This window comes from Calypte anna, chromosome 1, assembly GCF_003957555.1.
Source record: "Calypte anna isolate BGI_N300 chromosome 1, bCalAnn1_v1.p, whole genome shotgun sequence".
NCBI lineage: Eukaryota > Metazoa > Chordata > Aves > Apodiformes > Trochilidae > Calypte > Calypte anna.
The window spans coordinates 133957785-134101467 of NC_044244.1; the positions used below are offsets into that span (position 1 = coordinate 133957785).

General features: G+C 40.9%; 6 protein-coding genes across 13 annotated transcripts; 2 read left to right on the forward strand and 4 right to left on the reverse strand.

The window, feature by feature from the left end:
• Nucleotides 1-3803: 3803 nt before the first annotated feature.
• Nucleotides 3804-68055, reverse strand: KIAA1211L (KIAA1211 like). The gene is made up of 11 exons (XM_030461833.1): nucleotides 67976-68055; nucleotides 30052-30128; nucleotides 28945-29107; nucleotides 26015-26150; nucleotides 25491-25652; nucleotides 24799-24867; nucleotides 21191-21421; nucleotides 17440-19048; nucleotides 6757-6956; nucleotides 4914-5049; nucleotides 3804-4092 (listed from the first exon to the last, which is right to left on the reverse strand). Exons 2-11 carry the CDS (start codon nucleotides 30116-30118, stop codon nucleotides 3947-3949), a joined length of 2919 nt encoding a protein of 972 aa, XP_030317693.1. The 5' UTR covers nucleotides 30119-30128; nucleotides 67976-68055; the 3' UTR covers nucleotides 3804-3946.
• An 8402-nt stretch (nucleotides 68056-76457) lies between these two features.
• Nucleotides 76458-99765, reverse strand: TSGA10 (testis specific 10). Its single transcript, XM_030457645.1, is given in 16 exon segments — nucleotides 76458-76557; nucleotides 80359-80463; nucleotides 80775-80977; nucleotides 83720-83905; nucleotides 84688-84798; nucleotides 86990-87158; nucleotides 87393-87448; nucleotides 88695-88849; nucleotides 93276-93382; nucleotides 94751-94902; nucleotides 97388-97465; nucleotides 97620-97793; nucleotides 98146-98301; nucleotides 98785-98902; nucleotides 98904-98974; nucleotides 99694-99765. Coding segments are annotated over 16 exon segments (2013 nt in total).
• Nucleotides 99766-107184: 7419 nt separating this feature from the next.
• LIPT1 (lipoyltransferase 1) lies at nucleotides 107185-109384 on the forward strand. Of its 2 annotated transcripts, none has more exons than XM_008498066.2 (2): nucleotides 107185-107443; nucleotides 107921-109384. In XM_008498066.2, exon 2 carries the CDS (start codon nucleotides 108187-108189, stop codon nucleotides 109306-109308), a length of 1122 nt encoding a protein of 373 aa, XP_008496288.1. In that variant the 5' UTR covers nucleotides 107185-107443; nucleotides 107921-108186; the 3' UTR covers nucleotides 109309-109384. The 2 variants fall into 2 exon arrangements, with proteins under 2 accessions (XP_008496288.1, XP_030321104.1); XM_030465244.1 differs by lacking the exon at nucleotides 107185-107443 and adding an exon at nucleotides 107514-107685.
• A 2850-nt stretch (nucleotides 109385-112234) lies between these two features.
• Nucleotides 112235-116185, reverse strand: MITD1 (microtubule interacting and trafficking domain containing 1). 2 transcript variants are annotated; one of them, XM_030465354.1, is made up of 7 exons: nucleotides 115974-116185; nucleotides 115648-115749; nucleotides 115388-115524; nucleotides 115221-115307; nucleotides 114409-114524; nucleotides 114009-114069; nucleotides 112235-113926 (listed from the first exon to the last, which is right to left on the reverse strand). In XM_030465354.1, the coding sequence occupies exons 1-7, from the start codon at nucleotides 116125-116127 to the stop codon at nucleotides 113831-113833; spliced, it is 753 nt and encodes a 250-aa protein (XP_030321214.1). In that variant the 5' UTR covers nucleotides 116128-116185; the 3' UTR covers nucleotides 112235-113830. The 2 variants fall into 2 exon arrangements, with proteins under 2 accessions (XP_030321214.1, XP_030321284.1); XM_030465424.1 differs by lacking the exon at nucleotides 115648-115749 and having other exon boundaries at nucleotides 115974-116175.
• Nucleotides 116186-116262: 77 nt separating this feature from the next.
• Nucleotides 116263-119650, forward strand: MRPL30 (mitochondrial ribosomal protein L30). 6 transcript variants are annotated; one of them, XM_030465614.1, is made up of 5 exons: nucleotides 116263-116509; nucleotides 116946-117017; nucleotides 118374-118520; nucleotides 119313-119386; nucleotides 119472-119650. In XM_030465614.1, the coding sequence occupies exons 1-5, from the start codon at nucleotides 116402-116404 to the stop codon at nucleotides 119605-119607; spliced, it is 537 nt and encodes a 178-aa protein (XP_030321474.1). In that variant the 5' UTR covers nucleotides 116263-116401; the 3' UTR covers nucleotides 119608-119650. The 6 variants fall into 6 exon arrangements, with proteins under 6 accessions (XP_030321474.1, XP_030321614.1, XP_030321542.1 ...); XM_030465754.1 differs by having other exon boundaries at nucleotides 116264-116473; XM_030465682.1 differs by having other exon boundaries at nucleotides 116265-116509; nucleotides 119475-119650.
• Nucleotides 119651-120280: 630 nt separating this feature from the next.
• On the reverse strand, nucleotides 120281-127728 carry LOC103532327 (lysozyme g). Its single transcript, XM_008498063.2, has 6 exons — nucleotides 127676-127728; nucleotides 126950-127110; nucleotides 126232-126312; nucleotides 125406-125602; nucleotides 124258-124396; nucleotides 120281-123467 (listed from the first exon to the last, which is right to left on the reverse strand). The coding sequence occupies exons 2-6, from the start codon at nucleotides 127104-127106 to the stop codon at nucleotides 123334-123336; spliced, it is 708 nt and encodes a 235-aa protein (XP_008496285.2). The 5' UTR covers nucleotides 127107-127110; nucleotides 127676-127728; the 3' UTR covers nucleotides 120281-123333.
• Nucleotides 127729-143683: the final 15955 nt, after the last annotated feature.

Below are 143683 nucleotides of genomic sequence, written 5' to 3' on the forward strand. Positions count from 1 at the left end.
CCAGAAAGATGCTTGATACACAGTTCCATCTGCACAGTGAGCAGTCCTTGCCCGCTGTGAAGGACAACTGCCTGCAGACTGTCACCTTACTCACCAAGTGGAAAGCCAAAGATGCATCATGCAGCACTTCTGGCAGAAACACTTCTATTTTCCAAGTCCCTTTTGTTGTTCTTTGACTGCAGTTCAAACCATGGTAGTTTATGTGCATGAGTCAGGAACAAAGGCTGAATTTTTACATTATATTTCACTGTTAGATGTTACACGCCAACAATATGTATTGCAGCTGCCTGAGCAAAATGGATCAGCCCGAGTCAGACGTATCACTTCCCAGCTGGAAAAGTACAGTGACATCCATAGGGAAGTTGATCTGACCTGAAAGGCTTTTCAGGTGGCATTGAGTGTGAAACATAAATCACTGTTCATGCAGAGAAGAAAAATATGTTTGTATTTGCATCTTTCCATTGCTACAAATGGGCCATTTGACCAAAGGACAATGCACAGGCTCTGTAACTATTTCCTGCCTGCCTGTTGAGTGGACAGCTATTGCAAGATCCCCTTGCATGACCCTTTGACTTAGAATGAAGAAACCTGGATATAGACCAAAATTATGAGAAAAATTCCCTCTAGTCAGTCAGATCAGAGGTCCAGGTAGCCAAGTGTCTTCTCTTGTACAAAGACCAGTGCCATTGGCAGTGGCAGGAGAATATGAAGATGACAAGTCCACAGTCACACAGCCTCCCAAAGCCAAGGCTGTGGCTTTCATGGTGAGCTGCACTTGATGGATTTTGTCTTCCACTGACTTGTCTAGCAGCTGCAGATTTTGAAGTAATCTAAACCTTTGGTGTTGACAGCCTCCTACAGCAATCAGTTCCATTTTAATTATGCATTGAATGAAAAGAATATCATTCTACCACTTCCCTGAAGCATATTTTGAGTTGCCTAGAATTCCTGTACAGTTATAGAAGAATAGGTCAAGGTTCTGAGTTGATTACATCCAGTCCTGAGCAGCCTGTGGGGCTGCAGCCTCCTTCCCTTGGTGGTCAAATGGAGGTTGCTCTTGGGCTCATAAGGATCCATGAATCCTGCTGCCACCACTCAAGCGGCCATTTGCACACACTAAATAACTAAAGCGAGTGGAGCCAGCAGAAACCTGAAGGCTGCAATACCCAGACCACGTCACAGTCAGTGGCAAAAAACAGGCTGAGGTCCACCTTGTGCTTTGTGCCTCTGTGTGCTCCCTAATGCTGCATGATCATGGATGGTGCATGATATCTCCAGTGCTGCGTGTAGGGCTGTGCTCCATGAAGAGCTGATTCTCCCTCTCCTCCTCTCCTTGCTGTCTGGGGCTTGTTCTCCTTGAGACTGTGCAGACCTTGCCTTGACACTTCTGCCTTTTGTCTCCATTATTCCAGAGCATCCATCAGGAGATAGTTCAAGGGATGTGTACACTTCCCCTTACATGCAGGCTGTGCTCCTGGAAGCTGGTCATGATTCAACACAGTCTTAATCATTTTAAACCAGAAGCGAATCACAGGGAGACAGACTGTACCTTGTGCTGCATTTTCTGAAAACACTGTCTCTTTGCATAGAGGAGCAATAATTAGAGAATATGAATTTGAGGGTTCTTTATATATATTAATTTTCTTTAATAAAGGTTTTTTTCCCCAAGATTCTTGCAAAATGTAATAGCATATCTTAAAATTACACTTTATGCTAGAGCATTGTTGATTACAGAAAGGGTGTTTTGGAGAGAGAGAGAGAATTAAGTTTTTTTTAATTGTATCTGAAAAATGTACCTCTTTCTACTTTAGGTTCTTGAGTATGGTTTCAATACCCCTAAAAATCACTTGAGATTAAGGACAGTTCATGCTTGCTCATAGGGAAGCAACTTGAAAGCTGTTTGCACAACCAGCCTGCAGGCAATTGAGCTCAAGGTTGCATGTCCTGTAATTAAGTACTATTTCTGTTGTGGAACTGTTTAAGAGAGAGCTGTCTTGCTACTTCTCATTTCAGCGGGTATGTCCACACTGCCTTTTGTGATCTGCATAAAAGAGAAAAACCCTGGGCCAGTTGGCAGAAACCAGTGTGCATCAGCACACTGTGACTGCTGTCAGCTCCTGCGATGGGCTGGAGCACGGCTGTCCAAATGGCTGCATCAGACCTTCAGCAGTGATGCAGCCTGTCTGGCTTTGTCCAAAAGTTTTGACAAATAATATAAAACTTGTTGTTCCTCCTCCCATTTTTTGCAGTGAAAGACTGCCTGTCTAAAAACTATTGACAGTGTCTTGGATAATCATGTGGTGAGGCACTGGAAAAGTTGCCCAGGGAAGCTGTGGCTGCCCCCTCCCTGGAAGTGTTCAAGGCCAAGTTGGATGGGGCTTGGAGCAACCCAGTCTTGTGGGAGGTGCCCCTGCCCCTGGCAGAGGGTCTGGAACTAAATGATTTTTAATGTCCCTTCCAACCCAAACCATTCTGTGACTGTGATTCCATGATTACAAACTGCAATTGACATTACTGAGGCAATTTCCTCCCTACCTCCTTAGAGAAGACAAGACTTTGGAACTGCAAATGCAAATGCAGGTGCTGGGAAATCCTACATTTCCTGAAGTCTCTCTGCCCTTTTTCCAAAGAGAATGTTAATACAACAAGAAAAACAAAATTGCAAATACAAACATAAATAAACCTAAGGAGTGCAGTGCTAAGGTAGAACTTCAGGTGTATGTACACGAAGTAAAATGCTTGCCTTAGAATTGGGCCACTCATTTGCAAAGAAATTCCTTAACAGTGTTTGTTGTTTGCTTCTTTAACTCCCAGGGAGGTCTTGAAATATATGCAGAGTGATTTCAGTCAATTGAGCTGTGATTTCTCTTGCAATTCTTGTTAATCAGGTGAAGATGAAAAGCCTAGGAAACTTTGTGAGGTGGAAACCGAAACCAGTATGGGAGATTCAAGTTGATCAGCATAAGAATTTTATATAAAGGTAGTAAAGCACAGAGTTGCTATATGTTACTATATTAAAAAATGAGAATAATTATGATTTTGTAGTGTAAGTTCACGTTTTTCCTCAGCACTCCAGTTTGGATTCTAGCTGAAGACTTCTCAGTTCTTCTATTTTAACTAAATTCATGTTGTCCATTGCTACTTATATTAGCCTCCTAATAGAGAATGATGATTCCACATAAAGGAAAACCAGTTGCACCCAGATAAACTCATGTAGGAAAGTAACTGTGAAGGCCCTGATGGGCTTCCAACCACAGTTCAGTTTCCTTACTGCTCTCCTGTTGGCAACAACTGTGCAACAAGGTAGCACACAGAAGAAGCTGAGGAGATTTTATTTGTGGTCAGGCATAAATGTGTGTATTTGTGCCTCATGAAATGTAACCTAAACTGGCAACTGGACCACTTGGCTCAGCTAGGAAAACATGCAGCTCAAGCCACACATTTTAATGGAGTGCTCACTGGCAGCTACTCATGAATAACACCATGGTCCCAACAACTTTGAAAGAAAGAATGTCAGGCAATTCCACTGAAACACACCAACAATATCAGGATGTTAGAGCACAATTTATAAATGTAAACAGAGGAAACCGTAACAAATAGAAGTTTCTAGCAAGAACAGAAGTTCAGTGAAGTTTAGCAAAAATCCTGTTTCAATGCAAATGTCATTAAAAGCAGAAAACACAGGAAATCTGTAAGGCAAAGGCTTTATTTTCCACAGTGTAAGTATGTTCTTAGCATAATTTAAGTAATCCATTGCCATTGCAATCCTGATTGCTACAAAGTTGAAGGTAAACGTTTTGACTGCACCTATTGCACACTTTTTCCACAGCTATATAATAAAACCCTTCTCCTGTATCAAGAGATTCTTCACGGTGATTAGCAGGTCTGTAGAAGTTCAGATAAGTAGTTGTCTTAATTATGAAAGATGCTATTTATCTGCATCGTTCTATTTTATAATCTGTGGCATATCACTCCAAGCTTGTGATTTCTTTTTGGCCAGTTCCATCCATGATGGCTGATCCAGAGCTGCAGTACTGGCTTTCTTGAAGTGGCTTATTTCCTCTTTATCCACTTGTGCTGCTGACGGAGCCACTGTAAATAAAACACGTGGACATTTTATGCTCACTTGCTGTGCAGCTATACAGCCCAGCTTTTTCATTAAAATCTTCTCATGCCTTACCCTATGGGAGAAATTCTTTACATTTCACATAAAAGCTTCTTCTACAATACCTTACTGAAACAATAACCATACTGTTCTCAAAAGAATGCAATGTTTTTCTCATCACTAGTACCTTCTCAGTCCCTAAATTTACCAAAATCAACATGATGATTCCTTGCTATAGCTCATATTAATACCCAAGCTGAAGAAGAAAGTCTTTTAATTAGCAAGAGCATTTGTTTGCAAATTCCTCCTTTACACAGCCCCCATCTCACAGGAATTTTATTACCTTCTAAAGTTCTCCCCTTCTTTCAAATTTGAATTTACCAAAGAGTTTTGAAGTTCTTGTGGGAGCAACTACTAACAGTTTGTGATCACATCATTTCAGCTTACCGAGGAAACCACATTAAAATTGAACACTATTGAAAATATTTTTGCATGCATTTACTGTTTACACTGGGTTAGTGTTTTTGGGACTGTGAAATTACCTAGACCTATGAAATGGCCTGGTGCTTTTGATTCACATTTCTTTCAACAAGAGTTTTGACTACTGTGTAATCAGAATAGTAAAAGGAAGATGCTACCCAGAGGTAGCTCACCCACAGAGGTGAGTGCTGAGAAAACAGTTTGCCCTTGCTGGTGTGGGGCTGGGATTAGGATCTCTCTCTTACTCCTTTTCCAGCAGGCTCAAGCAGGATTTCTTCTGGCAAGGCTGTGAGATAACAGTCTACATTTAAAGCATTTTATTTCTTACCAGGGGCATAATGTAACAGTGAATTTGTTCTCAGCAGTGGCTCCTTCACTTCAGACTTTGTCTCTTTCCTGTGTTCTTCAGAAGGGATTTTAGGTACCAAGTGTGAAGGTTTGCTCCATTGCTGCTTCCCTGACCCCTAGCCACAGAGAGGGATAAAATCCAGTCAGTGCAGAGAGAACGAGCAGAGAAAGTGGACATTATGTCTCTCACAGTCCAAAGACCACATGGACTTGTCTCACATTGGTCCCACATCTCTCACTGGAGCTGGCAGGTGTTCAGAGAGCTCTAGTGATTTCATGTTAGCATCCATCAAACCCAGCTCTACAAATTAAAACTATCCCTCTGTATATCATTCATAATGGTATATCTGAGCATATTATTATAGTCTTCAATGCAAAATGTATTCCAAGCCCTTTGTACATCTCTACTAACATATGTAAGATTCGGAAACAGTTTTGTTCTCTCATCTCCCTTCTACCTCCAAAATTTTGTGGGTTAGGGCACTGTATTTTTGGAGGACTGGCTGTAAATGGATTTTTCTGTAAAAAAAAAATCGAACACATCCTCCCATGGATTTTCTTGTCAGTATCAAAAACTTCCCTGCAGTGATAGTGCCTGGTGACATGTGGGAGAAGGAGAAAGTGGGAGTAGTACAGTGGCACTAAGCCTCATGCACTGCAGTCAGGAGCATCTTGGCATGTTTCTGTTTAGCTGACACAGGGAAATAAATCACATGACGTGAATTTTAGGGAACATTGCCAGCTAAAATCTGGAGTTTCTTATACGACACAGAAACTGTATTTTGGATTCATTTAACCCTTTGGTATTTTAAGTGCTATAATAACATTGAGCATTATTACAGTTCACAATCTGGACTAGACCTTTTATTAAGTAGTGTTTCTCATTAATTCAACCACTGCTATTTTTCATTATCTAGAGATATTCTCTTATTCCAGTATATTATTATTAATCTATCTGGGGTTCTAACAATACCATTTGAGGCAAGGGGGTAGGCCATTTGCACCGGGAGTGTTTCACTGGTATAGGACACAGTTTCCTGCATCAGCACAGGGTTCTTACTGTGCAGGAGGCAATAGAGGCAGCATCCACACACTGCTGCCTCTGTGAGCCCAGTACCAGAGAAGCCTTGTCAGTACTCTGCATTAATGGCAAGAGCTTTGACTGGCCTGGCTTTGTCACCTGGGAAAATCCCTCGTTACAGGTATCACCCTCTTCTGCATGGGATCTTTCAAGAAGAAGCATCAGCCCATATTCCATGGCACCACGTAGGCATCTGAGTTATCCATATATGGGGAACCAGAATTTATATCTTGGCACTTCCTGTGAGTGCAAAAGTTATTTTTATCTTCTTTCACTTCTCAAGGCTCTAAAAATTGTTATCTAGGGGCTTCTGGGACTGAGTTGTTCATTCAGTGTTAAACCAGTCAGGAAGTACAGGAGTTTCAATGAAATGCTGTGCTTAGAAGGATAGTAAAAGAGAATGTGTTCCCTCTGAATTGAGAGAGATATGAGACTGTACAGTTTAGCACCCCATTTCTGATATTTTAGAATGCAATACACACATTAGTTCTGGTAAATATGCATTGAGCACCCAAGAGATTTCACACACCTCAGAATTTCACACAGCTCCAGAATTTCTTGGAGATATAAATTTACCTACCTAAACAATCAGGAAACTCTAAATCTGTAATACAGCGTCTTTGTTATGTATGATTATACTCATTAAGTATCTGTAATCATTACAGGATGACTGGTAACACAGCAGTAGATCCAAAGAATACTACAGGCGATACGAAAGCATCACAAATTGTACTATAAATACCTCTGCTTGTTGCTTCTCTTTATTCCCTTTCTCTGCGTCGGACTTAATATCCAGAGCCACAGGTTTTTCTCTGTCAAGTTCCTTCTCCTGCTGCATGCCCCTCTGCTTCTGTCTTGCTATGGAAATCCAAGCTGGCTCTGTAGGACTGTTGGGATCTCTTCTGGAGTCTCCAGCAGCCATGGGGGGAGGCAGGCTTCTCTCTGCTGACAGATTGTTTATGTACATGGTTATTAGAAAGAGCTGTAATTAGCCCACACTTGCTCACCACACGGATTGGTCCCCAGGTGTGTGACCAGCCTGACTAAATGGGAATGCTGTTTAGTTTGGTCTACAGACAGCAATCTTCCTGGGCTCACTGTTTTAAATTCTACTGGTGGAAAGCAGTTTGCATCTTTAGCTAAAATCACGGTGTCAGTGTGATCATATGAAGGAGATACAGAAATATGAATCAAGTTTCATTAATCTGCCTATTTTCCAAGGTTTCCCCTTCTGCCTCCTCCTCCTCCCATCTGCTTTGTGGCCTCTTAGAGACAAGCAGCAGCTGATTCATGGCTGGACACAGCTGGACCATGGTGTGGCAAAGACATCCCTGCTGTGGCTGCCCTCAGCTCCCGCTCTTCTCATGCCCACAAAGCAGCTGCCAATGCCTTAGTCTGGTTTGTGCCTTCCTTTCTCACCGCTTTAGGAGCAGCCTCCCTCACACCACTCCTTGATGCCTGCAGATGCTGTGGGTGCTGCAGAGCACCAGACTCTGTGGTATCTGATCACACAGAAACACTGCTAAAACCACAGGGTTAGTTCACAGCCTTTTGACCTGAGCTTTGCTTTGGTTTATCCCTGATGACAGTCCCTCTAGGGCCAGTCACTTTCACTGTGCTCTACCAGAATTGAGATTTCAGTGAGACAAGAATTTAAAAAAAAATTAAATAAATTTAAAAAACTCCAATCAGAATCACAGAATCATCATGGTTGGAAAGGACCTTCGAGATCAGAAGTGCTACCTTGCTGTCCTCACAGCAGGGACAAGCAGTATCCAGAGATATGGGAAGTGGAATACCCTCTATTCAGGTATCCTGAGATGAGAAATCCTGTCTATACACTGAGCAGAACTGTACCAAGTGAAAAGCCTCAGCTCCTTTGTTGGTAGCAGCACCCAGGTTCTCCACTTCTTCACTGGCTCACACTGCACCCAAAATTCAGTTTTCTAACTAATATGGAGCCTCTGCATTATTTAAAAGAGGAACAAGAACAGTATTAACACCCCTAGAGCCATGTTAGAGCCATAAGGAAAGACAATTTAACCTTTCTCAGATGTTTCTTTTGACTAATGTACCCTGAATTACAGAAAGCTATTTCAGGGCAGAGATTAAGCTTCTCACCTTTAAATCATGTGTGGTCCTGCCTCGAGAACAATTTTGTTATCTAGCCAGCATTCTGTTCGGGGAGCCAGGAAGAGGCAGACCCAGCCAGGAAGAATTACTGCCCCAGAGTCTCTGGGGTCTAAACTGCTGTGCTGGAACAGAGATGGGCCACCGGGCCACAGGACCCTGTGGATCTGGAGGTCTGCTTTAAAGGAATGTAGCCCCAGCCAAGAATAAGGCAAATGTCTCTGAAGGTACATTTGAGATGCCTTGTGAAAGCCTGGGAGATGAAAGGGGTGATGGTCTCAAGAGCTGGAGTCTGCAAACTCAGGCACATTAGGAAAGCTCACAGACTTTCTTTGCCGAGGGATTTTCTCAAGTTGTTGTACCTCACCAGAGACACACTGGTTAGTTGAGCAAGTAAATACTGTAAAACCTATATCAGCTAAAAACCACAAAAAGAGGAAGCACAAGTTTTGCTTCCAGGCCAAAGCAAGATATTTTGGCAGCTGATGCCTGCAATTCCCTTCATGTGCACATCGTGTGATCTTGCAGGGTGTGTTTCTTTCTGAAAGAAACAAGGTAGGAAGTCCAGTTGTGTAAATGCAGCACATCTAAAGCAGGGCTCTTGGGCACTGAATTATTTTCCTTCTCTCTTGCATGGCAAATTACTTCATCCCACCTATATCCTGGCTTTCCAGGCTAACAGCTGTTTCTCTCATAATCATCTCCCCTTCTCTTCACTAGCTGCCCTCACTTCATCTAATTTTACAGGGTGATAGAGAATAACACTGGAAGACATCTCAAGATGTCAGCTAGCCTACCCTTCAGCTGCAAGGCAAGATCACTTACAACATCAACTTCACATAAGCTGTTTCCTGACAAATATGTATCTAATCTGTTCTTAAAACCCTCCAGAGATGGACAGATGCCCCAGTCCCCCTAGATCACCTATCTATCCTGTGGCTTGGATATTCTTCTACTTGATTTTTCCCCTGTTGGTAAATTAAATCTTCCTTGCTCTAAGTTGAATCCCTACCATCTTCTCCTATACACTATGGACACACCTGTACACATACTCCTATGCACAGCCTTTTATGCATTTGAAGTTTTAGACCATGTTTTGCCCATTTTTCAACTTTTCTGATTGGTCATATTGTCTAGATTACTCTTGCTTTTGTAGGAATTGTCCTAATTTGGTCCAACTCTTCAAAATACGGTGCTCAAAACTAGCACATGGCATTTGAGACTAAATGTTAGCATCAAGTGAAGTGGAAGGGCTCCCTCAGTTCACCTGAGATGATCTCCTGTACACAGCAGTCAATGTGATGTGTTTCATTCACAATTATGTTATTTCTGTTTTGTATTTAGCTCCCTTCTATTTCCCATTTGTATCTATGCACTGGAATATTTTTGTACACATAACAGAACTTTCTACTTGTCTGTAATGAAAATATTCTTTCCAAACCAGGTTTCTACTTTCTCAAGATAACCCTGATTTCTATTCTTGTCTCCCTGTGTGCCCACAGGCTTTCTAGCTTGATAATACTTGCAAAATAAGCACACAGTTCTGTCAACCAATGTCCTTAAATATACAGAACAGTGTCAGACTAAGATGTCCACCATATGGCCACTGTCACATTAATGACAGTGAATCATTAGTTGCCACATTTGGTAGCTTTGCATCAACCCAGTGAATAGCTCCACTGTACAGCATTCATTACAGGAATGTCATGATATTAATATGAACTCCCTACTCCCTATAATGCCAGTTATCATCATTTGATGTGATCTGCTCTTGACCAGGTCATCTTGGTTGGAACTTCTGTTATCTTGTTATCTTTCTCCCTCTCTCTGTTCTTCATCTCACTTTCTTTTTTTTTTTTTTTTGATATGTCACCTTCTGGAGCCTTCCTTTATTTTCTGCTGTTTTCCAAGATAACCACTAGCTCAAGGACTGCTTTCTTCTCTGAGAATTCTAGAGCAAACATAATTAGGAGCTTTATGAGTAAACCCATGCAGCTGAATTGTTGCAATGTTTGCTAATGCATCTGCCATCACACCCCTCCCCCTTTGTTTCTAGGTAATGCTCTTGAACCCATGTGGACCTTTTTAGGTCATAAGCAATTTGAGCAGGACCTGTTAGTGCATTGCCCAGTAAAGCCAGGTGCCACACTTTTTTAGTTCCCAAAGCACTCCTATGATACACAGATTGATTGCAACTACTGAAGATGATGGTGATGTCTAGTGCTCTTCAGAGGTCAGAATCCCTCACTCAGTACATAAAGTAGCTTTTTACTTGATTTACCTTTATCCAGTTGAGTCAAGTCACTTTCCTAGCATCACGTAATTAATATCCATCCAATAGTTACATTCAATATTATGATGTTTCCCCATTGAAATCTCTGTGCACCTGTAAATCCATTTCATCAGATATACCCTTTCCCCCCCATATACAGACCTCTTCCCAGCTCAGAGAAGAGAAGGCTCTATGTATAGCTACAGATACACCACAACTTGCATCCTTTCCCACCACCTTTTTAACATCCTTCACTGTCTGTAATTTCTGGATGTTCACAAACACCAATATCTTTACCCTGAAGACCCTTTTCAATCCACCCACCAGCTTTTCCACAATACTGGGAACCTGACTTCAGCCTCGAGGCTGCTAGCAGTGTACATCTTAGTCTCTGTGATTCAAAATCACCCTTTGTGTTTTGTCCCATTTTCCCTGTTGCACCACAGGAGTTTTCTGTAAACACCAGCTGAACCCCACATTGTTCCTCCCACCACACAATCAATACCAACAAATTGACTGCTATGCCCAGGCTCTACTTACTGCTCTATATGTCATGGTCTTATTGCTACCTGTGCTCTTGTTTCTCTGTCATCCTTATGGATTTAAGATTAATCTCTCTGTTATTTCAATGTGCATTGCCTAGCACAACAGGGTTCCCAGTCCAGCAGCGTTAGCTCTGGAGGCTGCTATTGTAAAAATGTTTTTCACAGGGCAGATATTCTCAGGAAGGCATCAAGCAATTTTGCTCTTCAGACAATTCTCCCTGATGAGACGCCAGACATCCGAGTCATGCCAATTAGAAGATAGCCAAATTAGAGCCAAGTATCACCCGAAAAGATAGCATCAGAACGGCCCTGTGATAGTAGGGAACAAAAGCTCTTTATGATAATCTTGAAAGATTTTAAGTGGATCTGTATGGGCCTGATTTAGGACAGCAGAGTAGCGTCACCTACAGAGCATGAAGAGCTGAACTCTTCCTGGGAGGGGCTGCTTGTTTCTTTAAACAATTCCTTTCCATCCTTGTTCCTGTGAGACTCTTTTCCTGCAGAAGGCCAGGCAGGCAAGCAAGGAAGGGAAACTCCTTATCTTTAAGCAAATCACATGCAACCCATGAAGGATTTGCTACCTCATCTGTCAGCTAGAATTACTGCAGGGGTAGAAGAAGCACTTTCACTATTTATTACCTTCCCCATTGCCCAGAGGTCCTTTACATCCTCCCACCTCCAACCAGAGAAGGTTTCTTGGCAGTACATGCACACTGTTGTTCCAGCCTGAAGGCTGGAAGGTGGTGAAGTAATGCATGAGATAGTGCAGTGAAGTGAGTTGGCAGTTGAAGGTGATCTGAGACTTTCCTATGAAGCTCTTGGTACCTTGAGGGGCACAGAAGGCAAAAAGCTTCCTCAGGAAGCCACTATTCACAAGAGAAGTGCTGCTCATACATCATCTTCCTCAATTCAGTGACTAACTGATTATCTGGAACAAGCCCTCCCTATCCCAGCTCATCCGGTCATGGGGCAGTTCACAAGCTTTTATGGCTCACCCTGTGGTAAAGGACAGCATTTAAGGAATCAGATAGCCAGAGTGGAACCAAGAGTATTCACAAGGAGAATCTAATTCCTGCTTCTCCTGCTTGTCACATGCACAGCAGCTAGCACAACAGTTCTCAGTTAATAAATACCACTTTCAGGGTGATAATGCAGTAAAAAATGTTCCGTGGGAAGCTGAGTCAATTCAACAGGCCACAACTGCTGCAAAAAATCATATTTCACTTCTCCTTCAGTGGAGCAGGGCTGAGCCTCTTACTTCCAAGTTACACGTAGGACATTTTCTGAAAAAAAACCCACCCAAACCCCCTAAAATCTGAATCATATTCTTCGGTTCTTATTACAATGTGTAATTTTAAATAAAGTCATTACTTAATAACTTCATAAGCTAATAAATGATATTGCTGGCAGCTATTTGTCTCTCATTTACTCAGGTTTAACCTTGTGATTGCATTTCCCTGTTTTCCTTGGAACTGTCTTGGCCTGAGTTTTGAAAAATGAGCGAGCCCCTTTCTCCCCTTGGGATAAGTCACCAGCAATGGGAAGATACCAAGTAAGAACTTGTCAAGCCACAGTGGGCTGTCACCACATATTAAAACTAGCATTTAATGTAGGCTGCCAAGGCCTTCTGCTGCCACTGGAAACCACACCCTGAGGCTGCTGAAGCCCTTCCTTCACCTCTTTGCCACAGCCATCAAACACACACAGACAGTCACCACACCAGCCACTTCATCTGTGTTCTTCACCATTTCTGCAGCTGACCGTGGAAGATAAGGTCTGAAGCCAGATGAATGATAGAACACCTGCACAATCCCTCCCACTGATCTGAATCACCTGAGCTCCTCTCCACTGGCTGCCTCAGTGGTTCTGAAGCAGGGAAATTCCCCTGCTGCAGCCCCATGCAAGGGAGGTATCTGTTTCCTTCAGTGTCTTACTAAAGCAGCCTTTCTTTTTTTATTTTCTCAGACTAAAGCTCCTATCTTACAGATGAAATTTCTTCTGCCTAAATACTCTGGAAATAAATGTGAGCACTTCTCATTGGTAGTTGGATACTATCTGATTATGTGTGTCAGTTGTGTGAACAATAGGATGGAGATAAAATATTAATCTTTATGTACAAAAGGAGATCTGTGATTCACTTGTTATTGTGCATTGGTTCATATGCACACACAGGAAGAGAAATACCTATTCCTGTGTATTGACAGGCAGGCATACTCAGTGTATTCAAGTGTATCTGGAGGGGGTGTGCGCTGCTTATATGGATAAACACAGCAAAGATGTATTTAAACATCACCCTGGGATTTAGGGATTGATTTTTTCTTTCACAGGTAGTCTCAGATATTGTAGCTGTTTTCATTAAATCTAAATTTCTTTGTGTGTACAGAATATAGCAGAGACTCCTTCTAACATTTCAGTCTCATACCTGAAAAGGAACATCTTATGCCTGCAAGGACTGCAAATAGTGGTTGCTCTTTACATACATCTGTGCAGGAGAAAGGTCAGAGGCAGAATGTTAGAGCCTTTTGAAAGACATACCTCTAGCAGCAAGCAAAGCTAACTTGTGGATTCTCTGCATATTTTAAAAGCAAACATACTCAAAATTAATCCAAGCAACTTCATACAGGGAGTTTACACCTCCCTGTATACAACCATGACATTGTTTTATAACACTGCTTATGCATGCATGCTTAATTCCACACTGTGGTATCTTTGCTCATTTATAAAACACCAGTTATTTAAGGAAGGGCTTTACAAATTCATATGGCATTTAGTATTTCCTGGCCTACATACTTCCCTTTGTTTATTAAAGGATGATGTATATTTGTGTGAATGTACACACCCAATCCTTAATTTCAGACAAAGCTATTCTAAAAGATTCAGCTAAGTGTTTTTGACATTTCATTCTTCTCTATGCTGCTCTTTTATTTGATTTTTGGTTGAACGTATACCACTGATGCCAGGAGTCTTTCTGACACAAGGAACTGCTATGTTTGCATCAAAGTCTATTTCACTGCTGGAAAACAGCCATACTACAAAATAGCCTGTCAAAACAGAAAAAGCAACTTCTTTTTGAAAAATAAAGAAAAAGAAAAAAAAAGACAGCTTTCTTTTCAGCTTTAGTCAGAAAGCATTAAAGCAATGTCTTTTTATGTATGTAGAGAAACATTTTTCTTGTCTTGTTATTTCAGAGACTGCGTTTGCTAGACAACACACACCAATTTTGTTCACTATTATGTTCTCTGTCCCTCCCCAAGTTCCTTTTCTCTGTTATAAGCACGTCCCCCTGCTATAGCTCCTCAGTCACTGATTTTTATATGCTCTCATATGCACATTCACACAGGTATTGCTTGTGGTTTTACTTCTGTAATAACCTGTTAGCACATGTTATTTGTTTCTGCCCTTCATGGGACTTCTAGCAAAGTGCATCAGCCCCAAGCAACACAGCTTAACCTTTTAATTCTTGCAAAGCCTTTAGCTCCAGAAATGTAAAAAATTACTCCTCCTGGGGTGACTAATTTACACTGCAATTAAAGAGCTGCATTGCAGCCCCACAGAGGCCAAGCAATCTCCCACTATTTTCCCAGAAAACCATAGAGCAGGAGTGCTGCTTTCTCAGCCAGCATCCCACCAGCCCTCCTTGTTCCCTTTGGAACCAGGAGGACTGAAAAGCTAAAAACTGAACCCAATGAACCAAATTGCTCCCACTCACCCCATGACATGGAGAACTGACTTTTTCAAGATGAGTGAAAGTGAAAAGAGAATTTCACCACCATTTCACAGCTTCTTGTCTTGTTCAGCATGGAATTGCCTAAAACTTTGTGGGCAGAAACTCCCTGACAGCATCCAGTGTCTCTCAGCAGTGACTACAGCCCTCCAAAAGGGCTGATGAACTCTAAGACCATGAGAGACCTGGGTGTCAGCATTAAGGGTGATTGGACAAATAAAGAAAACCTGAGTGTCCCAGCAGATCATGAGGCCAGACCTGGCTGGTAAGGCCTACAAGCCACAAATGCTAAGCTGATCATGCTTGTCAGATTTCTGCTGCTTGTGGTTGGAAAGACAGGCTCCCAACTCACTGTGCTCATTCAAATGTGTCAAAGAGCTTAAAACAGTGTTTGGGTAGGGGTACAGCCCTACTAAGCCCTCACGGCATCCCATGGCTCCACTGAGTCTTGCAGAAGGGGCATTGCTGCTGGGGTCATGGTGCAAATTCCCCCCCCTAAGACTGGTGTGGTGCCAGAGCAGCCAGAGGAAGTGGGCACACCTTGTTCACCCACAGCTTCAGGCAGCAGCTCAGGCTGACGTGGTAATTTGGCATGAAGGGGTGCTTGGTCAGATGTCTCAGGAGACAGTTCTGTAGAGGAGTAGACAGGACCTCAGGTCAGTTTGGAGCAGACTGCTTTGTATTTAAACTATTTCTGAGTCTTGGCATGCCTACGTATCAGAACCCCTTACCAAGAGACTCAAAGCTGGAAGCGGAAAACTTGTAGCAGCTTTGCTTAGGGTGGTAGAGTAAGATTGGTGCAACAGTAGATAAGTAGGAAGACTAACTAAGGAAATCACAGACCAATCTGAACCACTGTGTTAAACAACTTCACACTGTACAGATTTGGTGTAATAACTCTCAGGAATATATCCAAAACTTGGCTCCTTGACCTGCAGCCCCAGGTTCAAATTCTAGGTGTGTGCACCTTTTCCAGAGGGGCCAGGGCATGACTCTCACCTGCAGACCCAGTTTTGCAAAGGACAGTCCTGAGCCCTGGGACAAGGAGTCTCCTTTGCTTCAAGACCGAGGAGCAGAGGAGAAGCCTGGAGGAGAAATGTGCTCCCTGGATTGGTTCTTTCCCCTTATCCTTCCGCCAGAACCCTCCATCTTACCCCCCCATCTTCCACTGCAGGCACTCTAGGACCCAGCAAGAGGAATGTGAGAAAAAGGCTGTGTGCTGGTACCTTCACTGCCTTTCCCTGTCTTCTACCAGACCAGCACTACTGTGCTAGGTGTCCTTTTCACTTCTTCCTGATATGTTCCTCCATAAATCTCAATCAATGAGTGATCTGAATGTCTCTACAAATAATCAGCTACTCTTTAGAACAGGGCAGAGGGGGAAATGCATTTAAGGGGAGAATTAGGGATTTTATGAAGGTAAAACACTTTGCCTAAAGGTACAGGAAGGCTCTGGATGGATGGCCATGGGAATCTCATCCCGCTCTGGAGGCCAGAACCCCTCCTTTGTGGCCACTGGGATAGTAGGAAACATGCCCTAAAAAAACATGGCCAGAGCCCTGAAAAAACATCTGTGATGATGCAGATGGCAGCTGGATGACAATCAGGACATCAGCAGGTTGCCTCTAGGACCTGGAAGAGGCTTTTGTCATCCTACAGACAAGTGGCCTGCTGTGCCCTTAGGTCTCCTCCCAGCTTGCTGTTTCCCCATTTAGAAGCCCAAAGAGTGACCCCAACTGGAGGAGCACAACCAGAGGTGGGGAGCTCTGCAATGGCACAAAGAAACCTTTTCATTTGCCTGGTCAGCATCTCCTCCTCACATTCTTAACATCAAACCCATGATCAGGCAAATTCAGAACAGGGAAGAGGCTCCTCTCACGTATCAGTAGACCTAAAGATTTTTTTCCCCATTTCTGGCTGTTCTCGGAAGCAAAGAGCAGAGGTCTCCTGCTAGAATTGCTTGACTGAACTTCCCCTAACGTGGTTACTGTTGTTGCAAAGACCTCAGACAGTGGTGCCACTTCCAGCATTTTCTGTTCTCTGCCTGTAGCACACAATATATTAATCTCAGGAGGACTTGATTTTATTTTTTTTAAACTTTAACCCAATTATATAATGCAGACAACAGGATGAAATTAAACAATCTGTAGTAAACATGATCTTATGGTCTCTGCTGGCTTAAAACCCCAGGAAGCTGCAGGGCAGTTAATTCTTCTTTTGAAACAAGGAATGGTTAATGATAAAGATAGATAAATTAATAAACAAAGCTAACAGGAGACAATAAATAAATGGCATGTTGAGCATGTCTGGCAGTTACTAATATTTCTGCCCCAATGCTATGGTGAAAAAGAAGGTCTAGAGGTCTGAGTCACTCAACCCACCCAGAGCACTGCATTTAGTATGTGCTCCTGGCTTTTGAATTGCCATGAAACCACTAAATTGGGACACTTAGTGGCTTGGTATTCCTGTTTCGTAACAGTTGTTAATGCACTTTATTTTTTGAGCGTCACTTTGAACATCCTTTAAAAAAACCTCACAGGCAAAAATACAATATTCTGTCTGCTGCTTCTTCCCTGATGCCTTTCTGATCATCTTTTCAGCAAGGGAGAATCAGGGAGCAACATGACTGAAGGCAGAGCCATAAGCTTGCACTCACCAGTGTTGCGGTGACATGGCAGGGCTGCCTCACACTCTCTCACAGGTGAGGCCGTTCCCCTGAGTTAATGTAACTGTATAAAGTATTGGGAGTCTTACCAGGCACTTTACCAAAATTTGACTTTTTCTCTGAGTCTTTATCTTCATTTCTGGATTCAGGAGAGTGAATAGCTTTGTCCTGCTTCTCCTTGTTTGCACTAGTATTTGGAAGGGCTATGTTTTGCAAGGTTGGCTTTTTAGGCAATGGAGGTTTGCTACTAAGCTGTTCAGAGGACTTTGCTTTGGGTTTGATCTTTTCATTTAAAGAATCACTGCCATTCATATCGCTTGGTTTTTTGATCTGTGTCTTATCACTTTTTAGAAAGGAAGTCAATCCCTCATTTTCTAAATGAAACTCTGCACTGTATCTTTTAATTCCTTTTGATTCTGGTGAGGAGTTGTCTTTGTATTTCAAGGACAGTGAAGTGGATCTAAGTTTCACTAGAAAAGGACTTTTATCCTCACAGCTTTGCTGATTCTGAGATACCACCGAAGAATCACTTGGCACCGGCACTGCATCACCAGCCGGAAAAACACCGCCAGCCAAAACTTCTGTAGGTTGGCCTGGGTTCTCAGAGTCAGACCCTGGCAGCAAAACCTGCTTTTTGTTTCTACTTTTTTCCTCCTCCAGATCTGATCCCTTTTGCATGTCTTCTTTCCACTTCTCATTTCTTGAGGTGACCTTTGCTTTGGACAGGAAGAGCTCGCTATTTAATGGACTTTCCAACTCTGATCTTTCTGGGAAGTGTAGGCTTCTGGTCCTTGGTCTCTCCCGTGCAGAGGAAACAGAAAACTTTCTCAAAGCATTGAGTTCATTTGATGCTTTTTCAGTTTTCTTCCCCAAAAGTTCTTCCCTGTGGACCAGTGACCGTCTGTTTTCCTTATCAGAAGCATCTGTCTCTTGTGCAGTCTTTGTTTTCTCTAAAGAGCAGGAAGCAGATGATCCTATCCATGTTGAGGAAGCAGGATGTGAAACATGGAATGGGTCCATGGGCTGGGAAGAACCTATGGAAAATTGTTTGCTGGACTCTGACAACAGAGCAAACTCTTTCTTTGCCTCTTTATTACAGGGCATTTCCACAGGTATCTGATAATCCTTCTGTACATTTTCTTCTGACCCTTCCAAGCAAATACTATTCATACTAATTGAAATATCCTCTTTGGATGGTATTTTATTTGCTGAAAACACAGTAGGAAGTCCCTCATCTTCTTGATTTAAGATATTGCTTGACACATTGCTCACATCCTCAGACAACAGAACTGGTGTTTCTGAGAACTCTTCTTGCTTTTGTACTTCTTTGTCTGGACTGGAGTAGGAACAACTTGGGCAGTCTTTGCCTTCTAACAGCAATGAGGACTCAGACTTCACATGTGTTATTTCCAGAGCTGGCTGGCAGCCCTCTGGTTTGTTCTCTGGTAGCAGGGCTTCCTGTACAAGAGCAGACTCAGAAGTAGGCTGAATCATCACTGGTCTCAAAGCAGGGAGAAGGTCCTCAGGCATTCTGGGCTTCGGCCAGGAAGCCACATCCTGTGCTGCAGCTGTGCTGCATGGCAGTTCTTGATTGCTGAGTTTGAACACAGCATCTGGAAAGTCTGCCTGCATCTCTTTTTTATCATCCTCTTCTTCTAAGGTAAAGCTCAAATCAGTCAGAGATTCAGACTGGGTCCTCTGCAAGAAAGAAATTCAGAAAGCCCCATCACCATATACAGATTCACTTTTTTCACATTCATTATTACATTTACAACTGAGATCCTACAGAGGAAGGTAATGCTTGCCTCCAGTGCTGAGCTTGCTGTTTTCTTAACCTACTTACTGAATGCTTTTCTATCTAAGCAGATCCTGGAATAATGTATTTAAGCAATTTAAAAGCAATGAGTGACACTTCCTTCTGCACAACTAGTGCTTTCATGCCTTTGTAGATGGGAAGTTCATCAAAACAATGGACATTGGACTGTTGCTGGCACTTGAGTCCCCAGAGCATACTGGCTGTGTTGTGTTGCTCTTAGGCAAAAAGCAGCACTTGAAAGAGAAAAATCTGTCCTTTTGTATTTTGCTACTCCATACTACTATTAAAAATAAAACAACCCATTCTTCCTGAAGGATGACTGAAGAGGGAAGGGTACATAGAAAGAAGAGCAAAAGCCTAACAAATCCATCCGGTTATGACTCTCTGTGCCAGCTGAGTACCTACCCCCCATATGGCATTCTTCTGTCTAACCCCACTGCCATACAGCTTTACAGCCTTGTCTCCTTTGTGTAAAAGTCTTTTTCTTTCAAGAGTGAGACTCTTTGATAAAAGTTTATAAATGCATATGACATTATCTGTGAGGTCTTATGATTAAGCTTCAGGTAAGGACTAGCTAAATATCTGTATATTGAAATATACTCAGTTGAAAGCAAATTATTAAGCTGCTGAATATACCTTTTTATATGGTGCCTGTATTAGCTCACTTATTCACTACAGTTTGTTGAGTAAATATATGTTTTGGATGTAGGCCCTAACTCTAAGAACGCAAAACTTGCCCTCTGAAGAGAACTTTTTGTGTTCTTTCAACTTCTTTTTTTGAGAGACTGCAAAGACAGAAGAACTGCAATGCCACCTGCATTCACAATTCAGATACACAGGAACATAAAAGCAGCAGGCATCAGTTAGCCAGAAGCAAGATGCACAGGCAGAGACAAGCAGGAAAATATTAAAAATTATATTATACAAAGATGTGAATGTTCTCCATGGAAAACCAGGAGGGCTCAGCCATCTGGCATTTTATAGGCAGACCATGTAAAACAGCTGTGTTTCGATAACAATGTTACAGCAGAAGAGGAGGTTTGATCCCTGAGATATTGCCTTACATACTTTTCTAAATACCTGGCCTCCATCATTATGTTGCTCTCTCACAGTGATCCCAACTTAGCCTAAAGATCACTCGCAGATTTTGGAAAATACAGAACATCAGTAAAGTAATATTTAGAGATAGAAAGAATAATATTCCTGGTGTTAAGCTAGCCAATTTAATGACTTGAATGTATTTAAAACCTTGAAAGAAACCACGAATAGTACAGTGTAAACACTATGGAAGAGCTGCAAACTTTTGTTCTAGAAGAAGAAAAAAACCCACAAGACACTAAGGTCTTTGTAAAATAGGACACAGAATCAGGCAAGTGGGGTTTTAAAAGGGTGGTTTTAAAATGTTGGGGGTTTTTTAAATAGTTTTTGTTTGTTTGTTTGTTTGTTTATTTCCCTGTGGAGGCATGACAGATTTGTAATGCACTGATGTTTACAAGTTTTGGAGCAGGGAGAGGGATGAATTGAGAATAGTTCCAATATATAGAATTTGGCTCCAATCAAATGTTATTCTTTCTGTACATTTTGAAAATATAAGCCAATTCATATTTGGAAAGTTAGAAGAGCTGCTCCATCAATACTGTCTCAAAGACTCAAGATTTTACATGGCCTTTCAGACTAGAAAAAGTACAAAAGTTTATCACAACACTTGTGAAAAAATTTCTTGAAGAAATGAGGCAGTGAGCCCCAATTTTTGCATCACAAACGAGATACTGAGTTGAACTGAACAGTAAATTTAAGAAATTGTTACATAAACAGCAAGAGTTAACAAGTAATCTCATAATATTTAGTCTGTTCCTAGTGCCTACTCCATATGTGTAGCCTCGTCAAATAACAGCTATCAAACCCCAATGAAATTCCTATGCTGCAATCTGACTTTTCTTATCATATCCAAGTCTGAAATACAATATCCAATAAGGACTTCCTGGTTTTGTGGTAAAGGCAATACTGTTTCTTTTCACAAGTACCTGAGAAAATCTTCTTATTTTACTGGATCTCTGGTTCCTGGGTTTTATTAAAAGCTTGTGTTTAGCAGCAGAATTATCCAAGCAAGAGGAAAGCTCAGGTGGAGTGTCAAAATTGGCTGCAGGCAAGATGGTACTGTCAGGCATCTGGGGAGCTCCAATTCTAGTACTTCTGTGCCTAGGGAACAGCTGACTGTCTGTAGAATGAGATCTAGAAGAATGATCCAATGGAACCTTAAAAAAAAATAAAAAACCCAGATAGAGAATCAATCAAACAAAGAAAATAACACATGAAAATAGCAACTCTAAAAACAAGGGGCCATCTTTACTAGCATTCTAAGGTTCCCTCTTCTTCTTCTTATCATCTCTGAAATATATTGCATTTCCTTATGTTGCACATGGTGTGCTGGTGTCAGTAATTCTGCATTTTTAGATGCTTGAATATCATGCTATAATGTCCAGAGGGAAGGATCAAATCAAAGATCTAAAGAACACAAATACATGGCCAGCATGTTTTAGAAGACAGATTTTATAAAGTTTTACAGAACCTACAGTTTCCTTTCTGTGTCTGTCCTCCAGCATCTATGTCTAGGTTCCTACTCCCACTTATGCTGGGCTGGAGCATCTCTAGCTTCCTATACATCATCAGGTCCCTTCCAACTCTACAACACCCTCCAAAAGACAAAAGAATCAAACATCAGTGGCTTTGACACTTTGGTCAGCTTGTGTTTTCTCCTCATGTATTTATATCTGCAAAATAAGTTGGTAGTTTTCCTGAAATGTAAAATTCCTTTTGTAGACTATTCTGGGGAAGGAAATGACAAATAATTCCTACTTGAGGCCAATAACCCACTCAGAAACAACTCCTGAAAGTTCCAAGGGAGGCAGTACTTCCACATAATGGAATTCAGCTTGCCTGCAAGCTTCACCAAAAAGTACTCTAGCTGATGCAAAAGGGAGACTGAAAAATTTATGACAAAAGACTCTAAAAAGGGTTCTTCCTTTTTCTTGGATTTGATTTTTGCAAATAGGCAACAATGAGATTTCCAAACTATCTGTCCTGGCATTAACATGACCTCTAACAACTTGTGCCAGCATCCCCTTTGCAGGTTTGACATTCCAAGTCTTTTCTAAGGGAGCTTTCCCTCCTTTGTCATGCTTGCTGCTGTGGGCTTTCTTCTTTTTTCTTCTTTTCTTCTTCTTTCTTTGTTCTTTGGAAATGGTATTTTACTGAGGGGGTTGGATGGGAGAAGGAGAGAGAAGGATAGCATTTATTTTATTGAAGGAGGGAAAAAGCAGCAGTGTTTTCTGCTAGTAGAATTCTGCAATACGCACTGCAGGCAAAAGATACTCTGTAGTGTAGTGAGGGCCTGGTACAGATTCCTCAATGGCCAGGGGAAAACTCCCATTGATTTTAGTGGAGGCTGTATCCACAGCTTCCCATCGTCCTTTCTATTTAAAAAAAAGAAAAAAAAGAAAAAAAAGCTCAGCCATGCTGAATAATGGATGGTCTCATTAATTTTCACTCGACAATATCTGCAATCCAGTAGTCAAACATGACTAATGTACAACAAATGATACGTGGCTGCATTATACATTAGTACCTAACAGTGAATACATTGAAATTGCAGCCCCATGATAAAGACAGAGCACATGTTCTCTTTCAAGGCACGTCATTATTTGCCTGCCTTTCTTTTGGCCTCTGCTTTTCCTTGAGAAATTCGCAGGTCTTCTTCTCATTGGTAGCACTCAGCCTTGGCCACTATGCTGGAAAAATCAAGAATCTGGTTTGTTACTTAAATTTCAGCAGCCTGAGTGAATGCCAGCTCTGAGCCAGCTGCAGAAGTGACTTGTCCCACAAAGTCTGGCTCTGGGGAAGCCTGCTAGCAGACAGGAGAGCTAGCAGAACCCTTTCCCCAAACTCCATGTGCACATGGTTAAGCTGTCCTTCAGCTGGTCCCACTGGGTGGCACTAGATGGGGGGGACATGAGGGAGCCCTGTCACCAAAGGCAGTATGAGATGGTCACAATCCCTCCCTCCCTTCTTCAATCCAGGAAAGCTTCCAAGACACAGCAAGGTGTCACGGCTGCTCAAAATCTCAGGGTTGCATTGTGCAAAACTTGGCCTTCCAAGCTGATCTTCTCTAAGCTCTGCTTCTAAAAGCTTCTAAAAGCAGAGCTAACCTCTCTCTTCAAAATGCCAGGTAGCAGACGCTGCAGTCTGGGAGGTAAGCCTGCAGGTAGGGTTCTGGCTACTTTATGGCTGCCTTCTGAACATTGACTGAGGTGAGGAAATCTTTGAGCTAAATGATGGAGATTGTGGAAAAAGCTGAGCAACCTCATAGTCACCACCACGTCTCAGGAGTCAGCGAGTGAGTCAGAGAGTGGTGCTAGTGGAACAACAGGGAGACATAAATCCTCTTTTGGCAAACATTCATCTGGAGTGGACAAATTTACAGAGAGCCTATGTCAGCTTTCAAGAAATACCTTCTTCAAGTGTTCAGATGGTTTTTCTTGAAAAATATCAGAATTTCACCATACATAAACAGCTTCTCAGACAGCTTCATGTGGAATCTAACAAGTGTGGCCAGAAATCTTTGCTGAGCTCTGCTGCAGCTGTCCTCGAAACACATTTTGCATAATTACCACAGAATAGGCAGCTCAGGGCTATCTTCTCTATTTCCTTTTGACAATTCCCTCCCCCCCTCCTCCTATTTCTAGAAAACATTTTTCCCTTTACCCCCTGTGTTGTTTCCACCATGTCACCAGCTGCAGATAACTAAAAGGGACTCTTCAGAGCCTTTCAAACCCATCCTTTAATCAGCCAGAAGGCTGGCTGCTGATTGAAGAAAGCCATCTATTAGCCTGTACTCAAGTCCTGAAAACATTATTTGAGCAAAATTCACAGCTCGAGCTGGCTCATGTGGCCAGAATCTGATTGAAGGCTGAACCCCAGACCCCTAAGCAGCCGTGTCAGCCACTACCATCAGGCAAACACGTTCTGTATCAGTGAGAGGTAACCCTGTGCTTAAAACAAGGGGATGGGCAGATTTCTGAATTTTTAGATTTAATTCATGGCTATTCAACACACTTTCTTATCCTATGCATGTAACCCAACCAGCCTTCACTACAATTCCCCATCTTTATAAAAAGGGATACTCTTTCAGTATCTTGATCTGGGTGATGGTGTTTGGTGATTAAATTGTGTCTGTAAAGTTTGCTAAAAGATGTGAGCCATTCTAGAGGGCCTAATTATTATCAATGGGAGATTAAAAAGAGACTGGATGTGGCACTCAGTGCCATAGTCTAGCAATCACAACGGTGGTTCAAGGGTTGGACTCGATGATCTCTGAGGTCCCTTCCAACCCAGCCGATTCTATGATTCTATGATTCTATGATTACTTGGTGCCAGATTCATGTTGATAAATAATCATAACTTTATATTAGGAAAGGCATTAAAAAAGCAAAGCAAACAGGCAGGTCTGCAATTACATACGTACAAGGTTGTTTTTTGCAGCAGACAGGCAACAAAGTAATATTTATACCTTACATTTCTTTAAAAGACTACTATGCATAGTTGCTTGGCCGTTGAAACATTTGGCAGAAGTTACCTGTTCTTCTTCTTCACTGCCTGTTCCAGCTAAACTCAAAGAGCTAAGGTGCTTGTGAGAGTCAGAGAACTGTGGGATGGAATGAGGAAGAGATTCAGTGAAAGATGACAAACGAGATGGATACACTCACAGAAACCATCTGCAAGAAGTGCACAGATACTGACAATGTAAGTTATTTTTTTCCACAGTCTTAAGGATTAGCAAGGACATTGCGAACATAAGCATGAGGCATACAGATAACAAATGAAATGATGTATAACAAAACTATCATTTAAAAATAGAAAAGCTTCAATTTTTCTTATGTTTCTTTTTCCAATGACAGCCTAGAAAAAACACTAACAAAGAGAGCTTTCTTATCAGCACATTCAAGGGAGAATACAGATTTATCAGCATTTTTTTTTTATGCCTGGAAGTTCTCTGTAGTCCCTAAAAAAAAAAAGCATCCCCATGCATGCACATAAACACATCCTCTCCTTTCTAATTCTGCATTTTCTACTGTGATATTTATACTTAAACAGGAACAGATTCTGAGTAGCTGTTTACACAGAGATAGCATTTCTCCATTTCAAGTAAGGTTATATTAGACATAAAATAGTGATACATATCACAAACCATATAATTTATTCTCACTTCCACACATAGGTAAAACAAGTAATTAAATGCTGATTTCTGTCAGCATCAGAACTACTCACTCGTGGTGTTGTGCCTGAATTTAGGCTTTCATAGAGCAAAGATGTTTCTGGAGGACTCCTGGGTAATCCATCATCTTCAGAACTGGTCCCAGCATCCTCTGTTCGTTTTGCATGTACAAATGGAGGTGGAGGTCCCAATTTCATGGTAGGCTGGAGTTTCAGCTTCAGTGTGGCATAAAATACATTAGCATGTGATAGTGATGGAGGTAATCCCAGTATATTTTTTAGCTCAGGTCAATGAGTTACTTTTATTTTAACTTCACAACTGAATGATCAAGAGCACAGGACATTTCACTTTAGACATTTTGTTAGGGAGCCAAACATCCTATACATTTTTCAACTAACATTTAAATAGAGCCAAGATATGATACTGCTGTCTGATTAACAAATGTGACATTTAATGGAAGGTGAAGACAGATGTTACTTACTAATCAAATATTGAGTCATAAAAATTGACCCCAAAAATCAAGTCTGGAAAGACATTTCACCTCTTCCATTTGAAAAACTTATGTTGTGTAAATTACCTGTAAAGCTCTGATCCGATCAGAAACATTTTCTTGAGAAAACACTCTCACTGGCCTTGCAGGCTCTTGCGTAGTCTCAGGGATGAAAATGCTATCATGTGACAAAGCCCTGCTTCCCATAATGCCTTTATGTGTCCTAGAATAACACAACAAATGAGTGAAAGCATACAGACTTCTTTGCCAGTCCTCTTATTCTTAATTCAGGTGGTCTGTTGAACATGGAGATATGTGTACGCAGCATAAATCACACATGAGATTCCAGACCTCCCCATGAATACAATACAGTCATTCAGGCTTATCTAGGCAACACCCTTAAAAACCCAACAAAAATTTGCTAATGCTTTTATCTGCCATGTTCACAAGCTGAATCAAGGTTAGAGATAGTTTAACCCCAGCAGTTGAGTTTTATCTTTCAGAAAAGCTACTGCTCCTTGGCTGGAAGCCAGAGGCAAGCCCAAGTCCAAAATGAAGGGAGTTCACTCCCAGTCCTCTCAAGCCAGGACAAAATAAATGGGTCTGTACCTGAAATGGACTAACTTCTTGATAATATAAGAATGTATCTTGCAAATGTCTAACCACTACCATGGGAAGAATAAGTAGTTTTACTGTTGAAGCATGGTACACATAGCATATAATGTACCTGGCCATACAGGCCATTAAAAAAAATATATTCCAGGCAATATAGTTCTCACATAGAATCTCTTGCATAAATCCTTACAAGATGCTTATAAGATTCTGTTCTATGTATCAAGATCCCGGGGGCTTTCACTTATGTGTCTGGGGGACACATTTTTTCATGAACACTCTTTCTGGGCTGTTGAGAGGACCAGGATATACTTTGGGGGTAGCTTCGCTCATCTTCTGTCTCCTACTTTTGGAGCATTTGGTATGTAACCACTCTTGCAAATGAAAAAGACAACTATGAAAGGGCAAACCAGAGTACAGAACACAGAAATGTTTGAATTCAAGTTACTATGATGAGTAACTATCAAGTTGGTTGAGCAGACACTAACTTCAGAAGAAAAACAAAACAAAACAAAACAAAACAAAACAAAACAAAAAACCAAAACAGGATAACTGTATTTTTGGATATTGGATACTGCCATAGGGGCATTCAGAAATATAAACAAACATGGCAGAAAGTAACATTTTCCTTCCAATGATTGCTATAAATATGTTGGATGAAACAATAGCAGGAAAAAGTCGATCTGTATTCCTGCTGCAGAAGGAAGGAAACCCTGCTTCTTTTGCCTAATGCACTAGCGACATGAGAAGAAAAATTTATTTAAGTGAGAATGTGATCCCTGCAATGCATCCAAGGTCAGACTGATCTAATGCAAGTTACAAAGTAAGGGCCAGTCAGGGCTACGGTGGCAGCTCAGCCCCCCAGCATTTACAAAGACTGCAACAGCAGCCAGAGCAGCAGCATTGTTGCATGTGCACATTTATGCCAGCATGCTACCTTTGGTGAGTCTTTCTAGCAGACACACACCTCCCAGGTGTGTAGTGGAGGTACCCTAAACATCTCCTCACGTTAGAAGTATTTGAATTAATTTTCCTTCCTTTTAAGGAATTTCATGGTACTTTGTCTAAATAAATATTAAGAAACAATAATGGAACAACCCTGCAAATAACATCGCAAGAACATGGCCATAAACCCCAAAGATTGTACTCACTTGGACATGACCTTCTTGAGTCAAGGGAGAGAAAAATCTTAACATCCATGTCTTAAAAATATGTTGTTGAACAACAACTCTATAGCTCACTATTAGACCTGGTGCTATCTGCCCAGAATTCCTGAGACTTCAAGCTGGACTTATAATACTATTGTCAATGTAAGAAAAGACAAACACACAAAAAAACCCCTAAAACAACAACAACAACAACAACAACAACAAAACCCCACCAAAAATTGGTTAATAATTTCTTTTGGTTGTTTGGCGCTGCCTGGTGGCCATGTTCTACAATGTCGTTTGAAATGGCCAGGATGGTTCACCTTCCCCATCCCAAGTCACAGTAGTGTCACTCTCCTGAGGACCAAGGGTCTTGTTCTGAGAGGCACAAACAATGCAAAGATTTGCTTTTAAGACAGCCAAGGGGCTCTCAAGTTTATCTTTCCATCCAGGAATTAATTTAAAGTGTAGACCGTGTTTCTTGTGGCTACCTTTCAGTAGTGGGTAATATTTTTGGCAATGCCTGAAGGAAGACAGGATTTTCAGAAGCAGAGAGACACACAGGGTGGGATTCACCCAGTCTAACTTCATACATTAATGTCTAAACCACAGCTATCTACCTCAGAGATGGGCACCCTGGTACCCTAGCAATAGGCACTTGTTCATCTGAATGGATGTCTGCACAGGAATTTCTTTCGCCAACACGAACTTTCTTATTAACGTGATGCCTCTCTGCTGATTATAAAAGGAAGCTGGTGACTAACTTGAATGCAGACATTTGTCCCTTGGTGAGATGAATCCCACTATACAGAGCAAATAGGCTTCACAGATTATTTCAGTTTCAGTCATCCCCTTATCCTCCCCAAGCTTATAAAACCTGGCATAAATGGTTAGACATTTACATTCCTTTAACAAACCTTAGGAGAGACATCTTAGAGGCATAAGACAATACTGAAAAGATATAAGACAAGCACCTAAATAATTTCTGAAGATGAGATTACATTCCTTTCAAATTATAACCCTAGGCTTACTTATGATTAAATGAAAGAATTTTTAGTTATTGTTTCTTGCTGCATCCTATCCAATTCCCTTGCAATTTCCTTTCACAGACATTTTAACTTGGACTTCCCTTAAAAAAGCCAACTGTATGAGAACACAGCATTCTGAACAAAAGGAAGATGGAAATTTGGAGATGTCTTTAATGTATAAATGGTAGCAGTTATGAATTTGTTTACCAGCCACAATCCAAAACCTTACTTGAGTTCATCTTCAGAATCATCATTAACGTGCAAGTTGTGTGAGGCTGCAACATTGCTTGTTGACTGGAAGAACTTCAGGCTGCTGATCCCAGAAGATGGTTCTTTCCTTTTCTTTTTAACAAAAAACTTTTTGAAAGTTTTGAACTTTGATTTTTTCTTTCCTAAGTGAAGAAAACCAGAGAAAATTCAACCAGTGACATTTGCAAGTTTTTGGACAATAATAACTCCCTTATAATTTCTGTGTAAGTGGTTTTTCTTCCTGGAAGAGGTAACACAGTCTGCTCTTGCATTAATGTCTTTCAGAACTATACTGATAGCATGAAATTACTGTTATCTTGCAGAAAGGACTGCAGTGTTTATTACACATAAGAAATACCCTATGGTGTAGGATTTTAATAGAGTTTCTACTTGAGTCTTGAGACAATTAGACTGTGAAGAAAAATTTTGGTAATAACAGTCTGGGATACAGAGAAGAAATTACAACTTGGAAACCCACCGTCTTTGTTCAGCAAGCTAAATAGTGTCGATAAGGACAATATTATTAACAAAACCAATTTAAATGTAGAAAAGGCTTGCCTAGGTGTAACGGGCAGTGTTGGGAGGCTAATGCTTATATAATGTCAGTTTTATAATGCATCCCAGAATATTCTGAATGCTAATTATGAGACTCAAGGGATCACAAAGTACTAAACTTTGTGAAATCAAGCAATAATCTTGAAAAGCAATGCTAATGTGCTCAGAAAGTAAAGACCTAAATGAGCATCGGTTGCAAGCTCTGTGAAGAAAACTACTTGAAATTAAATCAAATTTTTCACAAGACAATCCAACAGCTTGTGCCTGTCCCATGTAAGATTTCATGACAGCACTGTAAGGCATCCCTGTCAGCATTTCATTTGTCACTGAATATTGTTGTGTAGAAAGTTAATTTTATCACAAGATGCTAGAAAACTCTTATCTCAAGCCTCTGAAAATGACAAAAATGTATCATATCTCTGAGACAAGAGGAGAGAAAGAGAGTGTATTCCCTAAACAGAGTCACTTCTGTGATAGAGCTAAGGCACTGGAGCTTAAGAAATCAGAGCACTGGGGAAGGAAGTTATTCTACCTGAACTGTCCTCTCCATCACCTTCAGTCTCTCGCACCTTAGGGTCCATCATCCTTGAGGAACTCATGTGACAGTCACTAGAGGAGGTAGAAAAAGTGTTAGTCACATCAGTATAACAACTCTGCTTCACTATACATGTGTATACGTACATACATATGGGTAAGTTACTAAAATACAAAAATGTAGAATGAGTATGTTTTTATATACAAATACATTGACAATGTATGCCTAAGTATAGGCACTGTGTCTATATATAAATATATATAAAAAATAAAAATACCCCATAGCACGATGCTTATTGGTCTAAGGTATAACAAATTCAATAGATTATTCCCACTGTCATAGGCCAATCCTACATCACTGTTTAGTTAAACAACAAGCCTGACCAAAATGGAGGTTCATGAGATTCTCCACTGCTTCTAAACACATGCCTCAGAGGAGGTGGGCTTCTTTGACTTTCCCTCTCTGTGCTTATTCATCACCAGACAAAATGTCTTTGTGACAATTACAGCATTTGGCAAACCTGTACAAGTAATGTGCTCTGGGCTGTAATGGTAACAAATGCTTATGCATCAGCTTGGATTGGAAGGTGAGTACAATGTGGCTGTTTTGAGCCCCTGACAGACCAGCAGATTTAAATAATGCTCATAAATGCAAAGAATTAGCATAAGGAAAAAGCCCACCATAAACCAAACATTTATTACTGAAGTCTGAAACACAACTTGTTGCCTGAACCATTGGGGAGTGCTTGAGACAGGCAGTGATGAGTAGCTGTGTGATAGCCTCAGTAAAGGCACCTCTGCTGCACAGCAGCTCCAAGGACCCCCCCCAAGCCAGACTCACGCAGTGGTTGTAAAACACCCCCTGCCACCACCCGTTGGAAAACCAAAATCAGAGTTCATATCATAGAATGGATTGGAAGGGACCTTAAAGATCATCTAGTCCCAACCTCCCTGCCATGGGCAGGGACATCTCCCACCAGACCAGGCTCAGAGCCCCTTCCAACCTGGCCTTGAACACTTCCAAGGACAGGGCAGCCATAATTTCTCTGGGCAGCCTGGTTCAGTGTCTCACCAGCCTCACAGGAAATAATTTCTTCCTAACATCTAACCTAAATCAACCCTTTTCCAGTTTGTAATCGTTCCCCTTTGTCCTCCCATTATAGGCCTTTGTAAAAGGCTTATTACAGCTTTCCTGTAAGCCCCTTCAGGTACTGGAAGGCTGCTATAGGGTCTCCCCAGAGGTTTCTCTTCTCCCAGCTGAAGAGGTGCTCCAGCCCTTTGATCACCTTTGTGGGCCTCTGGACACAGAGGATGAGAGAGAGCAATACAGAGACAAGGGGAAGCAATCTTTGATCAAGAACATCAGCCTTATTTAGGCAGAATTCAGAAGGAACCAGCTCTAGAAAAGAACAGACTTGGATGATCCATATATTTTTTAAGTAAATACCTGATGGGAGGTAACATATGAATATGCATTGGGGGCTGTGGTGGCACATACAGTCAATTATTAACAGGCTCAGGGTGTCTCAGATTCATGCTGTCATGTTGCAACAGCAACTGCAAGAGTGCAAATCAATACCTTTAAAGCCTTTGCTGCTATACGCATGCCCTGTAGCATCTCTAAGTTACACACATTGAGAGGTGTGATCCTGCAGGCTCCACATAAATTATGGATACTCTAAGTCAGATCTCCAGCTGTGGCCCACTGGCATAGCCCTGCTGTATCCAGCTGTACTCGGGCGAGGGTATATTTTTTTTTAATCTGCATGTTTATATGCCATACTTTGCCAGTTCTTAATAGCAAATCCACTAGGGAATAAATAACCACATAATGGAAATGTTAGTTTGACACACAGGCAAGTATAAACATGCTCCCTCTGGCAAAATTCAAGCAGATAATATATTCCATTTGTGACAATCCAGAAATGTGTTGTTGTCCCATCTCAAACCTTAGCAGCCAATATTCTAGAGAATAAAAATGATTTTAATAAGGTTAGCTCCACCATAATGTCAGAAAAAATTTGTGTGACTGATGTGTGACATCAGAGGTCTTGACAAGTGTTTCCACTGAGAGTGCCAAACATTTTGGGGACTGTATTATGTGATTGGGGTTGTGGCATATATCTTTTCACTAAGGAGAAACAGAGAGACACTGAACCTTGATGAGCTGTCTTCTTGGCAGCCGTGTGTCTTGAAGCAAGGTCCTTGCTCCCCTTCTGACCTCACATGGACATTCTTCAGGGTTATGTTTTTGCTGTTTTCTAAGGTTATGTTAAGAATTGCTGTGTCTTTCCAAAAAGTGCCCAAGATTCAGGAAAGGTAGCCCACCAGCACTATGCTTTTGGAGATGTCTCTTGCAAGGGCACAGAACAGGGTTCAGGACCGGAACACCAACTTGAGAGAAAGAGCCAAGTCCTTGGTCAGGTCTCACCACCACTGCTGGAGCCCTCCCTGGATGGCTCCTCACTGTCATCTGAGGGAAGAGCTTGATCCTTCAGTGTGGGAGAGCTGCCAGGAGTACACCAGTGTGCAGGGAGGAACATCATGCAGGTAAGGTGACTTTGAAGTGAAGCAGAAAGCAACCTGAGGTGTGGACCACAGCCACCCAGGGGAAAGCAGACACTGAGCACAAACACCAGAAGCCTCTGCTTCCTGTGCAGAAGCCTGGAGATTCCAACAGCTGCAGCAGGGATGTGGTTATTTTAAATTACAGTAAATAAATCCTAGAAGTTTGAGTCAGATGGATGATACTGATTTTGCAGTGTGGGGACAACTGAAAAGCTTTCATTAAAATTGCTGCATTAGTTTGCAACTATGGGGGGCAGGGAACTCTTTGAACCTTCCCTTGCTCAGAGTTTGTGAGTAGATATACTCCAGGTTTTCAGTTCAAAAGGCAACTTTCCAGTTGGATGTGACTTTTCTGGGCCTTTGCGGGCTGACCTGCAAGGCTGAGGAGGTGGCTCCAGGGGCTGTGTTGTGCAAACACACCCTGTTCCGAGGACAACGAGGGTGCGGGAGGAGTTTTATGTGGGAGGCTCCTGTTACCAAGGGGAGATTTGTTTGTGCCAAGGGAAAAGTGGGCACCCACTTCCTTAATCTGAGGATGGTGGGGGGCTGCTCAGCAGGCTGCAGAGGAGACTAGAAGGAGTTGTGAAACACTTGGTGGGTGGTGTGCTGGTGGCCAGGATCTCAGAAGCATGCTGTGAAGTCAACAGACGGGTTTTAAGCAAACCGTGACTTTAAGCAAATACTGAAGCTGAGACTTAGCCACTTGCTTGAGTGTTTTGCTGAGTGACAGTTTCCACTGGAGCAATATCCCAACACAGCATGAAGAGATATTGGCCCCTGCTGAGCATCTGACAGCTGCCAGAGATCCCTCTGTGCAGCTCTGCAAGCAGGGTGCTGCCTTGCTTAGTGTCTTGCCGAACCAAGCTGTAGGCAATCACATTCATTTCTACTTTTAAATTTGTGATGACATTTTTATTGACTTGAGGGAAAGTTTTTTTCCTTTTAAATGCTTCCTTTGCTGACTGCTGCTAGAGAAATGCTGGTTTTCACCTGCTCACCACCCACCATGAGATAACTCTGTTTTCTTTCCCAAATATATGAACTCAGAACTGTTCTATCTGTGTCTCCTTTGTTTGTGTTTTTTTTTTCTCTTCAGTATAACCTGTTTTAACAATATCTTTAGGCAGGCTTTCAATCTTTCAGGGTTTTCCTCAACACTGAGAACAAACCCTCCAGTATTAACACATTCATCATAGAAAAGATTCAATTAAAACAAGATACTTAAGAGAAGAAACAAAAAATCCCAAGGACAGAGGCCAAAGTTTACCCCTGATATGACTATAACTGCTTGTCACTTCCCTGACATAAACAGAGATTTCATTGTCTGCTCTGGAGCTAAATTTTATTTTCTTCAAAGCTTTGCTTCACATCTGTGACAGCCTGCAAGTTTAATAACTGTGGAACAAAACTTTGCAAAATCCAGCATCTTTGAATTGGCACCCACTGGCATGGGTGGCATTCAGTGCACTTGTACTTGGATCTGGAAGCTCAGCTGCAGAGTGGGGTTGATGAGCTTTCTCATTTCCAGTTTCCCCAAGGATCTACTAAAATCCATCACTAAGTCAAATCACCCCGTGATCTGAACACTCAGCAGGATTTGCATCCTTGGAGGAGCAGTCTGCATCTCTGCTTCTCTTCTGTTAGCAAGGGCAAGATTTACCACACTGCTGGCAGTGGTACTCTTTTCCTCTTCTTTTTTTTTTCTTTCCTTATCATTTTATGTGTGGCTCCTTTCACAGAAGAATAATAGGGATACCTGGTTTATCAATTTATTGCTTGATTTTATAAGACTAAAATGTCTGATGACAAATTGGTAAATATTAACTGAGCTCATAACAGTATTTTTGCTATATTGGACTTTTCCCAAAAGAGACTTTTTCATTTCTCTTCTTCACTCCCATGCCCTAAGATACAAGAAATATAGCTGACACTAGATGAGTTGCAGGGAATAGATTGGGAATAAGGTAACACAATGGGTGTTTATTCCCTTTCCTATTCCTTCCAAATGTCACTACATTCAAAAGGGTGCACAAAAAAAAAGTCACAGCTGAGCCACATTATTGTAATTTACACTTTTTATTCCTCTGTTGCGTTAAAATATTCCATTTCTAGTGGGCAAAGGAACATCAAGAACTACAGTGATTTTAAAATAACAATTTAGGGAAATTATTTCACAAAGAGGAAGATCTTCCCTTTCTCCAAAATCATGATATGCACTAAAATTCCCACTGGTATTACACAGTCTTGTGGATTTGGGAAAGAAACTGCAGGTTCTGGGGATATAAAGAAAACCTAGACAATTAGAAAGACTCCTGTAGCTGTGTTAGTAACCAAACTAGAAAACATCCTAAATACCACAGATAAAAAATGAGGCAGTTTTTCCTCACCTACTCCTTCACTAAGTGCTCAAATCTGAAATGAAGGAACCATCAATGGGCCATGCAGTCCACATGGAGCACAGAAAAGGGACAGCTTGAAGTTTTCAGAGAGACCAAGCCTAGGGCAGAAGACTCCCAGCAGCAGACTCATCAGCAGAGCTTACACACTTCTGGATATGCTCCAGCTCTCCAGCATGTGGATTAGCAAAAGAACCTGGGACACAGCCCCAGGATGCCAAGCCTTGGCATAGTGCAGGTCCAAAAGCCTGTTGTGATCATCTGCCTCCCAAGAAAAAGATTTAGCCCTGCAACGAGGGAAGACAACTTGCTGAAGGCACTGTGCAGCAGAGTGTGGTAGAAGGAAGAATAGGAGAGGGGACACCCAGCTTGTGATGGGGAGGTTCTCACAAAGCAAAAATGCTTCTGTTGAGCACAACTCTCTGCTCAGACCTCCTCCTACTAACAGAGATCCAAACACCACAGAATCATACAATGGTTTCTGCTGAAAGGGACGTCAAAGATGATCCAGTTCTACTCCCGTGGCATGGCCAGGGACACCTTCCACTAGACCAGGTTGCTCAAAGCCCCAACCAACCTGGCCCTGAAATCAGTGTTCAGTGAGTATGAGCTACATTAAATACACGTTTTTCCTTGTGCACTATTGATTGAGAACAGATCAAAGAAATGCAAGAAATACAACCTGCAAATGGAAGATGATGGACTTTGAGTCTAAAATTCTAACAAATCCACTTCTAGATGTTTGGGGTTTTTACATCTAGAAGACTGTAAACATCCAATGATGCCCCTTTCCACTTTCAGTTCTCCCAAGTGATAATGCTTGAGCATGGCGAAAAATAATTCTCTCGCAGAGGGCCCAATTATAAAATCTTTTCTAGAAGTCATCCATCAGCTTGAACTTAAGTTATTAAGAGAAAGGTCTCCCTTCTACCCCCTCTTCTGCAAGAAGAGGTCAAGGAATCACAATGAAGTGCTTGCCCTGAGCTAGGGCAGCATGTTAGAGCCCAGCTTATTAGTAGTGTCCACATGAGTGAGATGCAAGTCTGAGGGAATCCAATTAGTTTCTATACACACTTCCAAAAAGATCAAATAAAGGGATTGGAGATTGTGATAACAATTGCAATAACATTTTCAAAGCCATACATCTTCCTCCTCCAGACCTTTCTGTATGTCAAAGGGGTACAAATTTCACTTTTTATGAAGCCTCTAATTGCCTCACTAAGGCAAACAAAAGCACCTGAGTGCATGCTCACACACACAGTCAGCCTACGAGCTGTATCCAGCACCCCAGCACTGCGACTGAAGGGCCACCCTGCTTTTCTACCCTATGTCAGCACCTATACAGGATCTGTACATATCCTAGCCATGTTCCCATCCTTTTTGAATAGGCAGTGCATTAAAACTAATTTACCCAGAAAGTGACAATATTTTCCTTTACTATACCTCTTTAAAATACAAAGAGGAACTTCATGCCAAACCAAGGAGAAAACAGTGTCACTTATTATATAAAACCTTGTCTTTTGTTTTCAAAATTGGGCAATCACCTCCTTCCGTTTTCCTTGAATGTTTTGAATAAGTAAATGAAAAGTAATACTTTGCAAAGTCTCTGACTTCAAGTATTCTCTACCAGTTTTAATAATTTAAAATGGATGCTGTCAGCACCTACTTGTTTACTCTGACTGATGTCCATGGGGACATGGACCTTCAAAACGTGGTATTTTCACAAATGGCTTGCTGTATAAACATGATAGTTGTTATTCAACTTCATCAGTCTCACACTGAACCTGTTACACCTTCCCCATCTTTTTGTATTAGCCTTACTGGTTAATAAAAGGTTTTATTTCTTTGCTTGTGGCTGACATTTTCTCCAGCTACTGCTACCTTGTAGCATGCTTTCCTGTTATTAGAGGATCTGTATATTGTACAGCCATGATGAGGTGGTGAGAGCCTGTGTTCCACTCCTCATGTTCAGAGCAAGGTTGGCCGAGTAGCTTTGCTATGAGCATCCTTTCCCTAGCTGTGTGGGTCCTAGGCCAGCATCCAGGTAAGAGCACTTAGCCTGAACACAAAGTCAATGCCCACGTCTCTAAAACTCTGCCTTTTAGGGATCTTCCCATCCTCTTCCCAGTTGCTGTCAAAAGGAACAGAGCTAACAGTCAGTGATTTGCCTTTTCTCTCAGGAATGACTAACAGAAGTGAACTGCTCCAACACATAATCTCTTCCAAGGGTGCTCCTTGTGCCAGAGTTTGAGATTTCTCCACCTCCAGCACTGATGGTGGTGGAAGAATAGTAGGCTGTGGCACTGGGACTGGCTCTATCTAACTACTAACAAGATACTATTTCTCTGCAACAACCCCTTCCTTTGCAGTGTTTGCATCTGTCACTCACATCTCCTTCTGCATACTGCGTGAACTCAAGGTGGTGCCTGCTGTCCCTGTCATCACTGATGGAAGAGACATCAAGGGTTATCAAGTAATAAAATACCTTCTAAAAAGAAGGTGGGAGAGGAGAGAGAGGATATAGCTGACTTGCATGGGCTCCCTTTACGAGCCTTTGTGCAAACAAGGTGAGACCTATGGCCTGTAATGAGAAAACCAGAAGAGGCAGCAGGTGAATCTTCCTAAACCTTTCAATGGTTTTTCTGAGGGTGTTCAGTTGTTTCCACTTGCTTCTTTCATTGTTGTTGGCCAGTGTGTCTTTTCCTTCACCTAACCAGCCCAGACTCCTCTCTGTTGCATCTGCCCCTATTATTCCAGAGGCTGTGCAGATTCTTGTGTCAGATCCTCACCAGCACTTCCTCAGTGCCTCTGCCAACAGCACATTCCTTTCTCTATTACAAGCATAACACGCTTCCAAGGAATGGGGAGGGAAAACCCTGCTCTCTCTACATGCTTTTTGCCCAATAACTGAGAGAGCTTCCTTTCCCCAGCATTTCTAAGAGAAGTTAGAAACACTCCAAAAAATAAACTTTCCTCCCAAGCAGCTTTTAAAAAGTGAGCTTTTTTTTTTTTTTTAAAAAAAAAAAGAAGTGCATTGCAACAGAGCACATGAACATAAACCTGATGTGCCAAATAGTCTAGGGAATAGGCTGCCCCCCAGAAGAGTGAACTCTGCTTCCCTGATAGAGCTCAGTAAGCTGAGGGGTATAGATCTCATTGAAGGACATATTTTGTTCATGGGAGAAACCTTAGCTTGCATGCTTTCATTAAATAAAACAAAACAAAACAAAGCTCAACAACAAAGCAAACCAAACAACCATATAAAAGAATCAGAAGGGGTGAGATGGGGGGAGGAGTTTGCAGTGGCAAAAGAATAAAGCAAATGCTTGTGAAATGTCTTACTCCAATGGAGTAACCCTTCCCTTCTTGTTTTCATTTCTCTGTATTTTGTGATTTAATAGAGGGGCCTGGAGATTTATTCTATCAACACTGAAAGCATTATTATTAAAAGACCTGCCAGAGTAATAAAGCCCCATTGGTGTTCCTTCAGCACATAGGGATAACAAAGGTATAGATGCTTTACACAAAGACACAAGACCTCCCCTGGCCAGCTCCCTAAAGGAGATCCCCTGCTATATTTAGGACCACATACATCTCAGCATCTTAGATGACTTGTAGGCTTGTATCAGCCATCTTTACTGATAGAAGCACAATCTGTATTCTTAGCTTAAATAATACTGAGTGTTTATGTAGAGTAGTAATGACTAATACTGTTCTGAAGAAGTTCACCATTTTTGTTCAATAGCAGGCTAACATCACTCAGAGTCAAGGGTCAGTGAAGTATTAAAAAATCACTGTGCCTCTCCTTGAAAAGCAATAGATAAGAAAGTAAAGTGTCTTGCTTTAGGTAGAAGAACATTACATTTAATTCTACATGCTGCAATTGCAATTACTCTTGAGTTCCACACAGGGAACATTCCTGAAGGTATTTTACAAAAATAATTATGCCAGATCTTTTGGTATTCAGAATGAGTAGAAATATCAATATTATACCGTCTCAGTGCCTTTAAATTTAAGAAAACATAACAGGGCTTTCTTTGATCCTTCTTTGCTTTTCACAACCATGAATACAATAAATTGTCTCTATACCTGTGTACACACACACACACTATCTGGCTAAGAAAGAATTAGACTCACCTGGAACCACAGTGAGCCCTGAGGAACAGCACACTTACACCTGCTGCCTCACCCATTAGCCCAGTGTAAGCATATTCTTGTACAGTTAATGAGAATTTAAGATGCAGAAAGTGTTTAGCACTACCCAGAATGTGATCCTCATTCAGCTTTATCTGCTGTTCTGAAGAAAACTCAGTGGGCCAAGTTAACCAACTGTTAATATCAGAGCTGAATGTGGCCCATTTTTCATCCTTTCTGAGCCCATTTGTACTGTATGGAGTATTTACTCTCAGCTCTATAATGTGTGATACAGCCAACAGTGTCATTTCAATGCTTTTAAGTGTCTTTAAAAGTTAACGACAAATCTTTTCAAATGTCAGGTTCATCTGACATATCCCAGAGCCACTTCCAAATCTTTTGCCATTAAGTGTGACGAAAAATACAGTCCAGTTTTGTCAAACAGAAGTAATGAGGAAAATGCATTCAATTAAGAGACTGGCTGGGTTTTACCAGGTTCCTTGGGAATTACTATGCTGGAAGGATCATCTATAACTATATGCAAAATAGTTTTAATATTAAATATCTAAAGTAGAGAAAAAAGAAAGTAGGGAATGCAAAGATAATTAATTAAATATTCTAAGAGAAGCCTGAGCCCTTTCAGGCAGAGATACACCAGCCTACCAGCTGAGACTAGCCAGAAGATAAGCAGGTTGATTTCTAGGAGCTGTTCCTGAAAGGTGTCTTCAGGGGCCCTCAGTCCTCAGCACTCCCTCAGCTTTGCCTCCTTTCAGCCCACACCACTCTGCTGAACCGGCTGCATTCGTGAGCTAACCTGGAGTCACCTCGGATGCAGGGATAACAAGAAGCCATGGCTCCTGCCCAAGGATGGGTTCACCCTCCTGGGTCATTCTAGCAAAAAGGAGAGGTGAGGATGGAGTGAGATCCAGCTGGAGCCACAGGAGGACAGCAGGAGGTGGTGAAGAAGGGAAGCATCTTCCCTTGAGTTCCCTCTGCAGGGCTCTCTGACTGCAGACTTGGAGACTGCTTTCTTCCCCAACATCCACATGGACTGTCCAAGAGGTACAGTCACTGTCGGTGCAGTCTCAGTCCTCTCAAATTTCCCCCAGCAACAGAGCTCACATATTTCAGCAATAACTGCTACCTTGTAAACACATTCCACATTCCTGTTGTGTTAAACCCCACAGGCCAAATGCAAAGCTGAATGGCCTCTTGTCTAACTGTCATACGAGGTTCGCTCTGAAGCAGTATATGTGGCATACTTTTAATTGGGAAGGGACCTTATTTAGCCTCATTTAATCCTCACTAATTTAGTCCCTCTTGACTTTCAATTGATAACAATTTTCTTCAGCCCAGATGGGAGAGAGATAAGCCACAGGCCCCTTTCTCTTTTCTCCACTTGAGTAACACAGATCACATGTAAATAAAATAAAATAAAATAAAATAAAATAAAATAAAATAAAATAAAATAAAAAGATTTTTACTACATGACTATCATGGGTTTTTCAGGTAAGTACCAAGCTAGACAGTCTCCCCAGTTCAAATTATTTCTTACGTGAACAGGCTGGAATTTTTCTTTCTGACCATGACACAATGAACAATATTGTCTAGTCCTTTCATCTTTGCTTGGAACCTTCTTCCATAATCCATAAGAAAAACACAGTCAGAATTTTACAAATGTAAGAGCCCTGTTTTGGTCATTTACTCCCTCACAAAATGCAACTTGCAAACTTTTCATTCTTATTATCCATTCAGGAAAGATTTGTTATATTGTGTTTGAAAGAGAGGAGATATTTTCCCTTAGCTCTTATTTCCACATATACTTACAAGTCTGTGTTGCAAAACAAGGACCTGAGCAAATGGAAATACTTGCCACTTGCTCAGATTCTTGCTTTCTCCTTTGCTCCTTCCCTGCAGCAATAACCTCAGCAAAAATAACCTCTGGTGAGTCACACTGTGCATTTCAGCTCCAGCTTCCACTTTAGACTTGCAGATTTTTAGAAGTCAATACCCTGAATGCAGCTTAGTAGTTTTTACTGCTGCCTCATCAGAAGTCCAGAGCCAAGTATTACATGTCTTACAAGTCTTACAAGTCTACAGCATGCCTTACCTCACATGCACAAGCCCAGTCATTCCCTTGGGCTGGGAAGTAGAAAGTATTTGCATGTACCACTTTGTCCAGGGCAAGTAACAGTGAGCACCTGTGCTCATGTAGTCAGAAGTTTTAAATGCAAAAATGTTACATGCAGAACAAAATGAGGGAAGGGAACTGAAGAAAGTACAAGGAGAGCACTGAAGAGCTTAAACCCTCCCTGACAGTAAGGGATATAGTCACTGGGAGGAGTTCCTGCTCCTTATCTATCCAGAGCAGCAGCAGAATATGCAGCCAGTCATGGTGTCATACCAGTTGTGCATAGTCTCTCATGTACAAAACAGATTCAGCCCTGACAGCTGAATCCATCTTAAACTGGTACAGGAGAATGGGTGATAAACATCACTATGTGATGCTGTTCCTTCTTAGGTTTCATTTCCTAAGGAAATAACACGACTTCACTGTCTATCCTGCTCCATTTTCCCCTGATTCCCCACCTCTTTTCAAGCTGTTGGTCCTATTCAGATGCATATGAGGAAAAGGTGCATCTCAAAGCTATGAAACATCTACCAGTGTTGTAAAAAACGGTGATCGTGCTGACTCCTCACTGCAAAGCCAACAGCAAGAGGAAAGCAGACATTAGTTCCTCTTGCTAACCAGCTGAACAGGTAGTACTCCTGTAGCCCAGCTGACACCCTGTTGAGTCTTGGCTGGTCACTAGAGGATATGGATGGTTCAGGATATGATGAAGAGTCAGAAGGACAAGGAAAGCACTTAGAACTGAATTCCTAGAGAGAGCACATGGTGGGCATGCATACTGTAGTGGAGGAGCATTACTGATAGAAGCCAGGTGCTGTTTAGAGAACAACGCTGATGTTATCGTGATGGTGCCACTCCATTGGGAGGTGGAGAGAAGAGAGAGCAGAAGAGGCAGCAGCCAGTTCTTGCAGCTCGCTGAAAGATTCCAACCTGTCCCTAACCTCAGTTCACATGGGACTTTCTGGAGAACATTATGGCATTTCAATAAATTGTACTATAAAGCTACAGTTCTTTCTATTCATACCACCAGGAAGCCTACTGTGATGACCTTATGCTGAACCAGTCTGTACATCCGCCATTCCGGGATGAAAACCAGACTGTAACTTGAGGAGTCTCTCCAAAGGGGGAAAATAATTGTTGCCATCTACATTTCACAGATGGATATGAAAGTATGGTGAGATTAAATGCTACTGCCCATATCCTTCAGGAAGCATATCTCAGGGTAGGAAACAGAGTGGATCTGTCATGCAGAAGCAGTGCTCAGCAGCAGGCCTGTCCCTTCGTCCAGCTTTGCTGGAGTCAACAGTGCAGACAGAGTTGCTTTCCCTGGTCCATGGCACAGCTCCCCATGGCACCCTGTGGCATGATGGAAAGCAGGAGGCAAAGGGAACAAGATCTTGCTCCCTGGATCTCTTCTGGGAGGGATCTTATGGTCCACTGGTGGCAAACACACCGGCAGAAATGTCCTCAGCATCCACTTTACCCATGTCACCACTTGCCCTCAATTTCTTCTCATTTCTGCCACTGGGGAAGAACTTCACCCTATCCTCCTCCAACCTGAGGCACACTTCCCTTGTGAAACCCTTAGTTAGGTGTCCTTTGGCAGAAAGCTCTCATGGGCACACATCTCCCTGGCTTTACCTCCTAGGCAATGAGAAAAGAAGACACTTCAGACATTAATAGATCTGAATCACCTTACTCTGAGGAGATGCCTCTCCACAGAAGACAGAGAAGCCAGGGCTACTTTACAGCTCATGGTTAGGTGCACTGCATTCCCATCCCCACTGTCCTACCCTGCTATGCCAAGCAAGCCCCCAAGGACTACACAGGAACCTGAAAATGGTGTTTAAAAGGGGCAGAAAGTAAAAGATCCACTTAGAGACTCATCCCATTTATCCCCAGGCTCCATTCTTTGAATACATCATGAATATTTTACTTCAAAACTCAAAACCCTGATGAGATTCAGGTTATTAATTTGTGACTATGAAAAGATTATTATGGTTAATTTAACATGTGCAGGCACTTAACTAACTACTGTTGGGAAATATTTGTCATTAATTCTAAAAATTCCTGCCTGCAATTTGGCTGATAGAGCACAAGTGAGATGCAGAAATCCAGCATGACATAAAGAGCTCTCATCTGCCATCATCTTTGCACGTGATAGTACCATACTTGAGTATCTGCCCAATTATGAGCACAACAAAATGCACTGCAGCATTCATAAATACAATGGCTTGGGCATTCAGACACTAAAAAATCTAATTTAAGAGTAACCTCTTTCAGACATAGGAAGAGGAGCATAGAGACATGCAACCTCCCCAAAGGGACATCCTTGGGTGAGAGGGTGGCAAAGCAGCATCTCTAATTGAAGCCTAGAAAGCCAAGCTGTGTAAGAAAAAGCTGGTTCTGGTGGTCTTCCCTCCCACCGCCTCTGGGTCTGCCACCATCCCAAGCAATCCAGGTGGTGCAGAAGGGGTTTAATTCCATGGCAACCTTCATCTCAGGTATGGCACAGCCCTCCACAGCCATCCCACCTGGGGAAGGAACTTCCTGCCTCAAGCTGCTGTGTTTGTTTCACTTGCTTTCTCTGGGAGGCAGGTGAAAAATCTGTGTGTACAAATCAACACAAATGACTGGTCTCACGGAACCTTTGAAGTGTCCCAGCACTTCTTGGCTTTCCCTGGTCCCCTGAGCAGGTTCAAAGCCATAGAAGAGGTAGTCAGCACCCACCCAGTCTCTAACATATTTTAGTCATTAACTGTTTTACTCACAAAGGCTCCTTAGCTCTGTGACTTTTCAATACTTATCACTCTCAGATCCATCTCACCTATCAGCCCCTTCCAACACAGGATCTCCACGTATTCCCTGGACTTTTTAAGTTTTCTCATATGGTAAAATCTCCTGAAGAGAAGGAGATTTTGGATTTTGGTACACTTCAACCTTTCAGCTTCCCATAGGTGTGCTAGGATGAAACGTGGGAACATAGTACCAGAGGGGACTTCCTGAGCATTCAGTCCCTTGTTGTTGCTGACAAACACTCTACATAATCTTTTCACTGGCTGATTAAAATCTTATTTTGAAAATACTAAATTTTCACCATCCCTTTGGCTAAAATGATATTTCAGAATTTTCTTACTCTGATGGTTGGAAGTTTTAGACTACATAGCCAGTCTATTTTTGTGCTGATGCAATCCTTTTCTTGTGGCAGCTTCACTCTTCTGCCAGTGGTATTTAGAGAAGACTGCCACCCTCCCTTTCATCTTTTACCTACAAAGTCAAACAAGCCACAGCACCATAATTTCCTCCTAGAGAAAAGCTCTCCATTAATCTGGACATCTTATTAACTCTTCTCTGCATCTGTCCCACTCTGAGCTCACCTCTTTCTGGCAGCCAGATGCCCAGAAGCAGACACTGGATCCCTGGCAGCCCTATAACTATATAACACTGAGATCACTGTTGGATTTTAGCTTTCCAGTTCCCACCTAGACTTGTAGAGGTTGGCAGACAGGCAGAGATGAAATCACTGACCTTTCAGATCGAGTCTGCTCTCTACTAAGAATCCAAGGACATGTCTGAGCTGTTTTTTATCAAGAAATGCCATTCTGTGCAACATGTATGTTCCAGTAACTGCTCCAGACTTGGCCCTTTTCTACATCTAGCCACTCGGATCACTGATGCTGGCTGCCAATACCCAGGTTACAGGACCAATTCCAGCTTCTTTTCAAACTCCAGAGCACAGGCATACATTCCTTTGGCTGGACTTGCAAGGGCCCAGCCATCTGTGTATCTGCAGAGTGTCTCTGGTGTAGGTGTAATGGGAAAATATTTTTACATACAGTTGGCAAATGTACTAGCTTAAGCCTGAGGAAAATCTGACCCTCTTTGCTAAGGGGCCTCCTTCCTTTTAACAATTTTTTCAGACATGTTGAAAATATTTGTGAGTCATGGCAATGAGCAGGGAATGAGATGTCTAGCAGAGCTCCCAGCTCTGGCAGAAGAGCATTCCTAAGAGAACACTACAAAGCTTTGTTGACAGAAGAAAGATCAGAGGGTGCTGGATGACTTAATCTCTCAGGTTCCATGCTATCCTCTGAGGGTGCTGCTTTACTAAAACAGCTAGATTACAGTGACTAAAGAGGTTTCTGCTGTTAACTGTCTCCTGAAAGATGTTGACCTTGAGACAGGAACAATTAAATGAAACGTGAAGCACCTCCTCAAACAGATATTTCTCCTTCTGTGTCCTACATCACCTAAACAAACAGTAGTGTGAAGTTACACACTTGGGAGAACTTTTTGTAATAAAGAACATCCTGAACTGTATTAAGATCCTGCCTTGGTGTAGATTCTTTCTCTCTTCTTAAATGAACACATAGACTGTGGGGTATGACAGAGACAAAAAGCTTGGAATGTCAAATAAGATATGCACACTTTGGAAAGTGCCCACTGTATCAGGTATGCAACGTGAGACTCTGGGAACTGTTTTTCTGAATATTAAGTGTGGAAAAAACTGAACTTACCCAGCCTGCTGAAGAAATCAGTTCCTGAATGCCTTCAAGTCAGACCCAAATTTAACAGATTCATATTAGAGATAATTAATATGTACGGCTTAAAAAAATTCTGATCTTTTACAGAATGCATCACTACATCCTCCTGTACAAAAAAAACTACATGCATGCTTGGCAGTGTAACTGTTCTAGAGATGTGTAGCCAGATCTTTGACTGATGTCACTTGGCAGGCCTCTGCTGAAGTTAAATGGAGCTGTACTGAATCATATTGCTGAAGAGCTGGAACCTATTGTTTATATGCTCCTGAAAAAGGCAAGTAAAATAGCCTTTATGCACTTGCAGACATTCATTTCCACATTTTTCAAAATATGAAAACTGTATTTCCTGTGAGGAGTGGCCTATCAGAAAACTGTCATGCCAGCACTAGATATGAATATACCCTGGTACACCTCCCACTATCTCTGCTATCTGTGCATAGAGAGAAGAGAGGCTATAGCACGAGGAAGACTAAGTTCTTTGTTCCAAATTTGGGTTTACAACAACACGCTGCTTACATTTTTACATTTGTCAAAGGGTTTCTACCTGTAATCTATCAAAGGAGAAGAAAAAGCAGTAACAGATCCCATTGTGCTAGCAACCAGAGGCAATGACTGCCAGCCTCTGCACACAACGCATCATTACAGACACTTTCTGCTTTCCATTTCATAACCGTGCTACAAGAAGCAAGTTGCAGGAGGAGTGTGGCAACTGGTGACTCTTGATCAATCAAGCATTTTTTATTAGTCAGTTCTAAAATAAATTAGCTAGAGAAACTTAAAGGTAATTTGTTGGGTTTATAGACCACAAGGAACTACGGAATACAGTTCATCTTTTCACTCAACTTTTTCACTTACCATCAGATGAAAGTTAGTACAAAGGCAGGTCAGTACTCACACAACTGAATGTTGTGCATCTGTGTAGCCAAGAAATGCATTAGAAAACAACCTTTAAATCAACTCAGACATAAACTTTCCTCAGCTACTTACCTGTGTGTATGTTCCTGTTCAAGGTAACACAAAAGTCTACTGGCGTTTCAAAAGGGATCTGTCACCTCGCCAGACATTTAAGCAGTAGGAAAACCAGCAGAGGCATTTTCAAGTTTGCACGGAGGATTCTGGAAGCCTTGATTCAGTTCAACTTGGATAGTGCACCCTACGTCTCATCAGTTACCCAGCACCAGGCTACACTCTTCCTTCCTAAGGCATGAGTTATTAGCCCTGCCCCTATCCCTTCACCAAGTGATCCCTGCATCTAATGCCGAAGGAGTCCGTCAGAGGAGAAAGCACCAGTATCCCCCAGTTGCTAGGAAACAGGCAGGGAGATCCTGACCTGAATTCTTAGTAGAGGCTGATGTTGCTCAGGAAGCTCAGCTGGGTCCTTCCTGGAAAGGCAGGGACTTGTTGAAAAGTTACTCCCAGCTTTGCAAAGGCCCCCATGTAGCAACAACCAGGACAAAGAGATAGCAGCTGAGCTATTTTTACAACAAAAGGATTCCCACTGTGAAAATGGGAAGTGCACGTGGAAAAATATAGGCTGGAGTTTTTGCTCTTCATGTCAATGAAACTACAAGTTTTGACCTTAAGATCTTTGTATTTCAAATTTGGTGATTAGATAAGGTGGAAGAAACCACTCACCATGCACACAGCCTTAACATTAACAAATGTAATGACAGATTGTTAAACATGCAAAAATCAAGAAATTAAGGTTATCTCAGATGCATATACTAGAAAGCATAATCTAAAGCCAAACTCCTAACATAGAAAACTGAAAAGAAGCAAATGAGGAAAACTAATGATGACACAAGAACTTTGCATTTTTCTGACCTTTTAAATATTTTAAGCTATTGGTGTGCCATTGTATTAATTACTCTATTTAGCTTGCAACTTTCTTAGTATGTATCTTCTAAAAGATGAAAAACAAGAGCTGAAATAGACCTGAAGACCTGAAGTGCCTCTGGGTCACTTTGATGGTGTACATCTGACCCTAGTTAATCTTTATCATGGAATGAAATAATGACTTCTTGGATGCAGCATAATGCAATGTCTCACACAGACCAAATTATCCTAAAAATGCCTGTTTGCTTCTTAATGGCTCCAAGAAACATCTGTCCTCTTGGCAACAAGGGGAGAAACCACTTCTGCATACACCAGGTGTAGTATGGCCCCAGCAGGCTGGAGGGGCTGGTGAGGCAGGGAGGGGTGAGGGGTGTTGGTACAGAAGCAAGCCCTTATGTTCTGGCCAGATGCTTCCCCATGGCTTCTGGGCATATTCTCAGACATGAGTGGCTCCCTCCTTGCTCAGACAGTCACTGCCCATCCTGGACATGGCAGTAGCCATGCCTACATGGCAGTAGCTTAGGTACCATATCTATAGGGCACACTCTTTGCACAGGAGGTTTGCAGCAGGTATACCTACCACCCAGCCACCACATGGGCAAAAGCTCTTTCTAAAGAGGGGTCTCAGGGACAAAAGGACTGGCTTGTCATGCCTAGAGAAGTCCAGTTGTGACCTTAAAAAGGAATTACTCCCCAGCTTATCATAGCTTTGTTATCTGTTAAAAACTAAGCCATGTTTTAATGGAATGGAAGTGCACACCACTGTATTTGCAGAAGTGCCAGATCTCAAATACACAACGGCACACCTAATGCTCACTCCTAATGTACATAGTGAACTCCCCCAAAGGCTCTCCTTTCATTTACATACAGCCAGGTCTAGTGGCCCTGTACAACAATTATAACCCAACAGCAGATCAATATTGGGGTTTCAAGTCCGTTTCTGAACAACAGCCAAAGATCATCTCGTTGATGTGAAAATTATAGCTCTTTTGTTAATTTCCTGTCTCTCATATTTTTGCAGAAATAGGAAGAGCTCAGTGTTAAGTCCTATCCCCAGAGCACTTAAATTTCCAAACAAAACTGTTAGAGATGCCATGACCTGAGGAGCAGCAAAGCCAAATTAATCCATGTTTTAAAGAGATTCACAATAAAAAATCCTTATAGCTAACCAAGAGACATTTGGAGGAAACAAACTTAGAATTTAAGATGTTAAATATAGGCTCACTTGCTGGTAAAGAGAAGCTGATAACATAAAAGAATACTCAGTGTGAGTCAGAAATCATAGCTCTGTGCAGTGCAACTGTATTTTAAGTAGTGCAGGTATTCTGAAACAATATTCTTAATGAACTTTGAAGTCTAAATACATCATCACCAGAAGGCAGAATGCTACAGAGAGCCTACTCCTATAAATATTTGTATTTTAGAGAATATGGGATTCATTGTTTTTGCTATAAATTCTTCATATGCAAATCAAGTGGAGCAGATGTCTCTTCAGTGTATTTTTTCCTACAAATTCTTCAAAATGGCCTCAAAGTTGAGCAATACAGCCAGCTGAGACTAATAACAGAACTTAGGGAAAATAAAGTTTTGTAAAATGAGAGGTGCAACAAATATAAGCTATTAATAATAATGCCTTTAATAGAAACAGGGAGAAATTTAAAGACACTACTATGAAAGATCTGAGAAGAAGAGAATCACTGAGCCTGAAAGAGAGGGAAAACCTTTCAGAGACAAGAATTTCAGATGTGAAAGGGGAGAAGGAAGATGGGAAAACCACAATTTTTTCTTTAGACAGACTGAAGGACGTTTACCAGGACTGCCATGTGGATAGAGAGCCCCAGGAGATACTTGGTGATGAAAACAGACCTTCAGGTTGCTGCCAGTATCTAGTAGTCTCCTAGTCATGGATGAGCAAATAGATCATCATATAGCCATTGATTTATTTTTAGGTGTTTTCAAGTATGATCAAAATGCTGTGAAGACTCATGGGAAGCGTTAAACTTCTATTCTGTAAAAGGGGGTTGGATGGTACAGAGAGCAGAGTGGTAACAGTCAATAAACAAGAGCTGCAAAATAATAAAGCAGATTCACATACAAGTTAGGAGAAGGATTTAGACAGGACCACTGCTTGCTGTAAAAGCTGATTCAAGGAAGATCCCACACTAGGCACCTTTCCTCCCTCTTTATATTTCCTCTGTTCGTGTCTTGAACAGCAAGAATGAGTAGTAAAATGGATCTAGGGGGGTAGAAAATAGCCATTCCACAGTGTTAAAAATAACCTGCCACATCTTCCTGCTGTCTAAACTGGCGTAAGTCCATCAGCTTCATTTCATGCCAGCTTAAGATCTGGCCAAATGCACTGAGAAAGAGGAAGGCAGCAGTTCCTCTTAAACGCCTCATTTCGCCTGTGGGCAGGTTTCAGCAAAGCATGTGTCTGTTTCAGGGGAAAGATATTCCATGAAGGACTTAATCTTCTGTAATCCTGATAAATACAGAAAGATGCTAAAGTACCAAACTTGTCAAGCACAGCTTGCAACAAATTCATTGTTAAAAATTTGCTTTACTCAGCTATGTATCTCTAAAGTCCTGTAAAACAGACTGTTCGAAACTGCCTGACTTCAATCACTCAAAGTCCAAATTGCTCTGCAAAGGTGTAGTTTTGCAGTAATTGTGATAGTACTTAATCCAGTCACATCTCTGCATACACCACTAATACAGTACCGAGAAGTCTCTGGGTTGTTCAGACGCAGAAGGAGCTGCGTGAAGCATTGATTCACGCTGATGAATTGTAACCAAGCAACACTGCCAGCATCCCTCCAGCCCATTGTTCTTCTGAGCTGGAGAGAATAGCAGCAGAACAGCACTGAAAACCTTCCAGACTCCAACTTCCCCAATTAAAGGATACCATCCCTTTAATGCTAGATATAGCAAATTCTTGAACTAAAATTTAACAGAAATTAACTCTTACTTCCCTCTCAGTACAAAGATAAAGGCATGCCTGAAGGTAGCAAATGTTTTTCTGTGTGCCCTGGACTCTCTTGTCAACAATCTTTACAAAAGAAAGAGTTCAAATTTACTTTACACAAAAAGTACAGGGTGATGAATTATTCATCTTAGCAGAGGGACAGAAATACTGCCTTTTTGTTAGTCTGGCTATCAGATGCTGATGGAAACTAAAGACAACTTTCTGAGATACAATAACCAATCAGTAATGACACAGATGAGGGAGAAAGGAAGTAGATGCTTGAAAAATCTGTTCAGTGAGAGTTGGCAACCATTTTCCCACAGAAGTGTCTGAAACTGACAGTAAGTGCTCAAAATACAGATACTGCATCATAATTGACATGAATATTATCAACAGAAGCATTAAAAAATTACATTATAATACTGAAGTTTTTTCCGTTTACTGCACTTAACTCTGAGTAGTGAGAGTATTTGTTCTGCTTGATGTCATGGGCCTCGACAATAAGACCAGAATTCACTGTAAGGTGATCCACCATTGCTCTTTATGGGAATAAGATGTAAGAAGATAATACTGTCTGCCAACAAAACTGTTGGTTACTAGAGAATCCGAATGTTCAAGATGTCCCCACACTTTACCCATGAAAAAAAAAAAAAGAAAGAAAAAAAAAGAAAAAAAAAAGAAAAAAAAAAAAAAAGAAAAAAAAAAAAAAAGAAAAAAAAAAGAGAGAACATGTATAAGTATAGAATAAGATACAGAAGTGACTTGTTCTTATAGTGTAAAAGACAGACTTGCAGCTGTGTGCATTGCTCAGAGCATAAAAAAAAAAACAATTCACTGACCTGTAAAACAATTCACTGAAATAGTAATAACATCTGCCAGACTTCTGGGCTCTGAAATCACATTCCCTGAGAGCAAGTTTCCAAAAGACAGGCTGAGCAATTATGTAAGATACCATTTCCCTTTTCAATGAATTGTACGTCTCTTTTGAAACCTTACTTAAAAGCCTGAGTGCAAAACCACATGCATCTCTCTTCTCTGGGAACAATAGTAGTAGGGTAAAGTAACAAGCTGCCACAACATTGACATAAAAACAGGTTTTTATAGCTGCCTTTCAGAATTTATGATACATTAAGTTACCCACTTTGCTATCTCCCTGCTCATCTTTTTAGTCCTTTTCTACAAATGGGTTCCTATATGTGCTCTTCTCAATCAGATGGTGGAGGATCAAGCAGTCCTGTATTCACTGTTCTGTGTGAAGTATCATCAGGATCTCACACAGACAGAAATGCTGCTGCTGCTTTGGCTCTCCCTGCTTGGGAGTTAGGATGTTTCTTGAAAGTCCTCAACTCTGCCAAAGGTTTTGATGTTTGACAGAACATCTTACAGGGTCCTCGTCTGCTCTACCATGGTAAGAGTTCCCAGAAACTTTCTTTCAGTTGTGAGCAGATACTTAAAGCAGAACTTGGTCTCATCTTCTTTTTTCCCCTCATGTTTGCCAGACGGCTTAATTTAATGTCTATTCCCTGGATTGGCTCTTAGATTGATTTTTTTTTTTCCTCTACATTTGCCATCTGCTGGTCCAAATAACTAAATGATACACTTGCTTTTCAATCTCATGGAATTGATTCATTCTTGCTGTCAAGTTGGCATCCAAATAGTATGGCAGGACGACTGGCAGGTCTGGGTAATGTCTTGCTCCACCAACAGGAATTTTCTGATTCTTGTGCTTTCGAGAGCCATTACTGCAGGAACAAAGTTATAAGAGGGAAGAAAGCACAAAGCAAGTACTGAGAGGAATAGAACTATGTTACCTTGATGATGGAAACTGGTCTGTGTTGTGGCTACTGCCTGGAAGCAAGATTTGCAGCCTCAGCAGCTGGTGCTGTGTGGCCTTGTAGAAAGAGAAGGTATCAGGTTGTGCAGCAACCAATGGCAGAAGATTGCATGTGCATTTCCAAAAGAAACAAATGCTGTATGGAAAAAAACTTGACTTCAATCCTCCAAATCATTTTCCAGAGTCTCTGGCAACTGTCTTGCTCTTTTCAGTGAAAAGATACAGGGACTCGTGTGGAATAACTGGCTTGGCTATGGGCACAATGTCTGTGCCCTGCAAGGTACACAGCCTGGGAATGCTCCAGGGGAGAGGGAAAGGACAGGACAGGGCCCTGCAGAACTGCAACAGCAGGTGACTGGGGAGGGTGTGAGAAAAAGGACAGAAGGCAGCATCAAAGGAGGAAGAAAGAAAATGTGCCAAAAAGTCTTGCTATGACCCCACCTTAATACCCACACAGCAAGGTATTACTGAGTTGCCTGAATGTGCATGTTTTACCTGTCTTGTTGCTTTAAACTCAGATATTTTTTTTTAGAGATGATGTGGTCTCTTTAGTGTTTGCACAGTTCCAAGCACAATAGCTCCTTGTGCTGGCTGGCTCCTTTAAATGCTACAAGAATGAAGTTAAAAAGAGCAATAAAAAGCCTGGTGCTATTGATACTTGAGAAGATCTTGCATGGCTCTGGACAAATTATAGCCACAGAAATGCTTCAACAAATACATTTTCTAATCCTTTTATTATTATTGTTACTGCCTCTTAAAGTTATTTTAATGATAAGAAAAAAGCATTCCTTTCATGAAAAAAATATTAATTTCATTCGCACATGAATGCCACAGGAGACCAACAGTTTATCCAAGTAGTCTAAGTGAAAAAAAGCATAAGAACTCCTAGTTCAATACTTGTCTAGATGCTTACATTTGCATATACACTTGCCTTTTTCTGTTTCTCCTGTGGTTTTGGTGGCTCAGCTGACATCCAAATAGTCTGCCTGCTCTCAGGTTTGCATCACATGGTGCAGTAAGTGGGAACAGTGTGAGGTCTGCAGAGTCCAGATCTCTTAATGTTTAGATAAATGCCAATGCTACAGAGCTGGTCCTAGTTTTCCAGAGCTTCTAACCTCAGTTATGAAACTAATAAACCTATCCCAGCTTTTCAGTGTCTGTGGTCTCAGCAGCTCTGATTCAATGCCTGCTGAAGCCAAAAGAGAGATTCTCTCATTACCCATTGAGTGTCAAATCAAGTACAATTAGACTTGAGTGCAAGTGAAGACCAAGACGTATGAACTCTTTTGTAATCCAGATTCCCTCACTACTGAACTGCATTGCACGGACCCGCCTACTCCAGGTCTTCTGGTTATCTGATACCTCATACACCACCCAGCATTCAAGGGAGTGGTGCTGAGAAACAGATTTCTTGAAATTCCTGAGCTGCTTGGTTCACAATCAGATTTCTGGTTGTTGTCATCATGAATGGAAGGATAAAAATTCAGTGACAAGTTATGAAATGTTACATCTTGGTAGAACAACAGGCCAAAACCAATGTGCCACAGAAATGTGTAAAAAGGCACCAGATCTAGCCAGATCCATCAGAAGCCAGGTCTATATTTGAAAGCTGCACTGGTACAGATGTTAGTAGGTGTACTGAATAAAGGACAGGAAGACTGTACCACCAGTCTGTATATCCATGGTAACCAAGAAAGGATCTCCTGGGGGAAAGAGTGGTGAGATGAGGAACAAAGGAGCTTTATTCTTTTCCCCTTTGCAATAAGGGGTAAACAGCTTTCACATTATATAGCAAGATTATTTAGGCTTGGGCCATGTTCATACCCACAGAACAAGAGCAATGAGTAAAAAGAACACTATGGGTTCATCAGCATCCTCAGTCCTCAGAGAGCTTGTCTATCTTGCACCGTAGTCCATGTCAATGCACATTCTCAGTCATTGTTCCATTTTGGGTGGAGTTGATGCAAACACACACAGTCACATTACAGCCAACACATTATGATACACAAAATACAATATAGTGCCCAAGACATCCACTGGTCAGCTGGGGCATGCAAGGTAAAGTAAGAAACAATGGCTTTCTAGGCAGCTATCAGCACATACCTTTCGGGTATTAAGTACCAATATAACTAATTTATCTTTGTGTATACAAATATGTTCGGAATGTATTTATGGTGATGCAGTTACCTCCACTCTAGGCAAGGTTTAACCCTATTTACTGTCTTATAACTACTCATAAAAGTTCTATGAGTGTTGAAGGACAATGTCCAGAGAAAGAACAAGGTATTCCGCAAGCAACAGAATGACTGGGATCTCCATACAATGCACTGGGAGGACTCCCAGTCTCCTCCCACGTGTGCCTGTTTGACTGTAGTCATTACTTTAATAACACAAAGGGCAATCCCTGGAGCTCCCCAAACAACCCTTGCAGAGCCACCCTCTTCCTCCACTGCCTTCCAGTTATCACGGGGCAAGAGGCAGCACTGCGGCTGACACGGAGCTGAGCCCGTGCAGGCTGCCTGCTGGAGACCTGCCTGCAGAGCTGCCAAGAAGGAAGCCAAAGAGAACAAAAGGAATTGGCACAGTCTGCCCTGTTGCTGTGTGTTAGCTCTGAAGTAGCAGGATTAAAAATTATTACAAATCCGGTTACTTTTAATAGTGCCCTTTTCTTACTCTTCTGCTCCTGCCACAAAAATTCAGTTTATTCCATTTGTGAGTCTGATAGCTCTCTGCATGTGGTCCATTCCTCTGGCTCATTCCTGCTGTGGGTTCTCCCTGGGTTTCACTAGAGGCAAGGAACAGTGGCATCAAAACAAAATAGGGAGAGAAATAAAAAAAGAGGCAATAAAGCCTTCACTTACTCAAAAAGCCCTCCAAACATCAAAACAGGAGCAGAAAATCTCTTTTTTCTTTTTAAATACATCTTTTGTCTCCATGCTGTACTATCTGCAGGGCATTTTATTTCATAGTCTGTTCTAAAATAAGCTGGGCATAGCCATGTTACTAAGCATTGTATGATTGGATAATCAAACAGCAGAGCAAACTTCTTTCCTAATCTGGAATATATTCTTAAATTCTACATTGCCCTTAAGAAAATGGAGGTTAAGTACCTTTTATTTCTCCAATGACATACAAGCCCAGGAAAAAGCAAGTTTCTCTCTCTTTTATTTGGCTTTGAAAGTCTTGGAGCTGACAGTTGTATGTAAACTATTTACACCTTCCCTTTTACAGCTCCATGAAAAAAGCACTGATTTATGCAGCACGTCTTAATTTCTTGATTAACTTCCCTTCAGGCTTTCACTGTAAGTCAGTGGTATTTTATTAGAAATTAGATAACAGGAATACTTGTATTAATTTCCTTCATTATATTCTGTTGCATGTAGCTTTGGCAGGCGGTATAACTCTTAGGCCCTTTGAGTGGGAGGGCAAAAAGGATGAGTAACTTGTGACTGAAGTCCATCCCACATGCAAGAGGCAGGTTACAGCTGCACAATGAACCTTGGTTCTGACACATTCAAGTTTGTGCTTTGACTCAACAAAGTAAATAACACTCTTTTCAAGCAATCTGCACAAAGCTGTCAGGGCATTCTGGTTTAACACACGGCACATTATCAGACATTACACATTCAATGCAATTAATTAAAACATTTAAAAATTGAAGAGGTCTCCCCTGGTATTTGACAATCTGCTTTTCCTCAGTAAAGCAGCTGAGAGTTTAATAAGAAACACCAGAAAGACTAGTTAAAATTTGAAGATCTCTTCATGTAAGTAGATCAATTGCATGTTCCTGTTGCAGCAGCTCTCTCTCACCTACACTAGTGAATGGCTTTCATGTCCTTACCATAACCTATCACAGCAGATTCTGTCTCCAGATCACTACATAGCTGAATGAAATATTTTAATGACACCACAGCCAACTCTTGGGCTGAGCTAATACAAGGTCTCAGCTTCAGTCCAAATTTGAAAGACAAAAGTAAAGTTAGAAAGATGTCAAGTGCTATAGTACAGGTCAGTTTTATTTTGCCTCAGAAATAATGCTTCAGAAATAGATTCATAGAATTATAGACTGGTTTGGTTTGGAAAGGTCCCTGAAGAGCATCTAGTTTCAACCCCTCTGCCATGGGCATGGAGACCTTCCACTAGATCAGGCTGCACAAGGGCCCCATCCAACCTGCCCTTGAACACTTCCAGGGAAGGGGCAGCCTCAACTTCCCTGGGCAGCCTGTTGCAGCATCTCACCACCCTCACAGAGGCTATTAATAGATAGCCTCTAATATAATCCCACCACCCTTAATAGAGGCTATTAAAACAGTAAGTAGTCAGATAAGGAAAGGTAACAGGAAATGAGGTTTGACATTATGGACATACAGCTGTCAAAATGTAGTGCTGTAGGAGCAGATGTGGTTGGAAAAAACATGAAATACTTTTCAGCAGAATTTGCAAGTTAATTTTGGGGAGATGGAGCCCTGCTGGTGGCTCCCACTGCTATCATCCACAGATCAGAGCCCCCATGCATAGAGTGGGAAGGTTCATACTGAGATGGACCTATTTGCACACATAGACCACTTTTATAACCTATTATTATTGTTGTGATTTTCATTCAATGTGGCTTTCATTCAGAATAAAACTGCATAGCAGAGCTAAGCTGGTTATTAAACCAGTTAGTTGAAGCAGCATGAATAAAAATTACAAAATTAGACATAGAGGTTACAGTCTAATTGCCAATAAACCCATTTATTTATTTTGCTTTGACTAAGAAACTTCTTACATCATGCTCATTGCAAGAGCTGCAGAGAAAATCTTTGTAAAATTTCAAGAAAACTGACTAAAGTTCTTTTGTCCACCCATGACAAACAATTTACAGTGCTCCTCTGCTCACAGAATCATTTGGCATTAGATCCCCAGGACTAGCTTTTACTAAAAAGTCCTCTCACCACAAGAAAATCTGTGGAAACAACCTCTTTATAGCAGATAACAGCTCCTTAAAACACTGCACCAGAGTCGACATATAAACCCTCATGCTTGTGTTAACAGTGCTTACACAAGAGATGGTAACCAGCTGAAAGAGCATAATTTTGTCAAAACAGCAGGTCAGTTACCATACTCACTGCACACTCACTGCAAATGTCAGAGAGAAGCCAGACAGTTTACTTGGTTCAGATTGCTCTGAAATGCACCAAACTTCAATGCCATAAATATTTTGAACTTTGCCTGTTCAAAGGTTGAAACCTCCTTGGGGGTCCTGGAATATCAGATATGCAGTATTTAAATTATTACATATCCATTATTTCAACTTGCTTCTAGGAAAAAAATATCCCTTTTTTTCTCCTATCATCTCCCACTGTTAAATTTAAAGCTAAAAGCCAATAGGAAAAGTAATAACCCAAGTTATTGTTGTGATTAAGTTAAGCATTACTGAAGCAACACCTGTAATTCAGAGCGAGTGTAAAATGAAACAAAGCTTCTTTATCCAAGAAGATAATTAGAGCAACAGAACCATAAAGTGCAGATGCATGGCAGGTCCAAAGAAGCAACTGATACTGTGGGCCAGAGGAGATGTCCTTTAAGATTACCATCACAAATGCGTTTATTTGAATGGAAGAGATATTTATGTTGGAAAGACAGACAGAAAGATAAAAACTCTGTAGGAAAAACACTTGAGGGAAGGTAGCAAAGAAACTGAGGATGAAAAAAGCTGTTGAGAAAACTTTTCTGAAAAGGCCTAATGACAGAGCACCACCACACCGGAGGCCTAAGTAGGAAGTGATGCTCAGAGAGGCCTCCCTCTCAGCTAAGTCTGCTTCATCCATGGAATTGAGGTTTTGGTTGTTGGATATTTTCAGTTATCAGGATTGGATCCAGCTTCATCACCTAATCAACATTAGCAAAAACTTATTAAAATTGTCTGATTTTGAACTCAATTTTGACAGCCTGAACTCAAGTGAATCCAGGGTTACAATCGCAATTCTAATCTTGCAACAGTTCCTCATTCTGCCTTGCCCAAGTATGGTTTTATTCATATATGCTCCTCTGTGCTCAGAAATGCTTGCACAAAAGTAGGAGGAGGAGCAGACCCACTTTCAGGTGGGTTTTGTTAATTTCATTCACAGCTGTGGCAAGAATGAATAATGGCACATCTGCCAAAAGAAGCAAGTGAGCCTGTTTTATAGCCATGAGACCACAGACGCAAGGACAATTACATACCACACCTACCAGTGGGACCCAGGCAGTCACAGGAGCTGTGCTAGAAGGACCCTCTCTGGTGCTAATTCCATCAGCATTTCACAGGAAACAGTCATGCTCCTCACTGTGTTCTGCAGCCCAGCTTATGACACATGGTACCTTCACAACATCATGGTACCCACCCAACACGGTGCTCCTTCATGTACATGTACAGAGGAAGCAGATACCTGAAATTCTGATCAGCAGATTGAAGAGCAGATTTCCTGAAGTCCCTTAGGCTTCTCAGCTGATTGCAGTAGGTGCCCCAGTTTCTCAAAACTAATCAGTTGTTTCTGACAAATATGATACTTATGAGGAGAACGTGTCAATTCATTCACAATATATGCACCTCTACAAATATGTAGCACGGATTGGAACTGACATTTAAGATGACCCACACTCTATATAAGCCTCACAAAACTGCCTAGTTATTCACTTCTTCAGCTTGGCAAACTAAGCCTCCATACTCAGTGTCAAGCTAACACATTTGTTGAAATAATTCTTGGCTTTCTTCCACTCCAAACAAGTTCATCAGGCAAATATTCCAACTCACTTTTAACTCAAGCAAGCAGAAGTAGGAAGGTATAAAAGTAGAGGTATAAAAGCCTTCATTAGCTGAGATACGATTTTTTTTAACACCTTTTTCTTCCACATAAGGATAATGGAAGGTTTCAACTATTTTTGAGGTCACTGTCTCCAATTAAGAGCACATGAGCTTTAAACAAATCAGACAACCGTGGAACAATTTTAATCCCTGAATGAATAAATCCCTTGGGGGACCTGGTTGCAGAGAAGTCAGTGGGCAATTCTATTAAGCCTTAACAGCAAATAAGGCACGATCTGGCTTCTACAATGAACCTCAAAGCCCCAAATGCTGTCATAAGAATTTATCAGATTCGTGTGATCAGTCATCAGTGTACAGAGCCTGATAATACCCAGAATGTCTTCTGCTTACAGCAGCTGCTGGAACAGCATTGTGCTGGATCATCTTTAGGTTAGGGGCTATAGCCTTATGGGGGAAAATAAAACAGCAATAAATGTTAACTGGGTGAACATTAATTTGTTCCAGGGAACTCCTACCCTTTTCCTACCCCTGCTGTCCACTGACCTTACCTCTCACTCAGGAGTGTTAAAAGAAGTGTCAGCTGTGTCTCTGAGAAGCTCGACATTTGCTCCCACAGCCTTTCATCGCAACATATAAATGACCTTTCCTGCCCTACAGACTGGAAGTGATCTCTCTAGCTGTGGGATCATACAGAAATCATTCATACAGTGCTACAAAAATATTCCACAGGCCAGCACAGAAAATAGAACTGTGCTTTAAAAAAAAAAAAAAACAAAACAAAACAGAAAGAAAGAGCTCACATACAGCTACTGCCCAGACAGATATCCTATGGACATGGCACAACCAGTGCTCAGACATTCAGAACGACTCTCTCGGAGCATGTTTAGATACATTGTTCTAAAGAGTCAAGCTTTCAGAGGCATTAAATGCTTAGAGATGGGAGGCATCACCTCTTGCAATGAATAGGAATCATTAGCCAGTAAGATGTACAGGTTAGATGAGTGTTCAGGTTAGGTGCCTCAATCATGTTCAGGCTGACTATACCCCTGCAGATGGTAAAAGCCTCTGTGTAAGAGAGATGTCTCTGTTATCCCTCAGCACCCAAGTACCATGTCTATAATCTATTTTGCTGGCTTATGGAAGAAAGAAAGATGGAAGTAATACTACAAGCATTTTCCTCCTTCTCCTGGGTTAAAAAGAATATGACCTGCATATTTCAGCTTAAAGATCTTGCTTCAAGTGTATCTTTGAGCAAACAAATGCAAATTCTGTGAAAGGTGTCGAGTTCTATTTCAACATTGCCTGGTAGCATGAGATACAAGGCAGGCAGAAATAGTTTAATTCACACTGGTTTGTCATTCTGTCAAAGGGGTTTTGCAGAAGAAATTTTTAAAAAGGAACCTGAAATTAAAAAGAACAAAGAATTTTCGGTGACACACTACTTTTTTCCTCAGTATTCTTTCACTTATGCATGTTATCCAGAACTCTGTAATCCACACAGTCAATTTAAAACTCCAATATACAGTTGTCACCTCACTTAAAAAACCTAAAGTAGTAAGGAATCGCAGTACTTTTCATCAATCCATTCAGCAGCAATTAGGTAATTTAGTTTTACAGTCTGTAGCATACTTCCTTCCCGCTTTCATCACACAGAAAGATATGAAAAAGAGGTATCTGTAAGATAAATAGAAATCATACATCTTGTCTGCAATAGTTCCCATTATTTTTAATCAAATAACCTCTGACATAAGAACATATTGGAATTGAGTATTAGAAAGCAGTTAACTGGACAATATCTTCTTCTAAAGCAGATTGGTGAGGAATAAGAAACCCACAGATCAGGTACAGTTTGTGGCTTCACTTTGACAGTCTGGGGCTGAGTGGTCATGGGAGGGACGCATCTGGACAAGAAAGAAAGTGAATCTGTGCCCTTCCAAACAGGTGTGACAGTTCTACCCAAGCTGTGGAAAAAAATATTCTCATTTCTGCTATAAAGCAATGAGCATACTAGGAAAAAAATGAGAGCATGAACTGACACAAGATAATACACCATAATACACCATGTTAACTGTTCCCATAAGCCCTAATGGTAAGTGAGAGGGACAGAAGTAAAAATGTTACCCTCCTTACTGTAACAAGTGCTTTTTTTCAAAAATAACTTGGAGGCATTTGTGTTTGGAAGCCAAAACAGGCTTCCAACATGAAATAGGCTTCATTTTCATAAACTCTTGAGCACTCCTTTGTGAAGAAAATCAGCCTTTTGAGTCCATCTACCTACAGTGTCCTAAAGACACTATCCACCTTGAAAAATTCAAAACATTTCACTCAAATAAACTAACTCGTCTTTCTTCAAAAAACCCTCCTTTTCAAAATCCTGGAAGAATATTGCTGATGAGGATAGCATTTGCTTTTAATTGCTAGGATTATGCACCAGTGCAGCAAAATCCTGCTACTGCTGCTGGCCTGGATGGACCAAGCAAGGTACTGAGAAAGAGAATCTCAGCATGTCTGCACATTCATTCTTGCTTGCAAAACTGAGGCCACACAGATCTAGAGACTCGTTGACCTATTTTAACTGCTTGTTCAAAGTGATCAGCCCCAACAAATTTCTCATTTGCTCTTTTAGTTTCACACTCTTTTGTACAATGAATATATCTTCGTGACACACTGTTGAAGGAACTAAGCATTAATCTTCGTTTGGCTAAAGATATAAAGTAAGTTCTCTTTTATTATCATGCTGCCACCTATAGTCTTTCTGAACACCACACTACCCCTGCACACTTTTAATTCTCCTTTATATTTATAAAAATTCCATTTTTTATGCTTTGATAAAACCCTCGATGTAGCCACCTCCCCCCCAAGGGAAACATCTCGGGAGACACTTTTGTCACCTTTTCCTCTGTGATTTTCAGTCTCAAAGATCTTCCCAGTTTTGCCTGCTCTGATGTTCTCTAATAAAGACTTGGCTGTCTGCAGGTCTGAAAAGAACAGGCAACTCTGAAGTGACTGCTTACCAAAGTGTCATGAACAGTTGCTTCTAAAGAACAGAGATCATGCCTGAGCACATTAGGTGACCAGCCTACCAGTACAAAAGACAGTGATGGAAAGCAAATCCAAAGTTTCTGTGAAGCTGAATGGAGGACTCTCACCAAATACTCCTATACATATTCATGCTCTTCTTATGTACATTAAGTACTGCTAAGCAATGACATTATTTTTCTTACTCTCCCACTGTTTTTCTGTACAATGGGGGTTTTTTTAACTAACATATTATTAAGTAAAAAATCACCTTGATGAGACCAGATTTGTATGCCTTTTTGCTGCAAAGCAGAACACAAAGTGATGTAAATTCAGAGTCTCTCCACTTTGTAGTCTTACTGGGAGAGACTCAAGACACATGGACACAGCATTCCCAGCTATGAAACTCTCAACTCAATGGTGATGCATTAACCACTGTACCAGCTCAGAAAGCCTGTAGTTATAGAAATTAGCAGTTCATGCTTCTTCTGAGAGTGGAAGCAGTTAAAAGGACAGACAGTATGTCTATACCTCCTAAGCCTCTGATTTGTCCAAGTATCTATGTCTCTCTTACATGTTTCCCATGGTCAGCTGATGCAGTACAGCCCCTGCTTCTGCCCAAACCTGTAATACCATGTAAAAAGCTAAGCCAGGCTGATTGAAGAATTAAGGAAAGAATGTCACAACTGTAAGGTCTCAGGAGTTACTAATTTTGATGGCATACACTGCTCTTCTATCTACATATCTGAGTCATCCTTTATGCTCCAAGTTGTATACACTCTATTTATTGCTTCTTTCTTCAGTTCTAGAGTATTTTAAAATAAGAAGAAAAGAAATCTAATTAAGTGTAGAATCAAATACAGCCCATAATTCTAAAACACAGGCAGCCGATAGCATTGTATCAGACAATGCGTTAGCAAATGAAGCCCTTCCTTTGTTTTTTTATTTTTTTTAAATAGCAGGGCTGCTGACGTGATAAAAGAAGAATAGCACAGAGAAAGAGAAACTGGGTAATCTTCCTATCTGGCTTATCACTTTTCAGTACAAAGGGATAAGACTGCAACTTGCCTCCCATGCCCAGTACCTTCATGTGCTACAGATATATTAAAAAAAACAAAGCGCCCTGAGTTTTTAGCTTTTCAGGGAGGCAACATTAAACAATACCATTCAAAATAAATTGACTTTCATTTAAAAAAAAATCTTTTGCTGTTTAAAAAAGCAGAGCTACTGTGTGTTTTTATCTATAGAATATAAGAAAATATGGGTCTCCCATATTCCCAGAACTAACAGATGAATTCTGCTCTGAAGTAGCTCAGAGCTGGGAACTGCCAGCCTAAGAATTCTGGGAAGAAATACCAAATAAATCACTGTCCTGTTTTATCTCATTCTCTTTGAACATCAACAGACAAGCTAAAAAACTGTTTGCCCTAAGTAAATACTCTTGTAATTACACTTCACTAGACCCTTTCAAGGTCAGAAAGACTCAGTGGTGACAAACAGCTAAGAAATCCTTCTATTTCTCTTAAACCTGTTTTGACACAGATTTGTCCAAGTCATCTATTTAATTTTCCTCTTGAATTATTTAAAAAAATTGTCAGAATTCAAGACATCACCAATGCATGCAGTAAAACTTGCTGCCAAGCTACATTTCAAACATGCTCTAGAAAGGTAGATACACCATCTACTGTTAAAAGGGTTCTAAGAGTTTTCTGTTAGCCAAATTCCTACTACTGGATAAGCTACTACTGTGAAGAGACTTTTTTTTTTTTTTTTTGGCTCCAGCTGAGGCTATACAGAACATGGGCACCAGGAGCAGCAAAACTTTCCAAGAGGTCAGAACACAAAAAAATGTTACTCTTGAAATCAGAACAATTGTTACTTAAGCCTAAATATCATTAAAAACATTGCTGCTGGTTGATTTTGCAGAAACATGTACTAATACATTTATGCTATACTCCCAGTCTGCTGTCCATATTTTCCCAGGTCCCAACAGATCCATAACAAGCCTGGTCCAAACAGGCTTGTTTTCAAACTACCAAGATCCTTAATTTCACCCTGTTGTAACTAATCAAGCAGATGTAGGTATTTTATACTCAGAATTCTGCCAACGTACAATGTTCTCACTTTACAGACTCTAAAAATTAAAGTACTCCAGAATTGCTGCACTGATTGAATTACTCACTTTCATATTTAATTTAGAACCTCCCATGTTAAAAGCATTTCAGAGCAACCAAAGAAATCCTTACCTCTTACACTGAACCTTGTTTTATCCACATCCACATGAAAAAATGGCAGTCTAACTTGATACAGAATTAGAAAGATTATTCCATCAATGAGCACGTAAAATCACACACACTTAGCGAGTGTATCTCAGCTTAGCCCTTTTCTCGTGGGATGATGGAGTGAGAAAGCAATGGGGAGGAACTTGTGCCAGTATTGGCCAATTAGAAAATATAAACTGAGAGGACCCAACCTTATCAAGACCAAAGCTGAAGGATGGATAAACATAATTTTGAGGAAGTTCTTCTGACTTTAGGATGAATAGCAGTCCACAATAGCAATACAGATAAAGTGATCTTATATAGGGGACAGTTTCATCCATAAACGGGTATTTTACTATAACAAAATGGGCAACTAAATGGTCTCCTTCCCTGACCTTTTTGCATAGGCTCTCTTTAATAATACAGAATTATAAATCTCTCAGTAAGAGAAGACTATTTAATACCTTCAACACTTTACATTTTAGTGGTTTATAATTGAATTTCCATTTCTCCTGTGAATGGTGACTCTCTTTCAGAGCACACAAGGCTGGGAAATGAAGTAGGTTCTTCTACACGGGTGTCACAATCCTGGCATGTACAGTCTTCATTTTACTGCCTTCCAACAAAGATTTCTATGTTTAAGTGGATGTTTTTAGCATTTTCGACTGATACAAACGAGACACATTTTGTTCATCCACTCCTACAGTCTCAGAAAGGCACTCCTAGGAACCTGAAAACATGAAGATAAATTAATTGTGCATTACTGGATCTATACTGCATTTAATGAGCCAAAGCCAGAGCTTGCTGGTAAGAAGCAAGACGAGAGAACTGGTGCGCTCCAGCTGCACACAGCACTGAACAAGACATCTGTGACACTAGTAATAACAGACTCAGGAGACACCTTCTCTTTCTGCACAGTGAGTGCTCTGCAGGGTCTCTGTCCACAACATCATTTAGAGTTAGCGCCCCAGTCAGAGATTAGTTGTGCTGGCAACATGCATCTGAAGCTAAGAATGGAGCAGCAAGATGCTCTAAGAGGCAATGGCCATTTATTAAATCTTCACATAAACATAGGGAGAACTTGTGTCTGTGTCATTAGACATTGATAATTTCACTTAAGTCTGAATCTGAAATATCACTTTGCTACCTCAATATTTGCCTGAGAAGTTTCCATATTTGAATCATATTTTCAGTTCCTTGGTAACAGTTCAGTGTCAGTTCCTGCTATTGTAGAGATCTTTCTTACCTCCTTTTCGGTACTCTTCTGTCACAACTATATATTGACTCTCCTAGCCAAGCAGCTTATAGCTGGCAATGTCCTGCACAAAGGGATAGCAGAGGATCATGAGAACATAGTCCTCTCCTCTGGAGAGCTTAATGGAAAGCCAAAGGCATCTGTATTCATGTGCACTGCATTAGAAGCAAGACTAACAGAGAAGATTACTTGCACAGGTTTCATTATTACATTATTACTAATCAAAACACAGTAGAAGTAAAGTTCATGAGGTCATTGCGGAAGTGAAGAAACAAGACTTTCTACTGTCTATAAACTCCGCCATCTGTACATAGACAAATTAATTACACATCACTACAACCACAGAAAGTTCCAACTTCATCACTAGAAAGCTAAATGCAGCTGCTCCCTTTCCTTTAATGATAAGCCACGAAACTGCCTTCTTTCAATGATTAAAGAGTTACAAAGCAAGTGCCAGTAATAATGTTACATTTTTTCCTTCTGTAATCTAATCTTTGCCCTGTAGAAACTGCTGATGAGAGCTTACTTCCACTTAAAATTTGCATAAAAACAATCCATATCATGTTGCATGGAGAAGGACTGGTGTCCTAGTGCTCATTGACACAGCAATAAATATTATTCTGGGGAAAAAAATTATATACAACTTTGTATCAGCATTAAACAGGCTTTGATGCATGGTTACTATTTCTGGAAAGTAATGATATGTGAGTGATAAAACAAATGAACTTTTTAATGATGACAAATACAGGAGAATATACAGCACTGAGCAGAGAACACGATGTCCAAATGAAGAAAGATTTATGGAAGCTAATTACTACACAATGGATCTATAAAGGAAAAGTAGGACAAGAGGAAAAACTTCCTGAAGATCTTGTATGTGTGTATCTGGAATAACAATTCACTTTCAGACAAAGGATGTAATGTATAGTCCACTGCACACTTCTAGCTGGAATTTATATTCCTTTGGTATTTATATGCCTATAAAGCCTGAGCCATGGTTTAATACAAATTAAATATGATTAAATGAGCTATTAAAAATGTATTCAAGCATTTGAAGAGATTCTCATACAGTGACCTAAGATCTGTCAGCAACAATTAAAATTCAATATACTGAATACATTATTGTCAGGAAAGTTTATCAATAGAAGCTAATATGATAATGAGGAAAAATTGACTGGTGATATTTCAGATCTCACATCCAAAAATATATTACAAAGAGGGGGGAAAGTCACAATGTTTATGGACAGTTTCCGGCCATGAGATCAGTCGGGACCAGTCAGCATTTTGCAAGACACCTGCGGAACGGGAGAAGAAAAGGCATGGCCTTTGGGGACAAGAAAACCCACCCACAAGTTGAGCCCAGCTTTCCTGAGAGGTGTTGGTTGAGCTGTCACCGCACAAGCCTGTTCACCACAACCTTACTCACACCTTGGACAAACCTCGGAATGCCGATGGCTAAGGAGCCTTTTGTGTACATGGAAACCACCGTGTCCTTGCCTCCCGTCGCGTACCTTCGACCCCTACATTAAACGCCTATTTTGGTTCAGTTTAAGCGTCTCCCTTCACCGACGGGCATCGGAACCCTTGACCGCCGGGCTCCGCCTGCCGCGCCCTCGGCTGCCCCCGGCCCCGCAGGTGGGCACCGCCGTGGCTGCCAGGACCCCGGCTCCTGAGGGCAGCGCTGCGCCGCCAACGGCTCCAACGGTTCCAACAGCAGCGCGCCGCCACCCCTGCCCGACGCCCCTCCCGGCTACAGGGAGACGGTGTGCGGGGCTGCCCTCGCCCCTCCGCCTCGCCCCCGGCGGGCTGGCGCGGTACCGTGGGACTCAAGCGGGAGGCAAAATCCCCGGCTGAGGGGAAGGGGGGTCCCCTGGGGCGGGCGGAGGAGTGGGGGCGGCGGGGACGGAGAACCTCACGGGCGCCCGGCGCTGCCACCGAGGCGCTGCAGGCTGCTTTGCCCCCTCCTCGCAGCGCCACCGCCAAGCCCCAAGCAAGCGGCCCGCAGCGAGGCTGCCCCTTCGCTCCCCCTGCCCGCAGCGGCCACTCTCGGGCACCTGCCGCCGCTCCCGCCTACCGGCGCAGAACCACCCAGGCCTCCCGCCGGGACGTGCTTGTCCGGGACTCTGCGGAGACTTGACTGAAAGGCTGCCGGTGGCGGGGTTCCGTCAGGGGCTTCGCGCTGCCTTCACTCACCTGGGACCCGTGAGAGGAGCGAGGAGTCAGTCAGCCCTCCGCCGCCGGCCGCAGAGCAGCCCGGGGCACCGGCAACCCACTGGCGGCAGGAGAGCGGTGCCCGCGGCTGGCAGCGCCCGGGAGGCGACGGGGAGTGAGTCAGGCGGCACCGGCCCATCCGAGCGCGCCGCGCCAGAGCCGCTGACCTGCAGCCACCTGCCCGCAGCGATACCTCCCTCCTCCCCGCCCGGCCCGGAGGGCCCGGCAGCCACCTGCGGCGCAGGACCCGCCCGCAGCCGCGGGGCCAAAGGCGAGGCGAGGCGGCAGCGCTGTCCCGGGAGCCGGCGGGCGGGGTGCGCAGCTGAGCGAGGTGCATGGCAGGGCAGCCAGCGCAACCCAGGCCCACACAGGCCCCCGCGTCGGGCCGGCTCCCTAAGGGACACGGGGCTGAGGACAACAGTGCAGGCCGACACTTGCAAAAGAGCTATTGCATCACGATCCCTTTCTGCTTCGGCTTCTCTTCTTTGCCTACCGTAAGTGGTTTAAGGTAGCAACTGGCCCTCGCCAGTTTTTTTTTCTCAAGTGTATGAAAGAGTGGTGGAGTTGGCAGAGTTGAATCAGCTGTAGCTACAGTCAGCAGATACACCAGCTACAAGCAAATCAGACCTAAACTAAAAATCGGTCCAGATCCTTACAGTGGTATCAGAGTGCAAAGCCCAAGCTGAAGGTACTTGCAGCTGTGACTAGAACACATTCAGATATTCAAATGGTATATTTGAATTTGCTTTTCATGCGAGCAGCAAGAAAGAAAGGCTGGAAGAATTAGCTGTAGAGCTAACAAAATAGTGTCTACAGAGTTGTTTTCCACTTCAGCATCTATTTATATAAATTTCAAACTTGGGAATTCTAGTTTCAGTTTTTGTCTCTTTGGTGTAAAGTCAGTGAGTCTGCAGACTTGCATAGAAATTACACATGTTGTGTGAAAACAAACCACACACCACACTACACTGCCTCAAAGTCCAAGGTAAAAGTTTTAGAATCAAAAACTCTGTGGAGTTTGCTTGTTTCTTAGGGCAGTGGTAAGGGGAGCAGAAATAAAAATGGCAAACTGGTGCACGCTCAGCCTTAGAACGAAAAATCATTTCAACATTTCTTCTAAAGCAGCCATGGTGGGTCAAAAAAAAAGAAATTAAAATAATTTCTGTTGAGTAGCATTGTGTTTAAAATACATAAACCAGTAATTTTGTAAGATATTACCATGTGCAAGAAAGATATACCTTTCTCTAAAGCAAATCTGAGCAGCACATAATTCACCTGCTATGTTGCACTGCAGCTCTAACAACAAAGAAGTTTTCTGCTTTGTGTACTCTATATAATTGCTTGGGTGTAGGCTGCATTCAAGATAAAAAATGTTTGTTCTTCTCCCACCTCAGGAAACAAAGCCACTGAAAATACAACACAGAAGAGAAGCATAGGCTAGGAAATTTAAAACTCAGCTTGGACTTTCACGTATGCTAAAAGGAAACTGATTCATTAATTTTAATACAAGTAAAATGTGAGACAGCCTAGATTAAAATAAAATTGCAATAGATTAGAGAGTCAAGTAAAAAAATTGATTGTATGGAAACAATTTTATTTGCTCCTACACATAATGTATGCACAAAGTTTTTTTCTTTCAAGTTTATTAATAAAAAATCTGATTAATCTCATGTAATGAGGATATGTCTTGATGCAGTCAATTTAAGTCAAGTCACATGAAAGTTTTACCCATCTAATCAAGCTATTTGTCTTCTGTGTGGAAAGTGCACAAAATGTAAAACCAACAGTGAAATATCTTTCCACGTGTTCAGATAACTCTGTGTGTTAATATCACAACAGCTATGAATGATTCATTCATCTTTATTTCACATACTCCCTCTGCTGGAAATTAATATGAAGGTTCAGTGGATGAGAGGAAAGACCATAAAGAGTGCAAGATACATTTTAAAAAGCCCTCTTGCTTCTTTTATTTAAAGACAAAGATAAAGGTCACATTTCTTAACAGACACTCCAGTCTATATCAGTAAAAAACTTGTATTCTTTGTTGCAAAGTTGTCTATAATGAAATCATTAAGACATAGAAAGATAAGTGAATTAACTAGTTCAAATATTCCATATATACTAATTTTATATGCATTCTATTGTATGATATTAGCAGATCTTAAGTGAAAGTCAGATTAAATAAATATACAAAAGCAAGTGAGTAACAAAGCTACTAAAGTAGTATCTTATGCTGATAGTTATGTGGCACTCTAATACTTGACAGCCTACACTGATGGCAACTGGATTGGTTGCTCTCAGAAGAAGAGAGAATACAATAAAAATCTCAGCTCCAGTACTATGACAGTTTCCCAGACAGTGAGTGTTCTTCCTGGCCAAAGAGTAAAACCACTTGCTGTAACACTGACAGCAGAGTCTACATATTGCTAAACTTCAACATTTATTTGTAATTGAAAGGCAAAACAGTAATTTCATTTTCTTCAGGTGGAAGCAACAGGATACATACTGCTGAAAGGCTGCTTGCATAGACTGTACAAAAAGCAGTGAAATACTTCTACTCAGCAACACAAAAGGAATCCTTCCTCATTGGTGGGATTATACCAATAATGGAGATCCTGTTCTGTACATGTGTTGGGTCTCTGTTTCTTCCACAATTAAGAGAAAAGAGACTAAGGAAGGAGGATACCAGAGGTAGTAAATTGTTTCTTCTACGAACCCTGTGAACCAGTTATGCTCAAGTGAAATACCAGCTGCTGATTAAAAGTGACAGTTTCCATTGCCTTGGGTAAGCAAACTGAGCTGGAAACAACTCCATAACCAGTGGTTAGAAACTAGAAAAATATTGCTGAAGAGCATGAACACTTTCCAAAATACTACAGGATTCCTGTTTATGCAAAACAGATAATTTTGGACCATCACGGAGTAGCTGAGATCAAGTTTAACATGTTTAATTTCATATAAAAGCACAAACCTTATTTTCAGGTTTGCCTATGTAAAATAATGTGGTAAAAGGCAATTAAAAATATATAAAAATCAAGTACTGTATTGTTCACAGTTGCAAGCAAGTATCACAAATGCAAACAAATGATAAACAGATTTCTGGTGTATGTTTCTTATGCCAGGAGTAACTCACATTATGAGGAAATAGATACTAAAACATGTAGCATATTTGAATTTGGGCATGTTCTTGTGTTTTGAAAAAATTAAGGCATGTTACAGATTAGAGAGGTAGCAACCAAAAGTGAAGAGCTGTAAAAACTCTGAGCTCGTTATGTATTTTTAGTTAAGGAGGAAGCAAACTTTCATATTCAGCAGTGGCCTGAAAGTTTTAAAGATATACTATTGCAGCAGTACACACAATTCCCAACCAGCAAACACTGTTAAAAGTCCTGTTAGGCTGCTACTACAGACATTGCCAACAAGCAGCTTTTTTGTTCAACTGAAAGGTATTATTTGCAAACTTCAGCAAATTCAATTAATTCACTTTTTCTTTCAGTGCCTAATTTTGCATTACGTTAGATCTAGGGAGGCTGCCACTAAAGGGAAATACTCACTTCAATTATTTTTTTTTAACCATCAAGAAATACATAGCAATTAATTGCTGTTACAAGTCACTAGAAGCCTATACACCATCACCTCTAACAAAAGGCCCTTCGGCCCCATCCATGACTCAGTGATCCCTTTGCAATTTGCCTGCAGAAAAATAATGTTCTCACTTCCATAACATTTTCTAAACAAAGGCTAACCCTAAGAATAAAGACTATTATTTTACCAGAGCACTCTAAAAAAAGCAAGTTTATTACATCATGATATTTAGAGTCTCATATTTCCTTAATCCTTTCTACTTAATAGAATGTTATTGTCCAAATTGCTTGAGAATCTTGTACTTTTATTTTGGAGGGGACCCCTCATTACTGACTCCTTCATGATCTTATATGGAAAAGCTATCATTATTGCAACTAAGGAATTACATCTTACAACACAGGCCTCTCAATAGTATATTCACTCCCCCAAATATATCAATTTTATCTGTTATGTTTAATCTCTTCTGCTCATTTGCTAAATGATAGCACATCAGTTTTATAGACAAAGATCACATTTCTTAATTTTGGGGGGATCATTTTTTAAAGAAAAACCAATAAGGTGATATGATTTCAAAACAACAAATTGCTATCTCATCTTCTAAGATTATGAGATGTTCATCTTCTCTCACCTGGGAAAAGTACTGTAATATGCCTTTTAATAACTGGAGAATGTGGAAGTGGTTAATATCATTATGCCTGATCCTACACTCTTTATTACTTGCAAGTAGTCCCATTAACACTGGTGACTGTTGAAATTACTTCTGTGGCTGTCTGTCAAATAAGGAAATGAAGAATCAGGACCTACAAATTAAAATCAAGTCACCTATATGGAAAAATATTGTTGCTTTTATGGAAGATAATCCTAGAATACATTTTACAGATACATATTTGTGTTTTTCTTTTTTTTCTTTTTTTTCCATTATTAACCAAAATTTGAATACTTTTAATCAAACTTTTTGATGCTTTTTACAGATACCTGTTCCTAAAATGCAGCACAGAATTACATCTACACCTCATTTCAACAGATTTTAAAAGGTAATTAGTAGCATTCATATGTGCTGTCTTTAATCATTACTCAAATACTAATATTAATGTTTAGTAGTCAGGTTATCACAAACCAAACTCATATAAAGGAACATATGTGCAAGATATACATTTAAAACCATTACCATGCCTTTGCATTAAAAAATAAACTGGGGCCCTCTTTTAAAATACTTTTATGAAGACAGGAAGAAGGACAAATAACTTAAAAATGCATAATTTAAGTGAATTAAACAAGCATTACTTCTCTATTTGCAAATATATAAATATAGATTTCACAGATGATCTGTAGGAGAGAATTTTACATTTTCTCTTACATTTAAAGTTTGAGAATATATAACATAAATATTACAACATAAAGTGTAGAAATTCTGAGCAAATTTAAGTACCAATAACGATTACCAAACAGCATTTACTCATATTCAAGATTGCTAAGTAGAAACCTTGCTCAGTTTTAATAATATTCTTAGAAATGTATGGAAACAGGCAAAAAAAATATGTTGCCTTCATAGATGGGTATTGGAACAACAGTGTTTGCTGTCATTTATCTAAATAAATAACTCAGTTTTGAAGGGAGGGAGAAAAACTCAAATCATTCCTATCCTGAGATAGCACAGCATTCTCTCAAGCATAATACTCACGTAGTTCAGCAAAAATACACCCAAATCTACACTTGAATGTAGACAATTTTTTCCCAATAAAGTTTCACATTGTTATTTTCATTTCCTTTCTACAGTTATATCAATAATCTTCTGAAATTATGCACACTTTAAAAATAAAAGCACACTGTCAGTTAAGTAAAAAGAACTTGTTTTGGTTTTTTTTTTTTCTGTTTACTGAGATGGACCATCTTACACAATAACAAAAGAGCTGGAAAAGGGGTGGGAGAGGAAGCTGGTTCAGCACGGAAAAATAATAATTGAATGAGCACCAAACTTGAACTCTAACTCTTCAGATGTCATGGAGAGTCTTCACAAGCCGTTGTGAGTGTTACATTGCAAGTCCTCAAAACTAGAACTCCTAGGAGGAAAAAGAAATCTGTTTCATGTTCAGTGAATACAGAAATACATTCAGATGTTTCCATGTGCAAAATTTTAAGGTTTTGATTCTGAAAGCACTTTGAACAGGCTTCCCAGTCTCTTCAACAGTCAGTCCAGATCATTGGAAGAAATATATTTTATTGCACAAAAGTGCCATAATGCTCTTTGAAGAGAAAGGCAAGCTTTGGACTTCTGTCACTTAAGAAAATGAGAAAAGGTCTTTCCCACTAGGTCTACAAAACAAACTGCAAGGCACATCATTTCCCTTTACTGCAACAAGGAATGTGGTTCAATGAAGACAGAGAGAAAGATGGAATAAGAAAAAGTTGCTGCTATCTTTGCTTCTGATACCACATTCTCAAAAAAATAAAAGGTGACCATCTTCCTTATCTCCCATTCCAGTCTGCCTGCTAAAATAGCACCAAAACAGTGGAGAGGAGAAAGAGTACTACAGGTGAATCCAGCACTGCTATCTTGTTATACTTCATGCACTGCAGAGTCGGTCATGAGTTGTGGAAAAAGCCTCTCTAGCAATTAATAGTTATTTCTACAACTTCTTTTTCAGCCCCTGGTGAATTGTCTTCAAGCAATGAAAAATGAAATTTTACATCCCAGACAACTGTTTCTAGTAGCATTCTGCTCTACATCCAACAGGAACTTACACCTAGATCAAGTTTCATCAATTCCCCCTGTATGTATTTAAATGTCTTAATTCTGTGACTTGGCTGATTATTACAACCAAATATTTGCATTAATATTCTTGCTTCTACTCTCAAGTCATCTTTTACAATTTTTTCTTTCATTTTTGTCTCAAAAATTTTTCTTGACATAAAATTTATGAAGAATTTAAGTATTCTTGGCATTTGAGTGCTCACCCAGACATATGTAAATACAATATAAGTAATTTATACAAAGCAGATTCATATTCAGATCTCTGCTCTGTTTCAGGAGAGCCATATCAAACAGTCTATTTTATTTGTCATGTTATTACTACACTACACAAACCTGAAAAATTCTTTCCAGTTAAGCTTTTGAAACATAGAACAGACTGCCAAAGTGTAGGTTTTATTGTGTTTTTTTAAAGGAGAACAATCCCAAATCATTTAGTATGAGTAAGTAAGTAAGAAAATAAATAAATAAATAAATAAATCTGCAATAACCACAGTGCTTTCCACTTAGCAAAAAAAGTATGCACGAGAAAAAAAACTATATTAGTATCTTAAATACTTAAAAATGAAAAATAATGAAGCATTTAAAAAAAGATTTCATTTGCACTCAAAAGCTACACTGATTTAATTGAGAAAGATTCATCTTAAACCAGCTGGAGATTTTAAGCAAATAAAGTATTTATACCTGGCTCACATATTTCATTCTTATTTCTTAGGTAAACTCATTGTTCCCTAGGAATGTGCAAAAGCAAACCATGCCACGTAAGGCCAGACTGGAGAGAAGAAAAAAAAAAAAAAAGCCCACAAAACCTAAAAAGCAAATAAGAAAGGAACTGAATTCATAATCTAGTTTGTAGAAGATTAGTCTTGATTGGGCATTTCGCCAGGAGTTTATAAATTAGAAAGGAATTCTATCACCTCTCCCTGAAAAGGGAGTGATACAAATAAAAAAAGCATTATAATTGCTCCTATGGTGGATTGATCCCTCTTTTCTTTATACAGTAACAAAACCAGAAAACTGTGTTATGTTATTTAAACTATTTCAAATGATACAATGTTTGTTTTAAAATATTTAAGAGCTATGCTGTATGTAGACTAAGGAGGAGTTAGGACTCCAGCAGAGGAATGAAGACTCCCTGTACTTGCTGTCAAGGACAGGAAATAGTTACACAGTCACTGTCTGTGACACGGCTGTGTTTTCCTACTGAGGGCAACAGAACGAGCCTACTGACCTAAGGAAACGTCTCATATTCTGAGAGCCTATGTACTTAGAGGAGGCTTTGATAGCAAAGGTTAAGCAAGTGCCAAAGGTAATAATCTCAGTTAACAAAGTATTAACAAAATTAATCTTGGGAGTACGTAACCACATCAAAAGCAGAAATTATTCCCTGCAAGTCATTAATAGAGACCTTTCCCCTCTCATTTGCTTGGGTTTTTTTGTTTGTTTTTTTTTAAACACATGCTGCCATCAATCGACTGAAAAAATGTGATGCAACAGGCATGCAGCTACTAAATGTAGAAATAAGATGAGATTAAAATTGTCAGGGGAGTAGCTGCATATTGTCAAGATTCCATTTCATTGATTGTTAAAAGGAAAGCTGGGCTTGCTCCTCCTTGGAGTTACAAGTATTTGAAGACTTTTGGAAGGAATTTATATTTCTTGATAAATTGCACATAGAGAAAAAACTGTTCTGAAAACCACTAGAAGAAAGGCTGGATATTTGAGAGCTTTGATTTATGAATGATGAAAATATTATCATCTACACCTGCACAAAAATGGTGGAAAGTCCAACAGAGATTTTCTGTGGTATTATTTCTACTACTGTTTTAAGAATTTATGACTATAGCATCCTGATGCAAATAGTTGCAATTAACCATAGTTTTGACACAGCTCAATAAAAAGAAAAGGAAAAGATTATAATCAAAAGATGGTGATCCTTAATCTCCTGTAACTTTTCTTGGAGAAATGTAATTCCACAGAATTCTGTCAATATTTCAACAGTTAATAGTCCATTAATAGTTAATAGCTCATTCTTTAAACTTAAACTTTTTACCCCTTCAGTGTCTGGAGCTTAAGTGTTGTTGAACTACTTACCCCTCCCAGGGATCAGTCCAGAGACTAATCAGCAGATTAATGATGGAAATGTTCAGGTGATGATGTTCTTAATGTAGAGCTTAACTGGTCTGAGGTTGTGTAATTCTGATGTCGAAGCTCCTGCACAGCACGTTCCCTAAATAAACATTATTTTACAGTAAGACTAGGTACTTTTCAAAATCATGATCTTACAGTCATTATCATAATTTTTTTCCTAATTGAAATTGTCAGCTCTATTATTTATTTTTTTTTAAAGGAGATGTAGTTTCCATTATACACTTCTCTGAAAGTTAGATTAGTGGCTCTCTCTGTATTACTCCTGTACTGAGTTTTAGTTCTACATATCCACTGTCTCTATTTTCCCTGAAAGACAGAAGCTCCAGGTTAAGCTCTAAAATTGGAAAAATCTCCAGGGAGAAAAAGCCTAACTTTAAGGCTATTCACAAGTCCGCAATATAAGGATGATCACTTAAATCAGCAATGATATTAATGTAAGATCAGTTTTGTTCATGGTACTCTTGTGCTGTTTGAGTTGGCAGGGCCAGTGGACTTGAGTCTACCTGAAGTACCCTGAAACTGATGGGCATTTAACAAATGCTGGACTCCCCAGGGGGAAAGCTGTAAAATGGTGGTCCAGTCACCTTGACTGCAAGGGGTGAGGCATGGGTATTGGATCAATCCATAACTCTGGCATCCAGGTGAATGGGGAGAAGCATGTGGGATTGTATAACATACTGGAAAATTTTGGAGGTTCAGACTCATCTGGTATCTTGCTCTCAAGCTGCCAGTTGTGTCCATAAGGAAAATCTAATCAGAGTTGGATTGGGAAACTACTGGGAAGGTTGGCTACAACAGCCCCTGAGTTTCAGTGCATAACCCCAGTAAAACATGGACAATGGTTCATTATAAATGACTAGGTGCTTTGGGAGGATAGCACTGGCTCAGGCTCAAAAGAAGAACTTCAGCCTGCCCAAAACCTTGCAAATTAAGGTATAACAAGGACTGCCTGTGATACTGAACTGAAGCTCACCCAGTGTGACTTAAGACACAACCACAAACCTACCTAATGGAGTGGACCACTGAAGCAGATCGCCAAAACCTGCAGAAGAGTGATCAGACCAAGCACAAGCTCAAGGAACTGAATCAGCTGGCAAGGAAAAGGCTCACTCTAGAAGCAAGAGCCCAATGAGATAGCAGGAGTCTTCCACCTAGCTACCAACATCCCACAACCTCGTGCTTGGGGAGGTATCATACACACTGTAAAGGATATGGAACCAGACTTGTCTGCATTGACTGCTAGTTTTACTAATTGTATTGCTTTCAAGGGCTTTGCAATACTCATGCTGTACTTTAAGGGTCAAGATGGTGCTGGCAATGGTGGAAAATCTGAGTGCACCTGCTTGCACCTGTCACAGGTAACATTGTCCTGTAGAATACCAATGTTGGGTATGAATGTAGCAAAACTGTGAACAATGGGTAAAAGTAACCATGGGCAAATTTTTAATTTGGGAGGAGACTGAGGATGGGAAAGGAAGTTACAAAGGCAGCAAAAAGGAGCATCAAGAAACAGAAAGGAATAAAAAGATATGCAAGTCATGCTTGGGGCTGTCCCAGGGTACCTGAGAGTCAGCCCTGTGCTAGGTCACCACAGACAAAGAGGACGATAAATCAAACCTGTTGTTCCACATTAGTCCAAACTGCTTATGCACTCAGGAGGATAGGAAGGATAGGGAGGTGCTTTTCCTGACCAGTAAAGAAAAATCCAGAGATGGATTGAGCCTAAGCCTCATGGTACCCTGTGCTGTTAGTCACCCAAGGCCTGACAGCATTGGCACTTCTACCTCCTAATTTCAGGCATTCGTTCATTCTGCACCAAGACAGTAAATCAATACAAGTAGCTAAGTCAGTGTTAGAACAAGGGTATCATCTCTCCACTTGTTTAAATAGACAACAGCAATAAAAAGAACAGTCAGTACTGGAATCTGCTCCTTCCAGTACTACTATGATACGGACTTTAATGGTAATATTTTTTCCCTCAGGCTAATTTTCTGGTTTTCACTGCCTGTAGCAGAAAAATAGATTTGCTATAAGAAGGCAACTTGGAGCTTTAATCCTTTTCCCTACAAGTGAGATCGATACCTGCTCTTGTAAAGCATGACTTTCTGAGGAAAAACAGACAAGAAATAAAATTCTTGTAACCTCTGTGGGACATTTTGTGGGACATGTGTTTTGATTTTATGAAAAATCTCCAAAAAAAGGATAAAGGTCTAGCCTTTAAAAGACAGCTAAATCTAATGTCAGGCTTGGATTTTTATATAAGAACATTTCAGTCTTGCTATCTAAGATTTTTTATATTGTTTTTGCACCTGACTTACAGACTACATAATGGAACCTAACTTTGTTCTTTCAAAAACAATTCTGATGTTTGTAGTTCTCTTCAAGCAGAGCAGAAATTCTCTTCAAGGATGAAAACTGCTGATCTTTGCCTCAGCACAGACTCACTCTAATAGTTTTTTTGCTAATAAACTGTAAAATAAATGTTGATATTATTTCAACTATAAGCAACCACACCAGCAACAAATTAACCTTAGCTAGGAGAAGAGATTAAATATGGAAGCTGATTTAACTTGCTGCCAATGAACACTTCACAAAGAAATATTTGCATTCCTTACCAGCAAGCACACGTATACTGTGATATGGAAGCACTTACACACAAGGATTCAAGAAATAACATTCAGAAGAAGATAGAGTTTCTTTTAAAAAAAGGTACTCCTGTATTAGCATACAGTCTAATACAGTAAGCACTCTGTGCAGCTGAAGAAGCACAAACAACACCACCTCTTAAACTGACTTGCACATCTAACCCAAAAGTTCAGCAGTTTTTGCCATGACTTTGGGGTAAAGGAGAATCCAACTTGAAACTGAAATATGCATCAAGACATTTGAAAAATTGATCTTTAAAAGACCTAACATTAGCTATAGAGATGAGTCCTCTAAACCCTCCATCTTATGAGATAACAGAGTATCAACAAACTCATTTACTACAATGAAACAAGACATCTGATTCTCAAACCTGTGCTATAATCACATTAGTCCTCTTCTTGCAGCCATCTCTTTTGCATACCCAAAATAATTCCTAATGTGGTAATATTTTATCCTCAGTACATCCATGAAATAGAAAAAAATTTTTGTTTCACAGATAAGAACTATTTAAGACACCAAGACTATGTAGATAAATCAAGCATGAAGCAGGCTAGGGACTGTTGTCTGGTACTGTGGCAAAATCATATGAAACAGCTTGTACATATTGTTAAACTCTCCTTCCACAAAACAAATCCAATTATTTTGGCCACAATGCCATTTGGGAGCCACCCCTAGCACTTTCTGTGCCCCAGGCAGTACCTGGGAGAAGGCAGGTTGCTATGGGCTAAAATCATTACAGCGTGTGTGTGAAAAATTAAACTGTGTGGCTCTCTTAAGTCCATGCTCTGACCTGCTTTAGCTGACTAGTACAGATGTAACCAAAAGGTAACTATTTTTATCTCAGAACTAGTAGTCCATAAATCACTTGTCTAGCCAACTAGTTATCGAAACTCCCATTATAAAGACAAGCACCACTATAAATAAGTGAAGACAGATGAGCATCTTCATGAAAGTGATCCATCCAGCCCTAAAACAGGCAGTTCTAGAGGGCAGTTTATCTCACTGTCTCATTCCATTGGCTATAAAGAGAACCTGTACAATGAAATTAGATGGAATGTCTAACAGATACACAGACTGAATTCAGTAGCATGAATAGCTTCCAAACACACAGGAGACATACAGCACATCAAAACCAAATTTTGCTGTTTATCCTATGATTACTCTAAGTTTTCTTACTATGTTGCATTTCATTCCAATTAGATGCAGGAAGCTCAGTACAAACACATACACTTGCCTTTCAAAGCGCTCAGTCCCCAGCTGCCTTTTGGTGAAATCCAGATCCAGCTCTAGCTCAGCTACTCTGTTTCTGAGCTGAGTTATTTCTGAGCTCTGCATAGCACTGTAAAGTCCATACAATTTAATTAGATAGCAACAATAATCTTTCAAGTATGTTATCAAATACAATTATCCAAAATTAAAAGGGCAGCTATACCATGCAATTGAGATTAGGAACATTCATTGGAGTAAAATGTAGCACCACACAGAAAGATCTGCTGAGGAATCAGAAGCGGGTCTTTGGAATCTTCTGCTGCTAAAGTAACTAAGGTATATGGGCCATTGGAAAAAGGAACTAGATATAAACCCATCCATATGTACATATACTAGGGAAGAATGTAACAACATGCAGTATTTTCCTGGTCATTTACTCACAGTTTATTTTCTGCTAAAGAAAGCTGTTCCATGAGAAACTGAATTTCAGAGTCTTTTTCTTCCTTTGCTATCTGTGACTGAAATTCTTTCTCACGACTGGCTGCAAGCAAAGATTCCAGGTTTTCCACAGATGCTCTTTCATTTCCCAGTTGTTTTCTCAGCAGCTCTATTTCACAATGAGATGATTCACACTTGTTCTGCAGCTAAACAAAGATTTTAAAGTTTTATCTATCTATTATGGTAACCATAAAAAAAAGAAAAAAAAAGTCTGGGATCAATGGCCAAAATCCACTTTCAATCCAAGATGGAGGAATGGTGTTGTATTTGCCTTCAGTCAAAATCCTTTGTCAAATTTATGAATTCACCCACTGCATATATCAGAATGTAAATGCACTTGACAGAAATGACAAAATGCTATGAAATGTATGGATCAATAGATATAGACTAGGCAGAATCATTAAAGAGGAGGAGAGAGGTTCTACATTTTGCTGAGGCAAGAAACTACTAATTAGCTATCTGCATGCAGGAAATTACACCTGGTATAACAAACCAATACTTACATTTCCATCAAAGTGAAATTACACTTAATTACTCAAAAGAGCATTAGGAATAAATTTGGGGGGGAAATCAATGAAAAACAAAATGAGATTAAGCAAGATATATAGCTAAAATAGAATAACCATAAAATCTAGTATGTTCCATTGAAAAGGGAACAGTGGATTTAACTGAGATATAAGTACAGGAAAAAACCCAAACAAACAACAAAACCCCAGATATTGTGAGTTAGGAAAATCTGTATTGAGTGAACCACAGAAGACTGCCTGTTTTAATCTTAATGCAAGTAAACTTGGTGCTGTTTTTCGTTTATCTTTTCACATATGTATTTCGTTATGTTTGAGTCCATTTAGGGTACTGCAAACACATTTATGTGTAGTTTACTCTAACCTAGCTTACATTAAGCACAATATAATGCTCAGCCAAAGGTCATGGTAAATCTATGAATCAACTGTAGAGTCCTGAAATGAGTAAGTGACTCAAACCAGCATCTTTGACATACAGGATATGGAAATAGAGATTTCTTTGTTTCATTCAAGACAAATAAGTGTGCTTGCAAGAGTGAAGGCTAATTCAGCCCGCTTATGCTTTACAGGACAAGGGGTAGGGGTGGAAGGGTGAGCAACTTGCTCATCTAGCCAAGACATAAGAAGTTTTATGCTTGGAAGCTACAGTGACAGGACCAGACATTTTTTTAGCATGATTTGCTTAAAGCAGAAACCTAAGATGTGTATTCTGCTTCTGTTGTTAAATGCCACTCTAAAAATACATCAGATAGTCAAAACTCTACTGCAAAGAAAACTTATAACTGCTTCAAAAATCTACAAAAATATCTCCATGTAATTGTAGTGAATTTTAAGAAGCAGCAGCCACACATTCTGGAATAAACTTTATGTATATGGGACTTATTTAAGGAATTAACTTTAAACTAGAAGAGTAGAGTTCTTGCTCCTGATAGCAAAATCAGCTGACGTTTTAAACTCTATTGCTAGAATTCTACTGCAGAACTAATAATGTTAAAAATTCTGCCATCGACCTTATTTCATTTTCAGATGAGATTCTCTTATTCTGGCAATGAAATGTGTTCTTACATTTAGATAATCAGTGAATTCTGAAATACTGTCAGTCATATTTATCCTGCCATCACCCATAAACTCAGGCAAGACATGACAGAAGACATACTGAAGAGAAATGCACAAGCCAGCAGCAGCAGTTCTGAGTAAAAGCATTTAGAATTTTGTAAATTTAAAATTAACATAATGTAGGTTTTTCCTTTTTGAAAAATACCTGCACTTTGCCCAGGGTCACTTTTTTTCTGGTCACTTTTAACTAATTAATTTTCTGTGAGTGGCAGAATGAGTCTGGAAGGTTAGAAGAGCAAAGGAAGAGACAAAGCACTGTGGCTTCCTTGAAAGATTGATTAGAGATCTAAAGAGATAATTGTAGGGGGACCACATCACTTTCATTACAGCTCCATCTTGCCTAAAAAAAAGCACAAGTAACACAAGGCACTGCTAAGCACATGAAGATTTCTGAATAAAAACTCCTGTGTTTTGAATATGTCCCTTATACATAAACATTGTTAGCTAGAATATGACATCAGGAATTCAGTTTTCATTAAGAGGCCTTTTTACTTTGATACTTAATAGCAGTCATGTGGGAAGGAATTCAAAGGATAAAATCTTAACCCATTTAAGGGTCTCTGGACAAACTAGGATCACGTACCAGTTTCACTATATTTTAAAAATAATCTGCCACACAATGTTCCTGTGCTGCTTTCCTACTGTTATATTTTTGTCCACTTTCTGAACAGCAGTTCAGTTAATTCTGAGTATGTAGCTTGCATGAGTAGCCCTCAATAGCCATTGTGATACTCAGAAAGCAGACATAACCTACAACAAAAACTGTAGTGATCCCAAACCAGAAGACAGTTTATGATCATAACATATTTCTGAAGCCATGCTATGCATGACCCTTTAAGTTCTTCAGGTTTCCAAGCAGGAAGAGGCTCTATGGGACATGGAAAACAGTGGGAAGAAGGCTGAAAAGCTGAAAGCAAGAAACCAGGGAAAGGAACGTAACAGGTGACAAAGCACTAGCTATGTTTCAGATATACTGTGGAGTTGTATAGGACACTATGCCTTCAGTTGTTACAAATATGACAATATTTCATATTTTCTTCTTGAAATATGCTATTATTTTTAAATACCTTTTCCAAGTGTGATGAGTGGAATTCCAGTCACATTATTAAATAATTTCAAACTCCATACCTGTAGCAAGTATCTTTAAAATATGACTAGTGGCATTAAGCACAATTTTAAACAGTTTCAGGCTTATATTACTACCAGACCATTTCAAGGGTGCACTATAAAAGAATGATTTCAACTTACTTGCTCTATCTCTCTTTCAAGGAACTCCATTTTCTCTTTCAAACCAAGGTTCTCAGACTCCGCACTGATCAGTGCAAGTTTAACAGAGCTACAATCTGCTTCTGCTTGATGGCATTTTGCTTTCCAGCTTTCTCCTTGTTCATGGGCTTTGTAGTAATCCTCCAGAAGCTCACAGTTCTCTCTCTCCTAACATATAAAGCTTGCTTAACAATTTACAGTAACCTTCACAAGATAAGTTAAGAGGAAGGAGGAGATCTATAGATCTACAAGTATGACATGGTATTGGTTCTTCTCTTTTCATTGAAAACTTTGCATTTAGTCAAAACAATTCAGACATTGGAATGGGCTGCCCAGGGAAGTAGTGGATTCTCCGTCCCTGGAGATATTTAAAAAGAGACTGGATGTGGCACTCAGTGCCATGGTCTGGTAACTGCAGCAGTAGTGGATCAAGGGTTGGACTTGATGATCTCTGAGGTCCCTTCCAACCCAGCCGATTCTATTCTATGAAAGGCTTCTCAAGAACCAGCATTTTGTCCAAGATAGCCACATTTTATTGTTTAAAAGATAACTGTTAAAAATTATTAGACTAATATTACAAATACAAGGTATAAAAATATATTGCAGAAATATTTTTGTTACTAATCCCATGCCGTAATAGACAAAAGAGTTCCAAGTGTCTGAATTATTCACTGTCTGAATTTTTAATTTTAGTAAACACATGTGTATGTATATATGCATATATATATAGAGAGAGAGATAACAAAACATAATAAAATATACTTTATTATTTGTGCTCTGCAAGAACAGTGAAGAAAATGCATTCAAACTATTAAAAACATATTAGTAGAATGCAAATAAGTTAGGAAGCAAATAACCTAGGAAGCAAATTCTTCCATGGAAAAATGGTTAAAATTTCATTTTTAGTTAAAACAAGAGCTTTTATTTACACCTTTAATCTATATACTCACTTTAGACTTCAGTACATCCTTCAGCTTGACAATATCTGTGTTTGAATCCAAGGCTTTCAACTTTATCTCACCAAGGACATTTTGGTAATTAGCTATTTTTTTACATAGTACCTATGAAGAAAGATTTGTTTCATAAGGTTAAAATATAGCATTTGAACTCAAAAATAGCATTAGTGTGTAGTTAATGTCTATGACTTTATTAACTTGTTCTTTAAAGGCTACATAAAATCTAAAACATGTCTATTTCTATTAAAAATTGCATGTGTAAAAAATATTTTGTTTGATTTACAGATAATTCTGAATCTTCTTAAAAAGAAGAAAAATGTCAATAGAAGAATGTAACAGCTCAGAAGCAAAATACAGTTAGTTTAGTAGCTAGATGGTCATAACAAAACATGTTGCTTATTTAAGGAGTAGGGCTCAGAGTCAGTTCCCTCATTTTTACATGTTATAGTCTCTTAAAAACTTACATTTGAAAAAGAAGATGACAGCTAAAAAAATATAATTCATTAATTGCATGGTTATCTCCTTATCAGCAGAAATTAAGCCTCGTGTATTAGGAGAACACACACAAAATTTCTGATAACTATTGCTTGAGAAAAAGAAGAGAATGCAGAAAGGCTGCCTTGAACTGCTCTGTTCAGAAGCCTTTTCTTCAAAAATCACTCTAACATTCAGCTACAAGAACCCAGGGAAGGTGTGGTGGGGGAAGGGGTGTTAGGGGAGTGGAGAAGGCTGTGGAGAAACCCCTATTCCTGTTCTGAAAAGGCTGTGAGTTTCTGAGAAAGGTCTCTGGAAACCTGTGAACTCTTCCAGTAAGCCCAAGCAAAGAAATGACAATGCTACTTTAAATACTTTGAGCATCACCTAAATTAATGGAAGAACCTAGAGGAACCAATACATACTATAGAGGCAAGCCCCTTAAAAAGCAGGTGATCCCATGAGGCACAGGCATTTTGTTTCTAATTTCTTTTACAAGCATCCAGGTATTGCAGAGAAAACCACAAAGCTTTCAAGAGTAGCAAGAAGCAACAGGAGGCTGTGTTTTGTACCAGCTGACCACAGCAGCAACAACTTGGATTTTGAGAGAAGATTCAGCATAGTGATTCCCTGAGAAAAAAATCTTGTTTCTAGTGATACTCATTACCTGCCTTTGGTGGTTAAAGCTACCAGGACCTTGGTTTTTCTAGTATACTCAAAGTGTTCACTGAAGAGAAAAGATCAGTGTGTTTGAGAGAAGAGTTATTTAGCATGGGAATTGTCTCAACTAATGTTTGCAGTGCAGAATTAGGCACTTGATCTAACCTAGTTAGCTACTCTTCCACTACAATGAAGGCAGAGAGACAGACAAAATTCATCTCTTTAAAAACTTGGATGGGATGAACCAACCTCTGGAGGACTTCATGTAAAAAGCAGCCTTAATGCCTGAAAACTTTTTACTGCTAAAATCAGGTGAAGTTAATCTGCTCCTTCAGGATAGGGTAACATTTGTAGAGGAAGAGAAGGCCAGGTGAGCAGAAAGCTTTTCAAAGACACACCTATTCTAAGCAGCAGAACGAGCACAGAAATGAAAAAGCAACTATTAGAAAACTTAGATGAAGGCAAGAAGTTGAACACATTGAAGAAAAGAACAGACCATTACACAGTTATGTACTACTAATTAAGCTTAATTTTTAGCTTCTTGGAAAATACATTGATACATGGACATGGTGTGTGCATGAGACACTTCAGTTTTAACTACTTTAACTACTTTCATTAGTAACTGCACACTACTAAAACAGATTATGTAATGTTGTACTACAACTAGCACCTTTTTGTATTTCCAGCATCCTTATCCAAAAGCCACTTAAAAAGAATGTAAATAAATATAATGCTATTAATAATTTTTGAATCTTATTAAAATGTGTACTGTGTTAAATCAAGTCATATTGATAAGCTTCTAAGTGTTCTGGGGCAGCCACAACACAGGGTAAGAAATACTTGCTTCCTCCTTTATAGTACTTTTCCATATAAGTACTATTGATATTATAATTGCCACAGTGCTTTAACATGAGGCTCAGAAAAAACCCCAACACACTCATCAGCTCTTTATCAAGATAAACATCCAAATCACTACATAAGAATAGCTGCTCTTCTTTATACAAGTGAGATGAGATAAACAATAAGAGAAAAATCTGAGTTTGAAAAATGAACTTAAAAAATAGTTTGCAGATTTACTTCAAATGAGGGCCCACCATTCTATGCACTACTTAAAAAACACATCATTTTCCTTTTTAGTCAAGGGTTCTCTGTACACATATACCTGATTTTCATGCTTAATATTAGAAAGATGGTCTTGTAACCTGTTGTTCTCCTGAGCTAATGATTCTCTGTTCTTGTTAGCCTGTTCAAGTTCTTTGTTGGTTTCTTGAAGTTCTTGATGCAAATTGGTGATATCTTTCTCATATAAACAGAGTGCTTCAGCAGATTTTCTATGCAACAAATAAAATACTTCAGGTATGACAATACAGCCCAACCTCATACAAATTATAGCTTTTCCAGTGGTTTAAGTTTGCATGTCATGAAACAAAGCTATAATATTTTAATATTTAATATAGTTAAAAAAAAAAACAAACAAAAAACTAGCACATCCCAGTACTCAAATTTTTCAGTTTATGTTATAAATCAATCAAAATTTAATAATGATTTTGACATTTTATCCTTACTTTCTGGAATGCTCCAACTCAGAATTCAGAATCTTGAAATCAGATATTATTTTCTCCTTGAAAAGAAATACAAATTTTAAATAAACCTCTTCCCATTTCTCAGTAAAAATGGAAAAAAATCATCCAACAAGATTATCTATATTTTCCTTTTATCAGCTAGCTGATTAATTTAAGTATTTAATGGAAAATAGATTGTGTTTTTCCAAGTTTCATCATGAACTGTTTAAAGCTGAAAATTCTAATAATCTGATTTGGAAAATAAAGGAACAAATATTACTACCTTCTGCAGAATATGATAATTTAAATTAATATTATAAAACTTTATAGTTCTAAAGGCAGCATTTGGCTCACTCTCCCAAAACTAAATTATGTCTTCTATCTAACAGATAAGTTATCACAGCTTTTCTACCATGAATAAAATACCAGGGGCTAGTAATTTGTAATTGGTAATACAAGAATTCCATCACTGCATTTACATAAAGAAGGTAGCACAAAGTCTATCACTTTACATCCTTGTCCTTGGATAGGGATATTGAAAGCAGCATAGATAGGCTAAGGAAGTGTCTTACACAGAAGACACAAAAGAGGTGAGAGCCTGCCCATCTCTTCTTTAACATGGACACCATTTTACAACTTACAGCTTTTAAAATGCAAAGTCAGTGCTTACGGCAAGATGATTCTCTGTCCTGAAATATATTTTGTTTAAGATTTTGTTAAAAATTAGTGCAAATTCTTAACAGTCACAACAGCTTAAAAATACCTTCTTTAGTTAATCCTAAATGAGCATTAGATGACTTAAACTGGTGTACAACACAATGTTTAAGAACTAAGCAGTTTTATTATACAGTTTGAAATCATACTGTCCAATAAACTAATGCAATTGCTTTATGAAAAATAGTGCCTTAAGGTGAAAAGAATAGAATTCAGATGCTTCTTCAATGATAACAAAGGCAATACTACTTGGTGCCCTGCATCTCTAACATCAGGTGGAATTTAGGCTAAATTTTATGATAAACAAGATTTTTGGGGGCTAATTTACTTCTCACTCCAAGAAAGTACTTAAAGCTCTTATCTAGTTAAGTATAAACCATACAGAACACCAAACACAAGATGCTCAACACTGCTCAAACCTATTGCTGTTGAAGTTAGCATGAGTTTTATTGTTGCCTCAAAACCAGAGCAGAAACAGGCCAGCTCTGAGCACTGTTGCAGATACCAATATAAAACAAGTGTGATGACCCAACAGATCCTTTCCCTATTTACTTCTTGAGACTATGGGACTATTCACATGTCAGGACCCACCTTAGTTGCCAGACTTTCCTCAAAAGTAGCAATCTTTTCTCTTCCTTCTTCCACACAGCTTTGCAAAGTTGCCTTCTCTTTATCAAGTTGTGCAATTATTTCTTTCAAAGCACAAATCTCCTCTTGTTGTACAAGACTTTGTCTTGAAAAGTTATCTGGACACAAGCAGGAAGGTCCCATTTTTATTAATTCAAAGCATATGAAATAAAGATTCTTTTGATATACTTCTGAAGCATAAAAGAACATGGCAAAAGCTCCCCTTCAAGAAAACACTGAAGTGTGCATCTTCTCAGAATATGTAAATAACATGACTAGTATTTATAGAAATGCATTCTTCCTTAGATCAAGGCCTTAAATTACTTGCTCAAAACAAACCTATTTTTGAGCAGGACACATTTAAATCATTGTTCTCTGGTAAAGTAACAATAAATACTCAAACAATTGCAATACACAGAAGTAACATGTATATTACAGTGCTTAATGACTGATGAAGTAAGACATTGATATCCTGATATGAGCCAGGTTTTTGGAAATAATTGTTTCATTTAAATTATCTTCATGTAAAAGTGAGTAAGAGTACTACATTCATAAGATTCAACACCACTTTAAAATTGCAAATAATGAAAAAGCAGTTTACTTACTACAAAAACATATTCTACAAGATGTCTCTCCCTACCTTCACTCACCTAATAAGGTGTTACACACTACATTTACCTTCAAATGGTCAGAGAATCCATTCTACTATGATTTACACACATTGCATTCATAGAGCAGAAACCCCTCTTACAGTGAACCAACCTTACATCTCATAAAACCCATGCAGGCTGCAAATTACTCTTTAAATGCCAGTGTAATTTGGCTTATTGAATGATTCTTATTAAGTAATTCCAGGAGATTAAACATCCAAGTAAAATGATCTGTAGCTCAGCCTTTCAGGGACATCATAGCATAAATTTACATTCTATTTTTACCACAGAACTTCTCCATAATTCAAAACACAAGATGAAAAGCACTCAAATTTTCACCCCATATTTTTAGATACATGCTTCTGGAACCTGCTAAGACAGGTATTGTTCAAACCTGGCTATAAAGAAATTTCTGATGGACCAGCTAACCCTTTGCACATTAAGAGCAAGAAAATCACCAGTAGCAGTGAGCATGGCTTCAACCAAGGGAAGTCATCTTGACCAACTTTTATGATTAAATGACTGGCCTGGTGGATGAGAGGAGGGTAAAGGATGTTGTATGCCTTGAGTTCAGTAAGGCCTTTGACACTTTCTCCACTAAGGTACTCACAGATGTCCTGTTGACATATAAACTGGATGTGCAGACAGTGAGATGAACTGGAAACTGTCTGTATGGCCAGGCCAGTGTCAAAGTCTAGTTTGACACTGGTTACTAGTGGTGTGCCCCAGGGGTTAATGCTGCCTTCAGTCCTGGTTGACATTTTCACTGATGATCTGGATGATGAGGCAGGTTAAACTTCAGGAATTTTGCTGATGAGGAAAAACTAGGAGGAGTGGCTGAGACTCCAGAGTGTTGTGCTGCCATCCAGAAGGACCGTGACAGACTGGAGAAAGGAACTGACAGGAAAATCATGGAGTTCAACAAAGAGAAATGAAAAGTCTGCACCTGGAGATGAAAGATCCCAGGTACCAGTACATGCCAGGGTCAATCTAGATGGAAAGCATCTTAACAGAAAAAATGGGAATACTGATGGATGCCACACTGAATATGTCCCACCAATGTACCCTTGCTGCAAAGAAAGGTAATAGTATCCTGGACTGCATGTGGGAAGGTATTGTAAGCTGGTTGAGGGAGGCAGTCATGGTCCTCTACTCAGCTCTGGTGAGACACACCTGGAGCACCAAGAGAGGCCAGAGGGACATGATGGAGAGAGTCTAATGAAGGACCATGAAGATGACTGTGGAAGTGGAGCATCTCTCCCCTGTTAGAAAAATACTGAGAAAGCTGGGACTGTTTAGCCTGGAGAAGAGATGGCTTAGGGGGTCTTGTACATGTGTATAAATACCTGAAGGGAGAGTGCAAAGATGAAACCAGGTTCTTTTCAGTGGTGCCCAGTGGTAGGACCAGAGGCAATAGACACAAACTAAAACAAAGGAGGCTCTCTCTAAACATAAGGAAACACTTATTTTTCTTTTACTATGAGGGCTACTCAACCCTGGCACAGGTTGCCCAGGGAATTTATGGAGTTTCTTCCCTTGGAGATACTCAAAATCATCTAGATATGGTTCAGGGTAACTGGTTCTAGGTGGCCCTGCTTGAGATCAGGGGCTGGAGAAGATGCCTTTCAGAGGTGCCTTCCAACCTCAGCCATTCTGTGACTGTAAGCATTTTACAGAGAACCAGTGGAGGCACAAAGATAACTGAAAATGCTAACTGATAATTTTGGATTTCCAAACTGTGACCTGAATTTTCATGACAGAAAATATTATATGTTTAAAAAGAATAAGCATGGATTGCTGCTGCAGCTGTGAGTGCTCGACATTTCTGAAAATTAATAACAAAAATCAGGCACTCTGAAAATAGGCCATATATATAGCTAGTGAGAAATTCTGAGAAGCTGGGTTATGTATCACCTCAGAATTCTAGCAATAGTAGACAGCAATAGTAGAAAATACTGCATTACAATATTTAAAATTTTAAATAGTGTGCTTTTTCTTTCTGCAATTACCTGCTCCGTTCCCTGTGTTTTCAGCTAAGAAGACAATCTGACAGACAAACTTCCTTCACTAGACAACACTGACTTACTCCCTACAAAACTGTGCAAAAGTTGCAGCAAAGCTCCCCCCCCAAAAAGCACCAGATGATTGTGTAATTAAAAGTAATACCCTAAGTATATGAAATGAACTGCACTGGGGTTTATTTGTTAAATAGTACAGGCATATCCAATGGTTCCAAGTTCTACCCACAATCTCTGAACTAGACATCCAATGGTAAGGATCATTTCCAGATTCTTTAATAATTTCACACTAGCTCTCCCCATCAGATGTCTCTGATCCTTCTTCACTCCCTCCCCTCACGCTTTTAGTTTTCAGTCTCTGATTTCTTCCATTACCCCAGCATTGCCTGATGCCACATTTACACGCTGCTTCTCCATTCACTGATTCTCAGTCTCACTGTTTCCTACTTGCAGTCTCTGACAAGCAGTCCTCCCTGTTGCAAATTCTGGTCCAGTCAATATTCCTATTCTTCACTTTTACTCTGAGTCTTTGTTAACTTTACTTCTTGTATTTATTTCACAAGGATTATGATACCTCATCCCAAGTGTCATCTAGGTATTGCTTATTAATTGATCCTGCAGTTAAAACGTCTCAACTTTCTTCTTTCACTACATTCTCTCCCCACACCTACACTCTCATTCCTCTCCTTCAGTATCTTCCACTGTTCTTCCTGTGGTGACAGGATAAAAGGACAATACAGACAGTTGGCATTAATTACAAGAGTCTTTGCCTGGATTTGCCTCATAGTAATGAGCAATTCTAATGAATCTAAATTAGAACATGCTTCAGTCAGATGGCATGAGACCTCTGATGCCAAATTCTGAAAAGTCTCTATTCAGCTTTAATGAATTGACTTACTGTCTTTCTGAGGCTTAAATAACACATAATTTGGACACATTTTCCTGGGAACGATCAAAACCATGCAACAACACATAGGCAGACACGCCTATCAAGCCTTAAGTCCATACTTTTCCTATATCTCCAAGGATATAGGGCTTTTAAAACAAAATGAGAGGATTTTAACATGAAAAAACATCTTTTTCTCTAGCCTTCTCAAGAGTGGCTTAAGCACCTTAGCCAAAGCATTTAAAAAAAAATAATTCCATTTTGAATTAAGTGCTTATTAATTTGAGTGAAATGTTCATCTCAAATGAAATATTTAAATCCAAATTACTGGAGTTCAAAACCTGGAAGTAATAGAAAACAAGACATTTAATAGCATCAGGCATCTCTAACTTTAGATATCAATAGCTATAGGTTAGCTATATTTTCTCTTCACAAATTCAGCACTGCATTTGAGAACAGATTATATCAACTGCATCTACAGAAAATCCTAGAAGACTTCTTAAAATACAGTTGCAATTTTGAAAGCGTGAACGTATTTCTTAGTACTACAGGAAGAATAATTCCTTTATCCACTTTCTTTACTTTCATAACATATAAAAGGTGCAACATACAACATAAGATTCATACTACAAAGGACATTTTCCTGATTTCATCATCATCTGATGATGATGCTGAGAGGTGCTACAACTACTTTAGTGGATCATAAATATCACTGATCAGTTGAGGCACTGCACATTGGTACCAATGCATATTGTTCAGCTTACAGCATGTAATATCACTGAGACTTACTCTATAGAGCTTTATTATATCATTTTTAAATGTAAAAACTTTCCATTAACTAAAGAAATGCTTTGAAATTAAAATGTTAAAACTGACAAAAGTGTATTTCATTTGCATTCAACATTTTTTCTTTCAACGCACAGGAAAAAAAGAAAGAAACGGTAAGAGAACAATTAGCCTGCTTAATTTTATTACAAACACTGCTACTCACCAATTTTTTCTTTCAAAAGTAGAGTTGTCTCTTGGATTTCATATTCTTTCTCAGAAAGGCTTTGCCGAGTCTCTAAAAGACTCTGTTTTGTCTTTTCATTCAATAAACTGGAAAAGCAGAAGCATTAAACAGGAGAATTCTGAAGTTTAACATTTTTTTTTCCTTTCTGAAATGTCACTAAAATTGCAAAAATTAAGAAAAAGCAAGATTCTTTGGATATCTATAGTGTCTTTGGATATTAAAGTTTGAATAATCCTGTAAAGAATCCCAGAAAAATAAGAAGCATTCTTTACAACAGATGAAAGTAAAAACTATTCAGAAATTACTAGAATAAACATTACGTGGGACATACACTGAAATGCTTGACCTATTTAAAGTTAGACCCAAGTCGAAAGTTCAAATGAAGTAGTAATATTAATGATTCTCAAACTGTTGAAGAAACTGAAAAGAACTATCAGTCTGGTTTGGGGGGAAAGAATAAGATACTTTAGAAGCAACTAATCTTCAACAGCTGAATTTTTACAGTATTCATAAATCTGACAACCTATTATTAAGCACCAGTAACTCAGGACTGGATGTGCAAAGGAGTTACTCCTATTTTAGAAATCACAGTATCCTTAGAAAGGCATTGTGAGCCTGCATAATACTGCACACTAACAACCAGCATTTCCACCAATCGAAATGCAACAAAAAACTGCAACACCCATGCATCAGCTACAGCAGTCACTTGTAAGTGCTCATGGGTTTAGGAAAGTGTTTGCCTAACTGAATTATATTTAAGGAAACACAAGAGAAAAAAGCTGCAGTATCTTCTCTTGCAGTCTGTTCACTCTGTAGCCTCGCTCAGTCTGTGATCTAGTCCTTTTTATGTCTCTGCACAAACTTCCTATGTGCTTGATCTTTCCCTCTAGTCAGTAAATTATCCTTTTCTACCTTGCATTCACTGATCTATGACTTCTTTACTAAAGGCTTCAACTGAGTCTAATCCCACTCCATGGTTCTGAACATGTTAAGACCCATTTGAGCATCAGGCCATAAACCCTCTGAAAGCCTTAAGTTTTATCTTCTCGTGAAAAAAGTTCATGGCTAAGCAAAGGAAGTTTGAAACTAGCTTCATGTGACAATCACTAATATATACATGAGAGCTTGCCTCTATAAAAACAATAAATTTTTTTTTAATTCATACGCAATTAACAAGAGAATAACAATCCCTGAATCTTCTAACAGAAAGCTCCTAACTCCAAGTCAGAGTGAATTTTAATTTTTCACTGAAGATGGTGTTCAGCATAACAACAAGCCAAAAACATTCACATATAAATAAAGCAATGAGGAAAACAATTTCATTCCAAAAAGGATGGCTTGTTAAGAACAAATACCATAAATTCCTTTCTCTTGTAGCTATGAAAGAGTTATGAAAACTAACAAACAGGATGATGCTGCTTGTCAAACAAATGCAACTATTTAAGTTTACTTACCTAAGTGAAACATATTCAGCTTTCTGCTGGCTCAGCTCAGTTTCAGATTCCAGTGCTCGTCTCGCCAACCTTTTTCTCTCAGTTTCCAGAGAATCAATGGTGCCTTTCATTAGTGCCACTTTGGACATCTGTTCTAACCTTTCGCTATCTAACTATAAATATAATCAAACATTAAAAGCTGAAAAAAATCTGATTTATGTATGGACTTTCTCCTATTAATTAAAATTCTACTCTGCCTTTAGCACATAAGGAGAAATGTTCAAGTATCTCATTTACTCAGGGCCTGACTCCAAGTCTACTGAAAGTAGTTGGCAAAGAGGTAAAATGTGATTTTCACCTCCTTTGAAGGACACTCAATATCCTGCCTAGGAATATTCTAATTTATTAAAGTAAATTTTAGCTTATACAAAAGGACAAAAATGTCAACATAACAGAAAACATTATCATGAGAGCATGAGGGGGAAAGTTGCAGTTCAGGACACAACACTACCAATGATGGACTCAGACTACTGTATAGCTATGCCAATAACTGGATAGAAAAAAAATCACTGTTAAACATTTGCATAGAGCATTATATGACTAAGTTATCATCATGAAGCCTTTGCCACCATGGACCTAAACCAAAGGCTGAATACAGAATCTCTTCCACAGACTCCAGCAAAGCTAGTTTGAAATCTCAAGTTTAAAGGAAGGTGTGTTTTATTATTACAATGCATACACTTCACATTTAAAGAACTGCCCTTTTGTAGATTATTTGAAGCAGCTCTTCTAAGGTAAGAAATTATCACCTCATCCCTCTTCCTCATTTACTGTTTTTTTCAGTACCAATCTCTGTGTCATTACAATCAAAGGTCAGACCACTGAAAAGGAAGTCAGTAAGCTTCTGGTATGCAGTAGTTTTTTCAATATTAGTGCCATAAATTTCACATTGATGTATTGCCCTCAAATGGCACCCAACAAACCGAAGAATTAACATGATGTACCCAAAACACAACTATTCCCAGTATTCACTATGCATCATGTGTCAAGGACATGATTAAAGCTATGGTGTACTTAGGGTAATTTAAACCTACAGTGTGTTCTTCATCACAGATACAATGTTTAATATAATATTCCTTGGAACTATACTTCTAAAGTTGGTAGGATTTAAAAGGCTGAAGGGTAAAAAAATGAACCAGAATTTATAACCATTAGAAGATATATTACAGAAATCAACATCAATCTGTTTAAAAATCAAGTTCTAACAAGGCTGTGAAATTAAGATTTATATTAATTTTATTAATATTTTATTTTTCTATTTTAGCACCAGGTGTTAGCAAAGAATTGCACACACAAGTAGCTTAAACCATATTACATATGACTTGCCAGAACAGTACAATTACATTTGATTTTGGAGCACTAGGTCTTAATGATATACAATATCATTATGATATATCATTATGATATTAAAAAATTATATACAATCACAAGATTCCAATTCACGCTGGAATAGACTCCAGGAGGTCTCTAGTCCGAACTCCTGCTCAAAGCAGGGCCAACTCTTGAGGTCAGGTTGCTCAGGACTTAGAAAATCTCAAAGACTGAGGACTGCTCAGCTGTCCTCATTGGAAAGAAATATTTCCTTGTTTTCAGCCTGAAACCTTCTCATTTCAGCTATTGCCCATTGTTGCTCATCCTTCCACCATATACTGCTGTGAAAGCCTGTTTCTGACTTTTTGGTTAATATTGGCAGGTAGGACTTAAGTCCCCTTTAAGCCACCTCTACTCCAGGTGGAACAAGCCCAGTTCTGCCAGCCACCTCTCACAAGGAAGGTGTCCCAGACCCAAGTATGGTGACAGCCCTCCATTTAATCCACTCTACTTTGGCAATGTATTTCTGGTACTGTGGTGGCAAAACTGGATGTGGTGTATTCCAGATGTGATCTAATGAGTGCTCAGTAAAAGTGGAAAATAACTTTCCTTGAGCTACAGGCTGTGTCCTGCCCACACAGCTTAGTATGTTCTTGGCATTCTATGCCACCATGGCATACTGCTGGCTCATGTACAGCTTGCTGTACATCAGGGCCTGATTTTTCAGCAGGGCAGCTCCCAAACCCAGTAGTTCTCAACACATATTGGTGCCAGTTGCTCTTCTTCCCAAATTCAGAACTTGGCATTCATCCTTGTTGGACTCTAAGATTCCTGTCGTCCACTCTTGCTCCCTGTCTTGGTCTCTATAAATGACAGCCCTGGTCTAGAAGATATCAACAGTTTTCCCTAATTCGGTGTCTTCTACAAACTTTCTGAATACACATTCTTTTGCCTCCTTAAGGTCATTGATGAAGATGTTAAACAGGACATGCATCAGAAAAAAACCCTGTGGTGCTCCATGTTAACAGTCTCCAAGTCAACTTAACTGACCAATCAAATTTTCCCTCATCTAGCTGCCCACACAGTTCAGATCACAACATCCTAACCTGGATACTACACCACTGTGGGTAACAGTGTCAAAAACCTTGCTACAGTCTTGGTAAATTACATCCTCTGCTCCAAGCCTGTTGCTTCCTGATAGAAAGCAGTCAGTTCAGTCCTGCAGGATTAACCATGAAGATCACCTGTATGACATTTACAATTCCACAAATAATAATTTGCCCTTACATTTTGAATAGTAGTTTCTAGCTCTTCAATTCTCTGTTCCAAATGAGCCTTTTCTTTAAACGCAGTCTCTTGAGAAATCTGTATCAAATAACAGCAAAGAACAAGCCTGAACTCATAACAGACACAATGTAATTAACTCTCGGGATTACAATAGAAAACTTTAGTAATTAATTATAGTACTAAGTAGTTTTCATGTTAAAATAACTTTTGGGGGAAAGGGGCATAATCAAACCTTTAACTGCTCCCTGAGGCTATCACGTTCTGTGGTCATCCTTTGGAAATCTGACAGTGCTGTATCCCTTTCTATCTCCACGTGTCTTAACATAGCTTGAGCTGTCACAGTACTTCTACGAGTCCTGGGGCATTTTATGACTTCCTGATGAAGCCGGGAAATCTCCTTCTGAGCCTGTTTTTAAAAGAAGCAGCAGCATAACAAAAAGATTGAACAAATAGTGTAATATATTACTTTGGCATATAGCTGGTAATGCAGTGCAGCCCAGGAACTGGACAATGTCAAAGTTGAAGTAATTATTTGTGCATATATTCTTTGATTTGGGAAAGTATTCTTAACCCAGAACAGCAATCACAAAATTCTATTTAAATGACAGTTTCAAATCACAGAATTTCCATGACTTCTTTTTTTCTTTTCTATTTTTTTTAAACAAATACTTTGCACTTTTTTTTTTTTCACACAAGACCAAGATTTTTTTTCCTGGACATCACCTTAAATTATTTAATACAAATATAAATAAAATTACCCATTCATAAAGACTGAGAATTCTGTCTCGTTCAGCTGCTAAAACTTTGACGTTACCCTGATTTTCTGCCACACGGCGCTCTAATTTTTTCAGTGATGACTTAAGTTCTTCACGTTCTCTCAATATTTTCAAAACTACTGGATCAGAACTCATTCCCTTAAAGAACAGGGTGATATAAGGTTAAAGCAGAGAACAAAACTATTTGTTTTCTTAATATAACTGTTTTGGAAATTTCTATTAAAGATTTAATAAGCTTTCAACCTAGTAACCTCTAGACAGTCAAGACTGTACGTATAGATTTCTCAGTATTAGAAACCAGATACACATCCCATTTATTAAGATACACTAAATTACATTAATTTTAGTAGCAGGTGTCTGTCAGAAATTATACTGATGACCACATTACTAACTACTTAACATGCAAGCAGTTGTTAGTAACTATGTAAAGCAGTATACACACAAGCAAGTACAAAGTGCAGTTAAGTTAACATTATTGGCATGCTCCTATCTTATGCATGCTTCTGTTTATAATAAATTAATTTTTCTTCCTGGTAATTATGGCTTTGCTAACTTAGCGTAAGATAAACTAACATTTTTTAAATGCATTCCCTCTCTTCCAAAGTGTTTTCCCATGCTCACCTGGATGGATGAAAATTTCTTTGACATGCTGCCACAGGTAGAGGTTCACTTAGGACTTGAAAATGTCTTTCTAAATACCTTCAGCAAATTCCCAGACTCACTTCTATAGTAGCCTCTGTATCTTAAAAAAGGTATCAAGCCTTGATAGTGACTTCTTTTGCTTTATTTGAGCATCTCTTTATAAAATAACCTGTATGTGCAAAAATGAGATGATTCATTCACTAAATCAGACTGTTGTAATGAATGATACTTTATGTAAAATGTATAAACATAAACTTCAAAAGGAAGATGATGTTGACAATTAATTCAAATAAATACCCATTTTAAAATTTAAATTAACTTTTGACAGTCTGTTCTCTCTGAAAAAGGCATTAATGACTTTCTATAGTTATATGTGCTACTGAGTCTTTCCAGTAAGGGAAGGGAACAGGTCAGAATAATTTGCAAGCTTTCAGACTTCAATACCTTTCTGAGCACACAAATCTACAGATAGAATACATATTATTTGCTCACAGTACTACTTCTACTCAACTTGTGAAAGAGAGCTTTTCAAAAGGCATTATAATATTTGTAGTCCCTAAAATAGTTATTATTTATGCTTGCCACAAAGTGGTCAGACTTGACTATCACTGCTGATAAATTTCACACTCATCCTCTTAACTCTGATAATGCAACATCCTTGCGATTTGGCACTAAGACCACGCAAGTGGCTCATGCACCACTCAAGACACTTGCAGGACGACCGAAATAATCCAGAGTTTTAGTAAACCTTTTGGACTTACTAAATCCCCAAAACGTTTTGATGTTTTCTGGTTTTGGTCTGTGTGTGTCTATGTTCCAGGTATTCTGGTGATTAATGTTAGACACTCCTTCCCTCCTTGTTCTGCACAGCGCACACAGCACCAATACCTGAAGCTCCAGTACGTGAAGAGTCAATACCTGAAGAAGCGTCCTCTCGCCCTGCGCCCCGCACCTCCGCATCCCTCGCCCCGGGCCGCCCGGAGCAGCTGAGGCGAGTCTCGCCGGTCTCTACCTCGGGGCGACGCCGCCCTCCCTCCTCATGGCGGCTGCCGGCGACAGGTGAGGCACCGGTGGCTGCCGCTGCCCTCCCCGCAGGCGCTCCCGCCGCCCAGGCCCAATGGGGACCTCTCCCCGGCCGCCAACGCCCCAACGGCCACCGCGTCCCCCGGGCAACCGGCAACGGCCGGCAGGCTCCCGCGTGTCCTCCCCGCCGCCCCTCTCGGCCGCCCAGGCGGGGCTGGGGGAGGCGGGAGGCGGCTGCCGGGGCTGTGCCCCCCCACGGCTCTGAAGGATCGCCCTGAGGGTCCTGAGCTCCTCATGCGGAGGGGAAGGCTGTGGATGTTGTTTCCTTGGGCTTTGGTGAAGGCTTTGACGCTGTTTCTCACAGCGTTCTGATGAAACTGGCTCCTCTGGGCCTAGAGCTGAGTGCTCTCTCTTCACTGGGTGAAACGCTGGCTGGGTGGCAGCCAGATTGTGGTGTTCCCCTGGGCTCGGTGTTGGGGCCAATCTTCTTTAATATCTTTATCGATCTGGATGATTGAGTGCACCCTCAGTGGGTTTGCAGGGGACACTAAGTTGGGCAGGTGTGTTGATCTGCCTGAGGGTAGGAAGGCTCCACAGAGGGACCTGGGCAGGCTGGGACAATGGGTTGAGGTCAATTGTGTGAGATTTAACAAGCGGCCAGCAGCATGCCCAGGTGGCCAAGAAAGCCAACAGTATCCTGGCCAGCATGACAAATAGTGGGACCAGCAGGACTAGGGAAGTGATTGTGCCTCTATGCTCAGCATGGGTGAAGCCACACCTTGAGTACTGTGCTCAGCACTGAGCCCCTTACACAAGGACACTGAGTTGCTGGAGCGAGCCCAGAGAAGGGCGACCAAGCTGGTGAAGGATCTGGAGAACAAGTCCTATGAGGAGAGGCTGAGGGAACTGCGAATGCTTAGTTTTGAGAGCAGGAGGCCGAGGGGAGGCCTTATTAGTCTCTACAGCAACCTGAATGGAGGTTGTAGGGTGGTGGGTGTTGGTTTCTTCTTCCAAGTAACATGTGATAGGCTGAGAGGAAGCAGCCTCAAGTGGCACTAGAGGAGGTTTAGACTGGATATTAGAAGAAATTTCTTCACTGGAAGAGTTTTCAACTACTGAAATGGGCTGCCCAGGGAAGTGGTTGAATCACCATTCCTGGAGGTGTTCAAAAGATGTTAGTTGTGGTTCTTAGGGACAGCAGGTCAAGGGACGTGATTCTCCCCTACTGCTCTGCTCTCTTGAGACCCCACCTGGAGTAATGTGTCCAGTTCTGGAGCCCCTTTTACAGGAAGGACATGGATGTGCTGGAGCATGTCCAGAGAAGGGCCACGAGGAGGATCAGAGGGCTGGAGCACCTCTGCTATGAAGACAGACTGAGGGAGTTGGGGTTAATCAGTCTGGAGAAGAGAAGGCTCAGAGGAGACCTTATTGCAGCCTTCCAGTATCTGAAAGGGGCCTACAAGAAAGCTGGGATGTCAGGTAGTGATAGAACTAGGCAGAATGAGTGCATCTAGATTAGAAGCTAGGAAGAAGTTCTTCACCATGAGGGTGGTGAGACACTGGCACAGGTTGCACAGAGAGGTGGAGGAAGCCCCATACCTGGAAATTTTTAAGGCCAGGCTGGACAGGGCTCTGAGCAACCTGATTTAGTGGCAGGTGTCCCCACCCATTGGAACTAGATAATCTGAAAGTTCCCTTTCAACCCTGAAAATTCTATGATTCTATGACATGGTTTAGTGTTGGGCTCAATAGAGACAGGGTAACAGTTGGTTGGAATCTTTTTTAAAAGATCAAAGGTCTTTTCCAACCAGAATGGTTCTGTGATGCTATGAAGTTCCCACAGCCAGAACACAGCTAAGGCAGACTGGTTTGTCTTCTTCCAGGTATCTGAGTGAACCCTTGGCTTGTCTGGATGGCTGTGAAGAGCCATAGAAACCCTGTCTCCATCCCTCCTCCTGAAGGAAAATGAGGGATATCCATTACATTCTCACCATACTGCCTGTTCCCCTGAGGCTCTCCCATTTCCTTGGGTTGGGGAGTCCTGCAGGACAGAAGTCAAGCAGCTGTGATGGACATACTGACTTCTGGCACTCTACCAGCACAACAGCTTAGCTAAATATCTCTGTGTAGTGAGCATACAGTCTCTGTACTTTTATTCTCTTTAATCATGCTTTCAAAGATGATCATAATACCTGTTGTCCTTACAGGACTGAAATGCTAGAGGCAAAACTAAATGAGAGACTAGAAGTAATCCTAAAAAATCATAAGAAAACCTGATGCATTGTAGAATCTTGTACAAAAGTATCAGAAAACTCTTTTTTCCACTAATTCTAATACAATTATTTATGATCACTGCCTTCATAGAAATTTGAATGATTTCTCTACTTGGTTTGATGTGGGGAGGTTTTTTTACTCATACCTATGAAACATTAAGCTTTCAGACATCAGGTTTATGACATAATATAGTTCTTCAGTAAATCACTAAACTCAAGAAAAGGTGCTCATATTTCTTTTTGGTTTTAAGTACAAATTAATATCATCTGACCAGTTGCTGCTATATGTCTTTAAATTACTTTTTTGCTGGGGAGGTGTGGAGCTAAGCAAAACCTCCCCTCAAGTGACATAATGTTCTTTCCAGACCTCAACAGATGAAAAGATGACTTAATCAAATAATAGTTCAGCTCTTCATAGTTATTTAGGGATGGAGACAGGGAGGTGGATGAATATCAGAGATTGACATACTCTGACATATGCAATAATACCTCCTATTGTTAGTTTGAGTGGAGTTTTTTGGGTTTAAAGCATCCTTAACTACCTTTATTTCAAACCTTCTGGGCACATCTGTACACATGCATCATAGGCCTCACCTCTGATTAATCCAAAAGCCTCAGAGAAAGACAGGGAAAGGCAGCAGGAGCAATGCTTGCAGGTGAGAAGATTTCAGAGACAAAGCCAATCAGCCGTGCCTCGTCAGTCCTGCCCCAGGAGAGAAGGCAGGTATTCTAAAACTGCCACAGCTGATCAGCCCAGACAGACAGTGAGCTCAGGGTGCTCAGCTGAACACCTCTACTCTAATTAGGCTCATGTCTTTCAGAAACTAAAATCCAGGGAGACACTTTTACAGATGAAAACTCCAACAATTGCCAGGCAATCTCTCTGGCTTGACAAGAACAAAACAAGTGTTAGATAAGAAAGACTTAATCTAGTGAAAATGGCCTTCCTTTAAAGAAACCTAAAACGAAACCTTTAATGAAACCTAAAAATCTAGAAATCTTCTATACAAAGCCCATTTAATTTACCTATGCATTTGTAAATATGTAGTGTCCAGAATAAATATTCCTCTTAGTATTATGCTTGTTTCTTGACAGTGACAAGTATTAGCTTTGCACATATAATAAACCTCAGTCTGAACTCATTCCTGTGTTTTAATTTTAAAACTAACAGGCTAACTGGTTTACAAACACTGTCAAATTAAAATGTTGAGTTGTTGCAAGGCCAATTTTGCTTTCCCTTATTCCACTAACAAAATCATATGAGAGAAATTTTTTCTTTTGCTTTCTTATACCCCAAGACACAAGGTCTTATTTACCTTATTTACCTCTGCTGAGGCTGCTTTAGGTAGTCCCAAAGTCAAGATGAAAAACCAAAGCAAATGTGCTCTCTTTCCTGTTAGGCAGATTTTATGTTTTGGAAATAGTGCAGGGTAAATGACAGGGATTTTTTTGGCAAACTGCCACTATTAAGCAAGCATGGATAGAGCTCACCTTTTTGGAGACTAGAGGTGAGCAATGACTCTGAAATATGATCCTCAACCAAAGAAAGAGAAGAAATTAGATTTTAACTTACAGAAAAAGAGGAACAAGTCTTTCTTTTCCTCTCCTCATCCTGGATTTCTTGTAAGTCTTACTTTCTAAATTTTTGTATGCTGGAAACCAACAAAGAAGACTCTGCATTTGTTTATCTCCAAAAGATATGTTAAAAGCTAACGTTTCAGGGTTTTATAACTTTGGTAAAACAATTTTTAATTAAAAAAAATCATTTTAGGAGTGAAGTTGTATTTCTTCCAAATTACATGGATTGCTGGGGCTACAGTAGGCATCCAGGGTGTGTTTCTGTAATAGAACTCATGTCCTGTTGAAGGAATCAGAAGGACACTAGTCCTGTTAGACAACATAACATGCAGAGACGTTTACTTGTGTTAGTGTTTATTTTATAGACTTGCCCCTTTCCTAAGCTGGCTTATGAGAAGTTCAAGCAGAAGTTGGTGTTGACAGCAACGTGAATGCAGTAAAATATGAATCCAGAATTGCTTATAGGACAGCTGGAATATAATGCCACAGCAACAGCCTGTCTTATTCACTGGCCCAGGAAAAACAAAGACCTCCAATCATTACAAGGAGGTCCTAAGGAATGACAGAAAATGGGGAAAAAACCTTTGTAAAAGAGTTGGGATAATGTTGTATTTCTTAAGACTTTTAAAATTTCAAGATTTATGATGAGAAAGCAGAACTAAGGTAACACTCCAGTTGACAAATTGAATATTTAAAGTAAGTTCTAGAAAACCATTAGTTGTGTCCATAGGGAAGAAAATGGCAGCATTCTTATGACTTCACCCAACTTCTATTCTGCTAACATGAGCCTTCTTTCTCCCTCTTGCCTGAGTCCCACTTTCATGCATAATTCAGCTACAGAAAATGAAAAAAGTAATGCATTCTCTTTAGGTTTGCTGCCCAAAGCTCTGTGAAAATTAACATTAGCTATGCAGATGGACATAAGCCTCAAACTTCCATCACAGGAGAGAGGCCCAGTGGTTTCAGGATTTCTACACACAAAGGGTGAACCCAAACATGTATTTCTGAGACAAGTACTGGAACAGGTGTCACTGAAGTATTTCTGCTGGATCCTGCCATGTAATATTCTAAGATTCTATGTGTGTCTCAGGATCTTCTGCTGGCTTATGCTGTAACATCCTGTTTATAAATTTGTATTTTTTTATTATTGCCCAAATATTTCTAGTCATCTGAGTTTTTCTTCAATAGCCATTTTCCAGAAAAGGTATATATTGCTGCATGTGTGTTTTATCCTTTAGCCCATCCCAAACAGACCTATGCCTGTTTGATTTTCACAGGTCCACCTTGGATTCTGCACACTTTACATTTTTAGTAAATTCTTGTTCTAACTAAAGAAATGGAGAGTTGCCTTGATTAGACCATAATTTTAAAACTTGAAACACAGTGTAACAGCTCACAGTATACTTTTAGTGACACCCCGTGGCAAAGATGAAGGAATGCCACATTACAAATTCCATGAGTCAAGCAGCAAAACATGAACAAATGATGCTGCAATTTTTATTAACATCAGAAGTCTCCGAAGATTCATTTTACTTCCTCTGACCAGTGTTACAGTGGCCAGCTTCACTTCTGCATTCTGCCAAATGCCTCAAAAGCTGATTTTCCAATATTTGGAACAGTAAACACATTTTTACAGACAAATTCCACCTGCTTTTTACCCTATGCATTACAGAATAGTTCACATCAGGGAAAAGTTATCAGACTAGACCTAGCAACGTTATGACCATTTCAAAAGGCTTAAAATAATTACCAACATTATTTTTTTTAAATGCGGTAACTCAGCCTGCCAAATGCTGATATACATGCCATGTCAGACTCCTTTTACAGTCTGTTTCTCCCACTAATCACCACCAGCACATATCTAGTAATCATTTGTTACTTTTTACACCCACAGTTTAAGACTATGGTAAGGAACTGCTATGCTTTTAATGATCCAGTTCTTCATCAGGAAACAACACCAAGCTCACATCTTCATGTCTCGGGACTCCAATAGTGAGGAGGAATGAGAAATAAAAGAATACAATATATTCTTTATGAATACATGTGCACCAGCAAGAGGTATATAGCACATATTTGTCCATATAGATACTACTGTGGATAAAAAATTCTATTAGTAGTGCTGAGCATTAGCCCACAGAGTAAATTTAAACACTGATAAAAGCTCCTGAAGAGGAGTTACAGCGAAAGGCTTTAATAATACTTTAAATCAGTGCACATCGGAGGACAATGCCATACATCTGTAATTATCTAGAGTCTGTCCATTTCCAGCTTGTTAATGAATTATGCTATTAAGATGTAGTTTCTCTGTCTTCTAAAATGCCATTTGTCGCTTCTTTATATTTGACAAGGCTCTGTGCATTTCTGTTAACTTGTTCAGTCTCCTTTTGAACTCCCAAAAGCTCCAGAACACCCAGTGGCAGGGAATTGCGCCACTGGGTCTTGCAGTAAGAACGATTCATTTTATTCACTGTGCGTCTGCCTCTTGCTGGCATGAACCCATGCTTCACAGTTACCATGTTGGGAGAGGCAGTAAAGATCAATTCCAACCTACTGTCTTTAACACCACTTACTGTTTTAAAATCTCTTACCACAGGAGGTCTGTTTTGTGGGGGTTTTGTTTGTTTTGTTTTTCACAAGGCTGAAGAGTCTTAACATATTTGGCTGCACAGCAGCTGATCATTCTTGCCCCTTCTTGAGATATGGGCCTATGCCAGTTTCATGAAGTTCATTAAGGCCAAGTGAAAGGTTCTGCACATGGGTCAGGGCAATCCTGAACACAAAGGGTAGGTGGAGAACAGATTGAGAGTAGCCCTGAGAAGGACTTAGGGGTGTTGTCTCATGAAAAGCTCAGTGTGAGCTGGCAGTGCACACTTGCAGCCCAGAAAGCCAGCTGTACCCTGAACTACATCGAAAGAAACGTGGCCAGAGGATCAAGGGAGGTGAGTCCCCCCCTTTTACTCTGCTCTGGTGAGATCCTACTTGTACTGTACTGTGTCCAGTTCTGGAGCCCCCAACACAAGAAACCCATGGAGCTGTTGGAGTGAGTCCGAAGGAGGGCCACGAAGATGATCAGAAGGCTGGAGCACCTTTCCTACAAGGACAGGTTGAGAAAATTGTTGTTCAGCCTGGAAAAGGCTCCAGAGAGACCTTATAGTAGCCTTCCAGTACTGGGAGGAGACTACAGGAAAGCTGTGGAGGGGCTTTTTACAAGGCCTCATAGTGATACGATGAGGGCTTTAAACTGAGAGGGTAGAATTAGATTAGATATTATGAAGAAATTCTTTACTGTGTAGGTGATGAGACACTGGCACAAGTTGCCCAGGAAGTTGTGGCTGCCCCTTCCCTGTAATTGTTCAAGGCAAGGCTGGACGGGGCTTTGAGCAACCTGGTCTAGTGAGAGGTCATGGGCTGGAACAAGATAATCTTTAAGGTCCCTGGCAACCCAAACCACTCTGTGATTCCATGACTCAGCCTCCCACAGGGGTACCACGCTCCGCTGGCGCTATCAGTAGCAATAGCCCCAGCACCGCTCACCACCTCAGGACGCCGCTTCCCTCTGTTCTCAGCCCAGCGCCACAAGCCGCCTACAGCCCTCCACCACCAGGGCGCGCCGGGTTTCCCGCTTGCCTCACCTCTCTTCCCCAGCCTCACCCCGGGCCGCAGCCCCATGTCCCGCTGCCGCCCCAGCACCTCTCACCTCGGGAAGCGGAAGCCGCTCTGCCGGCAGCTGCGGGGCCGCCGTGGCCGCTTCGCTCCTCCCCGCCGTGAGTAACGATTCACAGCCCGCGCGCAGGGCCGCCCGTTGGCTGAGGGGGGGCGGAGGGGATCGGAGGACGGGTCCAGGGCCTGGTTCCGCTGCCCTTAGGTGAGGAGTGACTGCCGAGGGCAGTCACTGCCTCTCGGGAGGAGCCGCCGTGGTGTACCTGCGCCAAGACTGAAATGGCGCCCGGGTCAGCAGCGAGTGGTACCGGCTCCGGTGTCTCTGCGGGGCTTGCCCGGACTTTCGGTAGGACTCGTCTCGCCCTCCGGTAGGGCGCTACAAGCCCCGGGCAGCCAGCGCCTCTCTGGCTCGTCACAGACCCGACAAGTTCCGTGAACTTGCTGGTCCTGTTTTTTCTTACCAGATCAATAGAAAACAATTAATCCGGAGTACTAAATGCTTAGTTAAATTGTATTCGCATAGCTGTTTACTAAGGGGAAAACACGCATTTTAATTCTGTTTTTTCCTTTGGTCCTTTAAGCACCAAGGACTGCGAGAAGCTACTCTGACAACACCAGCTGTCTTGTTAATCATACGTCAGGGTCGAAGGGCATAATTACTTCAAGAGGAGAAATGCCTTGTAACTTATATCGGTGGAGGGAGCCACATTGCTGCTCTGGGAAGAGCATGACTGCATCACGATAGCCACTGGCAGTCTGTTTCTGGCACAGCAGCAGGTTGTGCACTTGCCACACTGAGTTCTACTAGATCAAGTATTCCTTTCGATTACTGACCAGTTATTAAAACATGGTACTCCAGTCATCCTTAAAGAACTGCCTTCAGCTATCCTGCATCTTCAGGACCCCAAAAGCTGGTTTCAGAAGCACAACAACTGGAGGCCTCATTATCCAGTCTATTTCTAATGATGTTTACCAAAATCTAGCAGTGGAAGACTGGATCCATGACCACATGAACTTAGAGAACCGGCCTGTCCTTTTCCTTTGGAGAAATTCCCCTGCTGTGGTAATAGGGAGACATCAGAATCCCTGGCAGGAATGCAACCTTAGGCTAATGAGGCAAAAAAATATAAAACTAGCTAGGAGAAGAAGTGGAGGAGGGACAGTTTACCATGACTTAGGCAATATCAATTTGACTTTCTTCACAACAAGAAAAAAATATGAACGAATGGAAAACCTGAAACTAGTTGTGAAGGCACTGAAAGGCTTGCGTCCCCAGTTAGATGTACACGTCACCGACAGATATGACATCTTGCTAGATAGGCAATACAAAATCTCAGGGACTGCTGCAAAGCTGGGAGGCACAGCTGCTTATCACCACTGTACCTTGCTCTGTAACGCAGATAAGTTTGTTCTCTCTTCTGTGCTAACGAGCCCTTATAGAGGGCTAAAAAGCAATGCCACTCCTAGTGTGCCTGCCTCGGTGAAAAATCTCTTTGAAGAGGATCCTAGTTTAACATGTGAGATGCTCTTGGATGCTATTGCTGAAGAATATGCTGCACAACACCAAATAGATCATCATATCAGCTTAATAAATCCAGCTGATGAGACTGTGCTTCCTGGAATTAATAACAAAACTAAAGAACTGCAAACCTGGGAATGGGTTTATGGAAAAACACCCAAGTTCAGTATTAGTACTTGTTTTAATTTGGTCTATCAAGATTCTGTTCTTGATGTTAAAGTAGACATGGATGTAAAGCATGGAAGGATTGAAGTCTGTAACATCGACCTGCCAGAGCAGTGGCTGCCCCCAGCATTGTGCAGTGAACTGGTGAAGAGCCTTACAGGCAGCAAGTTTTGCCCAAATGAAACCACTGCACTAACAACTACATTACCAAGAGTGTGTCCACAAGACAGTGAGTTGCACAGCAGATGGAATCTGCTATGTGAGAATATGACGATGTTAATGTGACTTGCATTTTGAAAATTTAAGTTTAAACATCTGCTGCTTTTTTTCATTTAATTTATTGAAAACAAAATTAAAATAATTCCACAAGCAGATTTTTTCTGCTATCAGTCATGTTTAATCTGGTACTTTTGCTTAATATTACTTACTAGCAATTAGACTATGCTGCCTGCACCCAAGGTTCCCAAACTGTAAGATGAAAGCCACCACAGTAAGCTGTAGCCCTGTATCACTGTGCTGACAGATGACACTGCTGCTTAAACCAGGGGAAAATACTAGTGGCATCCCACACTCTCTTTATCATAGAATGTACACATGTTATGTGCAGATGGATGGGGCAGATGGGAAGCTGCCACTGTGCTGCTGCACTGGATCCCCCAGCCTGCACTCCTCTCTGTGCACACAGTAGCTCAAAGGCTATGTCTCAGCCTGGATGTCCCCTTGGATTCTGGTTTAAAGTCAATTCTTGCAGAGTGCTGGTGACCCTTTTCCCCATCACAAGCAGAGAGTAAGCTAAGATTTATGCTTTATAGGGAATCAGTCCTGCAGTTCCACCATGGATTAGGGCTGCTGTCTATGCATGTGCAAAAGGGGGGTGTGAGGATTACAGAGTTCATTGTGGGGCTTTCTATGATGAGGACAGGAGAGGCAAACTGGGACAGAGGCCATCTGTGCCTCCTTTGTACCTGCACTGCCTGGCACAAAGCCAGGAGTCACTGCAGCCATAGGAACCCGTATCTAAGATAAAAGTGGGAATACATCCTCCATATTAGGAAATATGCTTGCAAATACAGATCTAGGAGAAACAGCTTCCTTATGTTACCATTCAGGAAAACATTAGCTACTGAAAGGCAATAGTGAACTGAAAATGACAGTTTTCATGTTAAGTAATAGCTCAGTATGAAGTAACATTATGAAAGAAAGACTCCATATGTATTTCACTGTTGTTGTCAAATAAGCAGAATGCAATTTTGATCAGGTCAGAACAGAAGCAGTTTATTTCTATACCTGAAGAAGAGAACCCTGCACACCAGTGACAAGAGTGCTGATGGGAACTCTGCCCAAATGAGGCAGCTACAGAGTGCATATACCTTTAAATTATACAACTCTTTCTTCACCAAACTGCCCTTGAACAATAGAGCTAGTTGCATTGTTAACAGGTGACATACGGATTGTCCTGAAATCCCAACAGCATTTACTACTACCAAAGGGAACTGCAGGAAAATCAGAGGCACGTGAAGTGAATTGAGAAATTACAGTATCAGGCAAAAAACAGTGTTGCTGTTAATAGGGCGAGATAAATAAAGACCAGTCTGGCCTAAAGAAAGTGAAGGAACAATTATGTTTATGTCCTTCAGGCTGTCCTAATCATGTTTCTGAGGCTGTGGCATGGAAGAAAAGTTGGGTGTAAAATTAGGGAGTCTGAATCCTGCTGTACTTATGGCTAGGTCCATAAAGACTTGTGACTTCCAGCATTTCTGGTGTCCATACAGACAACCTTCAGCTGAAGGTCCAGTCGGGATTTCAAAAGATTGCTTATCTTTTCAAGTGGTTTTGGCAAGAATCAGTTGTCAGTCCTCCTAGGTGGAGCAGGACATGCAAATCCAAGTCATGGCATCAAATTCTGTCTCAGAGTACCTGGAATGCAATTCTGATGAGGTCAAAACACCAGCATTTCAATGCCATAGGAGAGAACACAGCAGCAGAGAGCCTCTGCTGATAGGCTCTCTGCTAAGTAATGCACTTACAGAGTTCATGTACTTCTACACTACACACTTTGTTCCTCCCCAGTCTGTCAAATAAGCAGGATGGGGTAAGTAACAGCAGCAACTGAAATTCTTCAGATAAGGAGCATCTAGACAGGCAGATTGGGAAGCTCTAGACAGCGTGTCTTTTTATGAATACTTCAGTACTTTGCTAATTAAATTGTGCAGACAATACATTTGCTGCAAATACTAACAAGCAATTCCTGCCAAGGCATATAAGGTTTAACTGTTACTTGCACACTGTCCTCTTTAAAAGATAGCTGGCTGACCAGTTCTCAGTAGGAGGAAATTACACAGCAGAAGTGACCTACCTTTAGTTTAGGACAGCAGCCAGTGGGTGGCAATCCAGCCCCAGAGAGTTGCACTGCAGGACTGAACCCAGCTGACTGCAGCAGGGAAGATGGCTTAAGCTTATCTCCACAGATGATGCCAGGAGGGGTAGTCCTGTCTGCACAATCCAGCTGATGACCTGACTACATTAGCATAAGTGGCAGCACAGGAAAGCATGGCCTGCAGTTGGTAAAAAGAACAGCATTCTTGGATTGTTCTGATAATATTTTTTAGCCATTCATTGATTCTCATTTTTCTTCATTCATGGTGAACCTATTAACAGTGAAGGAACTTGTCAGAGATAAAAGACTTACAGGTAAAAATTGCAGTGCAGCACCAACTGGTATATCACCAAAAGGCTTGAGTTGTACATTATGTACTAATACTGCATATCTATGAGATGTGCAAGGAAAGCCATAGCCTTAGCTGCCAAATTAGTCTATTTGGAAAACAGAGAAAACATTCTAGCAATGAACAGGCAAGAGGGGGGAAGATCATGCTTGCGTCTTGCAGTATTTGTAGAGGAACACATCATAGGGGCTTACTACTAGAACAGAGAGGCATATTGTATTACAAAATGCAGAAAGCATGATTTTTTTTATTTTGATTTCCAGTTCAGTACTGAAATTTAAAGTTGATCTAAAGAAATTTAAAGTGGCTTTTTATTTTGCTACTGCATGTCTGAAATTGCTAGACTAGGTTAAAAGATCCAAAGCTTCACATAAGGAAGCGTACTGAATTTATAGTGAACCTTGTCCCAAACACAGCTGATCTGTAAGGCCTTACCCAGCTTCCTTGAGTTAGTGCAGAGAAGAATTGAAACAGATGACTAAAACTACAAATAATAAAAAACAACCTTTATTCCCATTAAAAATAGGCATATATTATACACAACTGAATAAAATTGACAACAGTGATTAGAAACTTAGTATCACAGCAGCAAGCCAGGGAGCTTTTATGGAATGTCTGGGGGGAGGAATGAGCATACATCTTCTATGGCACATGTGTTACTGGAAAAAACTGAAAGCTTTGGAAACATTGGAAGCTGAGACATCATTATGCAGAAAGATAAAGAAGGCGCTGGCATTGTGACCCATAGAAGAAGGCAAAGACCAGCTCTGTTTCTTCTTGATAGCTGTGGAATAGTTTTGTTGCCTTAGAGGCAAAAGAATAGCAGCATTAGATGACAGAAGGCAAAAGAAGAATAAAGCAATTAAGAAAAAAAAAAAGATAATAGGATACACTAGGCATCAGGAAAAAGAAAGAGGAGAGAAAAAGTTCTAGCAGTGAGCATGCTACTAGAATATGGCATATTGCATTCCAGGATGCAGAAAGTGTTAGGCACCTGTCACTCCAGAGGCTGGAAGTATTTTGATGGGATTTGCAAAAGAGGCCACTGCCTGTTCTTCACATCAAAATATACAACTTTACCAGACTCTTGCTGACAATGATCAAGGACTCTTGTATAAGAAAAAGCAGCAGCAACTCAGGTGATGCCTTCTGGTTCCCAAAGGATATAGAAAGACAGGAACAGACTTTTTTTTTTTTCCAATTAGCATGTTCCTTAGAATCATTATTAATAAGAAAGCTTCAAGGTATACAACTTCTGGAATAATTTAAAAATAAATTATTTTGTCAGAGTGCTATCTTAGTAGCAAGGAATTAGCTTACTGCAGTTCAGACTGGACTGACTAGCTAGAAGGACATTAAACTTGCAAGTCAGGGAAAAAGATTGGGAAAAGATCATACAGCCTTTCCACACCTAATGGCAAAGGATGGAAATCAGGAATGTGACCATACATCACAGAGCATAAAAACCTACAGCAGTGACAGTGACAGTGAAAAGAACACAGATGTTTGCATCCTTTCCAGCCCAAAATCCATCATACAGAGAGACATCAGACAACCCCTAAGCATCTGTCTACTGAACAATACAGTATTTTTATGCAAGGAGCTCGGCAAATAGAATTTGTCAGATTTGGAGTTACTAGTAAAGTCTCTGAAATCAAGTATTACAGATTGAGCAAAACTCAGCAGAACAGTAGTCATGACTGGAATTCAGGAATTATAGGAAATATGTAAGTCTGCTTATAAAAGAGGACATGTAGCAGACCAGCTTCAAATGTCTGTGAGGTAGTCAATTAAAAATATAAAGAAAAAAATTTGCTCAAGACAAAATTAATTGCAAAAGTAGCTATGACAGTCAAGAGGCCTTTGAGAGACAGTACTGAGGATGTGTTATGAAATCAAGATCAAATTAATTCAGATTATGGGAGAAGTACAGTGGAGTAAACCTATAGATTATGAAAGCTGTGCTGGAGTAAGTACTTCAAAGAGTTGCTTCTGAGGGTGGGCAGTTGGTCTCAAGCAGCATCTTCCAGTCTTACATTTTTTTGCTTATAAAAACACTCATTAAAAGCAGTCATATCTGATCATGTTTTCTTTGTATGCTTAGTATGGAAGATATCCACTGTTGTCTCATGACAAGGTCGCAAGTCCAAGTCACAGTATCCAATGCTGTAACGACCCTGCAGAAATTAATAGAATTGACATGATGAACATAGAAGGAGCTCTTCTACAACCTAAGTTAAGAGGCCAAAGCATTCTTACCTGAGGTTTCTTAAAATAATCAAGACCCCTTCCAATCTTAATCATCCATCCATTGTTGAATCTGTTTTAAAAATTCACAAATTTGAGTACTGCATGTTAAATTATATAGCATAAATTATGTAGCATAGTTATAGTCACATGATGCACAAACTCCTTGTTTCAGTCACAATTATTTCCTAGCACAGCCAATACCTGTATAAACCATGGAAGACACTGCTTCTGTCTAAAAAGAGTTCTACTATTACGTTCATAGTTAGAACACATGAAACTACAGGGGGCTTTTGATTTTTTATTTTAGCCAATGATGGCCACTGACTACGGCTGTAATTAGAAATTGTCTTAAAAGTTAAATTGTTTGACTTTGACTAACTGGCATTCGCCAATATTTTATACCACCCACCTAATTTCTCGATCATGTAATGAAGATGAAAATGCAATATTCAGTGTTATTCCGTAATTGATCAATGATTGTTGTATTTCTTCCAAGCCACTTATCTGCTGACTCCTCCCATGACCCTGTTAAAAGTAAAAGAAAGTAAAAGTAACATGATAGAGCTTTTTTTTTTAAACATATATTCTATTTCTGGTCACGTCTTTCTAAAGTCACCTATAAAGCCTTTTTAGTAGTAATTTAAACCAAAAGAAATTAAATTGAGTGACAGCAGATTTGCAGATTCAAATACAGTATAAAAACCAGACAGACTACAGGTACACCTGTCAAGGGATCTGGAGGAAGAGCTGACTTTTAAAGTAGATACAAATTACTGTTTAAGCCAAAGTAAATGCAGTTCAAGCTTGAGAGGTTTTAGCTCATCAAAACCTCTAAAATATATACAGCTTTTGGAAGAGAAGAAAAAAAACCTATCTCAATAGATGCTTTGGTTTTGATGACATTTTCCACAACAAAACATTAATAAAAATATTTTTTCCATTTAAGATGCTGCCTAGCAAGAACTCATGAGAGTTATCAAAAAACTCAGCACTTAGAGAATTACCTAAGTTCAGCTATCTATTTTTATTTTTCTCTTTAATCTGTGTTTTCTGCTGAAAACATTAGAGCCTCAGTCTAATAAGAACAAATCTGTATTTCAAAAAATAAGTATTTTGTGTGTGTATATATATATATATGTGTATGTGTGTGTATGTGGTATCACCTACAAATCACCTAGGAGGAAATAGAAACCAAACAAAATAGAAACCAAAGATACTTACTTCATCATAGGAAGTGAGGAGGTGGATTGTTTTCACTTTGCATGGCCCCTTAACTAGCATCTCGCAGAATCGTAGGAAGTTATACAACTGTAAAAGTTTTATTTAATTAGCAACTTGGAATTTTTTAGTAGTGACATCCATATCAGTTATGCTGAATATCTACTTGCCTGATGAACAGATCTAATATATGGGTCCTCCACCCAAACTTCAGAAACAATTTCAGTCAGGTACTCTTGGAAAAGCTTTTCATAGCTGAAACCCGTTGCATTTGCCTCTATCCTGATCTGTTTATGATATTTGCCATCTGAAAAGAAGTCTATATTTCAGTAAAGGTCATAACGCAGTTCTCGTGTTAACCACCTCGCCCATAAAATGCTCACTTAACAATAGGTATTTAAACGCAAAGGGGTACGCCACAGCTCCATACCTCGTTTTTCTTTTTCAATGTGTTTTTTAATGTCTTCAGCTCTGGTCATGTATTCGGATATTTTCTGCCGGAAACGCTGCTTTTTGGACTCATCTTTGGTGGCTGTGGATCAGAAGCAGACAGGCCGGTTCTCCCGGAGACAGGAGAGGCGCGGGGGCCTGATCCCTTCCCGGCCCCTTCTCTCCCGAGGAGAGAACGCCAGCTTTCCTCTCCCTCCCCGGGAGGCGATGGGCTACCGGGGCCGGTCCTCGACCCCAAACACGCCTCGTTTCTCCTCTAAACCACCCCCGGCTGGCGGTGCCAACCGCCCCTCGCCCGCCTGGTACCTTTCACCGCCTGCAGCAGGAGGTCGATGCCCTCCTGGTAGCACACCAGCGACTCCTGGAAACGAGACGCCAGGTCCAGCTCCACCGCCCGCTTCACCGTCTCCGCCCCGGCACGCTCCAGCGCAGCGGTGCCATCACCCCCGGCCCGCGACATGAGAGCCACGCCGGGGACGGAGACCGGGGGGGAGCCGGAGGGGTGGGGAGGGGGGGGTTGGGGAGGAGGGGGGGATGGAGAGGGCGTTTCGGGGGAGTGGTGGTGTGCTGGGTATTACTGCGCCTGCGCTTCGCCTCACCGGCTGCTGGGGAATAGAAACCACCGCGGAGGAGGAGGAGGAGGGAAAGGGGGTTGTGCCGCGCTCTTGTCCTTCCGCAGCCGCGGAACTGAAGTGCCGTGGCCTTGGTGCCTGGACGGAAGGCGGCGCGTCGAGATGGCGGCCGGGGCGGCGGGCAGTGTGGGCCTGGGGCACGTAACCCACTGGAAGGTTGTGGCCCGGGCTGGGGTAATGCTGGGCCCGGGGTGGGTCGAGCTGAACGCGGTACTTGGCGCCGCGGCTCTGGCTGTATTCACTCCGTCTGTTGCTGAGGTGGCGGGGGCCTCTCCCGTGAAGCGACGAGGGGTGGTGGGGAGCGGGGAGTGGGCCCTGCCGGAGCCCTGTGGCCGCTGCTGAGGGGCAAAAGGAGGGAGGGGTTGGAGCCGGTTACGGGTGGCTCGGACTTGACGCTGCTGCGAACTTCTGTCCCCTCGGAGCGCCACGGCCGTAGAGCCCGGTCCGTGTCCCCTGAGGAGGCTGCGGCTGTTGGAAAGGCCGAGGGGCTCGTGGCCCCCGTTGTCAGCACAGTGTGGTTTTCAGCCTTTGGGAGATGTTGTACCCGCAGGATACGTGCGATGAGAGTCTGAGCGGTAGTGTGATCTGTTTGCAAGTACGGAGAGCTGTAAGGGAAGAGCAGACAAGTTATGCCCTCTCTTTGCAGGTGCTGGGGAAGAGGATGGTGTCCGCAGTGTGGGCTCGTTGTCTCTTCACCAAGTCGAGAATTCCAGACTGGGTAAGTGCTTCAGTAATTGAGAAGCTACTATAGGCATTAGCCTGCTTAATTCTGTGCTTTCTGTGGTATGGCATATTCTAGAAACTGTGAGATGAGCAGGGTCATGGTGCACTGGGTAAAGGGCAGGTCTCCAAGTATTGTAGAGAATGGAGCTACATCTTCCTGGCAACTGGTCACCAGTGGTATTGGGTCTCAGGGCTCAAATCTAGGGGGCAGTTGCTCAAAGCCTTATCCAACCTGGCCTTGAACACCTCTAAGTCCACAGCTTCTCTAGGCAATCTCTCCACCTTGTACTAAATAACTTCTTCCTAATATCTAGTCTAAACCTCTTATCTTTAAGTTTAAAACCATTTCCCTTTGTCGTATCACTGGACACTCTTATGAAAAGTCGTCCTCTGGTCTTCCTGTAGGTTTCCTTCAAATATTGGAAGGCAGTTACCCCTGGAGTCTTCTCCAAGCTGAACAGTCCCAGCTTCCTCAGGCTCTTCTTGTAGCAGAGGTGTTACACCCTCTGGATCATCCTTGTGGCCCTCCTCTGGCCTGTTTCCAACAGGTCTGCATCCTTATGGTGGGGACACCAAAACTGGATGCAGTATTCGAGGTGGGGTCTCACAGGTGGAGAACAGAAGGGGGGAATTGCCTGTCTTGAGGTGATCTGCTGGCCACGCTCCTCTTGGTGCATCCTAGGTTACAGCTGGCCACCTGAGCTCCATGAGTGCACTGCCAGCTCATGTTGAGCTTCTCATCACTCAGCACCCTCAGGTCCTTCTCTTCAGGGCTACTCTCAGCCCGCTCTGTAGTTGTAGCCTGGGATTGATCTGACCCAGATGCTAGACCTTGCACTTGGCCTTGTTGAACCTCATGCACTTTGCACTGGCCCATGTCTCAAACCTGTTAAGGTCCCTCTGGATGGCATTCCTTCCCTCAAGTGAATCCACTGCAGCACACAGCTTGTGTCATTGGCAAACTTACTGGGGATGCACTCAATGCCATTGTCTGTGTCTCTGACAAAGTCATTAAACAGCACTGGTCTGTCTACTTTCAGTTGACTCTCTTCCTTACATTCATTCTTAAGGCCTTAAGCTGTTTAGAAGCTAAGCAGAGGTTCTTCAATGAGGTGCATGTGAATTAAGTGTTTTGCTGGTGTATGAAATTGCATTTGCATGTTTTAATCAGCAAAGCATTATAAAAATATTTTTGTCTTAATGTTTTTATGTTGGTGCCTTGACCTTCTGAAAAGAAAGGTGGTTAAACATGTAGGAAATTTACTAAGGTTGAACTGAGTTTAGAGAGTTAACTATAATAATGCAGATATTTAGAAAAAACCCCTCTGTTTTTATTAATTTCTTATTCTAGGTAATTCAGCCACGGCCTGGAGATCATGAAAAGTATGGAGGTGACCCTGAGCAGCCCCACCAAATCCACGTTATTACTAGAATAAAAAGTGTAATCGGTCGTCCATATTGGGAAAAGAAGATAATACATGATCTGGGACTGGATAAAGTATGATTGTTGTTCTTTATACTTAATTTGTATATTAGAAATATAGAAACCTAGGGTAGAACTAAGATGATGGGGTTTTTTTTAAGGACCTCATTTTTTAGTCACGAAAATTGGCTTGCTTTACAGCTGCTATAAATGTTACTGAGAAATTGATGATGTGTTTCAGAGATGAGAGGAACATTAATGGCAAGTGTCCTTTTAGTGGGAATTCAGAATATGGAGAAATTTATCTGAAGATTTCTGCTAAAACAGTAAAAGGAGATTTGTAAATACTTGAATTTGATTTTCCTTGTGGGTCACATTATTTGCGTATCTGCAATATTTAATAAGAATCAATTATTAATGGAAAGGCTTTCAAATCCAAGATTTTTAAGTTTGTGTCAAATATGTGTCTATCCAAATTTTTTTGGCCAACTGCACATGGTGCAAAGATTCATCTACTTGGTATTGTATGACTGAGAAAATATGTGCTTGGTCAATTTTAGATCTTACTGAAGCAAGCGGCCTTACCTCTTAATTCTTGTGTTTACATTTATAGTATTTTTAGCATCTGGAAAAAAATTTAATAATGTGATAATCTAATGGGAATAAAGATAAATTTGCCATTTTACTGGAATCAAATTTGGTCAAGTTTTTATTTCATATTTTTGTATATGTTCTTGGTGCATTGCATTTCTATATGTTATATTTGCAAAAGTGGCTTATATTTTTACTGATAGTGTGAAAAGTTTAGTGAACAGAGATTTGGGATTTGGTGATGCATTTGTAAAACCTGTTCTGTCCTTTAAATAGGCACATCAGCCAAGACTGCACAAAAATATTCCTTCTGTGAATTCCAAACTGAAAGTTGTTAAACATCTGATAAGGTTTGTTAAATATCTGTTTGATTTGGAAAACTAAATGTAACTTTCTTCTAGTCACAGGAGTTCACTAAGCAGTCTCTTTTGCCAGCAGAATACAGCCACTGAAGCTGCCTTATGGATTGCCGACAGAAGAAGAAATGTCAGACACATTTCTTACAAGCAAGGGAGAACTTGTGATTAAAAAGCGTCTGAAACCTGTGGAGCAGAAAGCAATTGAGTCATAAGGTGTGCTGGTTGGATTTATAAAATAAATAATTTAACTCCTGAGCTAAGTGTGTGTGTGTGTGTGTGTGTGAAATTGTAATATTAATTCCTGCCCTGTCTGGGATGAGAGAGGTAAGTGACACTCATATTTAAAGAGGTATTACATGTGTACAAATATAAAATTCAATATTGCTAATGTTTGCTTGAAATACTAAGAGAATGATAGGCTTTATTTCCTCATGTTGTAACTTTGTGGCTAGAGTAGTGCAGTTCATGTCTAGCTGTTAGAGAACTTTATTTGTAACATCAGGTAATCAGGGAAGTAAGTGGAATAGGTCTAACTAATGGTGATGAGGACATTTCCCAGCTAACAGTAAAGGTTTATGATGATGGTGCATGATTTCACCTTTACTGTACAAAGAAAAGAATTTGAAAAGCCCTCTGTTGACCAGTTGCAGGAGAACTGACTGGCTACCCACCAAGAGTGTTGTTCTAATGAGTCAGGCAGCTGACTCTTGGTCATCCAGATCTCATGCTTGTTCCTTAGCAAACAGTCATCTGACCACCTCTGAAGCTTAAAAAGTCCCTGAAATCCCCACTCAGGAGTTGACAGAAGGAGCAATTCACATCTTGGTAGGTTGTATCATTTGTCTTTCAGGAAACATTTTATCTCAATTTATACATGTTTTTTTCATCCTAAATGTTCATTAATAATAACTTAAGAGCTTCAGTCTGTGTTCAAGTTGATGATTTTAGAAATCTGGAAACCCTGAAGCGTACCTCTCTGATGCTATTTTGCAGTTATGGGATGCAAGCTTATAAAATAACATCCTTTACTGAAGGATCTTGAATAGTACTGTGTGCTTGGTCTTATTTACAATTCTAAGAATTGTGGCAGATGTTAGGAAGCTGCTGCTTTATCAAGTAATAAAGTAGTTTTCATTCCAGCAAGCCTAAATTCCATAGTTTAACACACTGTTTTGAGCCTCTCCCACACCACACTCTGTAGAGGAGTTAATCTTAATGACTCTATGTTGAGAAAATCAGGGGGAAACAGTCACTAAAAGTGAATGTTTATCCTTTCTGCATGCTTGCAGAGAAGAGTAAACACCAGTAGGAGTTGAAAGGAACAGAGATAATCAGTAGAAGGGCATAAAAATTGTAGACACTGTGCAGAAGGGAAGTAGGATAAGCTGTGATAGTGGCACTGAAGAATGTAATGGCTCCTACAGGCAGGCTGAAGGCAGAAACACAATTAAAATTGAGACAAAAAAAAAAATCTTTCTCCACAAGCTACAGGTTGTAGTTGGAAGGACACAGAAAATACTGGTGTCGGTCTGAAGTGTATAGGACAGCAAGGAAAAAGTGAAGCAGATAAATGTTGCTTTTCTTCCCTTTCTCCCTCCTTCCTTCCAGCATCTGCATTGTGTCTTGTGCTGTGGTGTGTTGTGACTGCAGTCTTTATGGGGTGTTGATTGTGTTCCCACAGGGAGGCACTTAGAACAAGTCCTTGAAGGACCCTTTTGAAGGATGTGTGTAGTGCATCTTAAAAGAGATGGCACTAGTATGAGGCCCAGAAAATGAGGCAAATGGGTATTGTGGCTGAGGCATAGCAAATGTCAGACTTGTGCCAGGATTGGTGGCCCAGAGCACCAAAGCCAGCATTACCCATCCTGCCAAGCATGGTCAGGCGCTGCAGCCTGGTGAGCCTCCAACAGAGGGAGTGCTGCCAATTTTGTCATGCACAGAATGTGTAAGAAAATGGAGCTTCTATTCATTACACTGTACTGATGCTACAGCCTTGAAAAGTATTGCACCAGAAATAACATGTTAATGAACAAGCTTGCTTGGTACTATGTACAACTTTCAAAGTATGTGATTAAAATGTGTAAGAACAGAGCAAAGCTAGTAACTGCTTCCCAGGTACAGAGACAGGAAAATGCTTTTGACAGTAACTTATTTCTGACTAAGATTTAGCTGCAAGAAATGTTTACAGCTTCTGAAATTAACAAACTGACAGTTATAATGAAAAAGGAAATTGTATTTTCTTAAAATTGTTAATATATATGTATGTTTGGGTGTTTCTGAAATACTATTTCCTCCAATGTCACAATATGCAATCCCAAGCCCTCTCTGGATAAAAAATACATTCTCTAAAAATTCTCATATCTAAAATCTGAACCAAGAGAGTGCATAAATGTGGTGTGTGTCCACATCCTTTATTAATGAAGCATTGTAAATGCTTCATGAAAGTCTTTGTGGAGCACAGGTAGCAGATTCTGCTTTTTTTGTGCAGGGGGCAAACAGTCTGATTTAAGATAACAGCAAAATTCATGTTGGAAGGTACCTTGCAGGTCCCCAGTCCATCCCCTCCTGCTCAAGGCAGGGCTGCTGCTGAGTTCATACCAGGTTGCTCAGGACCTTGTCCAGCTGGGTCTTGAAAACCTCTGAGGACAGGAACAGCTCAGCCTCTGGCAGCCTGCTCTGCTGCCTCCCTGTCCTCATGGGGGAAGGTAGCAGCCATTTGTCATGTCTACCTGCTGTAGCATTTAAAGTATATTCAAACAAATCTTTGGTGCAATGTGTGGTAGCAATGTAGAAGTGTACTCGTTTAAGGATTTTTCTATTTTTGTGCTATTGCTCTGTTGCAGGTTCACTGATTTTCAGATTTGGTAGCTAAAGTACATTGTGAGTAATCAATACAGTATTATCATAATAGCATCAGGATGTCTTTAATCACAGGTACAAAATACTAGGTATAAAAAATGTACCATATTTAAAACAATCAAATAACACCCCATGCTCTTTGTTATTTCTCCTTTAGCCCCTAGTGATATGCTTGTGGAGGTTCGGTTTTTTTTTAACCTCTCTAAACCACTTATTTTTCTCCCCCCTGTTTTGCAATGGCTGAATGAACTCTGCTACTTTTAAGCTAAGGCCTCCCAAAAGTTTTACTATATGACTGATTGAAAGTATCTGTTTATTGTAGCTGAACTTGCATTAGTTTTTGTAAACTACATGCCATTTTAAAAACATGATGGAATGTGCATATTCTTACTCCAGACCCTACATTGAAGCAGATATATAACTTCAACAGAAGCCTTCATTACAGCAGCTTAACTTTTACAGATTTTTTCCAACTGCAATGGCTAAGGTGAAGTACTATCAAGGGGGAAAAAAAAACCAAAACTAGCTTAGTATTTTCTTTCCTGTCACAAGGAACAGCCACTCTCACCAAAGTTAGGAGCAATTATTCAGAGAGGATACGGTACACTGTGATATACTCTTGTGGTTGATTAAACATATGTAATGTTTATTGAAAACTTTCAAATCCAAAATTGAAATTGTTAACAATTTTTGTACTGCTGCAGTGCACATGTATTGACAGATCAAATCTAAGGCAGATGAAATCTTGCTAAGCAGTGTTATAACTTTCTTGCAGCATTAATCTGCTGCCTGAGAAACTGAAAGCACAGATGAAAACTGCTTGAATATTCTTGTGAAGTGAGAAAAAATAAAAGGCAAAAGATAGGTTGCAGTTTGGATTATTAGTGGTGTGTTACCTCTTAAAGTGATTTTTTTTTTTTTAATCTTAGTTGAAAAAGTAGAGCATTGAAAGCTTGCACTTGTTTCTGGCTTCATTGCCATCCACCATTTTAACCCTTTCAGGGGGAGAAACCAGGATTTCTCTTATTAGAAGCAAAGTATGAAATCAGCAACTCATATCTAATCATCACTCAGATATCTCAGTATCCATGTCTCTTATAAAACTTGGCTCTTGCAACTACATCATTGGCGTAGTCATTGTGGGTTGTGCCAATATCCATTCTGTCATAGCTCTGGACGTTTCTAGGTCCTGCATTATATGCTGAAATCCCACCTGAAATGAGAGTGAAGGAAACACGTAAATAGAGGTGATACTTTGTCAGTAAATAAACAAACAAAAATCACAGAGGTGGTGCTCTAGGTTGGAGCTCTGTTTTCACCAGTGTTATGGTACCATTTCCAGCTGGTTTTGCCAATGGGGTGTTGGTTTTGTGTTTTAGCTTTGTGAAGAAATAATTTCCTCCTTTACATCCAGACTCCATCATCATTGTCCCCTCGCTGTGTTTTGCTGGTGTAACATCTTCAGCTGTGTCAGTGTTCCCTTTTGTGCATATTCCTTCATATCTACCTGCACTAATAATCTCAGACATATTTGGATGGTACTTGGAATAAAGGGATCCAACTGGCTTCAGCTGTGCTCATGTGCTCATGAGCTGTGCTCATGAGTATAACCATGTTTCCTTCAGTGAGGACCATTAATTTTCAAAATGAATGAGTTCCTTCTTTGGAGTTGCCAGGACGGAAGCTTTTTGTAGGTGGGTATAGGAAGCACAGAACAAATGAAATAGGGAGAGATGGGAAGAACCCTCCCATGCTCCTTGCAACTGAAAAATTTTGTGGTACTTGCAGAGTTTTCCAAAAGCCTGCTAGAAAGCTAACCACATCTTATTCCTCTATTCCTTTTAATGAGTGTCAAGGAACATTGTTCCACACCTTAATGAAAAGAACAGGGGTCTGGGATGTGCTTGGTTTTCTGAGGTGATCAGTTTTACAATGTTATTGTGCTTGACTTTATGTGTGTGAAATGTTTTACAGCTAAAATTTTAAAGGTGACAAAACTCTACCTTTGAGTTGTTGTTCCTTTGTCCATGTTGGGAATTTCTTCTGGATTTCCTTTATCATATCACATAAAATCCCTGTACCTTGCTCTAGGTGCTCTTCACTGTCCCATGCCCCAACAATCTTATGGTATCGTTTGTCAACCTGAAAGTGAAATGGCAATATCAGCACACCAGAAACCCAGTATTTATTCAGAGCTTTTCATTGCTCACAGGCTGTTTGTATTAATTTTGATATTTAATCCCGTTATTTACCTCTTTGTAATTATATGGAGAAGAAGCAAATCTGGCTTAAGGTGCAGGTGAAGCCAGCAGATGCATGAATAACAGGCTACCAGGGCACTGAAGAGGAATGCCTGCCCCCCATCCTTGTCTATCACAGCCTTAAAACCCCAATACAGCTACTGCTGTAAGGGTGACAGGGTGCAGAAAGCAGGTTTACTGATGTTTAAGCTTTTCCAGCTGCAAAGACTGCTGCTCTCCTCCCCGTCTGCATCAAGGGGGGGAAAGTCCCTCTTTCCCCCAAGCATGTCCCCTCAGTCTCTGCCCCAGTTCTGTTCTTTTCCTTTCTCCTTTCCCCTTCTTCTCTTCCACCTCTTAACTATGGGGTAGGAAAGCACAAGTCTGAGGGGGCTAGAGCTGTTAAAAAAGCAGATCCCAATGCATTCAGCAAATGCTTAGGGATTGTACAGATAAACGTGCAACTTGGCAAATAAGTGAGGTGTAAATGTAAGCATGAATAATGAAGCAAGATCTGCCACTAGCCAGGCCCCTGGGGTGCATAAAGGGTAATTAGCCCTGCTGTATGTAACTCTGGCCTGCAGGCCTCTGATCTTAGTTTTTAAAAAAACTGCTTTTAGAACCAAGATATATTATCTTAAATGTGGAATAGGAACAGTTAATCTCTTTAATTCCCAAGAGAGCACTGGGAAGTAAGCAGTGGTTTCACAGTGCAAAAGCAGTCTGCTTATGTCCTGACACTCCCCAGGGGCCTTCCCTGGTACTGGAAGCTCATAGCCAGATCAGTGTCAGCTTTATTCTGGTCAAAGAGTTGACTGAAATGTTTAGGGAGTAGCCTTTCAACGGGGTCCCTTCTGCTTTTCTGACTTTCTGCTTCAAAAGAAGGATGAGGTTTGGGGTTTTTTTGGCCCTACCTGCATTAAACCAAATGCATTTCCATGGTCACCCCAGCCATTCTCCAATACTGCTCCAGCATGCGACTCTCGAGAGATGATACCAGCAATCACAGCTGGATCAACACACTTCTTGTGTCCAGCTTCCATGATCTTGGTTTTGTATTTCTTCATGTTCTCCAAATCTTTTTCTGCAATCTTCTCTGAGGCTGGAACTCCTACAACACAACATGCACTACTTTTGCTTTCATTTTTAAAATCAGGAACATGTTGTTCTAACAGTCATTGCAAGTGAACAGACACTTTGAATTCTTCTGAGTCTATTTAGAGACCAGCAATGGTAGCAATTTTGCTGAAGGGTACGTGCCCTAGAAATCAACACCCAAATGATATAAAACATGTTTTTTCAAATACAGAGGGCAGTTTCCTAGTGTGCAGACTAAAAGGTGTGCCTCCTTCTTTTAAATTGAAGCCTTTTGGTGGATTTGTCCCAGATTTAGTTACTTTTAATTTAGAATTATAGTGGGGAAATGTTCAGAAACTTAGGTCATGAGGTCTCCAGGGAGAGAAAAGCAGGCTCAGTGGCAGAAATTAGGTGTACTCAGCAGACATTGCATTTTCTCTGTAATAGTCTTAAGTATTTTTTAGTATATATTAAAGGTTTATCAAAGTATATATCAAACTCTATTCCCACACTCTAATCCCCCACATAAACCTCTGTGCCCAAGCCAGATTGTTGTCAGTTGTGGAAAAATCTGCTTGCATGGCAATGACTGACATCTGTAAAGCAGGATCATGAGCTTGTGCTTGGATAGAAGAGGAGATGAATATCCGAATTAGTGCCTACCTGCATAGCTCAGACCTTCTGGTCTCGCAGTTGCCTCCGAAGCTCCAGTTGTGTCAACATTCATTATATTCCCATAACAGCCTAAGGACAGTATTTACAACCAAACATCAGACCAATACAAGTGTGTGATGCATGCTGTTAAAATCTTTTCAGATCCATCACTAAAGCCCATTACACCATTTTGATTCTAGTGCAGGCATTTGTGCTAGCAGATGTTGTCATGGTATTTTATGTCTTGGAAAGAATTACCTCTCAGTCATGCTGGCATAAAGCCACAGTGTAACTTGTAAAGTGGACTAGTTTGTACACTATTAATCTCCTCAAACTGTAGTTTGCCTAAAACTTACCTGTCTAGTCCAAGCCTGTGACTTGGTCTGCCTGCATAGCCTGAGGAGAAAGATATCTTTCTATTATCCCAAAAAAAAAAAAAAAAAAAAAAAAAAAATCTGAGAGTCAAAAGAAATCCTATACTACTTGCTAGGTCCACTTTGCTTTTCCATAACTAGAACCAACAGGAAAAATCAAAGATTCTATTGCATCCATTACAATTTATCTGATTTATAGTCAGACTGGCAATTTATCTGCATTTAACTATTGCCTAAACACACAGTAAAACACACAAGCAGCAACGGAGAGAAACAATGGTCCCAGCAGTTAATGGAAAACAGCCTTTGGTACAGTTAATGACATGTAAGAATATGAAACAAACACCACAAACCTGACATGTTTGCTGCAGGATGTCTGCCCTCCTCACTGCACTTCCTGGAGGCAAGCGGGCTTTTTATCTGCTGGAGTTGTGGAGCACCTGACTGGGTGCACTTCCCAGAAGCTGCTGGTATTACGGGAAACAGGGAACGCCTGAAAACTTTGTACATCCACCTAAAAACAACAGGGTTTCTGATCTACAGCATGAACATAATTACTGTTCTAAGAATGAAAAAAAAATTAATTTGATTTCAAACCCCATTGCTAATAGTTTGGAACTAGGAGACTCCTTTAGTTGCTGGCAGCAACAATGTGCTGACAATGGGAAAACAGGAAACTCTGCTTTTGGATGTGATAAAGCTTTTTGCAAGCAAAGACCCAGCAATATGAAATGGAGCTGCAACCACTGAGAATTTGCATATGCAGAGACTGTGCCAGGTCCCTACTCTTATCCCTTTTGTACAGTGACAACAAAGGTGAAGGCACAAGCCCAAGCTATCGGGCAGCATGGATCAAAGCCAATGGATCTGTCCAGCAGCAAAGGAAAAAGCCACTGGAACGCAGACCTCCCTGCCACGGCTAATCCACTCAGACATTGCTTCTACCCTGCAGTAAAATTTCTGAGGATAAAATACTGTTTTGCTGTTTCATAAGCTCTTTCACATTTTAAGCCAGGGAATTCATCCAGTGTAATTGCACTGAAAGATTTGGCTCGAAGTTTTTCCTGTACTGTTGATACCTCCAATGCCAGCTCCAAAAAGTCACAGCAGCACATGCATGGAGCAGTTTGTGTTCATGATAATGAAGGAGCTTAAAGAAGGTTGAAACAGAGGGAAGTACCTCTGTCAGGAGGGAAATTAGAACAGACATTGCTTTTAAGGAAGTGGCATTAAAAAAAATTGTAATTTCAAAATACCACTGAAGATTCACAAACCAGTAATCCTCAAATGGCCTTCAAATGGTGGTGCCATTCCCTTATTGCTGGGGGAGTATCACAACGGGTGTACTAGTTTGCTTCTTCTGCATCATAGCAGTTAAAGCGGGCAGAAAGATATCCAGTGTTTTCTAGAGCCCTATCCAGAAATTTTTTAATCATACATGCATGGGTGGAGTCTCACATGTCCTGGGACAACAAACCTATATTCAGACTACTGGGAGAGAACTGCACATCCATAAGATGTTTCATAACAAGAGCCCTGTCTGTCTCTGTCAGGATGCTGGGCAGGCTGCAGCTTGCCAGCTCCATTGAGAGCTTGGGAGCTGCTGTAGGCTTGTGTCACCAGGCTGCCTGCCAGGGACAAAGAACCCATTTATGCCTTTTGTCACTGCTCTTTGCAGCATCTGTTCCTTGTCCCATCACTCACTTGCCACTGAGGAGGCAGTACCTAAGCCACCCTGCATTGTGACCTCTCCTGCTATGTCCAGGATCCAGGTGGCAGCCTCAAAAATACCCCAAAGTGTGGTTCTCATCCTGTGTTCCCCTTGCATTTGCTGTTGGTTGAGGGATTCAGCAACCTGCACTTCACATCCAGCTCATCCTAATTTTTCGTCTCCGAACTGCTAGAAAAAGCCTGTCAGAGTGTGGTTCTGCTGTGAAACCTGCTCTCGTGTGTTGAACTCACTTCAGGGTGCTCACTTCAGGGCTGTGGGGCACCCTATGGCACTGCTACTGGGAGCTGGTGCTACTTCCCTGAAACCTCTGCTGAGTTCAGGCTGTTTCGTGTGTGAAACTGTAGCAAAGGTGGGGACAAAAGCTGAAGCTGATGGAGCTATACACATGCAGCACCAAAGGAGTAATTTGACTTATTGATCATCTTGTTAGGAGGGAAAGAAATTGAAAGAAAGAGTAGAAAGAAGGGCAAGAGAGCAAGACAGTGAAATCTGGATTCCACGACTGAGAGATCTAACAAGACTTACAAAAAGAAAATGGTTGGTGCAAAAACCAAGATAATAGCCATGTAGGCAAGCTCTGGAATCTTTCTGAAGCAGATTATGTGTTAATTGAAAGTGATTCAGAGAGCTGCTTCTCAGTGTGGGAATGAGTATTGTCCCATCCACAAAAGATTTATCTGAAGAATACCTGTGTTAAGCTCCTGAGAGGACTGGCAGTACCACACAGCCTGGGACAGAGTGGCTTGGAAATTATTTCAATGAAAGGCAAAGCAATAACTAATGTGTTGGGTTTTTTAACATCATGCTGCAGAGGCAAACTAAATTTAGACTATTTTTAATTAGTGTTTAAATATTTTATATTTAACTGATTTTCTGTTTTTTAATGTACGATGTTTTTTTAATATAGGACTATGACTTGATTCGTTTCTACTGGATTTACTTTGATATTTTTGTGTGACCTGTCTGCCTTTGCAACATTTTGATGGCATGAGAAACAGTGCAATAGTGACCTTTCCTGAGTCAGAGGGTGGAAGTTGAGTAACCCTGCTGGGAAATGTTTAAACAATGCAAGAAGGCAGCTGTGATTTATGCTACTTCTAGCTTCTTGTTTCTAGCTCTTGTAACTAGTAGTAAGGACCTCTTGCCCTAAAAAAACCCAAAACAAAACAAAAAACAGAAAACAAAACCAAACCAAGTCCCTTTTCCATCCTGGTAAGCCAGTAGTTTGGCATACATGTAATAGAAGTTCTCTCCATAAAGAAGAGAGACTCAAGGACATCAAACAGGACCCATCTGATACAGAACAATGTTTAAATCAGCATAAGGCAAATAAAGAATGTGCTTTTAGACCCTTCCCACGTTTCTTAAAGAATAACACATGCCAAATTGTACTAAAGATTTTGAGTGAAATACCCTTCAGGTGTTTTACTGGTGCAGACTTATTTTAAAAGCAGACATGGCTTCTGGGTGTTGGAGTTGATATTAAACTGGCTTGGATCAAGTGGAAGGTCTCTTCTTTCTCCCAAGTAATTTTTGGGTCATATAGTAGCATTGATAAACTTTACTACTCGTGATACGTGACTCTTAATTACTGCTCTGGTAATTTTTTTCTTTTGTGTAATAATCCTTCATATTTAAGAAATTAAGACACTGTTGCAGCAAACCTCAATTTTATATTTCAAGCATTCGAACAATCAAAAATACATCAAACCTGATAGTGCAGATCAAACAGAGTATTCAAAGGAAAGCAGTGACTGTTAAAGGGAAGATGCCATACCATACATTTCAAAAGTCTGCTGGTTTTATTTATTGGTTTGGTTTCAAAAGTCCCTGCAGTTTTTGCAGAAGTTCCACTTCTCCCATCAGCAGACATAAAGCCCCATGCTGGAGAGTGCAAACAGGGTTGAGACATGATGCTTACACAAACTACACAGATTTCAGTGTCTTTTGTAATAAGTTCATTTTTGTAAGCTTTGAGACTTAAAAAGCTGAGCTGAAACCTCACATAAATTCTCAAATATCTTAGAAGTTTTGCTCATGACTTCACCTAAGTACAGCAAAGGCCATTCTTGTTATAAGAGGAACACTAAGGAGCAATACTTCAATGTTTTGCATTTGTTGCTGATTAAAAATTAAAGCAATAATGCAAAACTGCATGTATTTTTGCAGTTATGTGTGTATACCTGCTCCACTCTCTTCACATAGACATGGCAAAGACCTGTTTACTCCTTTCCCATTCCTGGCTGCCTGCTACATAGTTGTAGACACATACACTTGTCCTTCCTTAGCATTGCTTTTTTCTTGTCTAAGTCGTCCCAGTTCTGCAATCTTTCAGGTCACCTTTTTTTTCACTTCTGATTATGGTTATTGCTTTAGTTTTGAGGTTCACCAGCCACTCCCCATCTTTGCTGTGCTGTAGCTACCAGAACCAAACCCAGTCCTTAGCTGAGACCTTTATGATGGTGATTAGCATGCAGACTTCACATATCTTGCAAAAGGTTATGATATGTTGTGCCTTGTAGCACAGCAGTTACCTTTGTACCACAGCTGAACACTTTTGCCCTCCCCACTATCTATCTCCCAACCTTGCTGCCTGGCTCTGGTCCTAGATTAAGGGCACTGATGGTGTTGGTCCCTAGGCCAGAGGGTAGGGTATGAGGGATATTGGTGACTAATTGCCCTCTGGGAGGCAAATCCTGTCATGTGGAGTGCAGCCCACCATAATGATGTGGATGGGGTGAAGTCAAAGGTGCCATCAGCCCACATGGATGGGTGCCTACAGCAAATGTCTGTTATGAGGTCTGCAGCCATCTCCAAGTGTATGTAAGGAGGACCTTGTATATATTTTTATTAACCCAATTATATCTTTGCTAAGGCAAATTATAAAGGGTTGGAGGGTTTTTTTCCTGAATAAGGAATTAGAAGATTGGATGTTTTTGACATGTTATTTGTTATATGACTACTAGAAAATGCTGCTACCTCAGTTGCCAGGAGGTAGAAAACACCGAGGTGCTCGTATTTAACTGCAGTTGAATGCACAGCAGCCCATTCCTCACTTGACATTGGCTGTATGGGCTGAGTGGGAGTTGGTATAGAAACTGGCAGTCCTAAGACATCAGTACGAGGTAAGACAGGAGACAGTAACTTTAAAACGTGTATGTTGAACGTGTATGTATGAAGTAATTTCATATCAGCTCTAGCTGAAGGGTCAGCTAGGTCCCTTCCAGCTAATGGAGCCTGTGAGCTAGTGAGCCCTGGGATAGTGACATCCCTCTGTGCTGGCCCTGGCAAACAGTGGCATGAGGCACCTGCAGAAGCAATTGATCAGAGTCAATCTGTAGGAGTAAAGGGTGTTTCTCAGAGTTGAACAGTGACCAACATTCATAACCTCTAGGTGATTTGTGTAACCCCTGTTTTTAAAAATCAAGAGAAACACCTGGATTACCCAGGGTATGCTGTCAGACAGGCACTTCTTCAGGGTGGTGAGGAGACAGATACCTCCCAGCCTACCTTCCTGTGCAGATAAACTTCTCACAGCACCATGTGGGCTGTGGTGATGTCAAGCAGGCTCTTTCCAAGTCACCATGACTTGCTAGGGCAGGTCTATAGCCACAAGACAGGTTTATGATCAAGCCAGGAAGGAAAATCTGTGAGGCAAAATTAGGATCAGTAGGTTACAAAACAGGGCATGGGCTGAATTCAAGTGCAGCTGAGGTGAGGACTTAGGGCAAGGCTGCCAGCTGAGATGCTGCTCCTGAGCCAGCAGGCAGAAGGGTGCATGGGAGGGGAGAACAGATCATAGAATCATTATGCAAGACCAGAGCTGACTCTCAATACAGGCAACCAGAGCTCTGGGAGAGAGGGAGAAGAGGCTGTAGAGCCTGATAATGCAGTCAGGGCCTGTGCAGCAGCCACCCCAAAGCTGACTCTTCTCCAGAATGAGCAGACCAGCTCCCTCAGCCTCTCCTTCTGTGTCCTTGTGCTGGAGCCCCTGACCATCTTGGTGGCCTCTGCTGGACTTAACTGTGACGAGTCAGTGCCTCTTTTGTATCAGGGAGCTCCAAGCTGGAGACAGTGCTCCAGGTATGGTCTCATAAGCATGAAAGGGAGGGAAATGATTGCTTCCTTCCCCACTGCTGGATAGGATTTTGCTAATGCAGCCAGTGCATGCAGCACATGGGGCTGTTCTGTCCCACTTGCAGGGCCTTGTCTTAATCAGTCATCACTAATTTTGCCCTCTCTAGGACCCCATATTTGGCATCACCTATGAATTTGCTAGGAGCACTCTCTGTGCCCTGGTCTGAATTGCTGCTGAAGCTGTGAAGCAGTAGTGGCTGCAGGATCTGCCACCAGCAGCTAGCCACCAGCTGGACCCTGTGACACTGAATATCACACTTGGGGCCTGGCAAGTTTCTACCCTATTTTCTACCTATGTCTCCAGTTCATATCTCATCCGTGGCTATAAGGATACTTTGGCAAGCTGGAGTAAAGACTTTGCCAGATCAAGAAATACCATATCTTTTCCATGAAGCAGGTCTTCTCCCCCCTGGATGTAAACAGGTTAACCAAGCAGTATTTACCCTGTTTAAATCCATGCTGGATGTTTGGAGTGTGGTTTCTGATTGCTACTGGGAGGACCTGTATCATAACTTCATGCTCTGTTAATGGCTTTGAATTGCATTTTCCTATTCATTTAACATGCTCCCAGTCAATGGTTTTTCTAATTATTTTGACGTATTATTCTCAGTCCCAGAAGTTGTGCTCATCATAGATGCTGGTGGGAAAGGCATAGCTTGGATTGCAAGACCTAACCCAGCTCTTCTTTTGGCCCCAGAGAATGATTGTCACACAGACCTGCAGGCATCTACCCCTCTCTTTTTGTTGCCTTTCCACCCTCCCATTCCCAAATTAGTTCAATGCTAGGTCTATAAGGAATAAGAGCACCAAAATATACTGAACTCAAAGACTGCTGTTTTCCTGAGTGTCACTCTTCTGCAAGAAGCTGGGGAAATGAATTTTATGAAGTGCGAATATATATTTCATCCTGGTCCCTTCTCAATTTCTTTGTCTGTCTAAAATTGACATTGTACTTATCCAAACTTTGCAAATACACATGACAATAAAAATATGTTGGAGGTAGGCTTTATTTGCTGCTAAAACTTTTATTCAATTTCTGTTTGCTTATTTCTTTATCACTGAAAACATCCATCTCTATTCTATGTATTTATAGAAAAATAAACACTCAGGAAAAGAATTACTACTACATGGAAAAATGTCAAGGAGCTTTGAAAGCTCATACTCAAGGAAGTATTTTGCTTTTTTATTTCTTAAGAGAATGACAGATTTGGCAGAAATGTGATTTAAGATCTGAAAGGCAGCAAATTAGCAATGGCAAAGCAAGTCCTCATAACTCAGAGAAATGCGTAGCTAGCAGAAAAAAATTACTAAGATTTTGGTAATATTCTCTTTGTAACATCCAAACCATATTGCTTGTAAAGCAATCAAGTGACTGGTGTCTTACTGAACATATATTTTTTTTTAATTCATGGCCATAGCCTGAAAATTCTAAATCATGTAAACCATTCCTATACCTTTGCATCTGCACAAGTTTGCAGGATACAAAAAACTGCTCTATGTCTTGTTTTTTTTAGGGGTGTCACATGGGTGGTGGTAAGGAAATTATTCAGTGGAGATTACTAAGTCCATTATCCATGTTTCTTGTGATATTGGCCTTGTCCAACTGCCTCGTTGGAGTAGTCATCATGGGTGGTGCCAACATCTATTCTTTCATAGCTTTGCTTCTTAGCACCAGTGATATAAGATACAAGCAGGAATCCCACCTGAAATAGAACACCGAAAGAACTAATACAGACTTAAAAATTAGGAAAAAATCCAGTCTGATGTGTTCTGCTTTTAGTGGTTTTGAAACCTTCCACTTATCAGGCCTTTGGGGAGGGAGTGGGAGGTGTTATTGGAGTGTCTCTGATTTAAGTAGGGCTCTGCAAGCAGCTTATGGTTATTCCTGGATCCACCAAAACATCAGAAATGTATCTGAGGTTATGGTTTCTCAGATATTTGCAGCTTGATGAACATACACCATTAATGTGGCTCTAGACATTCCCTTCATTTACACTGAGCTAGGATAGAATAGAATAGAATCATATCCAATATCCTTGGAACTTCTCTCTTATTCTTGAAAATTACTGCTCTTAAAAGAGAGTTAAAATATACTCATGCATCATGTTATTTTTGTCTTACAGCTGCATATGTGCTACTCCAGAAGTACCTGAGGTGGCTGTGAAATGAGCCCACAGCAGCACAACGGGGGTTGAAGCAGGCAGCTTTTTCCCATTGTGCAGCACAGTTTTGCAATTTGCTAAGCACAGACATCTCATCTCTGATGTCAATAGAGATACAAAGGGAACTGCTGGCTCCTTCAAGTAAACCACAGAGCTATTTGGTAACCTGAATGTCTGTGGGATGCTGAACATGAGCCAGCAGTGTGTCCAGGTAGCCAAAAAGGCCAATGGCATCCTGGCCTGTATCAGGAACAGGTTCAAGGAAGGTTCAAGGAAGGGATTCTGCCCCTGTACTCAGCCCTGGTGAGGCCACACCTCGAGTACTGTGTCCAGTTCTGGGCCCCTCAGTTTAAGAAGGAGATTGAGGTCCTGGAGCAGGTCCAAAGGAGGGCAACTAGGCTGGTGAAGAGCAGCCTTGAGCACAGACCCTATGAGGAGAGGCTGAGGGAGCTGGGGCTGTTCAGCCTGGAGAAGAGGAGGCTCAGGGGAGACCTCATCACTCTCTACAACTCCCTGAGAGGAGGGGGTAGCCAGGGGCGGGTTGGTCTCTTTTCCCAGGCAATTCTCAGCAAGACAAGAGGGCATGGTCTTAAGTTATGCCGGAGGAGATTTAGATTGGACGTTAGAAAGAATTTCTTTACGGAGAGGGTGATCAGACATTGGAATGGGCTGCCCTGGGAAGTAGTGGATTCTCCGTCCCTGGAGATATTTAAAAAGAGACTGGATGTGGCACTCAGTGCCATGGTCTGGTAACTGCAGCGGTAGTGGATCAAGGGTTGAATTTGATGATCTCTGAGGTCCCTTCCAACCCAGCCAATTCTCTGATTCTCTGATTCTATGATTTTTATTTATGTAGTATTTGCTTATCAGGTCTTAGTGGAGTGTTAACAACTACTTGCATTACATCAAATCCATTTCCATTGTTGCCCCCACCGTTCTCCAGTATTTTGCCAGCATGAGCTTCCTGATAGATGATGCCAGTAATCAGGACTGGTTCAATGCACAGTTTCTTGCCAGCTTTCTAAATGAGTGTTTTATATTGACCCATAGGTCTTAGTCCCATCCAGGGATCTTTGCTGAAACACTGACTCCTGTAATTAAAAACAAAAATAAAGGTATTTTCTTAGTAACTTAAAATTAGAATTCTTTCACCTCTCTCTTTCTAATACAACCAGAATTATGGCAAAATTTTGTATACCTCGCCTCTGGGAATAAGTAGATGATCACCTACAGGGATATTATGCAGGCTCAGCAGCACAGTGTGTGTTCAGCACTTTGGAAACATGAAGGATTTGGGATTATCATGCCACGGAGAAATTTAGCTGCCTGGCAGAAGAGGATATTCACAGGATACACAATGCAGTAGCATAAACCCTCTGTCTTTCAGTTTTGCACAAAGTCCCAGAGTTTTTAATTCTGTTTACACTGCTGTAGTAATCCATGCAGCCCTGGGAGGCACTTGCAGAAGTGAAAGAGAAAGGTTCCAGCTGTAAAAATCCTCAGTGACTGTAAGTAAAATCTGAGGGGAGGCTGCACCCCAGAGAGTATGGGCTGCCAGGCACAGGACCACATTTCTGCACACACTGGGGAATCATATTACAATGGAACAGAAAGATGTTTTGACTGTGCTTGGACATATACTAGAAAAGCAAGCTCGGGATTTAGACAGCACAGATTTAAATCAATAGCTTTTATGGGCCAAGGAACAGGAGCCCTCCTTGGACACACAGAATGTAGGCGATCCTGAAATAAGGGACAAAATTGGGTTCCGATTGTGGGATCTAGCAATGCGGAATGACAAAACTGCTGCCAAACTCCCTGGGAAGCCTTAAAAGGATGCGTAGGCTCTAAAACTTCTAACAACGAATGCTCCACAGTATCAGAAGCAGTCGAGCTGCCACAGCCTGACAAGACCACAGTTTCGAAATGGGGTGGTGTCAGTCCCACCAACCTGTATCAGGTGCAGGATCGGTCTGTCCCTGAACCCTTCATGAAATTTTTAGACCGCTTGAAAGAGTGGCTTGAGAAACAAATAGGTAACACGTCAGCCCATGATATAATGTTTAAACAGCTGGCAGTTGAAAATACTAAGGCTGATTGTCAGAAAATTTTGAGGCCCTTACAAGACTGGAATCCTACTATAACTGAAATGATGAAAGACTGTCAGACTGAAAGACTATGGTATGTGAACTGTCCTGTTCACATACTATAATTGCTGAGGCTCACAGATCTAAATTTTCAACAATTTTCAACAGCTCCCTGTTATGCCTGTGGAAAATGGGGTCATTTCATACGAGCATGTCCATCTTTTCAAATCAATAAAAAGAAAAAGGAGCCTGGAGTATGCCCCCGTTGCAGAAAAGGAATGCATTTTGCCAATGTCTGCTCCTCAAAGTTTGATAAAAATGGTCACCCTCTTCTCTCCCCGGGCAAACCAGGGAAAGAGCCCTCAGGAGGCGCTTGCAGTGCAAGCCGATGCTGTGCCGGTACAGCCGGCAGCACAGGGGTGGAACTGACTGCCTCTCACACAGTCCAACTAAATAACACTGAGGTATAGACTGTCCCTGTTGGCATTTATGGACCTTTGGGGAGTGCTGTGAGCTCTCTTGTTGATCGGTCGGTCGTCTGTTACTAGGTAAAGCCTCTTTGTGCTTCCTGGATTGATTGATTCTGATTTTACTGGTGAAATACATATAATGCTCTGGCCCCCTAACCCTCCTTGTGCTGTGCCAGCAAGCCAAAAGATAGCAGAACTCATATATTCTAGGGCTTGCCTGCCAAGAACAACCTCTAAAAGCAGGGCAGAAGGTAGTTTTGGGTGAAATGCTCCAGATTTATCGGTGGCATAACAAATAATTGTTATCACCAGCGGCCACTGTTACAATGTGGATTGCCTCACCCCTTGACTGCGGGTACCTCAGTATGTTGATAGCGGTGGGGAAGTCACCACAGTTGCCTCAGCCCAATGGGCCCCTTCCGGTCCCTTGGTCCAGCCTGATGCGGTGCTTGCACGGATCAGCAGTGCCACATCCCCTCAACAAAGTAAAGATCTACTTCTGATTTATGGACCTGAAGGGCGTACCACTGCAGTCAAACCGTACATTTTGCCTTTACCTACCACCCTGGGGGGCAGAGACTGTCTTAGATAATGGGGTTTGAAACTGGGGATGCATTTTTGGTAGGGACTGCTGGTAGGCAGCACACTCCAGCCCTTATGTGAGTGACTGACCACCCAGTTTGGGTGAATCAGTGGCCGCTATCAAAGGAGAAGCTGCATCATCTCCAAACCTTGGTTTCTGAGCAACTACATGCAGGGCACCTTGTCCCCTCTATGAGCCCCTGGAATACTCTGGTCCTTGTGATTCAAAAGAAAAGTGGGAAATGGAGGCTGTTACAGGACCTGCCCCCTGTGAATGTGGTAATAGAACCCACGGGGATGCTGCAACATGGTTTGGCCTCCCTGGCAGTGGTACCACAGGACTGGTCACTGGTAGTCATAGATCTACAAAACTTCTTTACAATTCTCTTGAATTCTCAGTATGCTCCACATTCTGCTTTTTCCCTTCCCTCCATAAATGCCTTAGCCACTCATGATTGATATCACTGGACAGTCCTGCCTCAAGGCATGTGCAGCAGTCCACCATTTGTCAATGGTTTGCTGCCAAGGTACTTGCCCCTGTACAAGACCAGTATCCAAGTAATCTCATTTACCACTATATGGACAATATCTTGATAGCAGCAAAAGAGTGAAAACAAGTAGATGATGTTCTTACAGCAGTTATTGCTCATCTACAAGCAGCGGGACGTTGTGTAGCACCTGAAAGATTTCAGAATATGGCTCCGTGGCAATATCTTGGTTGGAGGATACAAAATCAATCCATCACTCCTCAGGAAATGAAACTTGCAGCAAGTGTGCAAACTCTCAATGACCCTCAGAGACTGCTAGGAGCTATTAACTGGATCAGACCTCTTTTAGGGATTACCATCGAGTATATGCATCCTCTGTTTTCAGTGTTAAAAGGTGATCCAGACTTAGCATCACCCTGATCTTTGACCCATGAAATGTGACAAGCTTTCAGTAAAATCTCTGCAGCAGTTTCTACTTGACAAGCTCATCATGTTATTCAGGGAACACCCGTTTCACTCTGTTTTTGAAATCATCATTCCAGCCTTTTGGGTTATTAGGAAAATGGGTTTTACAGAATAAAATCCCTTAATTTTTCTGGAATGGGTCTTTTTACCACATCAGTTTGCAAAATACTATTGTTACCAGACAGGGGTTCCTAGCCATGCTAATAGAGCAAGGTCATTCCTGTTTATTGTTTTTAACAAGCTTTGACCCTGCCACTATTTTTCTCCCTTTTACACAGCAACAAACTGATTGGGTTTTACAGCCAACCCTTCTATTCCAACTGGCACTGTCTGATTCTAATGGATGCCTTCATGTTCATTTCACTCGTCACCAGTTTTTTTATTCCCTTGGTCATTTAGGGCCTGAGTTAGATCTCAATATCAGCTCTGTTCCACTACCACAGGCCTTAACTTTATTTACAGATGGCTCAGGCTGAACTGGAAAATCAGTCATTGTCTGGAGGGACATGCAGGGGCACTGGCAAAATGATATTCCAACAGTGCCTGGCTCCTCCCAGACAGCAGAGCTGGAGGTGATTGTGAGGTGTTTCAGATGCCTGTTGGGAGCCATTAATATTGTTACTGACTCTGCTTATCTAGCAGGTATTGGTAGTAGGTTGGAAGGTGTTTATCTTGAGGAGGTTGTTGATCCCCATCTTTTTGCCTTGTTGAAGGAGCTTCGGTATTTGTTAAATCATTGCACTACTCCTTATTTTGTAGTTCATGTTCTTTCTCATACTAACCCCATTCTCATACTAGCCCTGTGGCAGAAGGCAATAAGATTGCTGACCTTCTAGCAGCTATGGTTCAGGTACCAGATTTATTTCAACAAGCACACCTGTTTCATGAGTTTTATTGTCAGAGTGCCAGTGCACTCAAGTGTTCTTTTCATCTCACTCAGGAGCAGGCTTGTCAAATTGTTGTGGTGTGTCCTGACTGTCAGCTTTTGCAGACCTTACTGCATGTAGGCTCCAATCCACAAGGTTTAAACACCTTACAAATTTGGCACATGGATGTCACACATATTATGGAATTTGGCCATCTAAAATATGTTCATGTTTCCACTGACACTTTTTCTTTGTGTTTGCTTATACTGGGGAAAAATCTTGTGATGTTAAGAGACATCTTCTACCTGCATTTGCAGTTCTTGATGTTCCAACACAAGTTAAAACAGATAATGGGAAAGCATAGAAGTCAAAACTTTGAGTTTTTTCAACAATGGGGTATCACACATATCACTGGAATTCCTCAGTCCCTGACTGGGCAAGCTATTGTTGAATGAGTGCATGGCACTGTAAAAGCCATGTTAACAAAACAAAAAAAAGGATAGCCTGGGATACACCGCCCAGAAATGCTTACAAAAAGGGCTCCATGTCTTAAACTTTTTAAACTGAATGGAAAATTGTGTGACCCCAATACAAAAACACTCTGGAAAGACGCAAAGTATACAGCAAAGGAACGCCTATATTAAAATTCAGGACCTTAATACTCATTTATGGGAAGGGCCATTCCCTTAATAATCTGGTGATGAGGGTATGTTTGTGTTTCCACATACTCTATACCTCACTGGATTCCAGCAAGATATGTGAGACCATCTTCACCTCTTGTCTTGTCATTATCACCTTCCTCACAGCAAAAGGACTGATATTTCCTCTGCCCAGGAAGAGAATGTTTGACTAACCTTGGCCAATGTAACTGGCCAGGATGTTCTGTGCCTGTCATGGCCACACCAGCAAGCCCCTTCTGCTTTGGTACTTGATGTGGATTTGATGAGAAAGGCAGCTTTGCAAGGTCATGCAGCCACTGATTTGTCTTCTCCATGGTTGTGGACATAGCTGTCAGGATTTTTCTGGCTTCTGTGGTGTGAGCCTCTCTGATCATTCTGGATTGGTTCATAAAAGCATTGAAACCTTGAAGCACCTCACCCAAAAACTTGAGGTTGAAAATTTTTGGATCCCTTTTGCAGGGCTGTTGAGGGGAATCATTGTGTTGATTGCTGATTTTTGTTTGTCTTTTAGTTTGTATCCCAGGTGTGGTTAAACTTCTGCCAACTCTTATTTGCGATGCTGACGAGATTGCAAAACAATGAAGGGGGAGATGTGGGAAGTGATGTGAAGCTGATGTGAGCTGATACAAAAGGAATGTATAAATGAAGCTACCTTGCTTAACAAGGGGAGGATGGAAAATCACTGGAAAGCTGTAGAAAAATACCAAGAGAGGTCAGGGGGAAGACCCTGCAGAAGGGCTAGTTTATAAAGAGGACCCTCAGGTAAATAAATTTTTGTCACTTGGAAAAGTGACTGAGTCTGTGTTTCAGTGTGCCACAGTGACCCAAAACAACCTTGTTAAAACACTGCTTCTTTATCTAAAAGAGAAGCCATGATTTGCTGGGAGAAGGGATACAGATGCCAAAGTGCCACTTAACATGCTAGGTGAGCTCTTTCAGTCCAGGCCTGTTACACTTGTGGTGACAGCATCACTGTTTTGCTGCCCTCCTTTGCTCATCTCTTGAACCATTGATGCCTAAATTGTGCTGTCACTCCCAGAGCCAATGTGGAGAGCTCCTCTGTGTGGTAAGCTGTGCAGCATCCTCGTGAGTGCCTCCTTCATCATCTCTCACCATGTGTACTGAGAAGATGACATCTACATTTTCCATTCTCTCCTTTGGCTGCATTTTCACAGAGCAACAGAAGAACAGGGTGAGGTTGGGAGAGGACCTTGGGAGGTCTCTAGTCCAACCTGTTGCTCAAAGCAGTGTCAGCTTGGAAGCTAGATTGGGCTTCTCAGATCCTTGCTCTGTCTTGTTATGAACACCCCTGATTCCCCAGCCTCTCTGTGCAAACGGGGACAGTGCTTAACCCCCTCTATTTTTTTTTTAAAACCTCTTTCTTTTATCAAGTCAAAATTCACCTTGTTGCAATATATGACTGTTGCCTCTGACACCCTTTCTGTGCACCTCCAAGGAAAGTATGATTCCATCTTCTTTATAAGCTCCATGGAGGTAGATGAAAATGTTCCCCAGAAGCCTTGTCTTCTCCAGGCTGGGCAGATCTAGGTTCACTGTCCTCTGCTTATAAAACTTGTGATACGCCTTGATGGCTTGCACTGGCCTACAGCATGTTAGGATCTGTTTTGTACTGGGGAGCCCAAAACTCAGCACAAGTGTTAAGCAGATGGGAAGCATCACCCTGGACCTGCTGATGATGTGTTTTCTTACACAGTCCAGGAGGCTGTTGGCCACCTTTGTTGCAACAGTGCATTGTCCACTCATGGTCAACTTGTCCACCAGGACCCCCAGTGCTTTCTCTGCAGACCTGCTTTCAAACTGTCTACTCCCCAGCATGTTCTGGTTCCTGGGGCTTTTCTGTCTTAGGTGTGGGACCTAGCATTGCCTGTAATGGATTTCCATGAGATTCTTGTCCAGTTTGCCTGCATTCCTCTGACTAGCACTCCTGTCCCAACAGTCCCTGTTGGGGGGACCTTGCTAGGATTGCTGTCTCTCCATAGCCCATATTGGTGCTGAGGACAGTAAGCAAGTCCTGACTGCAGGATCAGTTCCTGAGGGATGCCCCTGGCCACCTGCGAGATACTGGGCTGTTAGCCATCAGCCTATGGCCACAACAGCCCAGCCAGCTATTCAGTATCCATATAGAGCAACCCAACAGTCCTGCTAATTAAATAGTTTGGGTATGTAATACCCATGACCTCTACCTGTACGTATAGACGGGGCCATGATGATCCAGTCAATAAATAGCACTAGTGAACTGTCAGTTCATCGATCACAGCAGTCACATGGAAGAGACAATTCTGCTTTACTCAGAGGCCAGACTGCAAGGCACTGGGTTAGATTGGGTACCAGTTACTCTTTAATCTTTTGCATCTGCCAAAACAAAACTCTGATGAACTCTCTGGTCCTTGATCTGAATCAACTGAGATGTGGTTGAACAAGCAGGGAATTAATAAAATAAAACCTGATTTAAAGGTCAGACATGGGGCCAACTTTCTCCATGCCTGCCCTGCAACAAGAAACCTTTCCAGTTGTTTGATATGTTTCTGGAAGGCCAAGAGCTACAGCAGGGTGGCTCATGGGGTTAAGGCATGAAAGAGTCTCTGGTTAGCTGCATCCTTGTCGTGTGGGTTTTTTCATGCTCTTGAGCTTTTTTCCTCTATTGCTAATTAGTTTAATAAGGGTAGGATAAGAAATGAATGATCCTAATTATGCCTTGGGGGGACAAACTAATCTCATACAAGGTCCCCAAAGCAATTAACCTCACTTATGCTGTGGGAAGTTACCCAGCCTGAGCAGGGAGGTGGGATGCTCTGGGTAGCGAGGGTTGCACGGTGGGCAAGTGGGAAAATGGAGGGGCTTGTAGATGCCTGAGGCATGTCAGGAACTGGCAAAACTCCATGGATGAGAGGAGCCTAGAGGGGTGTGCTGTACCTGAGCTGTAATGAAGCTGTAATGAAGCTAGGCCCTGGGACTAAAAAATTGAAGAGCCATGGAGGGATCAGCCCATACCTTCTGTAGGTTAACAAGGGAATGAGAGAGAAAATTTACTGTCTTGAGCTCCTTGAGTGTTTTGCACCTGTTTTTGCCCTATATCAGTGCTTTTTTCATAGTTTTTAATCATTAATGGGAGTTCTCTTTCAGCATGGACAACACCCACGGTTTAATAGCTCTTGTCCACCATTAATTTCCCAACCACAGATTTTGAGAGAAACTTGTGTAGGACAGCATCTTGAGTTAGTGCAGTGGTATTTTAAAAGCTGGGGTGGAGGGCAACAGGGATGGGTTCTGTGAGAAGCTGCTGAAAGCTCCCCCAGCTCCAATTCTGGCCCCGCCTCTGCCCAGGGGGGAGCAGCTATGGGAAGCTGGATGTGCCTCTGTGAGTAACATATTCAAGATGGGAAAAATAAAACTACAA

What these genes read in the sequence shown, in the direction of transcription:
- KIAA1211L (XM_030461833.1), bottom strand. Translation starts at nt 30,118, where the DNA reads ATGAGTTCCTCAAGGATGATGGACCCTAAGGTGCGAGAGACTGAAGGT. An exon ending in AAATAAGAAGATTTTCTCAG is followed by an intron (nt 19,049 to 21,190) that starts GTACTTGTGAAA and finishes TCTTTCTTGCAG; the next exon opens with AGGACCCAGTCTGAATCTCT. An exon ending in AAGAGAAGCAACAAGCAGAG is followed by an intron (nt 5,050 to 6,756) that starts GTATTTATAGTA and finishes CTCTGTGGCTAG; the next exon opens with GGGTCAGGGAAGCAGCAATG.
- LIPT1 (XM_008498066.2), top strand. Translation starts at nt 108,187, where the DNA reads ATGGTACTCCAGTCATCCTTAAAGAACTGCCTTCAGCTATCCTGCATC.
- MITD1 (XM_030465354.1), bottom strand. Translation starts at nt 116,127, where the DNA reads ATGTCGCGGGCCGGGGGTGATGGCACCGCTGCGCTGGAGCGTGCCGGG. An exon ending in TTACATGATCGAGAAATTAG is followed by an intron (nt 114,070 to 114,408) that starts GTGGGTGGTATA and finishes TTTTTAAAACAG; the next exon opens with ATTCAACAATGGATGGATGA. An exon ending in ATTATTTTAAGAAACCTCAG is followed by an intron (nt 113,927 to 114,008) that starts GTAAGAATGCTT and finishes TAATTTCTGCAG; the next exon opens with GGTCGTTACAGCATTGGATA.
- MRPL30 (XM_030465614.1), top strand. Translation starts at nt 116,402, where the DNA reads ATGGCGGCCGGGGCGGCGGGCAGTGTGGGCCTGGGGCACGTAACCCAC. An exon ending in GGTGGGTCGAGCTGAACGCG is followed by an intron (nt 116,510 to 116,945) that starts GTACTTGGCGCC and finishes CTCTCTTTGCAG; the next exon opens with GTGCTGGGGAAGAGGATGGT. An exon ending in GTTGTTAAACATCTGATAAG is followed by an intron (nt 119,387 to 119,471) that starts GTTTGTTAAATA and finishes CTCTTTTGCCAG; the next exon opens with CAGAATACAGCCACTGAAGC.
- LOC103532327 (XM_008498063.2), bottom strand. Translation starts at nt 127,106, where the DNA reads ATGTACAAAGTTTTCAGGCGTTCCCTGTTTCCCGTAATACCAGCAGCT. An exon ending in ATGCATTTGGTTTAATGCAG is followed by an intron (nt 124,397 to 125,405) that starts GTAGGGCCAAAA and finishes TTTCACTTTCAG; the next exon opens with GTTGACAAACGATACCATAA. An exon ending in AAAGGAACAACAACTCAAAG is followed by an intron (nt 123,468 to 124,257) that starts GTAGAGTTTTGT and finishes CTCTCATTTCAG; the next exon opens with GTGGGATTTCAGCATATAAT.